The sequence below is a fragment of the Ascaphus truei genome, chromosome 14 (assembly GCF_040206685.1).
Source record: "Ascaphus truei isolate aAscTru1 chromosome 14, aAscTru1.hap1, whole genome shotgun sequence".
In the NCBI taxonomy this organism is placed as follows: Eukaryota; Metazoa; Chordata; class Amphibia; order Anura; family Ascaphidae; genus Ascaphus; species Ascaphus truei.
In genome coordinates, this window is record NC_134496.1 from 27,832,517 (window position 1) to 27,971,875 (window position 139,359).

At 45.2% G+C, this 139,359-nt stretch overlaps 3 protein-coding genes across 4 annotated transcripts; all 3 read left to right on the plus strand.

Moving 5' to 3' along the window:
* Positions 1–3,676: 3,676 nt before the first annotated feature.
* RASA2 (RAS p21 protein activator 2) lies at positions 3,677–96,037 on the plus strand. Of its 2 annotated transcripts, XM_075570220.1 has the most exons (24): positions 3,677–3,897; positions 25,728–25,845; positions 41,946–42,049; positions 43,972–44,066; positions 52,931–53,004; positions 55,354–55,437; positions 57,004–57,076; positions 58,097–58,173; positions 63,690–63,791; positions 64,130–64,286; positions 64,515–64,663; positions 65,565–65,679; positions 66,654–66,728; positions 72,203–72,326; positions 74,052–74,158; positions 74,615–74,701; positions 75,045–75,122; positions 75,659–75,732; positions 81,127–81,233; positions 81,760–81,842; positions 83,299–83,507; positions 90,360–90,463; positions 91,383–91,569; positions 91,973–96,037. In XM_075570220.1, exons 1-24 carry the CDS (start codon positions 3,693–3,695, stop codon positions 92,001–92,003), a joined length of 2,619 nt encoding a protein of 872 aa, XP_075426335.1. In that variant the 5' UTR covers positions 3,677–3,692; the 3' UTR covers positions 92,004–96,037. The 2 variants fall into 2 exon arrangements, with proteins under 2 accessions (XP_075426335.1, XP_075426336.1); XM_075570221.1 differs by lacking the exons at positions 3,677–3,897; positions 25,728–25,845; positions 41,946–42,049; ... (3 more) ...; positions 57,004–57,076; positions 58,097–58,173 and adding an exon at positions 62,590–62,608.
* Positions 96,038–99,030: 2,993 nt separating this feature from the next.
* On the plus strand, positions 99,031–111,572 carry SHBG (sex hormone binding globulin). The gene is made up of 8 exons (XM_075570222.1): positions 99,031–99,190; positions 102,064–102,173; positions 102,605–102,794; positions 103,102–103,269; positions 104,087–104,252; positions 105,009–105,148; positions 109,709–109,937; positions 111,057–111,572. The coding sequence occupies exons 1-8, from the start codon at positions 99,086–99,088 to the stop codon at positions 111,182–111,184; spliced, it is 1,236 nt and encodes a 411-aa protein (XP_075426337.1). The 5' UTR covers positions 99,031–99,085; the 3' UTR covers positions 111,185–111,572.
* A 5,470-nt stretch (positions 111,573–117,042) lies between these two features.
* LOC142465853 (uncharacterized) lies at positions 117,043–138,953 on the plus strand. Its single transcript, XM_075570223.1, has 9 exons — positions 117,043–117,149; positions 120,201–120,429; positions 121,851–122,003; positions 122,569–122,717; positions 123,628–123,768; positions 125,835–125,974; positions 129,917–130,012; positions 131,454–131,589; positions 138,814–138,953. Exons 2-9 carry the CDS (start codon positions 120,256–120,258, stop codon positions 138,944–138,946), a joined length of 1,122 nt encoding a protein of 373 aa, XP_075426338.1. The 5' UTR covers positions 117,043–117,149; positions 120,201–120,255; the 3' UTR covers positions 138,947–138,953.
* Positions 138,954–139,359: the final 406 nt, after the last annotated feature.

The following is a 139,359-nucleotide window of genomic DNA, read 5'->3' on the forward strand; positions in this document are numbered from 1 at the left end:
GGGGAGAGAAAGGAGGGAGAGGGATGTGAGAGAAAGAAGGGAGAGGGGATGTGTGAGAGAAAGGAGGGAGAGGGGGTGTATGAGAGAAAGGAGGGATAGGGATGAGAGAGAAAGGAGGGGAGAGAGAGAAAGGAGGGAGAGGGAATGTGTGAGAGAAAGTAGGGAGAGGGGAAGGGGATGTACGAGAGAAAGAAGGGAGAGGGGATGTACGAGAGAAAGAAGGGAGGGGATGTATGAGAGATAAGAGGGATGGGGGATGAGAGAGAAAGGAGGGAGAGGGGATGTATGAGAGAAATGAGGGAGAGGGGATGTATGAGAGAAATGAGGGAGAGGGGATGAGAGAGAAAAGAGGGAGAGGAGGTGTATGAGAGAAAGGAGGGATAGGGGTGAGAGAGAAAGGAGGGAGAGGGAATGTGAGAGAAAGGGAGAGGGGGTATATGAGAGAAAGGAGAGAGAGGTGATGTGAGAGAAAGGAGGGAGAGGGGGTGTATGAGAGAAAGGAGGGGGGAGAGAGAAAGGAGGGAGAGGGAATGTGTGAGAGAAAGAAGGGAGAGGGGATGTGTGAGAGGAGGGAGAGGGTGAGAGGAGGGATAGGGGATGAGCGAAAGGAGGGAGAGGGTGAGAGAAAGGAGGGGATGAGAGAGAAAGTAGGGAGAGGGGATGTATGAGAGAAAGGAGGGAGAGGGGATGTATGAGAGAAAGGAGGGAGAGGGGATGAGAGAGAAAGGAGGGAGAGGGGATGTATGAGAGAAAGGAGGGAGAGGGGATGTACAGTATGAGAGAAAGGAGGGAGAGGGGATGTATGAGAATAAGGAGGGAGGGGGTGAGAGAGAAAGGAGGGAGAGGGGATGAGAGAGAAAGGAGGGAGAGGGGATGTATGAGAGAAAGGAGGGAGAGGGGATGAGAGAAAGGAGGGAGAGGGGATGTATGAGAGTAAGGAGGGAGAGGGGGTGAGAGAGAAAGGAGGGAGAGGGGGTGAGAGAGAAAGGAGGGAGAGGGGATGAGAGAGAAAGGAGGGAGAGGGGATGTATGAGAGAAAGGAGGGAGAGGGGATGAGAGAGAAAGGAGGGAGAGGGGATGTACTGTATGAGAGAAAGGAGGGAGAGGGGATGAGAGAGAAAGGAGGGAGAGGGGATGTATGAGAGAAAGGAGGGAGGGGATGAGAGAGAAAGGAGGGAGAGGGGATGTATGAGAGTAAGGAGGGAGAGGGGGTGAGAGAGAAAGGAGGGAGAGGGGATGTATGAGAGAAAGGAGGGAGAGGGGATGAGAGAGAAAGGAGGGAGAGGGGATGTATGAGAGAAAGGAGGGAGAGGGGATGAGAGAGAAAGGAGGGAGAGGGGATGTATGAGAGTAAGGAGGGAGAGGGGGTGAGAGAAAGGAGGGAGAGGGGATGTATGAGAGTAAGGAGGGAGAGGGGATGAGAGAGAAAGGAGGGAGAGGGGATGAGAGAGAAAGGAGGGAGAGGGGATGAGAGAGAAAGGAGGGAGGGGATGTATAAGAGTAAGGAGGGAGAGGGGATGAGAGAGAAAGGAGGGAGAGGGGATGAGAGAGAAAGGAGGGAGAGGGGATGAGAGAGAAAGGAGGGAGAGGGGATGAGAGAGAAAGGAGGGAGAGGGGATGAGAGAGAAAGGAGGGAGAGGGGATGAGAAAGAAAGGAGGGAGAGGGGATGTATGAGAGGTGCCACCGCGCTACACATAGTCCCATTAGATGTGGCTGCTCCAACCACAAGATGGCCGACACAACACCCGAATCCTCCAGAGCGACGGGACTAATAGCACGGCGGAGGTAAGGGGGAGTACCCTGCTATACGTGTATTACTGTTGTGAAGAACGGTGTACATGGATGGTGCTATACAAATATATACATACACATATACATACAGGGCCGCTGACCCAGGCGGAGAGCCGGGACAAGTGTCTCAGGCCCTTTGGCTGCGGGGGGCTTGGCCGGCGCTTGAAGTTGGGCCTGGCCAGAGGTCACTCACAGCTTGTGCACCCGGCTGCCGGCCTGTGGTTGCCGTCGGGCCTGGTCTCTCAAAAGCTGCTGGGGGCCTCGTGCTGGGCCTCCCCCTCTTTCCCATGACATACGCCTCTCTCTCCCGCCGGTGCGTGACGGAAACTGGGCCCGAGAGAGACGTGGAAGAGAGGCAACCCAGGCAGGAGGCCCAGTATGGAACAGAGGCCCGCAGCAGCTGGGGAGAGCCGGGGCACCAGAGGCCTGAAACCACCCCAAGGTAAGTGTAAGTATGCATTTAGGAGGGAGGGAGAGGGGAGGTAGTATGTATGTATGTGTTTGGAGGGGAGGTGGTGGTGTTTGTTTATGTATTTGGGGGGCTGTGTTTGTGTATGTATTTGGGGATGGGGGTAGTATTTGTGTATGTGTATGTATTTGGAGGGTAGTGTTTGTGTATGTATTTGGGTATGGGGGTAGTGTTTGTGTATGTATTTGGGTATGGGGGTAGTGTTTGTGTATGTATTTGGGTATAGGGGTAGTGTTTGTGTATGTATTTGGGTATGGGGGTAATGTTTGTTTATGTATTTGAGTATGGGGGTAGTATTTGTGTGTGTATGGCTGGGTCATTCTGTGGGGTTGTATTATTGTTTGTGTATTGTGGGTGGTAATTATTGTGGGGGGGAATGTGTGGGTAATTAATGTGGGGGGTGATTGAGTGGAGGTAAATATTCTGGGGGGGGGTATTGTATGGGTATTGGGGGGGATTGTGTGTGTGTGTGGGGGGGGGGGATTGTGTGTGTGTGGCCGGGGGTGTGAGGGAATAAGTGCAAGGAGGGGGTGATTGAGTGAGCAGGGCTAATTGAGTGATAGCGGAGGGTGTGTGGGGAGAGTATGAGAAGAGACAGGGGGTATAAGAGTTAGTGAGGAAGAAAGAGGTGAGGGGCGGAGAATGAATCAGGAAGAGGGGGGGAAGAGTGAGAGATAGGGGTAGAGAAATACATGGGGGTAATATAGGCGGGGGTGTGAAAGGCACAGGGCTCGCAAAACCGCTAACAGGGGGGAGGGGGCGGGGGGCAAGTCGAGACTCTAATCCTGGGCCCTGGGAAATCGGTCTGCGGCCCTGTATAATGTACAGATACATACACCTCTGACATAAGATACACTCGTCTCATGGCCTCATAGACACGGAACATTATGAATTTTCTACTTATTTTATTTTTACACCTTTTTTACTGATTTCTGCCAGTATTTTTAGGGGGTGAGGGGGGGGGTGGAAATGGCTGATAACAGGCCAACCTACATAGATACCAGCAGGGCACAGCCTCCCCCAGTTGGTCGTCACCATGTTTAGTGCTGCTGCTCACGCACTGTGCCCAGCGAAACCCAATGAACCCTTTTGTTGCCAGAGGGGCAAGCGATGCATAGTCAATTTTCAACCGAACATGGTACATGGCATAGCTAGCTCAGGAACTGCGTTGCAGGGGTTAACACTACACATGCATGGGGGACTGTGCCTTTAAGAGAAGCCTCGCCCACTGTTTCTAGTCTTCCCATCCCAAATGCCCTGGTAACTCCAGCCACTGTAACTATAGTCCCGCCCATGTACCATGCCAATCCCGCCCACAATGTCCTGTTAGAACCGCCCCCGTGCATTACCAGACGCACCACTGTCATGAAAACCACGCCCCCTTACCTTTCCCATCCCTCCACCCCGTACCCTGTTCGCCCCGCCCCGTTCATGACGCAGCCCGGGGCGGATCACAGTGTGAGGTGTCCCTGCGCGCCCGGTGGTTTCTCACTCACACAGAGGGCGGGGGAAAGTAGTCCGCGCGGAGGAGCCGTCCCGGTGATGGCGGGAGAGGAGCGGGGAGAAGGCGGAGGAGAGGCCGGTGCTCCGGCTGCGGCCTCCGTGCGGGTCCTGCAGAGCCTGCGGGGGAAGATATGTGAGTGAGGGGAGCTGTAATTAATTACTAACTATGCTAATTACATAGGATGATTCCAGTGATAATTTGGGGTTGTCCCCAAAATATATATATATATATATATATATATATATATATATATATATATATATATATATATATATATATGTAATATTTACTGTGTAATTACTTGCTGCTTTATCACTGTACACTGATGAGATATATATATATATATATATGTATATAGATATAGATATAGATATAGATATATATATATATATATATATATATATATATATATACAGTATATATATATATATATATATATATTCTATATCAGTGTGTGGGTGTATATATGTGTGTGTATATATATACACACACACACTAAGACAAGTGTACTGTAGTAATTATCAATTTCAGACAATACTATTAAAACAAATAATAGTGTGTGAATGTATATATAATATAGTGTTTAGAGACAAACCTGTCTTGAGAGAGGTCCCTGAAGGTGACGGAAACGTGTGTTGCTTTTTTTGAAGGGCTTGTAGCTCCGGTGAAGCAATTCCAGTGGGTGAAGACAGAGATCAAGAATTACACTATGGGGAACTTCATAATTGGAGTTATGTTTTAATAGTTTCTTCAAATATGTGTACCCATAACAGGTTACTAAGGGGGGCAGCTTCCCAATTAAGTGTGCAATAAGTTAAGGTAAATTGTAATTTTTTTGAAAAAACAATTGTTACAGTATTTATCAATAACGTGGAACTGGTATCTCCAAGGTTCAATTTGTCATAGAGTATATGGCCCGGGCCATAGAGGTGTGGGGAGAGCGGAGGCGCGCTAACGCTGAGGCTCGCCTGCTTCAGTCAGCGCGATTGCACGGACTTGCAGGCGAGCCAGCGTGCGCGACGGGAGGTGGTTGGAGGCGGGGCAGTGATGTCGCTGGGCCAATCGCCCGCGACGCACTGACGTCAATGTCACGGCGCCGACGTCACAGCGCCGTGACGTTGACGCTGCTGAAGGCTGATTGGATGTTTTCAGCCGACAGCGCGCTGAAAAACAGCTTGGCGCTCGGCTGAAAACTCCAAAGCCTGAGCACGCCTGCGGACGCTCGCGTGAGCCCCCTCTCAAGGCATCCTCATTGAGGATGCAGGGGCTCAGCGCTGAGCGTCCGCACGCCTCAGTGCTGCTTGTCCATCTATGGACGCAGCCTATGAAGATATGGTGGCAAAAAAAGTGCATTACAGTACAGTGCAAATGGGTTCGTGTGACGCTTACATTCACACTTTCTTTCTCACTGCATGTTCTTGCCAATTTATTATTACACGTGCGTGAGCGCGTATGTGTATATACATGCACATACACACACCTACTGCTTTATTGTTAGCATATACGTGATTACAGTGTATGTAAGAGTTGTAGATTTAATTACTGCTACATTTTATACTATGCACACAATTAAGTGTTAGATTCTAGTAGCACTGCTTCATATTACTGTGTGTGCGCGCGCTATATACATATACATACGGCAGCTCGCGCATGCGCCTGTCTGCAATACCGGCTCCCTACCTGTACCGAAGCTGTGCGCAAGCGGGGAGACTATAGAGCCTGTTACACATGCGTTATTTACATCAGTTGTGCACGTATATGACGATTGCAGTACAGTACATGCATCAATAAGTGGGGGGAAAAAGGTAGTGCTTCACTTTAAGTACATTTTCGCTTTACATACATGCTCTGGACCCATTGCGTACGTTAATGTGGAGTGTGTATGTGTATGTGTATATGTATGTAATATACACACACACATACATATCTATCTCTATCCATCGAGAGAGATCACTTGTGAGCACATTCACATGTCTTAGGCCTCGGATATAGTAAGCACTTAGGTGCTGCTGCTCGCTCTCGCTTGCTCACGCTCGCGCTACCAGGAGCTTTTTGCTGTCCTGACAGAGGAGACAGCAAGCGCGCTTGGGAGGCGGGTATCACTGTGTGTGTGTGTCACTTGGTAGCTGTCAGTGTGTGTGTCACTTTGAAGTGGTCTGTGTGTTTGTGTGTCACTGGGGAACCTGTGTGTGTGTGTGTGTGTGTGTGTGTGTGTGTGTGTGTGTATATATATTATATAATACTAGCTGAGAGACCCGGCGTTGCCCGGGATGTGAAGCGTGAATGGATGCGGTGGAGGTGAGGAGCGGGGGGGGGGGGGGGGGGGTTAATGGCGTCTTTGCGGCTCCGGATGAGCACCATGCGGTGGAGGAGAGGAGGGGGGCGGGTGGTGGTAATGGGGTATTTTTTGATCCGGATGAGCACCATGCGGTGGAGGAGAGGAGCGGGGGGTGTTGTTAATGGCGTGTTTTTTACTCCGGATGAGCAGGATGCGGTAGAGGTGAGGAGCGGGGGGGGGGGGTTAATGGCGTCTTTCAGGCTCCGGATGAGGACCATGCGCTGGAGGTGAGGAGCGGGGGGTATGGGTGTGGATGAACACCATGCGGTGGGCGTTGTGGAGGTGAGGAGCGGGGTGAGGACCGGGGGGGGGGGGGTGGTGTTTGGGGGGGGTTAATGGTGTCCGTGGTGGAGGTGAGGAGCGGGGGGGGGGGTTAATAATGGTGTCCGTGGTGGAGGTGAGGGGGGGGGGGGTGTTAATGGCAAGTCAGTATGGCTCCGGATGAGCACCATGCGGTGGAGGTGATGAGCGGGGGGGGGGGGGTGTTTAATGGTGGTTAATGCTGAGTCGGTAGCCCTGGAGCAGAGTGTGGGGTGGGGGTGTGCGAGGGTGGTGTTTTGAAGAGGCGGTGTGTGGATGTGGGTGTATTTATAGAGAGAAGAGTATTTATAGAGAGAAGAGTCTGTACCTGATTGTTAGAAGGTGGTGAGGTAGCAGGTGGTCAGGGTTGTCCCAAAAAAGTTTTAAATCTGTCAGTTGTGCAAATGTCTCAGAGCAGTTAGGGTTAGGTGCAGCGATTCCCAAAGCTCAGTGAGGGGTGGTAGAGTGTGTCAGTGGTGTAGCTCAGTGAGGGGTGTGACAGTGTGTCAGTGTTGTTGGCCTTAGACCAATGAGAGGTGTGCGGGGGCGGGCATGGTGCGGGGTGCTGGCCGCAGACCAATGACAGGTGTGCGGGGGCGGGCATGGTGCGGGGGGGCGGGCATGGCCGACCAATGACAGGTGTGCGGGGGCGGGCATGGCCTGAGGCGGAGTGACAGGCCAAAGGTGCAATGGCATTGTCCCTAGGGACACCGGACATCCAGCAGGCAGGCATGCATGCAGGCAGGCAAACATACAGTGCTTTCACTAATATAGTATAAGATATATTTTAAAAATTAAAAAAAAAGACCTGTTGTGAGAATAAATTATTTATTAACATTGTGCAACTTTGATAAATATATTCACACACGCACATTCGCACATTCATTTCTGGGTGTTTGGTGCTATGCTGTACGTACATACAATCCTTCCGGTCCCCACCTGACCCTGCCCGGTGTCTCCGGTTCCCCTCCTCACCCCCCCCGTCTCCGGTTCCCCTCCTCACCCCCCGTCTCCGGTTCCCCTCCTCACCCCCCCGTCTCCGGTTCCCCTCCTCACCCCCCCGTCTCCGGTTCCCCTCCTCACCCCCCCGTCTCCGGTTCCCCTCCTCACCCCCCCGTCTCCGGTTCCCCTCCTCACCCCCCGTCTCCGGTTCCCCTCCTCACCCCCCCGTCTCCCGTTCCCCTCCTCACCCCCCCGTCTCCGGTTCCCCTCCTCACCCCCCCGTCTCCGGTTCCCCTCCTCACCCCCCGTCTCCGGTTCCCCTCCTCACCCCCCCGTCTCCGGTTCCCCTCCTCACCCCCCCGTCTCCGGTTCCCCTCATACCTCCCCCCCTCCCTCTCCCTCCACCCCCTCCCTCCCTTCGCCCCCCCTCTCACTTCCTTCGCCCCCCCTCTCACTTCCTTCGCCCCCCCTCTCACTTCCTTCGCCCCCCCTCTCACTTCCTTCGCCCCCCCTCTCACTTCCTTCGCCCCCCCTCTCACTTCCTTCGCCCCCCCTCTCACTTCCTTCGCCCCCCCTCTCACTTCCTTCGCCCCCCCTCTCACTTCCTTCGCCCCCCCTCTCACTTCCTTCGCCCCCCCTCTCACTTCCTTCGCCCCCCCTCTCACTTCCTTCGCCCCCCCTCTCTCCCTTCCCCCCCCTCTCTCCCTTCTCCCCCCTCTCTCCCTTCTCCCCCCCTCTCTCTCCCTTCTGCCTCCTGCCCCCACCACACCACTCAGTTTGCCCCCCCCCCCACCAGCCTGTTTTTCACACCCACCCTCCTGCACCAGCACCAGCCCCAGCCCGTTTTCACACCCCCCCCCCCTGCACCAGCACCAGTCCGTTTTTCACACCCCCCCCCCCTGCACCAGCCCCAGCCCGTTTTTCACACCCCCCCCTGCACCAGCATCAACCCGGTTTTTCACACACACAGGCCCTGGTCCGATTCAAGGCAGGGGAGGATGACTCCTGTATGGCGTCTTCTCATCTGTCTTCTGCCATGGCTGGACTCAGTCTGGTGAGAAGCCGGTAATGAGCAGTCCCCCCCCCCCCCCCTCACCCTGGTGGCGGTGCATGCATGCTATCTCTGGTGTGTGGGACACACACAACCACACACACAACCACACACACAACACACACACAACACACACTGCCTTCTGTCTGGTCGCATTGCTCTGTAGTAACAATGGCGGCTCTGTAGTGCTCTGTAGGGAACCGGCTGCAGCCCCATTGGATGGGAGCGGTCACGTGACCGCTCCTCCGCTTTCGAGAGCAGGAAATTTCAGTTTGCCGCTCTCGGAAGAGTTTCTCCTCCTCAGCACGCATCAGCGCGCATGCGGAGGGAGAAACTATAGCCGCGCTGAACAGATACAGGGGCTTTGTGCATCTGTTCAGCGCGGCTCAGACAGGTCTGCACCGCTGCCTTTCACCATTATCACCTAGCATGCAGTACTTTCACTGCAGCAAGGGATTCTGGGAAATGACATGCAAATGAGCACACCATGTCACCTTTTGCCTGAAAACCATTTTAACATGGAACCCTTATAAGCTAATGCTCGCAATTTACACAGCTTTTAAGTACAGCATGGGATTATATGCAAAGTCAGAGAAACCACTCACAGACATGTTTCAACCTTAATGGGTCTCATCAGTGTGAGGTTGGTTGTACTGGCTTTGCAATTTTCAAGGCTGTAGTATATGTGATGGTATGTGTATGTGTGTGTATATGTATGTATATTTTATAGTGAGATTTATAGAGATATATTTTACTGTATACACTTGCTATATAAATATATATTTTCTATAGTTACCCCGTGGTACTATAGATACTTATTAATATACTCTTAGGCTGCGGATATAGTAGGCGCGTGGTGTCGCGCGTGCCTGCCCCAGAGGCGATCCGTGGCCTTTGGGATGGGTAGACGCGACAGGGAGGCGTGGCCGTGATGTCACGTGAGTGGTTCACCCTCATTGGCTAAACCGCTCACGTGACCCGCCGTCACGGCCTTTTGTTCGCGCCGTCGCGCGGAGTATGGACGCACCCTTAACTACTGCTTAATATTCCTACTATTTACGTCTGTGACTATTATCTTATCTGTATTCTTTGCCTAATTTCTTGTTTAATATTTCTGATATTTATATTATTCACCAACTGATTACTTTAAAGTTGGTTACTGCTTATTAGAAACATGTTATGCAGTAGTCTTTTGCCGTAGGTTATCAGTGGTATACACGTTTGTTTATTTTTGTCCCATAGTCTATTACTGTAAGTGTTGGTTGCTATTATTTTGTATACTAGTATAACTAGTTATACTAGTATATTGTGTTTTTTTTTAACTTTGGTTTAATATTTACAGCCGTCATTTATTAACAATTTGAACCTATTATCTGGTGATTAGTAGATGTTAATCCATCTATTATTGATGCTGGTTTGTATGTAATGAGTTGCAAAAGTCCCTTATGAGTTGTTTGCTGTCATCAGTCTATTTACACTTCAGGACTTTCCAAATGCAGAAGACCTTAGGAATGGTTTCCAACCTGTATTTTACTATTTACGGTTTATTTCTGTTTGATTACACTCACCGGTGTTGAAGGGGCTAGGGCAAAGGCTGGAGGTGCGAGACAAATTGCTTCAATTAGCCGGAAGGACCATAGCTTATCTGTCGAGAGATGAATCAGAATTGTTATGAAAAAAAAATATATATATATTTTCATCATTCCAACCCATCAGGCCTTCTATATCAAGGCATAGATATAGTCACAATGCATTGCAGAGGTGGTAATCGTGTACAGAAAGTCTCCCAAAAAGAGCCTTTCTGGATACATTGAATACTCTTAAACCTCTAGGCTTGAACATAGGTATAGATCTGGTTTCCTTTTTGAAATATTCTAACATTTTATCAACAATATGTGTTGATCCTTTTTATATGCCTTTTTATGCTTTTTATTCTCTGGGATATTTATTGGATGTTTTCTTATGTTCTTATTATTCTAATACATCTTTTTATATCACATTTTATATATATTATGATCTGTTTACTAATGGTTCTGTTTCCATTTAGATCATCCTTCCCATTATTGCTCCTCACTTGTTTAAACATATCATATTTATTTAACTAATACGTTTATTATTATTATTCTGTTTTAGCAATGTTGTTTGTGTTTTGGCCAATCACTGTTTGCGCCGCCCCTTTTGCGTCGTGATGTCGACGCTTCTAGGGTCTATTTTTACTGGGACTTGTGGACTATCCTATTCATAGACCTCTGATGAAGTTCGGTTTACCCGGATGAAATGCCTAGGGCTACCCAAGTGCCTCGTGGAATACAACCACTGCCGAGTCCTGCCTATTTGTTGCTGAGAACAAGCCGTGAGACCGATGTGCTCGCTTACAGCATTGCCGATACCGTGGGATCAAGGAGACCAAGCTTGCATTTCCATTGGTCGAAAGTGTCCGTGACGTCATCCGCCACTCAAACCCGGAAGCGAACACTGTCGGGGAAAACATCGGTCGGTCTGTTTTCTATTGCTGGACTTTCCAGCACTTCAGGACCCAGAGTGGTCAAACCGCCTGTTTTTCTCTATGAGCATGAGAGCGGAATGAGCTCTGTGCTCTAGTATTTGTTTTAATAAATTGTGTTGCACTATAATTTCTTTTTTCTCTCTTCCATACTACATTGAGAGTTCCTTCCATACTCAACCAGATTCCTTGTTTGATCATCACCACACCACGACCGAGGAGAATTTTTGCGCTTTGTGTGTTTTTGTGACGTCCTGTTATGAAATGTGAATGAGGGCTCCCACACCCCAGAACATTTACAGTATTTTATTATATTCTCAGCAGACTAGTAAATCTCTCCGTAACACACATCTCCCAGACTTCAGAAATAACTGGACTAATTGATGTAGCCTTATCTTGCTTCCATGCTCTTGCTATGACACACTTTGTAGCATTCCAGATTTGGGTGACCAAAGTATCTATAGTCTTTTTTTAGTTTAGGAATTGGATAATGTAATAAGTTTACGCAGTGTGTCCCAAAGGAGTTGCACTTTTAATCAAGCCAAGGTATATACAAGTGAAAAAGTGTCCAGTCCGCGCTCTTGCTCTTTAAGGATGTGGAATGATAGTTCCTCTCTGATCTTTTGCTGCAAGGTATATACAATACTGTCTCCCGCAGGGATCTTATTTTTGTGGAAAGCCCACCATAAGAACTAAAGTTTCACTGAACCCACATTTTCAGCATAAAGGAGAAAGAGAAGGTGTAATATTATAATATATATATATATGTATATATATATATATATGTATATATATATATGTGTATATATATATATATATATATATATATATATATATATATATATATATATATATATATATATATATATATATATATATACACTGTTAAGGCTTGTATACAGTTAAGGCTTGCATACAGCGATTTGGATGCCTCACCTTTTAGTGATTTGAAGGAAATGTCATATTTGTAAGTAATAACACAGGTTCTTAGGAAGGTTCATACTTTCCTGTATGGGTTGGAATGTTATAACGTTTCCGCCAAGATCATATCTTTAGTCCTATAAATGCCTTCCAGGTATGGAAGAGTTCATTCCAGGTGGGGAACGCCAGTTGCACAAAAAGAGGAATCATAGGGAATGTTTCTGTTGCTATTGTATGTTTCCTGCTTAGTTATCCCAGAGATTAAACGTGTGAGTAGTCCAGGGCTTCTTATAAACACCTTCATGTCTATGTTTTGGTAGAAGCCAAATAGCCTGTCTTATAGGAGTGTGAGGAGAATGTGTATTCTTCAGGTCTACCCAGCCTTTAACTTCTTCTTGGATACCAGAAGGGAATGTGACTATTCTGTAGACCAGTATATCATCTACAGAGACATGGAACAGCCAATCTGCCTATTTCTTTTGAGCACATCATTACTGACCACTTTTATCCTGGATTTCTGATCTTCCACATACAATTTTCACACTTTTTCTAAAGTCTCCTCAAATCTTTGAGGGAAGGATATGGGCAGAATGTGTTTGGGATGCATAGTCACCTTTTTAAAGAGACAATCCTACCTATCCATGAGATCAGCATAAGATACAAGAATATTGACAACTCACACCAAAACTGCAGCTATGTGAGCAGAGGGGGGTACACGTGGAGTCTGGGATCATCAGGATATACGGTACACATTGATAGTCTGTGCAGAGATGTCCACAGCATTCCAGAAAGTCAATTCAAAATGTGTCCTTATTGAACACGTGAACATACGTGTGTATACACGTGGTTTGAGTAACGTTTTGGAGTCACTCTATCCTTAGCAGCGTATCTCCTTTTTATGTTAATTTTTTTTAATCATATTTGGATAGATAGCTGCATACAATGGCCGTTATTCATGAAGCTGTGATGCCAGGTATCGCACACCGATCCAGCGGTAACTGCTATTGATTTAAATGGTTTTTACCGCTGGATCGTGGTGTGACATTCGGCATCACGGCTTGATGAATCCTGGCCTGTCATTAGAGTTGGTATAGCTGAATCCCTAGATACCTTTATGGAGAGAGACTTCTGTTTCATTTCACCACAATTATACCATCTGTTGTGTTATATTACCATTTAATCACACTTTTTTAAGGTGTCTTTATTTTGACATTTGAGGGATTGACAAAGCTATCAAACTGATATTAAATTAGGACGCAAAATCTGGGTTTATTACATCGTCTTCGTTCTAAGATATTTGTTCACTATTCAACATTTTTGAGATCTAGATGTCAGGGCAAAAACAGATGTTGCCAATGGCTTGGTTGTTAAAGCAAAAGTAGGGGCGATAAGGGGTACCCCAATCTAGTGCCATTCCTAATTCAGGTTATATTGGTATTTCCCCCAGGCATCGTCATCACAGCTGTAGGGGAATTATATTCTGCCACACTGTAGCCAACAAAAGAGGTCCCAAGCCAGCTTTTTGTAATACTTCAAACATAAATTGCGGTTGAAGGCTTTTTCAGTGTCGAAATCTGGGGCCTCATGTACCGCACCAGCAACCCTTCTTATATTATTATGAGCAGCCTGTCTGCCCAGTACAAGCCCACCCATTCATGATGCATTAGCTTAGAAATATGTTGGTTAACTCATTTAACAAACATGTTGGTGTATAACTGTGCCTCTTAACAAGAAAAGGAAATGATTTATTTGAATTGTTGTTGCTCATAATATGCCCGATTGTATTAACTTTTATCCACAAAGTGGACGACAACGATGTGCTTGATTTGTCTGTGTTCCCAGAGGTAATACGTAATCTAGCTGCCTGGATGTTCTGCCCTCTTGAGTTTAAGTCCACAACAGTTTATAATGGGTTTTACTCTCAGGCTATCAGTCCCTAAATGAGATAAGAACATTTCCAACTGCTGCTATTCATAATGTGATCATAGGCATTTACTTGATGCACAACATGTTACAATAATGTGTCTATGGGTGGGCATAATTTTGCAGGAAGTTAACCTGATGAATAGGAAGTCTGACTACATAAATCATATCTAAAACAAATGAGATTCATTTTATGTAATGATTCAATTTATTTGGGTAGTATTATTTACTTTTTGGTGTATGTTAAAACATTTTATCTTGATCACATACTCATAGACTCTGATGCATTATTGTGTTACAATTTGTTTTTAGATTTTTCTAAAGGAGTGTTATCTATTTCGATTTTGAATGTAATAGTTTTTAACTTTACAATATAACATTCTCATGAGTAAGGGTCATTTAGTTAAACCCTTCTCTAGCCAAAGCGTTATAAGTCTGCAGCCACTTCACAGCATGCCCAGTATGCAGGTCCTAACATTACCTGTGAAAGTTCTCATTTACCTCTGCAGTGGAGGGAGAATGGTCTCAATAGACCTGTCCTGCACAGGTACATGGAGAAACCTGCTACTTAAAAAGTGGGCTGGGGCGAGCTTAAACTCAGGGAGGAGGGGCCTCAACCCACTGATGCCAGTTGAAAATTAAAATTAATGAACACATACAGCAGTTTATTTTTATGTAATAATAAAAAATATACAGTATAGCGCATTTAAATATTTACATTGCTCTATATAGATCAATTTCATATCCCTGAAACTTTGTACATCTCTGCAAAATAAAAAATAGTTGGAAAATGTCACTTTGGCGGCATCTTCCGTCAAGAGTACTTTGGAATCCTTTCAACGAAATATAGTTTTACAAGTCTCCACAAGGTTTATCAGAGGTATCACCAGTCTCAGTAAGAGAGCAGAAAGAATATTGTCATAAATGGCGGGATGTATACAGTATCTGTGATTTTGAAGTAAGGAGTAATTAAGGCACCATGAATATTCTGTTTGTTTGGCAATATGCCTTTTAACATGCAGCTAATCTGCATATGGGCTGACTGTATATATGCTGAAAGAACCGGCGTTGTCGGTGACCCCCCCCCCCCTCAAGTTTTTACGTTGGGATCTATTTTCAGAGTCCTCTTGTGCCTCTTTAAGGGAGGCAAATACGCATATCTGAAGCGATGTAATTATGTGAATCTTTCAGGCCATCCGTCCTGGAGCTAAACTGGAAAATCTCTTGCGTTATATCTGCCGGCGTTATAAAGATCTCTTTGCATGGTTTCCTGTGTATTTTGGAATAACATTAGCGCCCTGCTTAGTTAACAGCGGCCATATGGCGATATCTTGTGCAGAGTCTGAATGTTTCCCTGCCATCGTGTATACAAGGAGTCTGGCTTTTTAAAAATAAATAAATGTGGATACTCTCCAGGTAGAGATTTTTGTTACCCTCAGCCAGGGTAAAAGATTAAGCAGCCATCTTGACTGGTACAGCTCATGCACCTCAGCGATGCATTCACAGGCCTGGGTGCCTCCTGTATCCGTCATCCCAACACAGGAATTTGCTCTGTTGCATTGGGTGCTCTAGGCCAGGGATTCCCAACAGGGTGCGAGATGTCACCAAGGGGTTCGCCAACAAAATCTGTAATGGCGGATCCCATGCCATACAGCGGGTTCCTGAGCCCGTTTGGGGATTGCGCACTTAGTAAGGCTCCAAACTGCACTGGCCTGGCGTGGGTGGCATATGTGTGAATTAAAGCAGGATTTTCCAAATGTGCTCCCCACAATGCTTTGCATCCACAGCAGTGAGGCATGACTTTGAAAGCTCTCGCAGTGATTGACGGCTTCAGTATACCACCCAAGCTGTGTGCACACTGAGCCTGCGCGCCCCCCCCCCCCCCAAATGAGCTCAGGATTCTATACTACCTGTGATTGGTCACACCGTTTTGTTAGCAATAGTCTGAGGAGTCAGCAATAATATTGATTAATTAAAGGTTCATACAACAAATATTTTCTAGCAAGGAGTACAAAAGGTTGGAACCCACTGCTCTAGGCTATAAATGGAGCTCCAATACTGCCCACTTCAGTGTTAAATGAATGCGTTTTTCATGAATTTGAGTTTGATTTATCAGGTGATTGGAATGATGAGACTTTATAAAGTAGACCATGTAACAAAGCAAATGGGGGAAAACATCAGAAGATGGTGGATTTTATGGGGCAGGCTCTCAAAACAGCAAGACTGCAATTCGGCTTTGCCCCCTGCTTGCCGAGGCACTTATCTGTGAAGGTGCCAGAATAATACAGTATCCTGGTCTCATGCTGGGATTCAAATGGCTGTCCAATAGATAGCCACAACAGATTACGGGACATTTAAACGCCATTTTATTTCCCCCTAGAGTCGACTGAAAAGCCAGTACCTTCACCGGTTAGTATTTTGGAAAGACACAGAGGGTTCTTGGAGCTACAAATAGAGCGGATATGCTCCGGGGACCCCATCGTAACCATCCTGAAAAAGAAAAGGTGGGGAGGAACTGAGGTGAGGGGGCTATGAAAGCGTGAGAGAGAGAGGAGTGGGAGGAGGAACAATGTGCAGAATAGAAACATGGAAGGACAATGGAGAAATAGTTGAGAAAATACAGTGTTTTATGTTTGCTATGCAGAATTGGATAGAGAAGTGAGAATGTATCCTTTAGCTGTTGGAGGGCCCCCCTGCTTTTGCTTTTTTTTGGTGTCTGTGTGCCTTGAAGATTTGTTTGTTTGTAAGATGGACTGAAATAGCACATCAGTATTTTATCTTCATTGACAAAAGCAACTCCAGCAAAGCCCACATACGCTTAGTGCGGGGAGCCTTGCGAAACGCATGTGTGTGCTCAAGAAGTCGGTGCAAAGCCGCACATGGCTCTCACCAATGACAGCGCTTTCTGTAAAATGTCATTGAGGTTGGGTTGCTAGCACAGTGTGTCTGTATAATCTTGTGGAGGAAAAGAGATTGCGGTTTCCGTTTGGCATAGAGACTGAATGACACAGATGCATAAAACGCACTATATTTCCTAATCTGCGTCTGTCTCCCCGCTCCCCTATGAGGCATTGGTTTTATGATTTACTAGAGGAGGGGGGGGGGGGGGGGGGGGAAGCTGACATTTTCAACCATTTTGTGCAGAAAGTCTCTCGACGTAATTCTGAATTTTAAGGTTTTTATTTCTGGGTTCATGCTATAGTAAAATGGAAAGAATAACCCGGCGCTTAATTAGAGTGTTAGTGATATCCAAGTGTTGAATAAATGGCTGCTCTAAAACCCAGGAAATGGAATTAACCTCTAAATTCCAAGTTTGAAATGCTGTAGTGTCATGTCATTTTGTGTTGACATAACTGGCTGTTTGAATGCTTGTTCTTGTAGAACAGCCTTTTCCCACATGTTATCATTTTCTGTTGTATGTTGCCATGAATGGTTACAACATCCCTAATAATACAGGCAATTAATGAATTGAAACCTTAGATAGTCCGGATTTTGCATTGCTCATGTTCTTTCCTATTTCCGCTTTATCACCGGATCCTGAGGGTCCCTGGTGCTGTAAATAGCACGGTTCAGCTCTGAGGACCCCCAGTTCCAATACGGTAAATCGGGAGTTACCAACTTCAGTCCTCAAGGGCCACCGACAGGTCAGGTTTTCAGGATATCCCTGCTTCAGCACAGGGGGCTCAATCAGTGGTGAAGCAGGGATATCCTGAACCGCTGGTGGCTCTTGAGGACTGGAGTTGTGCTCCCCTGTTGTAAATAAAACTATTACAATTTTGGTTGCGAATGGTACTTGAAAGCAGCAGCCTTCCAACCTCCTCCACACCCCCCTTTATTTTTACCTGGCTGGGAAGTAAGGAGCCCCCCGGAGCTGTACCGCACTATATCTCCGTTGACCACTGGTTCTGGAGTTACTCACCAGTAAAGGTACAACCGGCATATGGTGGGTTTTAAACCTTCAACGACACGAGGGCCAATAGGAAGCTACAGATGATGTCGCAGATTTCGATTGGTCAACGTGACACAAGATGTGACCTGCCATTTTGTTTTCCCGTGAAGGCGACAAGGACACGTTACTTTTACCGTGGAATATCTCGGGACCCAAGCGGTCTCTGGAACTAAAAAAAAAAAATTTGCAATTCTGGGACACTTTCTCCTCCCCAGAAAAAAATAAAAAGGGTGCGGATGGTCAAGAAACAAATGAACAGGGGACACTGCAGCTTTAATTTTCACAGGTGCGTTGAACCCTTTTAATTCTATTCTGAATGTCATTTTCTATGGGGTGGGTGGGGGGGGGGGGGGTTCCCACGGTCGTTAGTGCGACAATGGAGTCTGAAATGCAAGTGTTTTTTCCTCGCGCCTCTGCAACGATCGGCCGCCCACGCGCTTCTGATCACGCAAACTCCCTCGGTCAGTTGCTGATGAACAAGGTTGTGTCTGTCGAGAGCAAGTTTGTTGTCAGAAGGAAACCGTACAAAGAGGTTCCTATTTCGAAACATCACAATTAACCCCCCAGGCTGCCAGAGAGGCAAGCCTGGCATTTCATTCATTAATAATAGTTTCAATTATGTGCAATATCTTTGAAAATGAAGGCTTGAGAAGCGTCCAAGACCAGGCTCCCATGTAAAGTAACAGTTTTACTTTGTAACCTGTGAAAAATTAAATGTATGTTTTTTTTTTGTTTGTTTTTCTCCGGGAACACGGAATTCCAGCTCCTCCAGTCTAACTACTGCAAACAAAGAACAGAGCAAAAAAGAACAATTTACCAGCGGGAATTCAGGACTGACAAACAGTCTTACCTAAAAGCCATTAGGCATAGGTCTGAAAAACCTAAGCTTTTTTTTTTTTTTTTTTTTTTTTTTTTTTTTCCTACCACGGAAATTATATGTTTCAAAAATATTTAAAAATACTTATACAGTACTGTTCTGACAATTTATATTTGTTAAGTGTCAATCCTATCCAGTTAATGGCGTAGTAACCCTTACTGTGTTTGTCTTGGGAGGGGGAGGCTTAAGTTGTTCAAGTCCTTTCAGCTGAAATATGCAGTTTTATTTTCTCGGGTTCCTGAGATACTGATTACCAATAGTAGCCCCCACCCGAACAGAGGTTTAAATCTCACTCGTCACAGTGGCCAATAGAAAGCTGCAACCATTTAAATACCCAGCCAGCAGCGTTGGTATCTCTTCCAGTAAGTATCTTTAAAACCAGGGGGTCCCCCGAGCTGAAATAATGCTGTTTGGCTCTGGGAATCCTCTGTTTCCTACAAATGTAAATATATAAATAAATAAAACAAATCTTTCAATGGCCGTTAAAAAATACTTGGGAGTGTGGTTTTTCTGGCGGCAAAGGGGTTAAAGAACAAACTTTGCCGCCATCGGTTCTCTGTGGTCCTACGATGAAGAGACCCTTTAAAAGGAATATGAAGTGCGCCTTACATCAGCGGTGCGCAATCTGTGGGGCGCGACCCCCAGGGGGGGCGCGAGACTGCCGACGGGGGGCGCGGGGTTTACAGAGGCCCCGCGCGCTTCCCGAAGGCACTTAAATTAAGTGCCGGGGGAGCTGCAGGGCCTCTGTAAACCATACTTACCCGTGGCTCCGGCGGCTTCCTCCCGGCGTCGCCATGGCAACGCGGCGTCAAAATGACGCTGCGAGGTCATGTGACGTCACGTTGCTATGGCAACGTGACGTCATTACGCCGGTACGAGGGTAAGTTGGGGTTGGGGGGGGCGCGGGAGTGAGGGGACAGCCGGCAGGGGGGCGCAGGGAAAAAAGTTTGCGCCCCCCTGCCTTACAGCACAGCCGTGACTCAGAGATGTAGCAATTGGAAGCAGTCGTGAAATCGGCTTTCCGGTAGGAAGCGGTGAAGTGTCTCTACCCTCCATTTCTCAGCTGGAGGGGTGGCAGACTGGGGGAGGTGGAGTGAGTGTTACAGACTGGAGGTTGGGGTAGGGGGTGTGTGTGTGCGCTGTGTGCGCAAGTATTATCTTTCAAACCAAATGATAATCGTGCATTCTGCTTGGTCAGTCCCTCCAAAGACCATAGCGAGCTGATGGCAGCTGAAGATATGCTTCGGGGTGTATTATTTATCCTACCAATCTCTTGTGGTGACTAAACTCATTTTATATAATAAGTGTATGTGCATAGAGATAGTTATTAGTGCTGACAGTGTACGCAGTGCTGTGCATAGGTTCATCTTTTAGCCAAAACATCTTAATCTCCAGCCACATCAAGGTCATCTTTCAGCCGGTTCCTACACTACCAGTGTTATATACTGTTCCCTTTGTATCTCCTTCCCTGCAGAGAGGAGAAAAGAGGAAACAAGACAATGATCTAGTCAACAGCATGAGATGCGTGACATGTACGTGGCGCCTAAGGGGTTAAAATTTAGGAGCATGTGCTGTGTGGGAGTTTAAGTGCGATGTGTCCTTAAGACACACACGCACTGCTGCTTGTGTTACTGTTTTTCACGAAGAGGAAAGGCAGGGCTGACGGTGCAGAGCGAACAAAATGAACACCGGACTTGATGCAAGGCCATATGGTAGAAAGAGTTTACCAAGCGTAGACTTGCATAAAAAGGGAATAAGATCCATGCAATCAAATCTCAAGTCTCTGATTTGCTTCCTGGCTATGTCCTTGTCAATGGTGCTCAGCCGTCTTAAACTTCATGTCTAAAACTCGGCTCCTCATATTACTCTTCTCCCCCCCCCCCCCCCCCCCCCCTTCCCCAAATCCTAATACAGTATCTCCTTTTCCCTTTCCTTCATGGCATGGCTAAAATTGTGTCTGTAATATTGCGAAGATCTGCACTGTCTTCTGTCAATCTACTGCTACAACTGTAATGCCTGCCCCTATCCTCTCCAGTCTGGATTATTGTAACATACTGCTAACAGGACTCCCTGCCCCACAACTTTCTCTCCAAACATTCTGCTTTTCTCCTCCTTAAATCCCTCTCCTGGCTTCCCATCTTTTCCTTCCTGCTTATCAGCTTTGATCTCTTGAGCCAGGTCCCCGCTGGCTACAGCAGCACCCGCTGTGGCGGACGCTGCAGGGACAAGAGCCCCCCTCAAGGTGGCCGGGCCCGCTGCGAAGGGGGGGGGAGCGCCGCGCGCCCAGTTTTTCAGGGATACCTGAAAATTGAGCTGGCCAAGGGTGACTGAGCGCCGGGCCACGCCCCCCGCCGGTTCAGCCAATGAGGGCGAACCTGCCGGGTGACGTCACGCCCCCTGTCTTTTCCCCCTGCAGCTCTCTGCAGACTGGGGAACTTGGCTGCACGCACCGCCAGCCTCACTGACGCGCGTGCAGCACAGGCAGCGGAGCCACAGCCTTATTTTGTCGTCTTATGTGCTCTGCTCATAACTGTCTCCTCTCCACCTCTATTACTACTCTCTCTGGCCGTAAAGCCTTTTCTCCCACTGCCCATTACCTGTGGGACTCCCTCCACACTATGTATACTCCAAGTACCTTCTGTTCCCCACCTTTCAGTCAAACCTTAAAACTCGCCTCTTAACTTAAGCATTTCACTGGCTACTGTCCAGCACCAACCATTGTGGCCAAGTACTGATATCTACCACACTTCTTCTTTCACCTGCTGTCTCTGTACGTCTCCCAACACACCACTTAGATTGTAAGCTCTACGGGGCAGGGCTTTCTTTTCCTATGGTCTGATTTTTAAAAAAAAAATTTTTTTGCACCATTGTATCATCATTTTCTTACTGTACTATAAAGCACAGAGTACATTGTGAGCGCTATATAAAGATGCATTTAACCACTTCCTTGCTGAGCAGTGTGTTGGCGTTCTGTCTCGTGGCCAAGGGTTTAACAGGATTATAAGAGGTCACTTTAAAACAGTGTGGCAGTTTTAGATCAAAAGAAAAACATAATTATCTTTTTTTTTGTTTAGTACAACACAAAATAAATGCGTTTGTGCTGCGAGACCTTCAGCAGCGCAGGCTCTGGCTGTCGCCCGCGAGGGGACTTGTTGTGGCCCTTGGACTAGGTGCTCCTGCAAGTTGCTTAGGTAGCTGAGTGCAGTTTTTCACACACACTCATATGTTACAGTAATATAAATATATGGTACAGATGTTTATAAATGTTGAAATATAGTTTTCAAGTCTTTAAATGTATCATAAATGACATTACAATAAGCTTGGGGCCCCGCGACTCGCAAATATTCTGTGATCTGACCCATTTCGGGGGATTAGTGGAAGAATCCTGCAGTAGTCGCTGAATAAAACCATAACCTCCCAGAGATTCCTCATGTATCTGGCTGACGGCCGTCCTGATTTCTGCAAATGTAATTAAAAAGCCCAGTATTTCCTTTTGTGGCGGTCGTCTTCTCGCGGAAGTCTTGTGCAGTGATTTACGAAGCGAGGGTCTGTTCTCCTGGTCACTAGGAAAGCTCCCCTTCTCTCTCCAGCGCTCCCTGCCCGTCTCTCGCATCCCAGGTTCCGGCCACTCCGAGTCACTGACCAGAAGAGCTCACAACCTGAAGTCCAGGAAAGCAGACTTGGTTCCCAGGCGGTCTTCTCTCTTACAAGTTATGCCAGTGGTTCTCAACTTCAGTCCATAAGCCCCCAGCCAACCGGTCAGATTTTCAGGCTATCCCAGCTTCAGCACAGGTTACTAGGCCACAGATTGAGCCACCTGTGCTGAAGCTGGGCTATCCTTAAAACCTGACCTGTTGGGTGTTTTGAGGACTGAAGTTGAGAACCCCTGAGTTAAGTTGCTGATTTTGTAGATGTGGGTGGTAAGGGGGGTGTCAAGCTGGAACTGGGGGGTGTTCCACTGAAGCAAAGCAGTTCAGACCCCTTCTGCAGTGAAAGGGTGAAGGGTCGGAGTGAGATGGGGGATTTACAACCCCCCCCCCCGTACCATTGTTTTTTTTTTTTTGTTTGTTTTTTATAAACCCAAAAGGCCGCTATTGTTACACACCACTTTTATATAAAACAATTAACAAATGTATTTGTGTTAGGAAGTGTCTATCTGCTTTGCAAGTATAAATAATGCATTAAAAAAAAATACACACACTGGTTTGCAGAAGTATTTACCCCCTATTAAAAATCTCACAAGTTGTTGAATTATAGATAATATATGCACATTTTTTCAGACAAACTATTATCATTGTAAGCTGCAAAGCTGTAATGGTAAAATTGAACACTATTATATGAGGAGGAGGTTAAATGTCAGCAAAGGAAATGTACAAAATGAAATTTACTGGTTGCCCAAGTATTCAGTCCCTTTAATCAGTACTTGGTAGAAGCACCTTTTGCAGCAATTACTGCTGAGTCTTTTTGGATCGGTCTCTACCAGTTTTGCACTGTAGGATGGTGACCTTTTTGCCCATTCTTCATGGGAAAATTGACCCGGTTCTGAGAAGTTTGTTGGATAGTCGGTGGACGTCAATCTTCAAGCCTCGCCATGAATGTTCGATTTGTTTCAAGTCAGGACTGTGACTGGGCCACTCATTCTCTTATTTAACCATTCCAATGTGGCTTTGTCTTTGTGCTTTGGGTCATTGTCCTGCTGAAATGTGAATTTCCACCCCTGGTTTGTTTTGACAGACTCAAACTGGTTTTCTTCAAGGAGTCGTCTGTACTTTGCACCAGCCGTTCTCCTCTCTATCCTGATAAGCTTCCCAGTCCCTGCTGAAGAGAAGCATCCCCATAACATGATGTTGCCACCACCATGCGTGACAGTTGGGATGGTGTTGACTGGGTGATGTGCTGTGTTTTGATTCGTCTGACCACAAAACTTTTTTCCATGTCTGCACCATCAAAAAACACTAAATGCTTTTTTGTGAACTACTTGCTTGATTTAAATGAGTCTTTAAGTAATGGATTCTTACTTGCCAACCGTCCATACAGTCCAGCTTTGTGAAGGGACGGGTTTATTATTGATGTGTGAACACCGACTTCCATCTTGGAAGAACTTTTCAAATCTCTCGATCCATGTTTTCCTCAGAGCTTTCCTCAGAGCGACATCCCTAACCAGATTCCTGTTTGCCCAGCTGCTCAGTTTGGGGGGAGGTGGGGGGGAGCATCTGATCTGGGTAGTATGATGCATCTTCCACTTTTTAGTGATGAACTTCACTGTGTTGGAAGGGATAATCGGCACCTTTGACATTTTCTTGTACCCTTCTACTCTGTTCCTCTCTCTCACTTTACCCCTGACTTGTTTCTGCGCTCCTTGGTCTTCATGGTTGCTTTGTTGAGTCACTGTGAGTTGAAGCTTGAAAGTCTTTATATACCTGATGGAAATGATCTACAAATTAAACCACTTTGATTACACACAGGCTGAAATTATTTCACTAATTTTTGTGACATTTCAAACACTTTGTGTACCTGACCTGATTTAGGGCTGCAGTAGCAAAGAGGTTGAATACTGATGCAAATGAGATTAGGTTGATGGAGTTTGGGGAGCGCAGATATCACCAAATTATGAAAAATAGAAAACATAGTGCAGATGGTCTGCAATGTGGATGAGGTGTGTTGAAGATAATGTATGAGATTTACAATCACATTTAGAAATAAACAATAAAGCAGTTCCAAATATAGTTTGGTGTGTTAATGCTTGATCGGATGTCAGTCAATCAGCTCAGATCTGGTTACAGGTTCAGTGGCATGAAGTTCTCAGATTCCAATAAAACAGGCAGAATATACCATAGTGCGATTTATTGTATTATGTAAATTAGACACATAGATGAAAAAACACACTTACATAAATCGTAAGGGTACAGGCATGTAGTACTATAGATGGGATCAGTATCTCTGAACACTGCTGCCATGTACCGTCCTCTGGATCCTCGTGTAACTCCGGCTACAGGACTTCCGGTATCTTCACTTCCTGTCTTTGGAACGCAGGGGGACAATGGAACGACAGTACTTTATTTTTTTATAGTACTATTTAAGCACTAAAAGCAACTTGATTTCAAGATTGATATACTGTATACGGTATTGTACTGTATGTCAGATATTTTTATATATATTTATATATATATTTAAATGCCTTTACAACTTTATGTACAGTATGGTGTAGTACTGTACCTGTACTACTGTAAGTGTGTAAACAGTCAAACATGAACACACCACACAATTATATTTAAAGGACATTTTATTTTTCTGGATAACAAAAAGAAAAAATGCATAATACAAAAACACATCGCCTCTTCTTCCAAATTTACAATCTTGTCTTTTTTCTCAATGGATGGTGCTTCTTGGACATCTTGGTCTGTAAAGAAAGAGACAATAAATCGCACCGTACATTATTCAATCCAGATTTTTGGGGAGAAAGGGCATGACATGGGGAAACAGTACATTATGACTACAGTGCCTTGTATCTTCTTGGTTTTTTTTTGGGGGGGAGGGGGCTTGGAGGAGACAAAGCATACATTACATGGGCTACTACACTTTACAATAGGACTAGAGGTTTACAGTCCCTTAGGTTTTGGGGGGAAGGGACATGGCATGCATGGATTTGAGCACTGTCTTACCTGGCATTCCTGGTAGAGTTTCCGGCACCAATTGTGCCCGTTGTCTTTGCCCAGCTCCAGACATGCAAAATAGAAAACAGAAATAGAAAAAAATTATTATACCATGACGCCAGTACAGTCAATTGTTAAACAGTATCTTCTATTTTTTGAGGGGGGTTTGGGGAGACAAAGCATGCATTGCATTTGCTACTGCACTTGACAGTAGGAGTAGAAGTTTTAAAGTACCTTTAGATTTTTGGGGGGAAGGGACATGACATGGGGAACAGTACATTATGACTACAGTGCCTTGCATCTTCTGCTTTTTTTTTTGGGATGGGGGGTAGTGTTCTCTATTGCACATTCCCAGTACTTTGTATAAAGGCCACTGTTTAGTGTGTGTGCGTGTGTGTGTGTGTGTGTGTGTGTGTGTGTGTGTGTGTGTGTGTGTGTGTTTCTAGATAACCATTTATTATTATTTTTTTTTTTTTTAAAGTGATTATTTACCTTCAATTTGTAGGTGAGGCAAAGAATTTGCTCCCCTATCCAGGACCAAACAAAATGAGAGACTGCTTCTGCACAGTTAATCTGGACCAGGAAGAAATATTTCGCACAAAAGTTGTGGAGAAATCTCTAAGGTAAGAACTTTATGCATTGTGTGACGAAATATACATCCATAGATTAAAAAATGTATGTGTGTGGGACACACACACACGGGTTAATAAAGTAAAAAAGTAAAAGTTAAGTAAAAAAAAAAAATATGTGCCGGACATATTGCAAGTGACCATCCTAGGACAAGGATGGTACTCGACTGGATTCCAAGAGTGCTTACAAGACCAAGATGACCAAAAGTAAGATGGGAGGATGAAATAAGATGTGTTGGAGCAGTTGCCATACAAGGTCTGAAGATTATTAAACGCTAAAATGATTACAGTGATAATCCAAGCACTTGTTGATCAGACGTCACTGTGAAATCCTCTATTTGGTGAATAATTAAAAATTTTTTTTTTTAAAAATCGCCATTCCTCACTTGATGCCGGACCATCAAATTTCAAATGATGAGTTGTGCAGTCCCCATAAAGCGATACAATGCCCATGTGTCTGCGTGTCATCCTCTGGCCCCCTGAGTCCCTCCATTGTCACTTCACACAGTGATTAAGCTGCGAAGGGGAATTCTCGGCTGTGACATGCAATGGAGCATGCTGGGCATCACTTTTAGTTTCTGATATATTTTATACATGGTTAAAGAGTTTTCCTGATACATTACACAGCTCGTACAGCAATGCCTAGGTGATTTGTTTTATCACCCATGAGCAGCTTCCCAATGCCGAATCATTAGCCAAGCTCAGACTTTAGTGCAAAAGGATAACAAAGCGGTCTCTGAACAGGTCTGCTGACCGCACTTCCGTGTGCCAGGCTTAGCTGGACCTCTAACACTGTGATAACCGTTGACATGTTTTTGCGTTCAATTTAGTAGCTGTGGTCATAAGTTGCTGAGTTTCTAACCTCCACTGCCAGAGAGGCCTGTTGGCTTTGGTTGTCTATTGGTAAATCTTTTGTGGCGATATGTTCAGAAGCCATACGAGGACAGGAACTATGAAAACTATTTTTAAAGGACAGTCCCTCCTAGTACCAAAGTGTGCTAATGGCAGTGACCTGTTTAAGGGGTTGCACTTAGTAGGGCCCAAAACTGCACCCTTTAATATGGGGGTGGGGAGTGGCGGGGTATAGTATTCAAATATAGCAGGAGCTTCTAAAGTCACTCCGCACAATGCTTGGATCCACAGCAGCAAGGCATTGTTGGGCGTGACTGGATGCTTCCACAGCGAGTACTGTACTATACCATTCTGCATGCACTGAGGTGTTGTTTGGGCCTTATTAAGGGTGTGTTCCCCCCATCGGTTCAGGACACAATACTGCCCTGGATCGGTCACACAGTTTTGTTAGTTATAGTCTAGAGTAGGCAATAAGATTTATTAATTACGGGTTCGGGGGAATAAATATTTCCTAGCAGGGCATACATTGGGGACCAGGTTGCAGGTCAGGAGTACCTAGTCCTTTTTGCTGCCAAAGAGACCTGCAACAAAATGGCAGCGACGGAGTTAATCAAGAGACGTGTGCACTGAGCCTGAAATGGGTTTGAGGGGAAAAGGAATCTCTTGTGAGCAGCAGAAATAGCATCGGTTCCAGAAAGTCAGTCTCCACCTCCACGACAGCTCAGCGGGAGCACTACCCTTCATCAGCACTAACTAGACTCTATTGATCACAGATGTCCCATTTACACTTAAAAAAACCTCTCTCCCTTCTCTCCCTCCCATCCCCCCCTCTCCCCTCTCCCTCCCATCCCTCCTCCTTCCTCTCCCTCCCTCCCCAGCCCTCTCCCTCCCCAACCCTCTCCCTCCCCCATCCTCTCCCTCCCCACCCTCTCCAGGAGCAGTAGTTGCCAAATATTGCCAGCGAGTACTTTAATTCTATTTATAAGTCAACTGCTTTAGAAAGCAGAAGTACAACACTTTTTGTAGAGGTTGGCAGCCTTAACCCTTGCCAGACAGGCGAAAACAATTTAACGGTTGTGTAAAGATTAAAAAAACAAAAAAAAAAACATAAACCAAAAAAAAAACAATTGCACAGATAGCTTGTTTTTTCCAATGCGTGTATATTAACAATATTGCGCAACGGGGAAATTAAAAAGGAGCTGCTCTCAGAGCACAGTGCAGTCTAAGGCCGTGATTCTACACAAAAACGCACGTTGCGTTTATCGGTGGCGCCAAAACAAGGTAGCTTGCATCCAATGCAAGTGATTATACCGCTAGCAATGGCCGCAGCTCGCCGTACAGCTGGGGAAGAGACAGAGACATTTGTTTTTTTTTTCTCCTTACGATGGCCGTGTCACGTGACCAATGAGGACGAACCGCTCACGGCCACGCCTCCACGCCTCCACGCCACCTCTGTTCTCCCTCTCCGGTATAATTGTATTGTATGTCTTTATATAGCGCCATTAATGTACATAGCGCTTCACAGTAGTAATACATGTGGTAATCAAATAAATAACAGAGCATGGGAATAAGTGCTTTAGACATAAAAGTAGCATTAAGGAAGAGGAGTCCCTGCCCCGAGGAGCTTACAGTCTAATTGGTAGGTAGGGAGAACGTACAGAGACAGTAGGAGGGAATTCTGGTAAGTGTGTCTGCAGGGGGCCAAGTATTATGTATAGTGTTCAGAATATCCACAGTGCTATTCATATGCTTCTTTAAGCAAGTGTGTCTTAAGGTGGGTCTTAAAGGTGGATAGAGAGGGTGCTAGTCGGGTACTGAGGGGAAGGGCATTCCAGAGGTGTGGGGCAGTCAGTGAAAAAGGTTTGACGGGAGAGGGCTTTAGATACAAAGGGGGTAGAAAGAAGACATCCTTGAGCAGAACGCAAGAGTCTGGATGGTGCATAACGAGAAATTAGAGCTGAGATGTAAGGAGGGGCAGAAGAGTGTAAAGCTTTAAAAGTGAGGAGAAGAATGGAGTGTGAGATGCGGGATTTGATCGGAAGCCAGGAGAGGGATTTCATGAGGGGAGATGCTGAGACAGATCAAGGAAAGAGTAGAGTGATTCTGGCAGCAGCGTTTAGGATAGATTGTAGGAGAGACAGGTGAGAGGCAGGAAGGCCGGACAGCAGGAGGTTACAGTAATCAAGACACGAGAGAATGAGGGCCTGAGTCAGAGTTTTAGCAGTCGAGCAACAGAGGAAAGGGTGTATCTTTGTTATATTGCGGAGGAAAAAGCGACAGGTTTTAGAAATGTTATGAATGTGAGGGGCAAATGTGAGAGAGGAGTCGAGTGTGACCCCCTAGGCAGTGTGCTTGGGCTACTGGGTGAATGATCGTAGTTCCAGCAGTAATGTGGAAGGAGGTAGTAGGGCAAGGTTTGGGAGGAAGTATGAGGAGCTCTGTTTTAGCCATGTTGAGTTTAAGGCGGCGGAGGGCCATCCAGGATGATATAGCAGAGAGACATTCAGAAACTTTGGTTTGTACAGCAGGTGTAAGGTCGGGTGTTGAAAAGTATATTTGTGTGTCGTCAGCATAGAGGTGATAATTAAACCCAATAGATTTATTAGGTCACCTAGAGAGGGTGTGTGAAAAGAGAAGAGGTCCCAGGACAGAGCCCTGGGGTACCCCCACAGAGAGATCAGTAGAGGAGGAGGAGGTGTTAGCAGGAGAGACACTGAAAGTACGATGGGAGAGGTAGGATGAGATCCAGGATAGAGCTTTGTTCCGAATACCAAGAGTATGGAGAATGTAAAGGAGAAGAGGGTGGTCCACGGTGTCAAATGCTGCAGAGAGGTCGAGTAATATGAGCAGAGTGTAATGACCTCTGTCTTTGGCAGCATGGAGGTCGTCAGTTATTTTAGTGAGGGCTGTTTCCGTGCGGAAGCCAGATTGTAGAGGGTCTAGGAGAGAATAGGTGTTGAGAAAATGGAGCAAGCGAGAGAATACAAGTCGTTCAAGGAGTTTAGAGGCAAAAGCAGGAGGGAGACAGGTCGATAGTTAGAAAGACAGGTAGGGTCAAGGTTGCTGTTTTTGAGTAATGGTATGACTGTTGCATGTTTCAAGGAGGGTGCGTCACTCTGCTTGCGGCTCCACGACGTATAAAACGTATAGAATGGAAGAGAAAAAGGGGAGGGCCACAGTAAGGAAAACAGCACAAAAAATTATACACACTTCTTCATTAAGAGAGGGAGGGGGGAGGGGGGGGGAGTATCTTGAGCAGACGTCACCCGGAGCCACTGCACCGCACATCCCCAGAGTGCGAGCCGTGTCCCGCGGGATATCAGGAGGCATTTCCTCACCTACAACTCACCCAATCACATACAGAGGAGGAGACATCTGCTCAAGATACTAGAGATTTGATGCGAGTGTGTCTCGACCCAAAAAGTGTGATTCCATTATCTCTCCTCCCTCTTCTCCCCCCCTCCCTCCCCCCTCCCCTCTTAATGAAGAAGTGTCTATAATTTTTTGTGCTGTTTTCCTTACTGTGGCCCTCCCCTTTTTCTCTTCCATTCTATACGTTTTATACGTCGTGGAGCCGCAAGCCGAGTGACGCGCCCGAGGACATTTCACCCTTTTTCTACCCAGATTCATACATAGGTTGGTGAATCACCTCTGAAAGACTCAGGCAGCGGAACTGCATTGTGGAAAGGACTGAAGCTACACATCGAATAGTAGGCTAATTTTTTCTGGCGCAAATTTTCCCTTTTTTTCTAATCATTTTATGTTTCAAGGAGGATGGAAAGATTCCAGAGCAGAGGGAGGAGTTCAAAAATGTGTGTGAGCGTAGGGATTATAGTAGGAGCAAGAGGTTTTAGGAGATGGGAGGGAATGGGGTCAAGAGGGCAAGTGGTAGAGGGAGAAGAGGCGATCAACAGCGACACATCCTCCTCTGAGACAATGGAAAAAGAGTCGAGGAAGGCAGGAGGAGAGTTAGGAAGAGGTGTAGGATGGGAGGAAGAAACAGAGGGGATGTTCTGACATATGGATTCCGCCTTTTCCTTAAAATAGTCAGCAAACTCCTGAGCGGAGATGGAGGAAGGAGAGGCAGCTGAGGGTGGTTTGAGTAGAGTATCAAAGACAGAGAACAGTCGGCATGGGTTAGACTTGTGCATGTTGATTATTGAAGAAAAGTAGGCTTGTTTAGCTTGCGAGAGGGCAGAGTTGAGACAGGATAGCATAAATTTGTAGTGAAGGAAGTCTGCGAGAGTATGAGATTTCTCCAGAGGCGTTCAGAGGAACGAGTGGAGGAACGCAGCATGCGCGTGTGGGGAATTTAGCCAAGGTCTAGGGTTAGAAGGGCGAGTGCGGCAGAGAGAAAGCGGGGCATGTAGATCAAGAGGAGGACGACAAAGCAGAGTTGTAGTTCCTGACCAGGTTGTCAGGGTCTGTAGCAGAGCCGAGAGAGGAGAGGGAGGAGCGTAAAGTGGACTCAAAGTCAGGTAAGTGAATAGAGCGCAGGTTTCTGCAGAACCGGGGGGTAGATGGAGGTGGAGAAAGGGAGAAGCGAGAGAGAGAATGAGATGAAGATGAGGTGATGGTCAGAGAGAGGAAATGGAGAAATCGGAGAGAGAGAAGTTTTGAGTGAAAACCAGGTCTAAGTAGTGGCCATCCTTGTGGGTGCTGTCTGCAGTCCACTGTTGAAGGCCAAAAGAAGAGGTTAGAGAGAGAAAGCGGGAAGCCCAAGGGAGAGAGGGGTCATCAATGTGCCAATTGAAGTCCCCAAGGAGAACAGGGGAGTCTGAGGAGAGAAAGAAAGAGAGCCAGGATTCAAAGTGAGAGAGAGGCAGAAGGGGGATGAGTAGAGATAGGTGGGCGATAGATGACCGCCACATGGACATGGAGAGGAGAGAAGATCTTTACAGTGTGAGCCTCAAAGGAGGGAAAAGCAAGAGATGGAGGAATAGGAAGGGTTCGGTAACGGCAGAGAGAGGAGAGCAGGAGCCCCACGCCTCCACCCCTGCCATCAGGGCGCGGAGTGTGGGAGAAGGAAAGGCCACCATTGGAGAGGGCAGCTTCCAGAGCAGAGTCAGACTGAGTGAGCCAGATCTCAGTTATAGCAAATAGGAGCAGAGAGAGAGAAAAAAGTCATGTACAGAGAGGAACTTGTTAGAAAGGGAGCGAGCATTCCAAAGGGCACAGGAGAAAGGGAGAGAGGAGGGAGGGTGGCAGGGGATGGGTATGAGATTGGAGGGGTTGACACCAGAAGGAGTAGAGGTTTCAATTGGCAGGCGAGGACGAGCGCATGTAGGAATATGGCAGGGACCAGGATTGGGAGAGATACCCCCAGAAGCAAGGAGGAGAAGCATGAATAGAAAGAGAATGTGTGAGGATGATTTGTAGGGATGTGCTTTATTGCTGGGGATATAGCTGTGTGATGTCAGAAGGCGCAGGTAAGAAAGGAGTTCATGTGAACAGAGAAGTGGTGAAGGAAGGAGAGATGGAGATATATGAATAGAGTTAGAGACATACGGAGGCTGGTAAAAAGAAGTGCATAATTTGAGAAGTGAAGTCACAGCAAATATAAATGGTAAAGGCAGCATCACAGCAGTAATGATGCAGTCTGGTATTGATGATATCCTCCTTTCCAGCGTAGTTCAAATGCAGGAATCAGGGCCAGATGGGGGTGTCCACTTCCTCACTTCTTTTAAACTTCAGTTGTTCAGTAGTCCTGCCACTTATAATGGGTCACTTGGACATGGGCTGCAGGCAGCATAAGGCTGTTCTATCTGGGTTTATATGGGCCTAAAAAAGTCACCTGACAGTTTGGTTCTGTCTGCTTAATTAGCACATCTGAGGCACATTCAAACAGATGGTTTTCTACACAGGATGTTCCCTGCCTAGGTGTCAACGTTTAATTCAATTAAGAGTTGAAGCAGACAGGATTCAGATATGGGATATTACCTGAGGAGAGGAGATGATTTTGTTAGGGTAAGGGGTCCTTCCTTTTAAACTTCAGTTGCTCAGTAGTCCTGCCACTTATAATGGGCCACTTGGACATGGGCTGCAATCACAATGCTGCTGGGTGACGTCACAGAATAGCGCTGCCGCCTTGCAGCACTTGGTATAATCCAGGCCTAAAGGTTACCACGGGCACACCAGAAAATCATGATTTTTAAAAAAAATTTACAAAAAAAAGGACCAGGACATGCTCCGAGGGCAGGATGCTAACATTATTGGAGTTAAACTCTGGATTCTTGGGGGATTGCTGCTTTAAATGGGGATTGGAATTTAAAGTAGGAAAATACCTAGTCAAATACATATATTTATCTCTGATTTTTATTTGCAGCAGAAGGGTGGGTTTTTTTTTCAGGCAAGTTCATCCATCCCAATAATAAATTATATAAAAAAAAGATTAGATGTGAGGGTGCCCTCTGCTTTTAGGAAATGATTTGAAGCCCTTTGTCTCAAAACGAGCCAGCAAAGTACTGCGCATCGGGACTCCCGCTATGCAGCGAGGTGCGGCGCAACTCGCGTTGTGCAGCGTGTACACGTTGATCAGAGTTGGGCTAACCTGTCTGGATACGTCACCCCGTCTAGCAGATAAAGATTATCTTTCAAAAGATCAAACCAAAAATTAGCTTTTGGTTCATAAATTTTTACTTTCTGGAGTGGCCCACAACTTCCAAGTTATTTTTCGTGCGTGTATTAAAACTCATTCAGTGCCACAGTGTTTTGCATCCCCCTCTGGCGCTGAAGCCATTACATTACTTCTATCCGATTTCCATAAATCCATTCATCCACATACGTTTCTGTTCTGGGTCACCGTGTCGCTCTGTGACGCATCCTGACTTCATATTACATGGATGTTTCACCATCCCTGACAATTGCGCCGGCACCTTTTGATTGCACAGAAGGGTTAATCGGGATTTTGTGCCGTAGATAAAAATAAACCTGGACAATTTTTTAATCCCCTCTCGCCGTAAAATTAAATGGAGTGTCCCCTCCGTGCCAGCTTCTGTATGATATTTTTTCCCCGCCGACCTTAAAATGCAAATGTTAAGATTACGTTTTTCTAAGCGAGACTTGAGGATTAATTTTCAGGTTATTCTAACAGCGTTGGTACAGTAGATTTTGTTTACTTTTTATTTTTTTAATTTTTTTTAATTGTCATCTACTTATAATGAAGCATGGAAAGTTTACAGCTGTGAGAACAAGACCGTGTCATGCACAAGACATACACCGGATCTGCGTAATCTATTGAACAAGCTGCGTGTACAAAGGAAATTGTGGCCATTGATAGATAAATTGATGAAAACCACATTAGCTGTTGTGTACAACTATTCTATATTTTTAACAAACTGATTAACACACACATTCCCAGCAAGCTCAAACCCCAACACCCACCACATCATATCATATATATATATATATTTGTCAAAAAGAGTGCTACAGAGTGTGGCAAATCTATACAAGAGGGGGGTGCCCAATACTACATCCAATTGACAAAACATATATGGTAATAAGTATAAAGTTAAATACTTAAATAATAATATTTTCTTGGTTATTTAGTTAAAACCTTTGGCCAAAGCGTCATAAGCCTGCACACCCCTCCTCACCTTTTTAACTTGGGAGGTTATAGCATTTTGCTGAATGGACAGGACCTGCATTAATTTGGTTATACCTTGACGTTGGTATGCAGGCTTATGACGCTTTGGCCAAAGGGTTTAACTAAATAACCAAGAAAATATTATTCTTGAAATATTTTTAACAATTAGTTAAAATGTTCACGCCTGTCTTAGGGGAAATTGCCATCTTTTGTGGGATTAACCCCTTAGTTGCAGCAGCAATGTAATGATTCACATGGTGTGAGCAGGGAGGTTGTCTGCCTGGGTGGAAGCCGCCATTTTTCTCGCCATCCTGAGTTACTGATCACATGAAAACAGCATTACGAACGCAGGGGGTGGCCAGCCAATAATACCAACTTCAAAAATCTCCCAGCTCCCAAAAACTGAACTTAAAAAGGATCCACGTTTAACAGGGACCAGTCTACACTCCTTTTTGCTACCTTGTCAGGATACTGGCCTTTCTCTTGTAGCGAATGGATTGAATGAATGTAGTGCTTGCTTCTGCATCATTATTTCCCCCTCTAATATGCACTTCATGCTGGTATCAATGTTGCATCATATTTGGTTCTTTTTTCCCCCTGTTGAGGTAGAGCAGCTGGGCTGGCAACTCTCCCTGGCCTCCTCAACTTATTGAACATGTTAGATTGTAAGCTCTTGAGGGCAGCATGTCTCTTGATTTTATGTGGTCATTCATATACCTGTTACACTTGTTCCCAGTGTCTGTAATTTTATATACCTGCATTGTCATGTTGTAAAGCGCTGCATACACTGTTGGTCGCTATATAAATAAAATGATACATATAATCTTGTATCTATCCCATGCAAACGCATTCAGTGATGTCTCAAGTCATCAACTCTGTGCTGATCTTCCCTTAAAATACAGAATTACTGTACATGTTCTTTCCAATCACCGGTAAATTCACAACATATTACAAATTAATCTGTTCCACGTATTATATTTTTTCTAAACAAAAAATGTGCGGGGTTATTACAGGAACGTGCAGGATCTGGGTAACACCGCCAAAGTTTGAAGGCAGTTTGTGTTAAAAATAAAGAAAAAAATCTATGTAGATATTCATGTAAAATATATTTGTGACTCGTGTGTCATGGATGGAGGAGGAGCAGGTAGCCGCAGTTACTTGGGTAGATCTGGAAAAGAGGCAGACATTTAGATTCTTAAGGCCGTGATTATATAGAAAAACGCGGCCAGCGCGCCTGGAAATAATAAAAAAAAAAAAAGCTGCGCTTATACCTGTTGCGGCGTGGAACTGCAGGGCGGATTTCTCCTGGCGCGATCCTCAGATTTTGTTCTTGGCTGGCGTCGCCGCGTTACGTGAGCGGTTCCAGCCAATGAGGGTGTACCTCTCACGGCCACGCCTCCCTGTCTCCACTTTGCCATTTCCCTGGTATAATCAAGATGCCGCTCGGCGGCAGCGCAAGGGTGACGTCACCGGATCACGCTGCCGCTCAGTCGCATCTGGTATAATCGAGTCCTAAGAGACGGAGGCATCATATCAGAATTATAAGGAATGTAACAAAAGTTGCAAATGGGCAATCAAATTAGCAAAGATGGATAATGAAAAAAGAATTGCAATAGAAAGTAAAATCAACCCTAAAAAGTTATTTAAGTACCTTAATAACAAACAAAAATTATAAAGGAAAATATAGGACCATTTCAGTGTGAGATGGGCAGGCAGATTATTGGAGATATGGAAAAAGCAGAAGTATTAAACAAATTCTTTGCCTCTGTATTTACCAGGGAAGAATCAATTGCAATAGTAGTGCCGCAGCAGGAAGCCACACCCTCTATATTAACAAACAATTGGTTAACTGAGGAAGAAGTTCATAGGCGGCTTGATAAAATGAAAGTAAATAAGGCACCTGGCCCCGATGGCATACATCCAAGAGTTTTCAAGGAGCAAAGTTCAGTAATAGCCAAACCATTACATTTAATATTCAAGGACTCCATTTCCACAGGCTCAGTACCACAAGATTGGCGTAATGCAGACGTGGTGCCTATATTTAGAAAGGAAGCTAGATCACAACCGGGGAATTACAGACCTGTAGGCCTGACATCAATAGTGGGGAAGCTACTTGAAGGTTTAGTACGGGATAATATTCAGGAATGCCTATGAGAAAACAAAATTATTAGTAATAGTCAGCATGGATTTATGAAGGTAGATCATGCCAAACTAACACTTTTTTCTTTGAGGAGATAAGTAGGAATTTAGACCAGGGTAATGCAGTTGATGTAGTCTACTTAGATTTTTGCAAAGGCTTTTGATACGGTTCCACACAAGGTTAGTGTACACAATAAAGCAGATGGCACCAGTAAAAATATTTGCACCTGGATTGAAAACTGGTTGAAGGATAGACAACAGAATTGCCGAAAATTGAACTTTTTCAGGTTGGGCTAAAGTTGTTAGTGAAATGCCTCAAGGATCGGTACTGGGACCCTTGCTTTTTAACTTGTTTATTAATTACCTTGAGGTTGGCATTGAGAGAAGTCGCCATCTTTTCTGATGACACTAAATTGTTTAAGGAAGTAGAATCAGAACAGGATGTCATTTCTCACCAGAAGGACTTGGATAGACTGGAAACTTAGGCAGATAAATGTCAGATGAGGCTTAATACAGATAAATGTAAGGTTATGTATTTGGGAAACAAGAATAAACAAGCAACTTACAAATTAAATGGGGATACATTAGGGAGTCCTTGATGGAGAAGGATTTAGGAGTGCTAGTAGACAACAGGCTTGGCAATAGTGCCCAATGTCATGCAGTAGCTGCAAAGGTTCTTATCTTGCATTAAATGAGCAATGGGTGGAAGGGAAGTAAACCTACTTATGCCCCTTTTATAAAGATTTAGTAAGACCACACCTTGAATATGGAGTACAATTTTGGGCACCTTTCCGTCGAAAAGACATAATGGAACTAGAAAAAATGCAGAGAAGAGCCGCCAAGTTAATGAAGGGGATGGGAAATCTGATTTATGAGGAGAGACTAGCTAAATTTAGATTTGTTTACATTAGAAAGGAGGCGCAGTGGGAAAAATATTTCCCAGGAATTGTAGTTGACCTCTTAGTCGAAGGGTTAACTCGTGTTAGGAAAATTATAATTTCTGAGTGGAGAGAGATGCAATATAAGATACTGCATAGGGCCTATTATGCTTTTGATATTTATTATAAGGGGATGGAGAAATCTAAATATAAAGTGCCCCAAGTGCTCCCAGGAAAGAGCAGATTTAAAATGCTGTTTATGGAATTGTCTGATTATGATTTTTGGGATAAAGTTCTGCAGTATATTCAAGAAGTTATTGGGGTAACTACAATAAGGGCCCTTAGCCTTGCGTTTTGGGATTATGGAACGTTGGAAAGAGGTTAATGTAAGGAACAATGTCCCTAGGCTGGGAGCAAGGAAAACAGTGATGGTGAAATGGATAAAGCCTTAACCCCCCACGTTAGATATTTTAAACGATTATTTGAATAAATTGATGGACAAATTAGAAGCTGAGACGAATGTATAATAAATAAAAAAAGGGGGAAAAGTTTATTAGTACTATGTCACAACAAGATAGGGATTTAATCATACAGATATTTGAGCAAACCTCTAGGGGTCTCCACAGACTGATTTGCGATTAGTCACAGATAATTTCACCCTTGAGTAAATATGATAGTATAGGTTGGGGGAGATAGTAAATGGGGAATTTTATGCCAGATTCTGTTGGGTGTGGATTCTGTTGGTGTGTGGATTCTGTTGGTGTGTGGTGATAGCATTTTCAAAGATAAGATCAAAGCTATCGGTTTTTATTATTATTATGTTAATGTGTTGAGTTTTGAAATTAGAAGTATGATGAGCATTACTAAAAAATATATTCGGGGACAATACAAGGAGCCTTCAAAAGTACTATTCATCCCAAGCACAGTACAAACGACACAGGGTCATCCCTTAAGGCTGCACCAATAGTGCCGTCGATGGCGACGGCGACACGACGGGTGAGGTCACCCGTCGCCACCGGCAAAAGTTATATTTTGTCTGGCGTCGTCATCGCGTTTTTCCGGCCATTTGATTGGTTTAAGGGCCGTCACATGAGGTGACAGCCCTGGAAAAATCTGAATTTTCCGGCTACCAGTTTTCGTGATGTCGCTCCATCGCATTGTCGCTGTTTCACACACTATAAGCGCACGCGGCGGCAATGCATTTGTTTTCGGGCGACGTCGCCGGCACTATAAGTGCGATCTTAGGTTGAAGGAAAGGAGATTTCACCAGCACCAAAGGAAAGGGTTCTTTACAGTAAGGGCAGTTAACATGTGGAATTCATTACCCATGAAGACTGTGATGGCAGATACAATAAATTGGACATCTTTTTAGAAAGCAAAGGTATACAGGAATATACCAAATAAGTAAACATGGGAAGATGTTGATCCTGGGAGTAATCTGATCGTTGTCTTCCAGGTAAGGGGAGCGCTGCAGATCTCAGATCTTCCGCGTACGTCACGCTGACGTCGCTTCCTGTAACGGCTCGAGTAAGGGCGGAAGAAGCTACTATGGGTGCTCGGCTTCTGCAGTCTGCCAGGACCCTCCGTGTCTGAACTCAGTGGTTCCCAAAGCGTCAGATTCTACGCGTTTCGCTATGGCTTCTTCTGGAATCATGTTGCTTATCATATGCTTGCTTTATATAGCTAGTACCTCATAGTTAATCAAAAACACGTGTCCCCACATAAATCTTTTATTAACCACTTGACTGCTCAGTACATAGCAGCCAGGTGCAAAGACATGCAGATATTAAGCATAATTACTTTCACTAAAATAATACTAATACATACACAATCTAAGTCTAATTGACCCTTATTAAACATAAAGTAACATTACAATATTATCAAAAAATATAACAATATTTTATTTAAAATCTAGAAAAAGTCTAAAGTCTTGACTTTAAAACATTTGTGGGGGCACATGTGTTTTTGATTAACTATGAGGTACTAGCTATATAAAGCAAGCATATGAGATAAGCAACATGATTCCAGAAGAAGCCATAGCGAAACGCGTAGAATCTGACGCTTTGGGAACCATTGAGTGCAGACACGGAGGGTCCTGGCAGACTGCAAAAGCCGAGCATCCATAGTAGCTTCTTCCGCCCTTACTCGAGCCGTCACAGGAAGTACGCGGAAGCGCACGAGATAGCAGTAGCAGACGGCGTACACCCCATGTGTACCAGTGGTTCTCTCCATTGTACGGTTACACATTTGAAAATGTGAGTGGATAATATGTTTTAATAGATGTAATAGACCTAATTTCTACATACTTTACCATTGTGCGTTCTCTTTCTTTCTTATCCCAATCCCTGGGAGGGAGGCAATAGGCATTACCATACACACAGCTTACCATTCAAGATCCAACATCCACATACAGCCATCGGCCAGAGACTCCTTGCAAAGGGCTCCTATCAGAGAGAGATGAGTCTCTGATATGCCTTCTATTTTCAGAAGAAATATGTGAGTGGGACTGACACATTATTGTTTTGGATACACTTTGACTTTATTGTCTGAACCGTTATATTTTTCTTGCTTCTCCACATATCACATCTGAGATCTGCAGCGCTCCCCTTACCTGGAAGACAACGCTTTGTATTTCGGACCTGGACAGTCCACTCTAAGGCCTTGGCCATGTTTGGCGCTTGCTGGCAGAAGCGTGCTGACGCGCGCTCCCGCTCAGCACTGAGCCCCTACAGTCGCAATTAGAGCGGCTTTAGTAGGGGCTCACCTGCGCTTCCGCGCGCTTGCGGAAGCGCAGGTCTTATGGGAATTTAAAATTCCCCCGCTTGCCGGCGAGACAGGCCGGTCACGTGAGCGGTTCGCCCAATGAGGGCGAACCAGCTCCGTGACGTCATTGGCCCGCCCCCGGCCAGTGACGCGCCCGCCCCCTGACGGTCTGTCCCCCTTCTGCCCCGATCCGTGTGTGTGTGTGTGTGTGTGTGTGTTTGTGTGTGTGTGTGTGTGTATGCATGTATATTGCCATGCTCAGTAGCACTCCTCTGTGACACTCTTATATATATGTTGTGGTTATTTTGGGGGTTCAATAGGAGCTTGTTAGGTGTCCAGTATGTTTTACAATTCTTGTTCAGCTAGTCTTGGCAGTTTGGAGGGTGGCAACCTCCTACCTAATTGAAACTCACCCCCTCCCACATTTAAATGGTTAAGGGCTCACTCCATAGCATCTTCCACTCAGGGGAACTGGCTTGCTTGCAGTACGGTTGTGACAACTCTAATACAGAGTGCTTTTCCTGGTAATGTACAGGTTAATAAAAGCTGCAATCAGACTTAGAACTTTACAACTAATATTGACAGATTTACTATAAATCATTCTTCCTGTTATTACACAGGTTATTAAGAATTTATATTAGCGTTAGGGACCCCTGAAATGTGGTCTGCCGTGCCGTTGGCTCAGGGGCTTACAACAATTTTGGCCAAAAATGTCAAACAAAAAGACCATTTTACTTAATAGTTATTTATACATATATATTTAGGCACTGTACCGTGTATGATCTTCACTGGATGTGCTAAAACTGAGCTCTGTCTGTGTTTTATGTTGTGTGTGTGTGTGCCTTTGTGTGTGCGTGCGTGCATTGTGTGTGCGTGTATGCATGTGTATGCGTGTGTGTGTGTGTATGTGTATGCATGTGCGCGTGCGTACGTGAATATATTTATCAAAGTTGCACAATGTTAATAAATAATTTATTCTCACATGTCTTTTTTTTAATTTTTAAAATATGATATAATACACACACACACACACACACACACACACACGTACGTACGTTCCCCAGTGACACACACACACACACACACACTGACAGCTACCAAGTGACACACACACACAGTGATAACCGCCTCCCAAGCGCGCTTGCTGTCTCCTCTGTCAGGACAGCAAAAAGCTCCTGGTAGAGTGAGCGGCAGCAAGCGAGAGCGAGCAGCAGCACCTAAGCGCTTACTATGTCCCAGGCCTAAGAGTGTAGAGCTGCTGCATTATATTTATTTGTTCACTATAGTCACAGTCTGTTCACATTGTGGTGGTAGATATTGTCACTTTATTTTTTAGATTTATTTCACTTATGTGTAAGGTGAATCGCATCTGTAGACACTTGTCACTTTCACTGCACTAGAAGCGCCCGGTACCATCTTCTTCTGTTAGTAATCTGATCGACAATATTTGGAGTCGGGAAGGAATTTCCCCCCCTATGAGATCATTAGATGATATTTCACTGGGGTTTTTTGTTTGCCGTCCTCTGGATCAATATACTGTAAGTGCAAATATAGGATAACGTATCTGTCTAAATTTAGCACAGGTTGAACTTGATGGACTTGTGTCTCTTTTTAACCTCATCTACTATGTAACTATGTAAAATACACAATAGTGGGTAGTGTGTAATCAGTCATTTGAGTTTTTTGCTGTAAGCATTTAAGATTGTCTCTCTGTCTGTCTGTCTCTGTCTGTCTGTCTGTCTGTCTTTCTGTCTGTCTGTCTGTCTGTCTGTCTTTCTGTCTGTCTGTCTGTCTGTCTCTGTCTGTCTGTCTGTCTGTCTCTGTCTGTCTGTCTGTCTGTCTCTGTCTTAACTGTCGCGTAATTTTTGTTTCCACAGCCCATTTTATGGAGAATACTTTTTCTTTGAGATCCCTCGCACATTCCAGCAGCTGTCCTTTTACATGTATGATAAGAGTGTCTTGCAGCGAGACCTGCGGATAGGTGAGCAACATATCACTGGCTTATTTCCTCTTACTGCCTCTCTATCCTACCTGATTAAACCTGATACCTGCAGAACTGCTACATTTCCGTGCATTTCATTTGCAGTGACTAAGCATCTTTGGTGACTTACAGAAAACGGCTTTTAAAGCTGCAGAATAAATTCTATTGATCAGACTGCCACATACAAAGTCATACCAGCTTTTCTTAGCTCTGTTTGTGTAACTTCTTTTCTGTTGGAGGTAGAGGGACGCCAAAACATAATGTTGTAGGGTAAAAATGAACGAAGAGGTAATGGTTTCCTACTGCTGCAGCTACCCCAATGTTGCAGTGAGCAGGCGAAGGTGTTGAAGCATGTTTAAGAGAAGCATGTTTCGCTGAACACAGCGGTTTTGACCTCTACCAAACCTGAATTTTGGTCAAGTTTAATGGGGATGGGGAAGAGATTTGTGGGTTAAAAGAAAAGCAGCTTTCAAACAGACTTTGTGTGTGTGTGTGTGTGTGTATTGCAAACAACCTCTAGGTCAGCTGGGGCTGTGAGGGGTTAACCGCTGTCCTGCTATAAATGGGACTTGCCACTCTAACACAGGGGTGGGCAACTCCAGTTGTCAAGGGCCAACAGGCCAGGTTTTTAGGATATCCCAGCTTCAGTGCAGTCTAAGATTGAGCCACCTGTGCTGAAGCTGGGATATCATGAAAACCTGACCTGTTGGTGGCCAATACAGGTCACTTTTGCATCACCATATTTCAGTGCAGGTTACTTTGCGGTGACATGACACTGATTCCTGTTAATGCCCCTAACCGTTGTGGTAGCGCTTTTTTTGCTTTAATTTTTGTCAGTGTGATTTTTGTGCCGTCTAAATTATTTCAGAGTGCCTTTTTATTGCTGATCTGTATTAAAAGACCAAAACGGCAGTGATTTGATTTGCCACCCTCCTAGAACTCAGTTAACCTTATTCAAGCAGCAGCCTGCACTGTATGCCATGGATTTTTTTATTTATTTTTCTTTATAAGATCTCTCTTGCATTTTCCAACACTTTTTATTTCTAACGTCTGACGCTCTGTTCACGAAATATAAGCGTTGAAATATGAATTGCCCAGGAGATTAAAATGGAGCTCTCCCCCAGTATCCATTGCTGTCGAAAGGTAAACATAGTAACCTCAGATGCTAGAGATTAAGTGATGTAGAAAACCAGTGCTTCCGAATAAGCCAGCCTTGTAATGTATAAGAATAGCGCTGGGACCACTCCAAATATGCTTCTATAAATTATGATAACCCTAATAGGGGTAGGGGACTAGTACCTAGTGCCATAAAACACCAATAAGCAGTACATAAATTGTCCCATACAGTAAAAAATGAGGGTATCACCCCATCAATGCAACTCACTGTGAACTTCCAAGATCCATAGGAGCAGTCCCAAAGCAGCAATCCACCAGGCAGAACTGAGCAGGAATGGATGAGAAGGGCAGTGCACTGCCAAGGAAGCAGGAGGAGGCTCACGGTACAACTTGATAAAGGGCTTATAGCCTGAAACGCGTAGGTGTTACCTGTTGCTGCTGGGGGGGGGCTATGTTTGACCCTTTTACACATTAAAGTGATTTTTATGCTACCGTGAGCCTCCTCCTGCTTCCTTGGCAGTGCACTGCCCTTCTCATCCATTTCTCCTAGAGATTAAGAAAATGATTATTAACATTAAAAACATGAAAAAAATAGAGCAATACATACTCGGGGTCAAGATACTGACTACAAAGGAGTTATATTCCCATAGGATTCTGGGAAGGGTTGCTGCTTTAAATATTACTGTCTCGTTAAACGTCCCATGTGGGACCATGCTGGATTTATCCCAGGGTTATCTGTGTATTCAGTGTGCCTGTGTTTGTAGATATTATATAAAGGTTTGCCACCTATGTTATTTTTCCCACAGGAAAAGTTGCGATCAAAAAAGAGGATTTGTGCAAATACAGCGGTAACGAGCCCTGGTTCTCCCTTCAGCCCATCGATTCCAATTCAGAAGTACAGGTACATTTATACGTTGCTGGCTTTTTGTGCCTGTAAACTATTCCAACATTTTAAATGAGAATCTGTTCTACAACATCGGTTTATTATTATTAACCCAAGAAAAATGTGCATAAACAGTATTTTATTTACAATTCGTTATATTGTATACAACCAAATATGTAGCTGTTGCATGTTCATTTTTAGATGAACACACACATTCCCAGCTAGCTCAAACTCCCACACCAACCACATCATGAATATATAATTATGTCAAAAAGAGTGCTACTGGGTGTGGCAAATGTATACAACAAAAGACGAGGTTGCCCAATGCATTGGGCACCCCTGTCATTTTTAGATGGTTGGGTAGGGAGGGGAGCTCTGGAAGGATTATGTATATTTGTTCCTGTCACGGGAGACCAGGACTATCTGCACGAGGCATCAATTCGCCAGACAAACACAAGAGTTTATAAAATTAATTTATTGGAAAAAAAAGTTATCCACAACTGACATAAACAGACGCACGCTTCTACAACTGGGAAACACTGGGTTGTCCTAGGCGCAGGGACCTCCCTGGAGAGATTTTCCCTGATCTTCCCCCACAGGATGTCTTCTGGACTCCAGACCTGGCACCAGCACTGGAATCCTCTCAGCCAAAGCACTCTTGACCTGAAACTCTGTCTGTAGCTCCTTGAACCAAGTACAACTCACAGCTTCTTAAGGCCGCGTCCATATTGCGGCCGCGGCGCGAACAGGCCGCACCTCTGCGGCAGGCCATAGTGCGCGATACGGCGTGACCACGGTTTCAGCCAACAACAACATTTTATTTTGTCGCGTGACGGTCGGGTCAAGTGAGCTGTTCAGCCAATGAGGGCAAGCCGCTCGTGACGTCATAGCCGCACCTCCCTGTCATTCACGTATGTCATAGAAATCCCAAAGGCCACGGATCGCTCAAGCTACAGGCGCGCGTGACACCATTTGTTCTGTCAAGTGCATGCCTACTATATCCGAGGGCTAAGGCTGCGCTTATAGTGCCATGCGACGTCACTCCGAAACAAATGCGACGTCTTGCCCCCAAAATTTTGAGGCCAGGTAAATTACAGTTGCCACATGTGACTGTCTCTAAAGCAATCAGATTGCGCGGACCGCCCCTTTTTAGTGACGTTGCTGGCCTTGTCGCTAAAATTTACAACTTTCACCAGTGGCGACGGGTGACGTCATCGGTTGCGTCGCCAGCACTATAAGCGCGGCCTAAGACTATGGCCTGGGACATGGTCAGCGCTTATGCGCTGACCCGTGCTGCTGCTCGGCACTGAGCCCTTGCAGCCGCAATGAGAGCGGCTTCAGCAGGGGCCATCGCACGCGTCAACACGCTTTGGGAAGCGTGTGTCTGACGGCGTTTTGAAATTTCCCCGCTTGCCGGAGCGCAGGGCCAGTCACGTGAGCGGCGAAGCCGCTCCGTGACGCCATTGGCCCAACCCCTGATGGCGCGCTGTGTAAGGCCAGGGAAAGCGTGCTTTCCCTGAGCCTCAGCGCGCCTCAGCACGTTTGAGAGGCAGTATGTCCCAGGCCTAAGGGTCTCCCTCCCCACCTTTTTATACACCCTGGCAGAGCATGGTTGCATGCAAAAAGGAGTTGAGGCCAGGTGTTTTCAATGTCCCAGCCCCTGATTGATCGTTTGAAATGCAACATAACTTTTGGTTACATGAAAACTGTTACAGGGAAAGGTCACAGACAACCTTTGCAACATTTCTCCTGAAAACAAAATTAACCCCTGGTCCCTGAAGTGCTGGAACAAGACTAAGGCCCGGGCCATAGAGGTGTGGGGAGAGCGGAGGCGCGCTAACGCTGAGGCTCGCCTGCTTCAGTCAGCGCGATTGCACGGACTTACAGGCGAGCCAGCGTGCGCGAAGGGAGCCGGGGGGAGGTGGTTGGAGGCGGGGCAGTGACGTCGCTGGGCCAATCGCTCGCGACGCACTGACGTCAATGTCACGGCGCCGACGTCACGGCGCCGTGACGTTGACGCTGCTGTGCTGTGATTGGAGGTTTTCAGCCGACAGCGCACTGAAAAACAGCCAACTCGTCAGCACGCCTGCGGACGCTCGCGTGAGCCCCCTCTCAAGGCATCCTCATTGAGGATGCAGGGGCTCAGCGCGGAGCGTCCGCACGCCTCAGCACGGCCTGTCCGTCTATGGACTCGGCCTAAGGCATAGATATAAATACACATAATACAACTGTATTATTGACGGTTAAGGGTAATGAAGGGCTTGACCTTTATTAAAAGTAGTCACATTTAGCCCTATTGTCACAGTTCCATCATCTTTAGAAAGGGAGGGGAGTAGTTCTTTTTATGCCATAATTTTCCATCTTTAATGCCTTCTTTAGTTTGGTAGGTTGAACAGGGAATCTAAACTGCCAATAAACAGTCAAGTTATCTATAAAATATAAAGCCAAGCTCTACAGCACAGGAGGATTTTTGGGTAGAGCGCATCCACCTGGGGGGCAAGATGCTCTTTTTAATTGGGAAATATAGTAGGGGTTAGTTTGATCCATCTTGGAAACTGTTGATGATACTCCCCCTTCCTGTATGTAATCCTCTTATGAACATTAATTACATTTGCATCAGAGTTATGAATCGTGTGTACTGTACTTGGCCTGTGTGCAGAACTGGAGATCTCAGTGGGTCGCTTCATTTTTGGGGGCTGTGTGTTGTTCTCTGTAAACCTTGATCCCTTTCCCTGCCCGTGTCGCTCTTATACCGGAAAGACACGGTTATACCAGATTTGGGAGTTCCGCCTGCTATGTAGAAGGCAGTGTCGGTTCTTGGCACGTAAGGTGGGACAGGGTGACGCCTGTTACCTGGCTCCTTACAGTAAGAGTCAGCGCTGGTACACCGCTTCCCGACATGTAATCTGAAGGTGTAACACTTCAGCATAGGTCACTGGTAGCGACACTAGACACACGGTATGATCAGTGATTTGGTACAGTTTATCCCGGTTCCTCGAAAAGCTGCTGCGTTGCCTCTCACTGGCCGTACCTACCAACAGGTGCTAAGTGATATACATCTTACATTCTGTTAACTTGAATGGAATGCGAGGTCTCTGGTTCATTAATTCTCAGCAATTAGCTGATTGGACCTTTTGTGTTGTCAGTCACGCTAATGGCCCATTTGCAACACTTATTTATTTTTTCTCCATGCCTTTACTCGCCACCTAGCAGTGAAGTGGTTAAGGGTGGTTCTTTAAGTCGATGAAAGCACATACATGACCAGAGAGCAACTCCTGTCCAGTATATAGCAGGAAACATGCAACAAATCTAAAACTATACTTACAATCGTATTTATTTTAGGCTTATCCATTAATTTTAGCAAAACGGACACTTAGGCCACGCTTATAGTGAGCGCGACGGCGACGTGATGGATGACGTCACCCGTCGCCGCTAGCGAAATTTGTAATTTGCTTTCCGGCGACGTCGCGGGCGACCAGGTCTTTGATTGGTTCAGAGGCTGTCACATGTGGCGACAGCCTCTGAAAAATCTAATTTGACCGACTTCTGAAATTTGCGCCGCTTCGTTGCGCTTACTAAAAGTGCACGCGACGGCGGCAATACGTTTGTTTTGCTGCAACTTCGCCGGCACTAAATGCGCTTATAGCGCCCGCGACAGCGATGCAACATCGCGTCAAAACATGCGTTGCCGCCGTTTCGTGTGCTTACAGTAAGCGCGACGGATAGGTCGCGATCGCTGGAAATCATCTCTATTTGATTTTCCAGCGACCGTGCCGTCGCCGACACTATAAGCGCGGCCTTAGAATGATTTCAGAACCCAGCCGCGTCTCAGAATTCGTGTGTTTTTAGGGTCACCACCAGAGGTACTGTATAAGGCGTTCCATTGCATGCATTGTTTTCAATGTATATACCCTATACAATCAAACAGTCTTCATACACCCTCACCACTCAGATTAGATCGTTAGCTCCTATGGGCAGCAGCTCCCCATTACATAGGCCTCTGTTCTATATAAAATGAAGTTGTCCCTTTCCGTTACTTGGGGATATATAAGCTCCACTCATTTAAGTAGGGCTGTAATCTTACCGGGCAAGGGAAAGCGGCTTCCCAGTATCATAATTCTGAGTCGCGGTTTCATTTATTTGCAACACGCCGCCTTTTATTACATTTCTTTAACAAGTGCTGCTTTAGTCTACGCTTATAGTGCCGGTGACGGTCGCTGGAAAATCTAATAGAGATGACTTCCAGCGATGGCGACCAATCCGTCGCAGCGCGCTTACTATAAGCGCACGCGACGGCGGCAATGCATTTGTTTTGACGCGACTTTGCATCGCTGTCGCCGTCACTATAAGCGTTGCCTTACGTTATCTATAGTGCTGAGCTAAAGGTTCAGATGTAAAGCATGTTTAAATCTCACCTTCCGACTTAGTCCAGGTCACAGCGTGAGACTGATCCGAGCCTGTTCTTGCATTGCTTTCTTTAGCCTGTTCGGTTGAATATAGGGAGACCCAAGAAAAACCGGCCTGGATCATTATCTGACTGCTAATAAGAAATATTGTCATGGATTTAATCGCTTTTTTGAAGTTAGAATTTGATTTAAACATACCTGCGACTTAAAAAGGTGGTGGCACAGATGCCAGATTAACTGCTGCTGTTCTACAATACTTGTTTAATGTTTTAAGTACAAAACTGTTTTTATTAACACATGTTTAAAAAACTCCAAAAAGTTCTGAGTTCACTTGCCCTGTAGTTCAGCCCAGTTTGCCTGAACGCTGCCAGGCTTCGAGCTCACTGTCCCCTCCCTGTACCCAACGCTTTGGCACCTGGAACTTGTTTGTGCGGAAAATCTAGATTGAGTTTTTGGCACGTGTCGCTTCCTCAGTAATACCAGGAATCCCTGCACCCGCTGCCTACCAGCTGCACGTACATTAGACACTGCTGTTGTGGTGAGGCCTGTGAGTGTGCACACTGGTATAATGTGGTAACAATTCGGTGACACTCGGAGAGAAACGCAGACTTTCCCTCTCTAGTGCGTGTGTGTGTGTATACAAATACATATGCACACAATCACGAACATACACGCACACATACGCACGTGCGCCTGTATACACAAACATATCCTTAGATATTACTGAATTAATGTATTATGTTTTGATATGCTCGATTGCTTTTTTGGCGTGTGTGCAATTTTTTTTTTGTGTGTGTACATACACATGTATATATACATGTGATCACTCATCTAGATATGTTAGGAATATCCTTAAGACATTGGAACATACTTAAATGTGATCCCCCATCTAGGATCCATTCTGCCTGTGAAAGCTCCAGTACTATTTAGGAAAACAAAGAACATCAAACGTATCTTGGCTCCCAGTGAGATCAGACAGTGCTGTGCATCTTCCGTTGCCACTTCCCTGAATCAATCTGGTAATCACAGATGTGGCAGGGGTCGCTGCATCACGTGTAAAAAATATAGTCCTTTCTAATCAATTCACTTCTTACATTAAAGTTAGTTCACATAAAGTAAAAGGCAATATTAATTGCCTCAGTACATATATCATTTATGTGGCTTGTATTGCCGCTAGTCTGTTCTGCCCCTTGGTGTAGATGCCCGAATATGGGCCTCTACATCACGAGGCGGAACACTATAGGACAGTATTCGGTCACTAAGGGGGTTGGACAGGACATTTAAATCATTTAAAATATCCTGTCCAACCCCCTTGACCTCTCAGTACATGCCACCAAGATTTATTTTATTTATTTATAAAAATGTTTTACCAGGAAGTAATACATTGAGTTACCTCTCGTTTTCAAGTATGTCCTGGGCATAGTTAATATGACAAATAATACATGGTTACAAATACAGTTACATAAATGAACAGGGTATACATTATATACAATACATTGCATGCACAGTTAGAGAAGATGTATATTATAGGCTTATGTAACAGTTACAGACCAGATTAAAATGTGAGACAGCCTTAGTTTTGAAAGAACTTAAACTGGTGGTGGATGTGAGAGTCTCCGGTGAGGAGCTTGTTCAGTTATGTGGGTAACTTGCCCAGAAAATATTTGAAGGCAAGACAGGAAAGGTGAACTTTGCGCTTAGACTCGAGTGATGACCAATCTAGTTCTTTGAGCATTTCGCAGTGATGTGTGTTATAGTTGCATTGGAGAACAAAACGACAAATTGAATTGTAGAGGGTGTCAAGTTTGCTAAGGTGGGATTGAGTTGCCAAGCCATATACTATGGGGCCTATGCAGAGAGCAGCGCTATTTCGAAATTCGCCAATTTTTGGAGAAAATCGCGCAGAAAATGGCGAGTTCCGAAAAACGCGCCAATTTTTCTTTTCTATTTGTAAAACTCGCCTCGCGGCTGGCGAGAACCTCAATCTCGCCAGTTTTAAAAATATCCTAATGCAGAGAGCCGCGAACGGCATCTAGCGGCTGTTCGCGCCAATAAAATGGCGCGATTGTCTCCTTTTTGCCTCGCCAGAAAAAATTGGCAAGTAGCTGCCGCTCGCGGCCATTGCAATGGGAAAAAAAAGGCGCAAATTTGTTTTTACACGTTTCTGAAGCGCGCATCTCGCCAATTTAAACTCGCCACACGCATCCATGTTAAACATAGCAGAATTCGCACTTTTCTGCATATGGAGAAGAAAACTCTCCAAAAAAGCTACTTTTTACTAAATTCGCCATTTTTAAAATTCGCTGCTCTCTGCATAGGCCCCTATGTCTCCATAGTCAATAATTGGCATTAGCATCTGCTGTGCGATACGTTTTCTGACCAGGAGACTTAGGGAGGATTTGTTCCTGTAAAGTACCCCTAGTTTGGCATAGGTCTTGGTTGTCAGGGTATCAATGTGCATCCCGAATGTTAAGTGGGAGTCAAACCATATGCCCAGGTATTTAAAACTAGTGACAGGAGTTAGGGTGGTGTTAGCGTTGGTTCTAATGTGGAGCTCAGTCGCTGGAAGCTTAAAAAAATTAGTCTTGGTCCCAAATACCATTGTTACAGTCTTGTCAGTGTTTAAAAACAGTTTGTTTTGGGAAATCCAGTTTTCGAGTCTCAAAAAGTCAGACTGAAGTATGTGTTGAAGCTCGGAGAGGCTATGGCTGTGTGCATATAGGATTGTGTCATCTGCATACTGGTGTATTGAAGCTTCCTTACAAGCTGTGGGAAGATCATTAATGAACACTGAGAAGAGTAGGGACCCCAGAATAGAGCCTTGCGGGACACCACAGGTGATATCCAGGGGGTTAGAGTTAGAGCCAGAGATGGACACATGTTGGGATCTTCCTGATACGTAGGACTGAAACCAGTTTAAAGCATGCTTCCCTATTCCAGAGCTCTGGAGTTTAAGCAGGATAGCATAATCAACAGTATCAAAAGCCTTTGCAAAATCTAGGAATACTGCACCAGTGAGTTGTCCCTGTTCCATTCCACACTGGATTTCATTGCAAACGTTTAGCAGGGTAGTTACGGTAGAGTGTTTGGGGCGAAAGCCAGATTGGAATTGGCTAGGGAAATTTGTCTTGGTATAGTAATCACTTAATTGGGAGTGGACACATTTTTCCATGACTTTGGATAGGATTGGGAGAAGGAGATTGGCCTGTAGTTTGAGACAGTGTTTTTGTCCCCACTTTTGAAGATTGGGACAACTCTGGCAGCTTTCCAGGTCTTAGGGATATGGCCTGCAGACAGGATAGAGTTGACTATGGAAGCAATTGGTTTGGCAATTGCTGGGGCACCAAGATGGGTCACTGTACAAGCATATCGATATCCATTAGAGATTATTATGTTAAATATCTTGAGCACGTTTCCTATATGTTATGTTGGTAGCGCTTTTGCCATTTCCCTATAGTGATGTGTATGCCGACACTGAAATGAAGTTACCTGATTGCAGCTAATCCTACAGATACGTATTGGGACACGGGAGTGTGACACACTTACTGACTCATGTCCGTTTAACTAGGACACGCATGGCTTTTATTGTCATCACTTTGTTAGTCAGATGCTGATACCATTTTTTTCACTTCACTTACTCTGTTACATACGTCATTCTGCTAATTTGAGGTGTCGCTACAAAAACGTTTTCATGTCGCTGAGACGCCCGTTTTTGGTGCCGGTTTTCCACTGAGCGTTCAAAAGGTCTCTTGCTGGTTATCTTGAGAGGCCCAGAAACATCAATCAAGATGTAATAAATAGTATTGGCACGAATACAGACCGTGCTGTTACTTTATCTATTTGAAATATATATTTATATACACACATAAATGCATGTTTAAGTACGATGCATAGTGGTGTGTGTGATATTTTAATAAAATTGTGTGTACTCACAAAGGTATATTTTAATGCATACAAACATACAGTATGATTGTGTGTATATGTATTGGTGTGTATACAGATGTAGCAGGCGTTATTGCATCCACTGGTGCGCTAGCCCCTTTGCTTTTTCACGTGTGCCTAATTCAAGCACAATTGTGTCTCCTGGCGCATTGTCCCGCTACAGCACACCTGCAGGAGCAAGGTGTGTGTGTCACATTTTAATCAAATAGTGGGGGTTTATTAAAGCCATTTTCTAGAGCATAAGTATTGTGTAAATCCAGTAGACCTTTGTCCCAATGTTTAGTAATCAGACACACGACTGCTCAGCGTATGCAAATCCAGATACGCAGATATCCTGCTCTCATCCAAACTACTTTCCTGTTGCAATGCTTTGTACAGCCCCTATGAAGGAAAGGGTTAATGACCACTCTCCTCCTGTGGGAATGCACATATGATGGCACCCTACATTACAATGCCCGGGTTTCTTTGTCACTCCGTTTAGTAACTGCGGACTTGACGTTGAACGCGCCATTTTTTTTTTCATCCTCTCTGCAGGGAAAGGTTCACCTGGAGCTCAAACTGAACGAGCTCATCACAGACAACGGATCAGTCCAGCAGCTTATGGTACAGTAAGTACAGCTGGGCCAAACCTACCCGTAAGCTGGATCAGCTATTGTTGTAAATCACGGCCCATTTTCCTGCCATAGCAGACCCCTCTGGCATGTAAGGGGTTCAATGGAAAGTGGGTAGACATATAGTAACTTCTATTACTAACATGTAGTTTGTTACTTCTGGGGCAGGCAGCGCTGTGCATAGATGTTTTTGCAGGTACAATGAGCTCTGCCCCGAGCACCTGACCATCTATTGTGAGATATTGAATGGGAGATGGTGATTTGCCCAAGGGGTGCTGGGATTCCAACCCGGCTTTACCCACTTCAAAGGCTGGAGCGTTAAACAGAACCCTTCCCTGTGCGCTATACCCCGTACAGGTCCTATGCCGCTCGGGGGAGTGAGGCTGCACTGGAGGGTACAGCGTCTCGCCACTTTGCTGCGTACAAGCCAGCACCTTCACTTGCTGTACACAAGTAAAAGGCACAGTACCACTACTATTAAAAAAAAATATGGACACCATTGGATAAAGAGTTTGGCCCATAGATACTAAGCGGTGCTATGCCAACCCACCTCTCCCAGTGCAGATAGATGTCTTGCAAGAACATTCACCTGAATATGCTGGGAGGGGTCTTGTGGCAAAAAGACTGCTTAGTAAATATGGGCCTTTCTGCTGATCTATTAGAAGATATTTATTGTATGAACCTACTGCTATTAACCTTTACAGTGCCACAGGACCTCCTGCACATCTGTGACGTGATCTTTCCAGGGAGGTTCACATGACGCTGCCAATGGCGCCGTCAGCCCTATCGCCCCCTAAATAGTGAGGCCATGACCATGGCATACCTGTTTAGATCAGTGCCGGTCAGCGGGCCCCCACACTGCCCCATCCCCAAATACACAGCACTCTACATTTCCGTCCAGCCAGTCACCTGGCGGCTTGCGTGCAATGAGGGCCACGGCGAGATTTGTCCCGTAAGCGGAAAATTAATCCTGACTGCAATCAGTGGGATTTTTAATAAACACTGTATTGAAATCTTGTAATTTCGTAGTTGAAGCGTGTGCTCCGTGGTGTTACTAGAATTGCGACGCTTAACCCCTTTCTTGACCGAGGGGTCCGTGACATCACGGAGTAGTCTGATAACAGACAGAGCAGTTTGGTGCTGGTAGTGATGGGGTTAAAATGTTTTATGCAACATTTAGATCATGTAATAAACCGGTGGAATTTAATTATATGGACTTTTTTAACTTAATAGGGCCCTTCTTGCCCTGTCAAACCCGGTTTTTATTTTTAACTTTCGATGCTACGTTTAGGAGATAAAAGTGGCTTAAATATTCAGTGCTCAAAATTGAACTCTTCCCAGTACCCAATGCAAACTAAAGGTTACCATGACACAATATGAGACCGTATTAATTGGGTATGAAATACAGCGAAAATACTGTGGTATTGAACACTTGTTTTATAGTTCAGCTTTCTAAACCTAGTCCCACGTTAATGAAAATATTTTTGATCAACTTCTCTGTGCAATCAGCTTCCTGGGAAAGACGAAATCTTCATTTCAATTAACCATTTCACTTATTTGTATCTTTATTTTATTTTTTCTCCAAATGAATGTTTCCCCCTTTTTCCTTGGTCCGCTGAACTTAATCAAACCAGCCACTTATGTTTGAACAATTGGCTTTAAGGACTGACAAACCGTCTGATCACCGCAAGACATGAGACATTGGATTGTAAAAGCTTTTCTTCACCATAATGTTGATGATTAAAAAAGTTTGAATATTATATATTACTAAATACTTGTAGAAATAAATTTTTTCTTTAAGCAGCAGTCCTGCTCCTGGAATGGGGGGCAGGGGGGCCCCGAAGCTGGACCCGGGTAGCGTGGCTACTTCCTTGTATTTAAATCTCTGTGTATTGCGGGCCAACTGGAAGCCTTTACGGATGACGTCGTGGCTTCCTATTGGCCAGCGTGACAGGAGACTTGAAGCGCCATTTTGTATTCCCTGCAGGGTACTGTAGCGACGTTACCTGCAGCATTATCGGGGAAACAAGGGGGTCCCCTGCAGCTGAAAATAACGTGGGTCGGCTCTGGGGACCCCCTGTAATGCTGTTAGGAAGTTCATAACTATGGCCATATTTAAAAGCCAGCAGAAAAATGATTTTAGAAATGGTTGTTTGAGGGGGGGGGGGGGGCGGCGGGTGTATTTAACTATTTTTGGGGGAAATGTTTGTTCTGTAACTAGTCTTGTGACTTCTGCTTTAACCCCCTGGCTGCCAGAGGACGTGGCAATGTAGCGCAGGCCTGACAGAGAAGGGGTTACAATATTAACGCATTACGCTGCTAAATTCCATTTCTGTTTTGTCTCAGTATACTGGAGTGCGAAGGGTTACCCCTGGTGAACGGGCAGAGCTGCGATCCCTACGCCACCGTCTCTCTGGTGGGCCCTTCCAGGTGATTTAAGATGGGAATTCCGTAAGGGCAAGAATTTTCCTGATGTCGATTTTGAGGCGTCCTGTGCCCCGTAGAAAACATCCCAAGCATGGTTCCTTGTTGTAAATGGGAGATTTTGCTGCTCCTAAACCGATGTCTTTGTGACATGACTAGATTATTGATTCTCAAAAGGGTGCGTTAGTAGTCTCCAAGAGATTCGCCCAAAATCTTATGACGGATCCCAGGTAGTATAGTGGCCAAACTGTACCTTAGCATGAGTTAATTACAGCAGGAATTTATAAAGTTGCTCCCCACAATGCTTTGCATCCACAGCAGCAAGGCATTGTGGGGCGTAACTTTGGATGTTCCCGCAATAATTGACAGCTATCTATCATGATGATGTCTGCACACACTGAGGTGCCACTTGGGTCCTTATCAAGCGTGTGTTCCCCTCATGAACTTGGAACACTATACTGCTTGGGATCAGTCACACAGCTGTGTTGGTGATAGTCTGTGTCGACAACAAGATTGATTAATTAGGGCTTCGGGGAACAAATACTTTGTAGGAGGGGGTATGCAGTGTAGAAAAGGCTTGGAACCTCTGATCTAGATCACAGCTATGAGTGTTTGATTTTGATGTATATGCTTGGTGGGCTTTAATTTTCAACTTGAGGTGACCGAATACCCCAGAGTTTCTGTATGTCTCTTTCACGACCCCAAATCTGCTGCATTCACCCCTATTTATGACATCCTGTACGGTAGTTCAATACTCTATTTTCTTATACAGAAGACGGAACTAGGGGGTCTTCCAGAGATGAACCCCTCTATGTCTCCTGGGAAGCTCCCTGATGAGAGAGTCACCTTTTTTTTTTATGGGAAAGTGTTTCTGATATCTCTTGCAAAAATAATATGGGTGCCATCCCAGCCTTACTTCCTGCGGGCCAATGGGAAACAGGAATATCCTCAGAACGTGGCATTGCAGCTTCCTATTGGTTGACCGCGGCAGCCATCTTTTATTTTCATTCCATATTAGGGGCACAGATAGAGGGGTCCGTGGAGCTCAGGATAGCTTGGTTCCGATTCTGTAAAGAAAATAGATTCCAAAGATTGTGCGTTTGCTGATGTAAGCTGCAGACAATGATTCCGGGTATTTTAATACCCTCCATTTTTGTGTGTTCAAGAAGTGTTTGCAAAGTCTCCCCCCTCTCTCCCCCTACTGATGAGGATCTTTTTTGGCTCTCTGATAAGGACACAGTGGCATAACAGGAAAAATCACTTGATTGACAAACACTTCTCCATTCAGAGGCCCTTAAGACATGCCGTTTTTAATCCAAAGAAGCCAACGCAGCCACATCTTCGCTTTTAGCACATTTATGTTACGTTTGTTACAGGCAATCAGATTGGTAAACTGTTAACAGAAGTTTTAGTTCTTTTTTTCCCTTCGGCCGGGATTACACCTTCTTAATGACGCATTAAATCACGCCCTCATCCTTCTGTACAAGGTGAATGCATTAAACACATGTCATTTTCTCCCTGTCTATAAACACCACATTTTTTGCTCTTTTTTTTTTTATTTTTTGTTGGAAGAAACGACCAAAAGAAAACCAAAGTGAAGAAGAAAACCAGCAACCCGCAGTTCAACGAGAAATTCTACTTTGAGGTAATCGGTTTAGTGTGTGTGTTTTTATCACCCTGTTTGCCAGCGAACCTGCAACGCATTGCGGAGCGATGTGACAACATCCAGAATACCACAAATGCCGACATGCGCAGCACTCAGACATGAGCTGTTGAGTCACCGGGAAGGCTGGTGGCCCCTTGTGCCGTGAGGTTGGAGGCCCGCTGTGCCGTGAGGTTGGAGGCCCGCTGTGCCGTGGACCTTACGGGTCATGCAGTCACTGGCGTAGCGGTCACATGATCGCGATCTGCCCCTGATGTCGGGAGCGGGAGAGCTGGTGCTCCGCGTCTTCTGTCCCAAACGCGATCTCCCCTAGAAACCAGCAAAACGTCATAGTGCACCTCAGGGTGCCACTTAAGAGGGCGCTCCAATGTTATGGGGCATGCAAAGTGTTATTGGAAAGCAAATAATGAAAGTCAGGAAGAAACAATAAGTGATACTCCATTGTAGTAGTTGTGGCCAAGGCAACATAAAAAAAGAAAGTCCCCCTAACTAACCTCCATTTTTGTTATAGGATTGGAATCGGAGGGTCTTCCAGAGATTAACTGATATTTTTCAGCTCCGATGACCTCTCGGTTCCTGAGATACTTACTGGGGAAGTTACGGGCATCACTTCCGGGTGTTTGAAGGGGATTTAAATGTCCTTCCAATAGGAACTGATGATTTTGCAGCTTCCTATTGGCTCAAGATGTGAGCTATTTTTTCCCCCTTTAAAACCTTTATCGGCACTGGGAAGTATCTCAGAAACCAGGGGGGGGGGACCGTAGCTGAAGCTAGCGGCATTTGGGTGACCCCTGCATTCCCCACCCTGTAAAACTGAGATATTTATGCAAATTTCATGCTGTAAAAACTGAGGGGGAGAATTAAATCTCCTTTTCTTTGAAAAGAAATTGAATAAGTAACTGTATAAATAAGAGAAAAAGCCGTTGTGCTGCATGTTTGTTTAAAGAAAAAATAGCTGTACAGTACCTTGATGCCGGATCTGTAACAGGTGTTTTCTTGCAGGTTACACGGTCAAGTAGCTACACAAAGAAGTCCCAGTTTCAGGTGGAGGAGGAAGACATCGAGAAGCTGGAAGTCAGGTTTGTAGTTAAAGATTTTTTTTTTTTATTACACTTGGTCTCTTCGTGTCCGCTACAGCAGGGGTGCACAACTCCATCCCCCCCAACAGGTCAGATTTTCAGGATATCCCTGCTTCAGCACAGGTGGCTCAATCAGTCCCTTCTTCAGCACAGGTTGATCAATCGGAGGCTCCGTCTTTGACTGAGCCTCTGATTGAGCTACCTGTGCTGAAGCTGGGATATCCTGAAAACTTGACCTGTTGGGGGTTCTTGAGGGCTGGAGTTGAGCACCTCTAAATTAAGTTCTCTGCAGGAGAACAAGTCTAAATAAACTGGGCTGAAGTCCTGTCCAGCACGGGGAAGCTACTTCAACGCATCTTGGATAAGGGCCTCGGGCTCACGATCCAACAGGGAAAATGTGCAGGGCCATAAGATTTAGTAACATCCAACTAATTGTTTGGGTGATTTTAAAGGACCCAAACCATCCAGCAAAAAATAGATTTTGGTTGTCCTTTTCCATACCATTGAAGCCCCAGCACGTGATGCCGCTGGTCCCTGGATAGATGGAGTGGGAAGGGGAGAGTGACTGCTTCATGGAGGGGTGCCTGGTACATGATGATGGCACCGTAAACATTAAAAGGGTTGATGAAGACGATGTTCATATCGGCCTCTGGTTATACCCCTACAAGTCCCTTAGATTAAAATATCTATTTGTGGAATATTCATTTAAACCTTGCTGTATCATCTGGGATTTTGCCTTCTGATTATTAAGTAGTGTGGAAATGTGCATTTATATTTGATAATAACCGCAGTCTGGTGTGTTTTTAAGATCAGAGCAACTCTATCTAGTATAATAGGTGTGGGGCGGGTTGTAGTCTAATAGACTTTACAATAGCAAAACCAAAAAGACAAAATGTTTGTCTGCTTGCCGGTGTGCGCGTCTGTGCGCGCGCCTTGTCTGTGCAAAAACGGACAATACTGTTATGTGACTAACTAAATGCTTTTATTTGTGCGAGCTTTCCAGATACACTGATCTTTTCTTCCAGCGATATTACAATGGATAAAGCACGAAAGATTTATACTTAAAAACAGTGCATCTTGGAATGTTATCTGTGACTGAAACCTATCCCTCCCCCCTGTGCTGTATGAGATTTATGACTTAAGGTGTTAAATGGTCCATGAATGTTAGGTATGTGTGAAAATACATTTATAAAGCGCCCACAGTGTATGCAGCGCGAGTGTATACCAATGGTGTGGGTTGGAGTAGAAACGTCTGTCCAATAGAAACGCTCCTGCTCCGGTCACGTGGTTCCCCGGCAGAAGTCTCACACGGACACTGACTATTACCTGCTGTGTGGAATGGATCCGTGCTGCTTCCACGCCGGCTGAAGACGGTTCGGATTCTGCCGCCGCCACAGGATATCTTCCTCCACCCTGCAGATAAGTGCCAACCGAGTAACGGGTACCCGGCTGGGTAGAACGTTACATTTTGGCCGGGTACCCGTTACCCGGTTAAAAAAAAATAATAATAAAATAAATAAATAAACTGTACCCGGTACAACACTAGTATATAGACATGACCTTTAGCACTCATGGGAAGAGAGTTCCCTTGTCAGTAGGGACTCATGAAACTGTAGTCTAGGTTTAGGCCACAGCTAAGTGTCCCGAACAGTTGCATAAATATGTATTCATGCAACCGTCTCTCGGTGTTCTAAGATTACCTTTGAGTATGGCCACCTTCAGATCGTACTATCATACAGACAACCTCATAATCTCAAGAAAATGATGGTGAGGAGTAAAGTATTCTACAGTACAACTGAATGTGGGATAAGACCATGCCAGGACGCAAGATGCAAAACCTGCGCAATGCTCCACACAGCGGGCACATTACAAATACCACACAGGAATCTGGAGTACAAAATCAGAGGAAGGTTCACCTGTTCCTCCAGCAATGTCTGGTACCTCATCATGTGCATGAAATGTCCATGGGGCTGCTACTACATAGGTGAGACGGGACAGGGGCTAAACAAGAGAATGAATCTGCATCACACGCGGAACAAGAGGCAGTCCTGTCGGCGAACGTTTCTCTGACTCTGGCCATAAGATGAACGATCTGAAGGTGGCCATACTCAAAGGTAATCTTAGAAAACCAAAAGAGATACGGTTGCATGAATACAAATTTATACAACTGTTCGGGACACTTAATGGTGGCTTAAACTGAGACCGCAGTTTCATGAGTCACTACTGACACGAGAACTCTTCCCATGAGTGCTAAAGGCCATGTCGATACATACGGCGCTATATGAATGCGCACACACAGCTGTCTCTTACACATACAAATACATAATGTAATTCTATCCCTATATTCCAATAGGGACCACATAGTATAGTATAGGAACATCCTCTTACAATTCTACACCTACCCACACCATTGGTATACACTCTCGCTTCACACACACCTTTTGCAAAGCGCTGTATACACTGTGGGAGCTTCATACATTTATATTTACATACACACACACACACACACTCTCTCTTACATCACTAACATTCAGGGACCATTTAACACCTCAAGTCATAAATCGCATACAGCACAGGGGGGAGGGATAGGTTTCAGTCACAGATACATTCCAAGATGCACTGTTTCCAAGTTAAACCTTTCTTGCTTTATCCATTGTAACACCGCCGGAAGAAGAGATCAGTGAATCTCGAAAGCTCGCACAAATAAAAGCATTTTGTTTGCCACAGAGCGGTGTCGTCTATTTGTTTTTGATTGTCTATCTATATCTATCTATCTATATCTATCTATCTCATTCGGCTCAATAAGAAAAAAGTGTCTTATAGAAAAAATCCTGTTAGGAGAGGGCCTGAGATTGTATGTTGATAGTAGATCAGATAATGTCCTGAACTTGTTGCAATAAGCAGTAGAGAATGTCAGTGTAACCAGAACATCGAAAAATATTGTGCAGAGAAAAGAAAGTTCTAGCATACAATGCTGCTTTCAAATCGTTGACACAAAATCACATTGGTTGTGTCTCTTGTTACTTCTCTGCTTCCGTGCCCCACTTGTCAGTTACCTCTAGTTTTTAAGTCCAACAATACATGTTTGGAGTTGGTGTCTGTATTTCAGTTGGAAACAGTGTAATCAGTACCTCGGGCTGTAGACTGCTCCGGATCCCAGATTGTGGTAGGGCGTTCACTATATATCTCTCTCTATCGATGCAACCAAATGACTCCTTTGTAACACAGTCTTGGGTTCTAAATGTAAAAATGAGAGACCGCGACCCAACACCCAGAGACCGCGACTGACCCAACACCCAGAGACCGCGACTGACCCAACACCCAGAGACCGCGACTGACCCAACACCCAGAGACCGCGACTGACCCAACACCCAGAGACCGCGACTGACCCAACACCCAGAGACCGCGACTGACCCAACACCCAGAGACCGCGACTGACCCAACACCCAGAGACCGCGACTGACCCAACACCCAGAGACCGCGACTGACCCAACACCCAGAGACCGCGACTGACCCAACACCCAGAGACCGCGACTGACCCAACACCCAGAGACCGCGACTGACCCAACACCCAGAGACCGCGACTGACCCAACACCCAGAGACCGCGACTGACCCAACACCCAGAGACCGCGACTGACCCAACACCCAGAGACCGCGACTGACCCAACACCCAGAGACCGCGACTGACCCAACACCCAGAGACCGCGACTGACCCAACACCCAGAGACCGCGACTGACCCAACACCCAGAGACCGCGACTGACCCAACACCCAGAGACCGCGACTGACCCAACACCCAGAGACCGCGACTGACCCAACACCCAGAGACCGCGACTGACCCAACACCCAGAGACCGCGACTGACCCAACACCCAGAGACCGCGACTGACCCAACACCCAGAGACCGCGACCGACCCAACACCCAGAGACCGCGACCCACCCAACACCCAGAGACCGCGACCCACCCAACACCCAGAGACCGCGACCCACCCAACACCCAGAGACCGCGACCCACCCAACACCCAGAGACCGCGACCCACCCAACACCCAGAGACCGCGACCCACCCAACACCCAGAGACCGCGACCCACCCAACACCCAGAGACCGCGACCCACCCAACACCCAGAGACCGCGAGCCAAAGAGACCGCGACCCACCCACCCAGAGACCGCGAGCCAAGCTGTACTTGGTGAAATTGTAATGATAAAATACCTGTATTTTGTGCTGGGGAAGGAACAGTAAGAATAATTCTTGCATAGGCAGGTAAACTTGAACGCGTTATCCTAGTTGATTCATACCCATGTTCCGTTCCCCCATGACTTTAATTTGGGGAGATCCCGTACCTTTTGTACCCCTCCGCCATAGATTTTAATTTCCTATATCTTCTTGTTCCCTGTATCGTGTGTGTGCGCAGTTTTTAAAGACGGGCCTTGGAAGGTAAGCAGCAAGACCCCTGCATGTGTGTGCAGATTTCAGGCCTTTTTTGAGTGTGGGCCTCTTTTTGGTGCAACAGTTTGTTCTTAACCCCATAAATGATGAGAAGGTTACCGGCATGCGAGTGTGCGCCCACAGATCATGAGAAATGCCATGACTACCCTTAAACTGCGCCGTCTGTATCCTGTGACATGCACAAGCTGTTTAACAACTCGGTTCTGTTTAAACCTACTGGTCAGAGTCCTAGACCAAATACCTACTCTCCCACACAGGCTGTCCTGTTTTTAAGAGAAATTCCCTAATTAACCTTTTTTACACGGGGTTGGAACGGGAGGGTCTTCCAGAAATGAACTGCACTGTTTTTAGCTTCAGGAACCTCCTGGTTACCAAGTCACTAGTATTACTACCTGTTTTTTAAATGGGCTTTACGTGGCTGTCCAATAGGAAGCCGCAAGCGATGGTGTTGCAGCTTCTTGTTGGCATGAGATTTTGCTGCCATTTTGTTTCCCCTGAAGGTTTAAACCAGGTAGCTTCACAGGTACCGGGAGGTCCCCAGCGCTGAAAATATTGGTGTTTTGGCTCCGGGGGCATCCACAGGTTCCCATCCTGAAAATAAAGACTAGTTGATAATGGCGTGCGTTTGTGTAACTGCTGCTGACAGTGTTTCAGTGATTGTTTTTACAGACACGCTGCAGTTTTTGGAGTATTTTTAGTTACCACAGATGTGTGGGAGCCCTTCACAAATGCTATCTTGTGATATTGGCCATTGTGCTTTTTTCAGGGCTAAATTGGTGGAGTGAATGTTTTCTCTCGTCAATAAGTTTGATTAAGTGGACCTGCCTTCAAATCCTGTGTTTCTGTGTTTGTGTTTTTCTACCTGTTTTGTTAGGGGTTGGTGGAGCAAAGTGTGTGTTTATCTGGGGTCCTACACGTTTGCTGTGATGGTCGCCCTCGAACAGTTTGGGTTTCTATATATATATATAGAATCTGGTGGCGTTTAGTAGCTGGGTTAATTGACCCACATCAGGCAGGGCTGTTTCATGGCCCTGGGCAGTATTTCGAACTGTCGCTGCTTCCCTTCCAGGGTTGATCTGTGGAACAACGGTAACCTCGCTCTGGACATTTTCCTTGGGGAGATAAAGATTTCAGTGAAGGTCCTGAGGAGTGACACGTCCCACAGAGCGTGGTAAGGGAGCCCCCGTGGCACAAATACAGGCTGTGTGATATGAGGCATCGTTGGGTATTAGAATCATATCTGATGTGTATTATACTGTATCTGTGTATTATATCTGATGTGTCTTCTTACTCAGCCATTGCCCTGTTCACTTACATTTTAAGCTCCATTAAATATATTATGAATCCAACATTAGTGTTTGTAATGCCGTAAGACCATGGTTTTCTCCCTTCTGCTGCCTGATTCCCCCTAAACCTGTTGGATTCCTCTCTTGCTCCAGGCGAGCCGTTTCATAGCACCTCGTTGCTAGAGCAGTCCTTAACGTTGCTGCCACAATCGTCTGGTTTCAGGTATTTGCTGCAGCCGAAAGACAACGGAAGTAAATCGTCAAAATACGATGACCTGGGGTCGCTGAGGCTGAGTTTTTGTTACTCGGAAGACTACGTGCTGCCCTCGGATTTCTACGTCCCCCTTAGAAACCTGATGCTGAAGTCGCCGGACGTTCAGGTACCTCTATGTGGGGGGAGGGTGGAGAATGGGGAAGCATGTGAGAGGAGTCGGGCAGGGGTGGAGCATTGGGGGGAGGGAGGCTTGAGATCTAAAAGAGCAATCAGAGGGGAATATACCCATGTAAAATTCACTCTTACTCTGGCAGGATCTGTGACCCTCCATGCGGACACTGCATCAGAAGGAGCAGCCTCATTTATCTCGTGCCATTTTCTTTTTTCCCCCCAGCCTATCTCTGCCTCGGGCGCCTTTATCCTGGGGGAAGTTTGCCGTGATAAGTACGATGCTGTCCTGCCTCTCGTACGACTCCTGCTTCACCACCAGAAGCTGGTCCCCTTTGTGGCCGCCATCGCCCAGCTAGACCTGAACAATACACAGTACGTCCCGAAGCTGTTACTCTGCGCGCGCCAAATAACTGGCGCTTGTAATTCTGTCCGTGCTGGACATCCCCCGTCCTCTTTGGATACATGCTCAGCACTACTTTATCTCGCGGCACATTTCATTTCACACAGGAGAACGAAGACCTCTTAAAAACGTCAGGGCTCTCCAATAATTACATACTGTCCAGCTCCTGTTACTAAACCACAGGTACAGAAATCAGTACACTGAAGGACTCTTCTGTGGTAGCTTCCTGCTCAATGAAATGCTCTTCATTACCTTCTGAAACTACTACTAATAAACAGGAGACATTTAATGTATTACTTTTCCATTATAAATTATGCTACATGGGACTGTGGCTTTACTTCACAGCTAGCAAATGTGTAACGCAGAAAGAAAGATGAGGTCCCATATTTACAAAGCAGGCTTCTGCCAGAAGTAGTCTTGCAGCGCTGGAAGAAGCTTAAGGCCATACAGCCTTCGCCTGCGCGGAGGCGTGCGAAGGCTGTGACGTCTCCTGCGTGAAGCGGGTGCTTTTTTTGTCCATGTGGAGGGCGTGCCTAGGGGCATTACGGAGCTGGTTCGCCCTCATCGAAACGCTCAAGTGACATGCCTGTCGCGCCAAGAAATCAGTTTCAACTGATTTCTTGCGCAACGCGCGCCCCCTCCTGATGCGCCCGCGCAGTCTATGGGCGAGATCAATGCCTTTAGGCAATATGATTGGTCCCCCACGCGGACGCCTCCGCACAGTCTGCAGCAGTATGGACCGTCCCTTATAGTTCATTGACTTCAATGGGTTCTAAGATGTCTTCCAGCGCTGGAAGGGGACCTTGTTGTGGAAGAATGCTTGGGGAAACATGGGCCTGAAATTCCAGTTTCTCTGAACCCTTTCTTTTCTAGAGAAGCGAACACCATCTTTAGGGGAAACTCGCTAGCCACTCGCTGCCTGGATGAGGCCATGAAGATCGTGGGAAATTATTACTTGAAGGTGACACTGAAGCATGTTCTGGATGAGGTGAGCAGCTGTCTTGGATACCATTTCCAGCTGCATCTCTGCGGAAACGCAAATATAGGCGTTAAAGGCGCCGAAGAACACCTTTCCCACTCTCCCCGGTCTACCCATTGTTCTATCCGCCTTAGATCCTACTAGATCAGTTGGTTTCTTTCATATTTAGCATAGTCTGTTTATCCCGCTTACAATTCCCTGACTGTATTAACCCTAGCACCTCTGTTGGTAGTAAAGAACTACTTCCTCACATTCCCCTTAGCCTGACACCCTCCAGTGTCAGAGAATGAGTTCTCTGGAATATGCTTCCCTCTTGTGCTCTGAAACCCTTTATATATGTGAACGTTTTAATCGTGTTACTTCCTCCTTCCTCTTCCTGCTCTCCTCCCAGCTGTATATAAGATCATTTAGTCTAGTTCCTGATAAGTTTTTATGGTGTAGACCAGGGGTGCGCAAACTGTGGGGCTCGACATTTGCTAGGGGGGCCGCGGCGGTTACAGAGGCCCCACGCTCTTACCCAAAACATTTACATTAAATGCCGGGGAGCACACGCGAGGCCTCTGTAACTTCCCTTACCTGGTCTCCGGCGGCGTCCAGCGACCCATCGCCGTGGTCAAATGACGTCTTGTTGCCATGGCAACGTGACATCGTTACACCTGAAGATGCCGGACACCAGGTGAGAGGGTAGGAGGGAGAGCAGGGGGGGGGGGGGTCTCGCAGACTGAAAATGTTTGTACGATGTGTTATTTATTTTTAGGGCCATATTTACTAAGTGAGGCCATTCCATAATTCCACTGTCGCAAGACCTTATATCCCATTCAATTGATAAGGCAGTAAGGTGATTTATGGAATAGCACCGTTTGAATATGGCCCATTGTCTCCATATCGGATTACAGTTCCTAGATGAGACCCTATTGGTCTAATACACTAATGGCCGTACCATTTAGTTCTTGTGTATATAACCCGCAGTGTTTGTCTTTCAGATTTGCGAGTCCCCCAAACCCTGTGAGATAGACCCCGTACGTCTGAAAGAAGGAGATAATGTGGACAATCACAAGGTGGGTGTTTATACCAGGAGACTGTAACTGGGATGTATGTGGGGAGAGAAATTGTGCAACTATCAGGAGATTCCTGGGGTACCTCACTCATAATAAAACGTGTGTGTATGTATGTAGTATAGATCGACCACATTCTTTATTGAACCATGGGACTGTAAGCGAGTTTCTAGAGGCAGATCTAAGGAAATAAGTGCTGTGTACAGTGGGGGTGAGAAGCCGGCTCAGATAATTGGGTAACTTGTCCGTTAAGTATTTGAAGGTGAGACAGGAATGTATCGTATGTTGTGACTGGACTCTGGGGATAGCCAACCTAGTTCAGTCAACATCGCACCATGGTGGGTGTTGAAGTTACATAGTGAGACAAAACAGCATATGGAGTTGTAAAGCATGTCAAGTTTGCCAAGGTGAATTTGGGTGCTGCTGTAGTCTACACTTAATCCACGTCGTCAATTATTGGCATTGACATCTGCTGTGCAATGTGCTTTTTGACCAATGGGCTTATGCACTATTTATTTATATAAAGTACAGTCAGATTGGAATAGATTTAGGATATCGGTTTGTCAATGGCAAAGTAGCCGAGGCAAGATTTCCTGTTTAGAGCAGGTTCTACTCAGTAGCTTTGTCATGGGCAGCTTACTAATTCTCGTCTTCGTCCCAAACTCCATGGTTATTGTTATGTCAGGGTTTAAAAACAGTTAGTTTTTGGTGATCCAGTTTTCAACCTTTGAAAAATCAGATTGCCGTACATTTTCAAAGTCAGAGGGGCTGGATCTGCGTGGATATAGGATAGCATCATCCCCATACATATGCAGAGAAGTTGTCTTTCAAACTGTGGGCAGGTCATTTAGAAAGACAGAAAAAAGTAAGGTCTGCAGAACAGAGCCTTGGGAGGGACCACACAGGTGTAATATCCAAATAGTTGGAGCCTGCGATAGAGGCATGTTAGGATCTTCCTGATTAAATTAAAGTTAAACCAGTTTAAAGCATGTGGTCCAATATCAGGGTATCGTAGCTTGTGTAACATAATAGCATGCTCAACAGTATCAAAACCTTGTGCAAAATCTAGGCATATTGCACCAGTCAACTATCCATGTTCCGTACCACATTGGAACTCTTTGCAAATTTGTCAAAACATTTTTATTGATGTTTCACATTTATGGTACAGAACGCAAAAAGAAAGGGGGATACCCATACACGTAATGGGGGTTAGACATGACCCAAACATTTACAGAACATCACACTGCTAACCCCAATGTGAAGGAAAGAAAGGGATGGAGGGGCACAGTGGCGTAGCTAGACATTCGCGGGCCCCCGGGCAAAATGTTTTTCATGGCCCCATTAATAATAATACTGATTATCATTTTTTCTCCCTCACTCCCATCCTCTCCCTGATCCTCTATCTCAAGGGTGTGCAAACTGGGGCGCACGCAAAATTATCTGTGGGGCCGTGGGGTTTACAGAGGCCCTGTGCGCTTCCCAAAGGCACTTAAATTAAATGCCAAGGAAGCGGCGAAGGCCTCTAAAAACTTCTTACCTTGGTTCAGACGGCTTCTGGTGACGCGTCACCATGGCAACGTGACGTCATGACGCCCAGAATGCCGGAAGCAAGGTAAGAGGAGGGGCGTGCAGAGAGGGGGACAGCCGGCAGGGAGGCGCAGGAGAAAAAGATTGCACTCCCCTGCTCTATCCTTCCTCATCTCCCCACCCCTCCTCGTCATCATCCCCATGCACATAATGCATGAAACACACATATGCATTACAAATACACACTTTTATAAAGACACACACCAACACAGAAACACACTTACCAACACATCAACAGACACACAAAACCGGGAGATGCAGAGAGGAGCAGCAGTGGAGTGCTCTGCATCGCCACCTGCTGCCCGGAAGTGGTTAAGCAGGACGACCTCCCTCCCTCCCTACAGCTGTTCTATGATTTTTGTTTTGCAGACTAGTTTTGGGTGGTCAGTCGGAAGGTTTTCCCAAGGGGTTCCCAGACACTCCTAGATGTTTTTAGTTGTGTATTTCAGGAAGGCAGTCAGTGATAGCGCATCTTGTAGCTGTTAGGATATGGGAGCATAATTTACGGTCATGGGGCAGCCGTTCTTCTACTAATTTGGCCAATAGGAATGTTAAAGGATCAATTTTGATTTTTCCCATCTTAAATTTTTTCCAGCAGGTCTTTTACTTTGGACCAAAGACTGGTAATCATGGGGCACGTCCACCAGACATGCACCATACCATATCCCCTATCTGTCCACAACCTCTCCAGCATAGGGCTGTCTGGATGGCCCAGGCTTAGCTTCTTGGAGATAAAGAACCACCTGTAAACAATTTTGTAGGCATTTTCTTTGGTTCTAGTACATATCCATAACCGTGACACCCCATCCCAGATATCCTCCGATCTTCCCTGGAGACTTCTGATTACAAATTGTGAAGAGGGCAGTTACTGTAGAGTGATTAGGTCTTAGGCCAGCTTGGAATTGACTAAGAAAATGTGACTTCTTATAAAAGTTGCTTAGTTGGGAATGAACGCTTTTTCCCATGACTTTGGATAATAGAGGTACAATAAAGAGGTTTGTAGGGTGAGACAATGTCATTGTCTCCACTTTTGAAGACCGGGATAACACTAGCAGTTCTGCAGGCCTTATGGATTTGACCGGTAGATAAAATTGAGATGCTTATGGAGGCAATTGGTGTAGCAATTACTGGGGCACCAAGACGTAGGAACTTAGATTTCAAATGGTCAGGCGCACATTGCTTGTTTAGGATCTCCTGTACAATGTCCTCTTCAGACACTGGGATAAATGTGAAATTCATGAGTACAGTGAGGTGGGAATACTGATGAGTGCGCTCAGTCAGGCTTCCAGATTAGGGTCACATTTACAGCTTAATACTGTAATAAGGAAGTGGCCCACCCCACAAGGTATTCATTACATGTGTTGGCAATGGCTGAATGACCACACAGAATTACATTTTTTTTTTTTATATTGGAAGGTGCTTGATGGCTACAGGGCTGAAAAATATTATTGATGACCTCCCATGATTTTGCAGACGTCATGTGTTTTGATAAGAATCGTCCGTACTATTGTGATATTGCAAGTTTAGTTTGTATTGTGTACATATTCTGCACAAATGTATAATTTTCGAAATCTTGTGTAGAGCCAGTCAACTTGTATCTATTCCACAAGGCATCGCTAAAGCGGTAAAGCAAAGTATGATTAGTGGCAACCCAGGGAATATAGACCCCACAAACTTCTTTTTTTTAAATGTATTTATTTATTTTAAGAACTTTTTTTTAGGAACTCGTGACGGGAAATCGTAGAGTGAAAAATCAGGTTCTGGTGCGAGATTTTAATAGTTTGATTTTACGTACTATACGCAATACACTATTGCATGATCACTGAACTTGTCAGGCAATATAACAGAGGTTTGGGTTTTGTTGGGACAGGAGGATTAAGATCCAGCTTATAAGTGAAGGGTTAGACAATTTGTACATTTGGTCCAGTAGTTTGAGAAATGACTTGGGTTAAATTTAGTGATTTGAATTGTGCACAGATTTTGTTGTTTTGTAAAGTCAAGCCAATTGAGGTCGAAGTCACCAAGAACCAATAGTTCTCCATTTCTGTTCAAAGAAGAAATATTGCCAAGAAAATTAGACATCACATTTGGGCCTTGGGGTGGTGATAGATCGTCTTTTAGATAGCGGAGAGAAGCCTTGCCAACTACATTTTCAAATGAGGATGGGCTACAGGGGTTACTTGGGAACGCATATACGTGTGGTATATCTCGCTAGCTCTTATCTTTTATCAAGAGCCACTAAAATACCACACAGTGGTGAACCCTTATATACCCTAAACCCCCACCAAGTGAGAAACAACCAAAAAATAATCACTCCTGCCAGTGAAACAAAAATAAAATAATGCAAATGAGCAATGATGTCATAGACATAACCTCATCCCTACAGCCTGTGGGGTTAAAATAAACTGCTAAAACACCACATTGGCATGAAAAATAAGCCAAACCACATGATCATACAAACAATAATTTGTCATACTGTAAGTAAATGGGTCAGTGTAAAAGCCGTGTTCCGAGGTACGCAATGGAGACCGTTTAAGGTGAAACTAAAATTAGGCTTTATTGCGCCTGTCCCTTTAGCACAGCAAAACATATGAAAATAATCCAAACAAAAAACCTACTCCACTTTGGATAATATCTTCAGTCCTCTCTAACTGGGTGGTTAGCTAAGCTATTTACCAGCCCCAAATATATAAACATATATACAGATATATAACAGTCCCATAAGAAAGTCTTATCTGTTTTTTTGTAGCTGTAGGGGAAGCCTCTCTGCTCTCCTGGTTCAGCACCTTTGTGTGCTAAGACAATGTCTGTCCAGGTATAGAGTTCTGGTCCCCTTATCTTGCTATCAGCATACAGTCCAGTCCTTCTGCAGCTCAAGACATCTGTTCCTCTGGTGAGTCCAGTTGGACTAAGGAACAATCTGTCTGTCCTTCCTTGGTTCAGCCCCCAATTGTGAGACTCCGAAATCCCCCCTTCCTGTCTCAGAACAGGCTATTTCTGAGAGAGCTCTCATCAGCCTGGTGGAGTTGGTTAATTGCTGGTGTGCAATTAACCAGCACACTGCTGGATTAGAGGCAAGTTTGTTCACAGATTAGAGGCAAGTCTGTTAGTCAGATACAGGGAACGAATAAACTCGCTCAGCATGAGTCAAAAAAATGGCAGTCCCTGACTGGTAGCAACAGTCCCTGACTGGAGCAGCCATCAAATCCATAATAGTCCAGAAAAGTCACATCTCCGCATTACTTGTTAAAGAAAATGTTCGATGGGCTTACAGTTCAGAAGGGTGCTGCGATCCGTTCAGAATCCAGTGATCACTTAGTTCGGGTGAAACTGGCAGAAATTCAAGAAGTGCAGAGCCGGTTTCAGCAGTCAGACTTTTTTCCACTGGGGGGTGGTTTTTTTTTTTACGTGGGGGTTTAGGGTATAATTAATTGCTCTTGATAAAGGTTCCAGAGGGTACCCGAAAGGTTTGGTCGATTTTCAAATCCTTTGCGTGTGCGTGCGTACTTTATGACCTAAAGTCACTGACTGTAGACAATGATACTGAGGTTGGAGCAGGGGAGTCTGTTTCAATTCCCGGTGTCTGCTCCTTGTGGCCTTGGGCAAGTCACTTTATCTCCCTGTGCCTCAGGCTCCAAAATCATAGATTGTAAGCTCAGTCAATTGAAGAAAAGAGGTGTGTGTGTGTGTGTGTGTGTGTGTGTGTGTGTGTGTGTGTGTGTGTGTGTGTGTGTGTGTGTGTGTGTGTGTGTGTGTGTGTGTGTGTGTGTGTGTGTGTGTGTGTGTGTGTTTTTTAAGCCATTCTTTTATCTTGTTGTCCCCCCTGCTGGTTGCTGCACATATAGCTATAAAATCTCCTTGTTCTCTCTCGCTGTCTCCTCCCGTTGCAGGATAACCTGCGATACTACGTGGACAAGGTGTTTTGCTCCATTGTGAAGTCCAGCATGAGCTGCCCCACCCTGATGTGTGACGTGTTCTTCTCCCTCCGACACATGGCTGTCCGGCACTTTCCCGGTAAGGGTCCCCTTGTGTCCTTTTTCATGCACTTGGCAGGGCCCTAACCTTTCACTGCCGCACCGGCTATAATGTATTGCCAGCCTCGTTGACGGTGAAGTGGTTAGGTGACCACGGCGGGGGGCTGAAATTAAGTGATGAGCGCTGGGTTTCATGTAGTTTCTGTACGGAAGGGGTTAAACGGGAGTTAAACTTTCTGTGATGTACAATAAGCCCCTGAGACTGAACATGTAGATATACTCTGCAATTCTCATCCCCTAAGCACTAAATCCCACACTTTCTCACACTGTGCACCCCCTGCTAGAAAATATTTCTTCCGCAAATAATGAATTAATCTTATAGCCGACTCATCAGACTATCACTAACAAAACTGCCTGACCGATCCCAGGCGGTATTGTGTCCTGAGCTTGTGAGGGGGAAGGACGCATAATAAGACCCAAAACTGCCTCTCCGTTTGTGCACACAGCATGGGTGGTCTATGTTCATTATAAGGGCTATCTGGCTATAAGACCATATTTACTAAGCAATGTTATTCCGTAAGACACCTTCCAGCCTATTCAAAGTGTCTTCTGGAACAATGTATGATGCTGGAAGGCTGCAGTGTATTGAAATGTATTCCTTATCCTTCTGCTTCTCCTAGAAGAGCACATTCCTTTGTTGTGCACCAGGGGTTGTACACAGGAGCAGTGAGGAGGAAAGGAGAAACCGGAGCCCAGAGGGCTTAATACGGAATCTCAACACACTGCAGTGCCTCTGATACGTGTAAATAACATCACAAATTCCTGCCCTTAACCCCTCCTGGGATCCGCCCCATTCACAGACCGTGATCAAACGTCCAGGTTCTCGCATCATTACTGGTGCTGAGAATCGGAAATGACAGCATTGCATGTGACGTAGCTTGGGGACCTCATGTATTAATCATCAGAGCTGCTGGATGGGGGGGATTGTAAGGTGATGCATCTCATCATGTTCAGTGGCTCAGCGTCTCTGCTTTATTCTGTTTAGCTGCTTCTTGCTCCTGAGCTAGTAGGACAGAGGAGGCAGCTGAATGAAGAGGTTTTGCACAGTAATTTTCCGTTCGTATGCCAACTCTCCTCTCCTCCTCTCACCGTCCCGCGTGCTTCCACGTCTCATTCCGCTGCACATCAGCCACACGCTCTCTCTTTTTAGGCTTACTGTTTGTTTTCTGCTCGCTTACTAACCGAGAAAAAACATCATGAAATCCCATTCATGCCTCGTAGTGCGGTCATTTCATGCTGTGTGCGCAAATACAGGTGTCTGTGCTGCTGGCCACGTGTGCGCGCTATATGCATGTGTTTGTGCGCATGTATATATTTAATTTGATATATTTTTTTTAATTATTATTACACACTACCTGTATAGGAGTGGGTGTGTATGTATATATGTGTGTCTCATATACACCCACATATGCATACACACGTATCTATAAATGTGTGTCTGTGTGTCTGTGTGTGTAAAGAGTACATGCATGTAGATATGACATCGTGGCCAGTGGCATGGGAGACACCTGTACATGCCAGGCATTCCTGTGTGTGACACATTGTGTTATTGTGTTGTTGTGTTTTTACCCCTTGTGTGCTGGAAGGCGGCATTGCTCTGCATGTTACAGGTATTGCTTGTTCTGTGGTGCTGGCCCTTCCAGTACTGAAGGGTTAAGTGTCCCCGGTTAAATTCTATCCGTGTGACCCTCGTGTCCCTCCACAGATGACCCCCATGTGCAGTACTCGGCTGTCAGCAGCTTTGTGTTCCTGCGTTTCTTTGCGCTGGCTGTGGTGTCCCCTCACAGCTTCCACCTCCGACCCCACCACCCGGTGAGTGACCGGCACACTGTGTCCCCATGAGAGAACCCTTTCTCTGCTCAGGCCACAGAACGTTCTGAGCTGCACAACCTAGAACAACGTTATTGAACCCGTTTGCCTTGTTTACAGTATTCAGGAATATGCAATATATACTTCCCTTTATAGCTACGGCGTTTGACCACTTTGCAAATGTATTTATGAAAGTCTTGGTTGTTAATAACGCAGCTACAAATCTCTGAGTACAGTATATAACACATGCTGCTCCTGTCGTCTTGTTAATATTGTTTTTTAAAGGAGTTTTTAAAAAAAAAAAATGGCTTGACACTTTTGCTGCCTTCCGGTTACTGCTTGTTATGACTTCTACAAAGGCATGTTTGTTATAAATACAACAAACCAAAACGTGCAGTCTGAGTCTCCCCAAAACGTTCTATTTCTGAAAATGTTTATTTTTCTCTGCTTATTTTGAAGGATGCACAGACGTCTCGGACATTAACGCTCATCTCGAAAACCATCCAGACTCTTGGGAGCGTGGGGAGCTTGTCAAAGAGCAAGTCGGTAAGTTCCAACGTCAATTGGACAATTGGAGGCTGGGGGACGCATGTGTCCTGCTGCACTACATCTACAAAAGCAGAACGGGGCAGTCCCCAAGGTTGCACCCCACAATGCCATGCGTAGCAAGCCACTGTGGGATGCAATTTTGGGGACTGCCTGTTCTGCTTCTGTAGACTTTGTGCAGCAGCCGTGGGTTTCCCTGCACCGGTCCCCGTGCACTCCCTGGCTGCACCGGTGGTGGTACAGTAGATGACCTTTTTCCAGCGCTGGTTATGTTGGGTTTTAGCACTGCCCGTTCACTACAGCTGGACGCTACTTTTGTTTTTCCTCTCTTTTTTTTTTTCAGTCCAGTTTCAAAGAACCGTTTATGTGCGACTTCTTCCGAATGTTCGAAGAGGAAACGTACACAGCGACCGTTAAAAAGGTATCGCTGCTTTTTATTTTAATCTTCCCTCTTTACATACCTTTGTCTCAACAACTTGACAATGAAATATCCATGCACACCCCCTACCAGGGCTCTTCTGCTGGCGGATGCGGGGGATCTTGATGTGGCCCTCAGGCTCTGCTCATGCTAATTTTATCATTGTTTATGGAGCCTAGTGCTGTTTTTCACACTGAAACTCGTAAGTTGAGGTAATGGAAATATGTATAGTGAGAATGTTATAAACGGGTCCTTAAATGTATCTGAAATGACATTACAACAAGCTTGCGGCCTTTCTACTCCTAAATGTTTTCTGATCTGGCCCCTTTGGGAACTAGTTGTAGAGTCCTGCCCTATCCTTAAGCCAGTGACATCTTATGGGAAGTGTCTGAACCTGTTTAAAATCTATATAAAACTCACTTTTTGTTAAGATCTATTTTAAACAAGAGGTACCCTCTGTGAGTCGTCTTCTGATTTGTGCTGTGGTTGGTTGTTTGGTTTTGTTTTTTTCACCTTTTTTTTTTTTTGTTTCATTTTAGTTTTTAGAGGAAATTTCATCTACTGAGAGTAAGGAGCCCAGTGGAATGAGCCATCCTTTGATCCTTAAAGATGGGTAAGATGGAGGAATATACATTCAATTATTCACGGACGTGAGCACGTTGCACAGACAGGACTGAAGTGTAAAATATACACTGATGTAGACAGCAGAACTGTAGATGACAGGTTTGGCAATAGTGCCCAATGTCAGGCAGTAGCTGCAAAGTCAAATAAGATCTCATCTTGCATTAAAAGGGGAATGGATGGAAGGGAAGTAAGCATAATTATACCCCTCTATAAAGCATTAGTAAGACCCACACCTTGAATATGGAGTACAGTTTTGGGTACCACGCTATAATAAAAAACTGACATATTGGAACTAGACAAAGTGCAGAGAAGAGCCACCAAATTAATAAAGGAATTAGCGGACACTACTGCTTTTCAGATGTAGCTGTAAAATACACACCTTTACAGAAAAGAAAGGTATACAGGGATATATGAATTATGTAAACAGGGGAAGGATGTTGATCCAGGGAGTAACAATGTCCAAGAGTAGTGTGTGTGGGTGCACAGCAGGTAAGGAACAGGTCATGTCGCAAATGAAAAATATTTATTGGTGCTGCATATTAAAAAACGGTGGAGGGTACAATACTCCAGGACATTGTTGGACTTCTGGATGAGGCTGCACGCCTGTGGACATTAAGGGGCAACAGTGAGTACTTTATTCTGTATATGGGACTTTCCAAGGAGGAGGAAAAGTAATTATACTTTTGTCCCACACCTTCAGGCATTATTCAGTTCATTCACGCCAAGATCGAGTACTACACTCTTAACGCATATACCCTCTCATTTGTCTACATTCACATGGATTAATGGTGAAACCAAGTATTTGAGCTCCCACATATCCAAACAATCACTGCTGATCCAGGGAGTAATCTGATTGCCAATATTTGGAGTCAGGAAGGAATTTATTTTTCCTCTTATGAGATATCATTTGATATGTCACTTGGGTTTTTGTTTGCCTTCCTCTGGATAAATATACTGTAAGTACGGATATAGGATAAAGTATCTGTCGTCTAAATTTATGATAGGTTGAACTTGATGGATGTATGTCTTTTTTTCAATCTCTTCTACTAAGTAACTATAGAACTATGTATACACATAAGACTGAGACCCCCAATGTTACATCCAACATGACAAATCATATAGTTAAACACTTCTCTGTTCTCTCATAAGTGAGGGTCACTTAGTTAAATTCTTTCTCCAAAGCATTTGTAAGCTTGCAGACCACATGAAGGTGTGACCTCAGCTCTACTATGTAACTATGTGAGAGCGTTGGAAAGGGGACACCAAGTGTTATAGAAAGATATGTAGTTACATTGCCTGAACTGGCAAAGTTGTGATTTCATGATCACTTATTTCAGATGCATAGTTCCACTGAAGACTCGTTTGTTGTGTTTCTTTGGGGGCGGGGGAGTCTGCCGATTTTCCATTACGTGGTAGCATAAACTTTTATTAAAAGGCTATTGTTATCATTTCACCTTGAACAGCATTTTATGACGAAATCCTTGTGTGTTTGGTTTTGAGAAATGTTGATGTACCATTTTCATTTTTTAAAAGACTGATATGAAATCACATGTTTAAGGACTGTAGATATCCTGTCAGTGAAGGTGTTAAGGCACTGCAGACCCTCTTGGTAGTGAAGGGGTTACTTGGGGGGACAGGCGGATAAGACAGCGAGGTTTGGGATGTCGCAGACCTTGGCTGTGTCTGGCTCGGTGCCCCTGAGCCGCTGTGTCCTCACATTCTGTTCCTGCTCTCTGCCTGCCCTTAATAGCAATGTGCACCTGGGTGACCCCTGCATGGCTCGGGGGGAGCAGGGCTTTCAATGCATAGGGGTGTCGGGGTGAGAAGGGCAAAATAATGGCTTCAGGGAATTCTAGGAAAGGGCAATATTGGAGCAACTCCTAAAATAGGCAAAATAAAAAATGATTATATGTACTCTGTGTGTATACACACACCTTGTATATAGTATGTATGTCTCTTGAATACATTGGTGTACATGTGTAAATATACTTTTGCTCTCTGTAGTGTGTATATGTATGTGTGTACATACACACATACATATACACATAGACACATAGACACATACACATAGACACACATACACATAGACACACATATACACACACACACACACACACACACCTCCCCCTCTTTTGGCTTTGTTCTGTAAAAAGTTTATATTCATCCGGAAGGCACTTAAACACTGTCAGGGGACGCTATGTGATGTGTTGCTGCAGTTTCACTCACACTTCCAGCTCCCACTGAGAGACCTGAGACCCAAAAACATTCACAGGACCATCATGATTTCCCACCCTCTGGGTGGCCCATTAGCACTCTGTGTGTGTGGGTTCTGGGTGATTTACTGACTGGGGGGGAGGGGGCGGTTCTTGTATAGCCACCACTCCTAATACAGGTGAACCCCGTTATAGCGCGACCCGTTATAACGCGGTTTTCACGTGGCTCCCGTTTAAATTTTTTTTACATTTTTAAAAAAAAAATTTGCACACACTCTCACTGCACACACTCCCAGCACTCACTGCACACTCTACACTGCACACACTCTCACTGCACACACTCCCAGCACTCACTGCACACTCTACACTGCACACACTCTCACTGCACACACTCCCAGCACTCACTGCACACTCTACACTGCACACACTCTCACTGCACACACTCCCAGCACTCACTGCACACTCTACACTGCGCACACTCTACACTGCGCACACTCTACACTGCGCACACTCTACACTGCGCACACTCTACACTGCGCACACTCTACACTGCGCACACTCTACACTGCGCACACTCTACACTGCGCACACTCTACACTGCGCACACTCTACACTGCGCACACTCTACACTGCGCACACTCTACACTGCGCACACTCTACACTGCGCACACTCTACACTGCGCACACTCTACACTGCGCACACTCTACACTGCGCACACTCTACACTGCGCACACTCTACACTGCGCACACTCTACACTGCGCACACTACACTGCGCACACTCTACACTGCGCACACTACACTGCGCACACTCTACACTGCGCACACTCTACACTGCGCACACTCTACACTGCGCACACTCTACACTGCGCACACTCTACACTGCGCACACTCTACACTGCGCACACTACACTGCGCACACTACACTGCGCACACTACACTGCGCACACTCTACACTGCGCACACTCTACACTGCGCGCACTCTACACTGCGCGCACTCTACACTGCGCGCACTCTACACTGCGCGCACTCTACACTGCGCGCACTCTACACTGCGCGCACTCTACACTGCGCGCACTCTACACTGCGCGCACTCTACACTGCGCGCACTCTACACTGCGCGCCCTCTACACTGCGCACCCTCTACACTGCGCACCCTCTACACTGCGCACCCTCTACACTGCGCACCCTCTACACTGCGCACCCTCTACACTGCGCACCCTCTACACTGCGCACCCTCTACACTGCGCACCCTCTACACTGCGCACCCTCTACACTGCGCACCCTCTACACTGCACACCCTCTACACTGCACACCCTCTACACTGCACACCCTCTACACTGCACACCCTCTACACTGCACACCCTCTACACTGCACACCCTCTACACTGCACACCCTCTACACTGCACACCCTCTACACTGCACACCCTCTACACTGCACACCCTCTACACTGCACACCCTCTACACTGCACACCCTCTACACTGCACACCCTCTACACTGCACACCCTCTACACTGCACACCCTCTACACTGCACACCCTCTACACTGCACACCCTCTACACTGCACACCCTCTACACTGCACACCCTCTACACTGCACACCCTCTACACTGCACACCCTCTACACTGCACACCCTCTACACTGCACACCCTCTACACTGCACACCCTCTACACTGCACACCCTCTACACTGCACACCCTCTACACTGCACACCCTCTACACTGCACACCCTCTACACTGCACACCCTCTACACTGCACACCCTCTACACTGCACACCCTCTACACTGCACACCCTCTACACTGCACACCCTCTACACTGCACACCCTCTACACTGCACACCCTCTACACTGCACACCCTCTACACTGCACACCCTCTACACTGCACACCCTCTACACTGCACACCCTCTACACTGCACACCCTCTACACTGCACACCCTCTACACTGCACACCCTCTACACTGCACACCCTCACTGCACACAGCTCTCACTGCACACAGCTCTCACTGCACACAGCTCTCACTGCACACAGCTCTCACTGCACACAGCTCTCACTGCACACAGCTCTCACTGCACACAGCTCTCACTGCACACAGCACAGCACTCAGCTCTCACTGCACACCCTCACTGCACACAGCACAGCACTCAGCTCTCACTGCACACCCTCACTGCACACAGCACAGCACTCAGCTCTCACTGCACACCCTCACTGCACACAGCACAGCACTCAGCTCTCACTGCACACCCTCACTGCACACAGCACAGCACTCAGCTCTCACTGCACACCCTCACTGCACACAGCACAGCACTCAGCTCTCACTGCACACCCTCACTGCACACAGCACAGCACTCAGCTCTCACTGCACACAGCACAGCACTCAGCTCTCACAGCACTCAGCTCTCACAGCACTCAACTCTCACAGCACTCAGCTCTCACAGCACTCAGCTCTCACAGCACTCAGCTCTCACAGCACTCAGCTCTCACAGCACTCAGCTCTCACAGCGCACTCACAGCACACAGCGCACTCACAGCGCACTCAGCACACAGCGCACTCACAGCACACAGCGCGCACACAGCACACAGCACCCTCTCACAGCTCACAGCACACAGCACCCTCTCACAGCACACAGCACCCTCTCACAGCACACAGCACCCTCTCACAGCACACAGCACCCTCTCACAGCACACAGCACCCTCTCACAGCACACAGCACCCTCTCACAGCACACTACACCACACCTCCCACTCCCTCTCCCTACCTTTGGTGTCGGCTGCTGAGATCGGAGCGGAGCTGGCATCAGGAGAAGGGGGAGGGGGGTGAGTGAGGAGAAGGCTGGGACTCGGAGGGCCGCGTGGGCTATGCCGTGGAGGGCCGGTAGGTGTGGGAGCCTGGGGGGGAGGGGAGGAAATGGATGCCGGTGGTGGGAGGTAAGGAGCAGGTTGCGGCTGGATTCGCCGTTGCTAGGGGACGTGTAGGGCTTCCGGCCACCTCTTCCTTCCCTCCTCACTTCCTCCCAATCAGGCGCGCGGCGGCCATTTTTTTTTTTTTTAAATTAGCGCGACCCCGGTTCTAGCGCGGTCGGATCGGGTGGCCCCCGAGGACCGCGCTATAACGGGGTTTAGCTGTATAAATATATATTATATATTCTGTCCTCTCCCTCCCGACAGGGAGATGTATAAACGGGCCCAGGGCAGAACCAGGATCGGGAAGAAGAATTTCAAGAAGCGATGGTTTTCTTTAACTAGCAGAGAGCTGGCGTACCACAAGCAGAGAGGTAATGTTGTGGGCGCATCATCCCAGGGCTCATGCTTGCCCCTTTCCCTAATACTTGTGTAAACAGAACACCAGTTCCGCTCTGCCGAAATATATGTGTGAATTAGCTTTCAACCCGAAATATACATGCTCCCGTTTTATTCTGAATCATGCTGCAATTTCGTTGGTTTCCCCCCCCCCCCCCCCCTTGCTATTTGGATATTGACGTGGAATTGTAAACTGTTCTGGAAAAAAGAATTTTCTTAAGAAATCACTCTGCGGATTAACATTATCATTTTTTTAGCACTGTGCGCGCGGAACTTTCTGTTCTGTGTGTATATCTGACTTGCAGAAACAGCAGGTGGTCAATTTAAGGCTTCTGGTTACAGCAGAAAGCACTTTAAATGTCCCCGTGGTGGGGAGGACGAAGGCAGCTTGGTAGAGTATTTGAATACAGTATAGGTCAAGCGGGAGGAGTAGCAATCTCCCCTCTGGTAGAGAAGGGGTTAACTTGATGCCATTCCTCCATTGTTGTTACTTCTTTGCAGATAAAGACCCGGTGTTCAGCATTTCCATCAAGAACATCCTGGCCGTTGAGAAGCTAGAAGAGAGTGCCTTCAATAAGAAAAATGTAAGTGTTACATTGCAAAGCGGAAACCGCACAATCCTGGAACATGGCACAGGGCTCTAGGGGTCCGCTGAGCAGCAGCAATCTGTGTTGATCACCGGGTTGGGGCAGCGTTTTTCCAGAGCCGGGCAGCACTTTTTCCCCCTTTCCAGCGCCGGGTTTATTTTTAAAACTCGGTTGCTACGTTCAGGAGATATGTTTGAAATAATAAGTGTCTGGGAGGTTAAAATGGAGCAGTTTAAAAGTTCTATTCCAAAGTATGGGGAAACAAACACAACACAGACAAACAATTTCATCAAAGTGCAGGTCTCCTCTAAGGCAGAGCTACAAAGCAGAGCTCTACTCACAAGTTAATAAAGACGTTCTCCTTTTAATGTGGCAGCCAAGAACAGTGGAATAGCATGGACCTTTCTTCAGTTTAAAAGTTACCACGGTACCCTCAGGCGATAGTTAAAGAAAATCCTGTTTTTTATCACTAGAGAACTTTATTTGAAAAAAAATAATAATAATTTAAAGAGCAAGACCTGCTCAGGACAAGATACGAACATAGTATGAGTTAAACTCGAATAGGATTCTGTGGGAGATTTATACTTTAAATACATCTCGCGTAATGACGCAACCCCAGTTGGCATGAAAGTTGACGCACCCGCCCACGTAACCCCTTAATGCCTCCCGAATCAGGAGCGCTCCTGATCTGTGAGACATTACTGGTACAAGTCTTCTGGATGGTCTTTTCATTATTGCTATTCATGCCCTTTCCTTTGTATATTCTCACTGAGTATAGTGGGTGTGTATTTGGGGGTCCATGTCCTTTTTAAGATTATTTACATATGGTTCAGTCATATTAACTTTGCGCTTTTCATGTTTGTTCCACTACCACGTAACCCCTTGTCTGCTGTTTTGAATGTTGTTTCACAATAAAGTTCTGATCATGGCACTAAAAAGCACAGGGAAGCGTCCAAGCCCAACTTTAAACAAATCAATACTAAATACTTTTAGGTGTCCGTTACTGATAAAAAAGCAATGCATCACCTAGATGAGACCCATTAAACAGGTCACCGGAATTACGTCATTGTGGTCCTAGGAGGGGTTGCCCATTTTAAGGATGTGGTACTACGGTAGCTGCTTTTAACATAGATTCTCAGGGATAGAAATAAATGGCTGCCATGCCCTCCTCGAAAAATCTGATAAGCACATTTATGTAACCCTGCAGCGCATTGCAAAGGAAAAATAAATAAGAGCCACCTCTGGGCCTGCGAAGCGGTTAGATGAGTGTTTCCACCCTCCCACATACATATAAAACCAAACTTGCTGTCCCCAGAGCTGCGAGAAGAAAAGCAAAACGCAGAAGCTCCGGGCACCGTAAAACCCGCTGCTACCTGCGGAATGTCTGCTCTGCCAAATGGGACCCCACTCCCACAGAGCGTGTAACCTGCCCTCCCCTCCCCTGCCATTCCAGATGTTTCAGGTGATTCACAGCGAGAAGCCCCTGTACGTTCATGCCAGTAACTGCGTGGAGGCCAGCGAGTGGATCGAGGCGCTGAGCCGAGTGAGCCGGCGCAACCAGCGGAGACTTGTCACGTACCACCCTTCCGCTTATCTGAACGGGAGCTGGCTCTGCTGCAAGGCCGCGTGCGAGAATGAAGCGGGGTGCTGCCCGTGCACTGCGTGAGTATAGCCACCTGGTACCCTTTCAGTGTTAGCAGTGGGAGTGGGGCCCAGCTGGTTACACCATAAATCTATCACCGCCAGTAGAAAAAAAAATATGAGAGGTAAATCCCTATTTGGTGCTACAAAACCGGAGTGGTTAGAATAAATCCGTAAACATATGTATGATTTATACATGAAAAATGTACCTGAAACCATCAGAAATGGGCAAATGCAATAGATCTATAGTCTATCCACTAAGCCCAGTAATATGGGGGATAATGCGGTAACCACCTCACCTGATGTCCCGTGCGGAGGATGATATATAGCGGGAATAAAGATAACACTGCTGCCCGAGGGACGGGCCCCGCGATAACAGACCCCCCCCGTAGGGCGTGTGGGTCACCCCCTGCTAGTCCGTGGGAGGTGAGTGGAATGCCGTGACCACACTGGCTAAGGATTAGATGATTCAGCTGAGAGTAGATTACGGTTCTCACGATGCAGGTGATACAGTGATGCAGATAAACAGCCTGGTTCCGCTATGCATTTTTTCGGTCCCGGTTGGAAACAGGAGTATAGTGGTAGAAAATGACTGAGCACAGCAAAAACGACAAAGGGCTGGAGGCAGGTAAAATATGATTATATAATAGGCAGAACAGCCACAAAAATGAACGGACAAAATAGGTCCTCTGACGCGTTTCTCGTCGTGGAGGTGTTTTATCAAAGAGTGACCTGTGCGCTGAAAAAAACAAACTTAAATAGCAGTGTCCCGGTGGGAAGGTATTTCGCACCAAATACACCCGATCACATTGATTGTATAGGTCTAGGTGACTGAAGCCCGCAGGTCAGAACTACTGAGACCGCCATGATGGGGGTTAACTAAAGATATAAACGTGACACATTATGACACCGATAAGTCACACTGTCGGCAAGTGGAATAAACAGTGTGGCAGAAAAGTGTATTATGATATGAATCCTATAAACACAACCTTTTTTGTTTGGAGGAACCTTTGAAGTATTTTCGAAAAATCTCGGGGAACCCCTATCTGGCTGACACATATTAGGTTCGACAGGGGTCAGTCATAAAATTTCACACCTCACGAACCACCTCTATTTCCCACAATCTACCCATGTATTTCTCTCCCATCCGTCTCACTAACTCTCCACCCTCCCGCCTCGCATGTATTTATCCCTTGCGTCTCACTCTTACTCCCTCTTTTCCCTCTTTTCCTCACTCCCTCCTGCCCCCCTCTCTTCTCTCACTCGTCCTTACCTTCTGTCAATTACCCCAGTCTCACTCAATCCACCCTACAATATACATACCAAAAAACCCACCCCCAGGGGGAGGGGAGGGGGTCTGTTGTCCGTAGGAGGAACCCCTGAGACTACTTCACGGAACCCTGGTTGGGAATCACTGCTATAAACACTCATCCAACCATAATGAAACATTGTATACAAAATAAATAAAACAAGGTGAAAACAATTGGGAAAAAACTCTTTGAATAGAGTATAAACTGAAGAACACATTAAAAACAACCCCTCAGAGAAAAATAAATAAAACCATTAAAAGTAAAAAATAATGTATGTGAAGTAATATAATAAGTGAAACAATGATATTAACACAACAACTATGTCTGAATGTATAACGAATATAATCAATCAATAAGTACTGTATCTTAATTGTATGGGAAAAAAATTGTTTTTGGATAACCTTAAGAACAGCCCAATTAACTAAGTAATACATAATAACCGCATAATAGTAACTAAAGTTATATACAATATCTAACAATACACAACAGATATAAATATCCTATCATTATATACTGTTTAATAATACTGCACAATCGGTTGGATCAGCATGGGGACGTTGAAAATTCTATAACATTAAAAAGAATGCCTGGGTACTGGATGCAATACATCACCCTTCTTAATAGAGCGGACATGCTCCATGAGCCTCATTTTAAGAGGTCTGATAGTGCATCCACCATAGCCCTTACCACAGCCACATCTAAGGAGATGCACCGTGTGGCTGGAATTGCAATTGATAAAGATGTGCACAGTCCGCTCTATTTTGGGTTTCAGTTGATTGGATTCGCATATTGGCATATGACACAATGGCCACATTTGGAAATGTCCCTGAATGATCCGGGGTTGATGAATCCCTCTGGTGTTCCCCCGAGTAACTTCTATTCCTCCAGGTCTCTAATATATTGTAGATGGATACTGATGGATAGCGGTTTTAACCGTCTGAAAGGTCTGATTCAAAACTAGAGGTATCAGTGTCAGTAAAAATGGTGACAAAGGGGGGTGCGCGATTGTTGTGCAATCCTCTGCCAAATACAAACAAGAAGCACTTAGCCAATTGAATGATCATTGTGCCTATCGTAGGCTCACAAAAGATCCAACCAACATCTTTCTTCAAGAATTGAGGGTCTTACTTGACATGGGTAAAATACTATGTTTTGAACACCAAAGAATTGGACTGTCTCTATTCTCCACATCCTATTGTGCATATCTTTCACTATCTCCCAAGGATCCATAAGTCGCTCACGTGTCCCCCCGGACGTCCTATTGTGGCGAGTACTGGATCTTTGGGAGATGGACTTTCACGATATACCGATGGGTATTTACAACCCTTGGGTCAATCTTTACTGTCTTTTTGTTTGTTTTTAGAGACACTAACGATCTACTTCTTGATATACAAAAAAATCAAATGGGAGACAAGCTATAGATGGGTTACAATGGATGTGACATCTTTATACACAATAATCAAACATGAATAGGGCATTGCTGCCATGCAACATTTTCTTCCGCTTTCTAACCTAGCTCCGGCACTTTGCACGTTTCTTTTTGAGCCGATCACTTTTTTACTTGCACATAATTATTTTAGTTTTGATTCACAATTCTATTTACAAATGAGGCACTGCTATGGGCACTTCATTTGCACCTGCTTTTGCTAACTTGTTTATGGTGTTGTGGGAGTCTATTTTTATCTACAGTGATCACAATCCTTTCAGACAACACATTACATTTTACAGATCTTTTATTCATCTGGGATGGTGGCTTTTCTACACTTCGAACTTTTTTTTCACACTTAATAATGACTGATCTCACATTCAGTTTTGCACATAATGTTCATCATATTTATTATTTAGATTTGATGTATATCGATCTCAATGGAGATGTATAAACCGATATATACAAAAAGTCCAATGCTAGAAATACATTTCTTATGGCAGACCGTAACCATTCAAGACCCCTCAAGAAGGGCATTCCAAAGGGTCAATTTCTCAGGTTAGAGTGTTCTACGGAGGATACCTTTGAGACACAATCCAAAGAGTTAGCTTCCAGATTTTTAGCCAGAGTATATAGTGAATCCCATGTCAACAAGGCCCTCAATGCTGTTAAAACAACGGACCGTGTAGATCTCTTGCCAGTGAGTCGAGTGAGACATAAGCATTCATTTCAAGATCGAGCCAAATCAACACCATAGTTTATAACAGCAGTGCGCAAACTGGGGGGCGCGGGATTTTTCTGGGTGGGCGCGGGTGGTTGCAGTGGCCCCGCGCTCTTCCCCGAGGCATTTACAGTAAATTAAATGCCAGGGGATGGCGCCAGGCCTCTGCAACCTGTACTTACCGGGATTCAGCCGGCTTCTGCTCACGTCGCCATGACGCCGCAGGGTCATGTGACGTGCCGCGTCGTTACGACAACGCACGGAAAATTATGCTGCGGGGGTCACGTGACCATTTGACGCCGGGTCACTCGGGAGGGGTGGTGCGAGTGCAGGGACCAAGACACCGGGTCGCAGCCAAAAAAACTTTGTGCACCCCTGGTTTATAGCACAGCAATGTAGACCGGCAGATCGTATATGGTCCATTATTAACGAGCATTGGGGCATTTTAAAGTTGGATAGAGATTTGAGCACCAGCCTTAATGAAGGACCCAAATTCGTTATTTAGAAAAGTTAAATCATTAGCGACCACCTTGTTCCCTAGCCTGTTCGATTTTGATTCTAATGATTGTAGAATAAGGGGTATTCCGAAGGGCTTCCACAAATTTGGACATTGTGTCATATGCCAATATGTGAATCCAATCATAAACTCAAATGTTTGAAACCCAAAATAGAGCGGACTGTGCAAATCTTTATCAATTGCAATTCCAGCCACACGGTGCATCTCCTTAGATGTGGCTGTGGTAAGGGCTATGTTGGATGCACTATCAGACCTGTTTAAATGAGGCTCATGGAGCATGTCCGCTCTATTAATAAGGGTGATGTATTGCATCCGGTACCCAGGCATTTTTTTTCATATATGATAAAATCAAACCGCGCTCATGCTTCCTAAAGGGATCTTGAAGTAGATCAGCTCTTCCCTCTTGCTGCTGCTGTGTTGTGTGAAGGCACCCCTCCTCCACCAATAACCGTCATAGGGAGGCTCCAAACGTCAGGTGTAAATGCAAAATAAACACAGAAGCGCACCAAGGGTCAAGATTTATGTAATAACAATAAAATAAATAACATGTAAAAACTTACATATAAGAATATACAGGTCCAGTAGATCAGTGCACAGGTGATCAGTTCGAGTTGGTTTCTGGGCGCAGGGGGTAAGTGCTGAGGCTTACAGATCAGTCCCGCGCGCTGGGGCTGGCTTGCTCGGCACCACTCTGTTGTTACTTCCAGGTTGCGGCTTCTCGCAGGACCCTTATATAGTAAGTAGCCCACCACAATCGCCGGTATTTCAAAACACATCCCACTCGAGCGAGTAGGAGAAAATGTCTCTAACTTCTTGTGGGAGGGCTAGAGCTTGTTCAACCACAAGTCTGGGTACCAGTGTGCACTGTGTGAACTCCGCGGAGTGGATGTGTTTTGAAATACCGGCGATTGTGGTGGGCTACTATACACGGGTCCTGCTAGAAGCCGCAACCCGGAAGTAACAACAGAGTGGTGCCGAGCAAGCCAGCCCCAGCGCGCGGGACTGATCTGTAAGCCTCAGCACTTACCCCCTGCGCCCAGAAACCAACTCGAACTGATCACCTGTGCACTGATCTACTGGACCTGTATATTCTTATATGTAAGTTTTTACATGTTATTTATTTTATTGTTATTACATAAATCTTGACCCTTGGTGCGCTTCTGTGTTTATTTTGCATTTTTTTTCATGTCCACATGGTGGCATTGAGAACTTTCCTTTCTCGGTTGTTGAGCATGTTCATGCACCCCCCTTCGGGGGGTGACAGATTGAACATGCTCAACAAACGAGAAATTTATTTTATTTCGATCCAAGACTATTCTATACATTAGACATTCTCATGATATAGAATTTTCTAAGTCCTCATGCTGATCTGATCGGTTGTGTAGTATTATTTAACAGTATATAAATACAGTATATTTCTCTCTTGTGTATTGCTAAATATTTTATATATCATTAATTACAGCACTATTAATGTGGTTATTAATATGTATTATATAGTGAATTGGGCTGCTAAGGTTATCGAAAAACAGTCACGTACAATTAATTGAAATACAGTACTTATTGATTTATATTTGTTACACGTTCACACAGTTGTTGTGTTAATATCATTGTTTCACTTATTATATTACTTCATATATATCCTTTATTTTTGTAACTTTTGTTGGTTTTATTTATGTGTCTCTGAGCGGGGTTTGTTAATGTGTTCTGCATTTCAGTTTATCCTCTTATTCCAGCAGTGTGCAAATTGGGGGGCGCCCCCATCACTTGGGGGGGGGGGTGGCGGTTACAGAGGCCCTGCGCGGAGAGCGCGAGGCCTCTGTAAATTTACTTACCGGCTTCAGTCTCCATGGCAACGCAGCGTCAAATGATGCCCGTCAAATGACGCCGCAGGTCACGTGACCCCGCAGCATCATTTGACGCTTCATTAGAGGTAAGGGGGGCGCGATAGAGTAGGAGAGCAGGCAAGGGGAGGCGCAGCGCAGGAAGTTTGCGAACCCCTGCTCTATTCAACAAGTTTTTTATTTATTTATTTTTTCCAATGTTTTTTTTTTCACTTTGTTTTATTTATTTTGTATACAATGTTTCATTACGGTTATATGCGGGTTTATAGGATTCATATCATAGACACTTTTCTGCCCCACTGTTTATTCCACTTGCTGACAGTGTGACTTATGTTCTATGTCAAGTTTATATCTTTAGTTAACCCCCATTCATGGCGGTCTCAGTGGATTCAGTAGTTTTGACCCGCGAGCTTCAGTCACCTAGACCTATACAATCAATGTGATCAGGTGTATTTGGTGCGAACGACCTTCCCACCGGGACACTGCTATTTAAGGTTGTTTTTTTCAGCGCACAGGTCACTCTTTGATAAAACACCTCCACGGCGAGAAACGCGTCAGAGGACCTATTTTGTCCGTTCATTTGTGTGGCTGTTCTGCCTATTAATCACATTTTACCTTCCTCCTGCCCTTCGTCGTTTTTGCTGTGCTCAGCCTTTTTCTACCACTATATCACTGTCGGTAGCACTCTCCTACTGCCCCATATAACTCTAGTGCCCCTTATAGCTGCTCCCTGTAACTCATAATGCTCCATATAATCTCTCCCTATACCTACTCTAAGAAGGTCAGAAATACTTTGATACTTTCACAGTAATTGATGCACAAACCTACATTACACGATCAACAACAAAACAACCGCTTGTTCGATTATATACAAAGGCTCAGGAAGTTCGGGCTGTCAGTGTAGAAGATTGTGACTGTCCTGAGCTGTACATGAAATACCAGCAGCCAGATGTCAGACTGTTCTGTGCTGGGCACAGTGTGTAACGAGCCAATTAATACCTTCTAATTAAAGTGCCGGCTGGTTTATTTGAGCCGCATGTCACGTCTTCTCCTTGCAGAGATGTTCCAGCTGACGTGGAGTTGGATATAGACGGAGACCGTGAATGTGAGCAAATCTATTCCCTGTTCAGCGCGAGTATGCCAAAGCTGCACAAAATGGAAGGTGTGTTCTCATCCCCAGTGTCTCGCCCTCACCATGTGAACTCCAGGCACTTCTGACAAAGACGCCGAGACGGCACAAAGTCCCTGGTTTGGTCTTCAGTTGTAGACCATTTGTATCATTAATGCAATCATTTTAATCTTGTTAATTTAAGTCCCTTAATTGGAAGTCTGTGCGAAATACATATTAATAATATATATGTTCTGCATGTTGACCATGCACATGAGACCTGTGATGTTTGGAAAGCTCTGCATCCATAATATCTCCAGTGAACATCTCAAATGTTGGCCCATTCGCCCTTTGATTGCCCCATGGCGTAGCCACCACGTCATGTGGTCCGGTAGCCCAGAGGCCCCATGACATGGCAACTACAACATGGGCTTCCTGCTCGCCCGAAACTGGCCGCTTTGGTGGACATCCCTCCACTGCCAGTTGGGGCCTGGACCCCCAACCTACAAGTAGAGCTTGTTGGGGTATCTTGAGAGCATGGGTGAGGTCATGTGTAAGTACATACAGTACGGGGGTAATAGTAATAATGAAATAACTGAACAACTAAAGGTAAGCAGTGGTTGGATGCTACATTTTTTTTAACTTGTCTCCAAGGCTGGGTTAAGGGCTTCAACAAGCTGGAGGGGGAAATGTGAGAAGTATTTCACGGAAAGGGTAGTGGATTAAAGGAATAGCCTTCCAACAGAGGTGGTAGTTTGCTAATACAGTAAGCGAGTTTTAAAATGCTTTTGGGATAGACAGAAGGCTCCATCATAAACTTGGAAGAAAGCGAAGGCCTGAGGTTTTATAGCAGAATGGGCTGACTTTGGTGGCGGGGGTTAGGGGACCAAGTGATTATCTGCTGTCCCATTCTATGTAACTGGTGATTACTTGGTGAGGTTTTGGTGAATTAATTTTAACCGGATATTTCCAGAGGCCTGTGGAAGCATCGCCGTGTACCAAGGACCCCAGAAAGAGCAAAGCGACTACTCCCACTTCACAATCGAAGACTCCGTCGAAACCTTCAAGACCCTCCAGCAAATCAAAGCGATCACTGAGAAGCTGAGCGAGCCGCATGAGAAGCGTACGAAGAGGTCGACCAGCGCAAAATACGGCAGCCAGTGAGTAAACCAGGCAGCGGGTAATGGGAGATTTAGCGCACAGACTTTAAATTCCACTTCTTAAAGATAAAAGGGCTGGGTTGTCCACCATCCAGTTTTTGTAGCATAAATGTTGCTGACATGTTTAGAAACATACAGTCTGTAAAGCATTCCATCCAATGTTTATTAAATCAACATTTACATTTTCATATATTTTTTTAACACCTCTTTGCTGACAGAGGGGCCTGCTACGAGTTGCAGACAATAGGTCCCACTTGCAGAGCTATTACAGCAAACGGGGTTACATTGGGGATTCCTCATCATTTCCTGATGAGGTCTATAGCCGCGGGCTTTTGTGTGCAAATGTCTGCCGTGCGTCTCGTGGGGTCACCTTTCTGCTCTCTCCCCCTCTGCCTTTTTTCAGGGAGAATCCCATCGCTGGGAAAGGATCGTAGCAGGCGCACAGTCAGGGAATGTGAAACTGGAATCGATTTATGTCCCACGGAGAAGGACGGTGCCCAGCACCTTACACGGAGCAGGAAGCTCTGCTGGAAACTCCTGGCCCTCCCGCCGTGCTGGAGCAGACATTTACAGATCCAAGAGACTTGTGAAAATGAATCCTGTATTTCGTATATTTTTTTTTTTTAATAGCAGCCAGGAGAAATGTTTTAACCGGTTCAGGTAATTCGATGACATTCCCACTGCGGGCGGTGCATAAAGGGTCTCGGTACAGACAGCCGTTGCCCCAATTCAGGGCTCGGTTATGTTTAAAGTGACTCCCGGAGTATAAAAAGCCAGTGTGCTGCAATGGAGTATTCAAGGGCAGATGCCATTGCTATCTCGTGTTATTGTGAATGAGTGGGGTGAAGCTATCTGGCGTGGAATAGGGCGTATCACGCAAATGACTAGGGTGTCTTATTCTAGCAATCCTATATGCGAGACGGCCTTTTTTTTTGTTATCACGCAACAGGTAAGTTCAACCAAACCGCTTAACGTTTTACAAATCGGGGTCACTATCAAAAGATCTACTAGTGCGTGTTTCACATTAAAATGTAAGCTCAGTTGGGGAGCCCTGACTTTTACCCCGCAGTAACCCCTTCTCTTCCAGGGCGGCTTGAAACGCATTGCAGAGCAATATAATCGCATGCACAGCAATGCGTGACAGGCCCTGTGGCAGTGGAGGGGTTACTACTTTTTGCAAGCTCATCCAAAATTGGACAAATCAGGGAGATTTGTACATAAATGTCTAGATATGGTACAAATTATTATTTTGCATTTATTTATTTGTCCTGTAAATATTCTTCAGTTGATTTTTAGATTCTCTCATTCCTTTATCTTCTCGCAAATGTTTATTTTTTTTAAAAATATGTATATATCTGGATGCGCTTACTTATAAATTCCCAGGACACGCAGTGCCGGACTCCCATGTGACATGGGGAGCCTCCTAAGATTTGGGATTCAAGAAAATGGAGACACAAAAAAAAAATCAATCCCCTTGTTAATACGCAAGAGGTAGATGAACCGCAAAGCGTAGAACGTGTCCAGAGTTGCGGTCTTAATTACGATTAAAAAAAAGCAATGTATGTAACAGAAATTCCTCGAGTTGTACATACATGGAACATTCTAAAGAGCTGCTCTGATGAGTGATTAAGTGTGCACGTCGTAACTTACTCTCTGAATGCCTTAGCGTTGGTCAATATGACCACCCTTCTGTTACTTGTCTTTCATTAATTATGACCACTCTGAGCACTTTAGTAATCTGGACTATGCCAGATTTGAGAGAGAGAGAGCTATTTTTTTTCCCCCCTTTAAGATCAGTTACATGATCAATGCTGTTGTTTGTTTGTTGGGGGGGGGGGGGGGAGAGGGAGAGAATTACTTTGTTTTAAAAAAACGTTTCTAAGAAATGTTCTTTAGAGACCAAATATTTAGAATGTCTTTTTGGGGGTGTTTAAAAAAAACCTTGCTCTTTCTATGCGCAAAAAGGAAGCCGATAAACCGAAGCTTTGCTTTGTCAGTGTTAATACGCAGGTACGGTCTTGATTGTCGATATTACACATTTAAACTCGCCAATAAGAAATCGAATGCCCTACAAAGCTATCGCAGGAATCCAGTGTAGGTTGTGAACATAACATTTCTCTTTCAGGAGGTGTATTATTTTTGCTACATGCAATACGTTTTCCCGTGGCTACCCGCTAAAGGGTTAATAGTACAATCTATCCTCCTCCTTGGTTTACAGAAAACCAATCCTTCCGATGTATTATACACCCGCGTGCAATTTACTATCGGCCGAGTTGAGAAATGAGTGTGACTGCGCAGTGATCAGAGCGAATGAGATGTTTGCCATTACCAAATCTCTCCTGTTCCGCACGGCAGCGCCGCTTTATGGCGCCATGCGGCGGTCATCAATACCGCTGCAGAGAGAAAGCAAACTGTAAATTACAGATGCAGTCCCTCTTGGCAAAAGCAATACCATTTTGAAAAGAAATAGTCTGGATCTTACTTAAACAGTTGTAATTGCATTTAAAGCAAATATTTGGCTGTTTGGTTGCTTTGAAAATGAAATAGAATTTTCTCTTCATCAGGGATATGGGAGAACCTCTCAATATAGTGTTTACTTGGCTTCTAGCCCATCCTGGCCCAATGAAGATCAGGAGAGGGGGGGGGGGTGGCTTTGCCGGCGCATACGCCTGTTCAGCATACAGTGATATCACACCGAAGGGAGCAGCCAGGGGACCTCAAATATAAGCTCACCGTGTTTACATAACTTTAAATTATTATTTTAAAATACTACTAAGTGTCAAAAAGTAAATCACCGAGATTTGAACCCATCAACACGTCCATTGTTTCATTTGTACTTTTGCCCTAGGAGGGACTGCACCTTTAAACAATCTAGATCAGTGGTTCGCCAGCTTTTTTTTATTATGGGTACCCCTGACCTCAATTGCCCTCCTTCCTACACACCAACACACACACACCCACCCACCCACCAACACACACACCACCAACCAACACACACACACACACACACCCACCAACACACACACACCCACACACCCATACGTGCCATTTTCCTCAAGACACTCAACATTCACCACCCCCTTCTCAATCATACACTACACATGCTCCCCACCTGCACTAATACACAAGAGACCCACTCACCTTCCCTATCGCTGCATATATACCACTCTCAAGCTCCCCCCCCCCCCCACAGCCCTACCCCCCTGGGTGCCCATCCACACACCACATTAACCACCTTTTCCCCTTATACCACAGACGCACCACTCTCCCTTCTTACTTAAACTACACCCCCCCCCCCCCCTACCTCTTACTCCCCACTCCCCCTTCTTACTTCAAGGAGCAATTCATTTTTTCTATTATTGTTTTGACATAAGTTTGAAGCAGGGGGTCTCCGGAGCTGAACCCCATTAATTTTAGCTTCAGGTGCTCCCTGCTTCCCGAGATACAGACCCCCAAAGGGGTGCCAGTATCTCGGCAAAGTTTACAGCTCCCCCATAACGCGGTCCCATAGGAAGCCGAACCTCGTGATGTCACAGCTTCCTTATTGGCCTGCAGCGCTCGGGAGCATTGAAAGTGGCGATTGCGTAATCCCTGCTTGCCGAACAGAGCAGCTACCGGCACCCCAAACAGCAGGCGTTCCCGGAGGGGGAAGCCAGGGTTCCCAGAGCTGAAATTAATGGAATTCAGCTCCTGAACCCCCTGCTTCAATACTACGTTAAAACATTTTATTTTAAATCACCTGCTTGAATTGTCAGTTTAAAACACACACATGTACACGCTCCACTTTCACACACATACACTGATCTAGATTTTGTACCCAAACTGAGCACTATTGGTCATATACTGTACCTCTCGCACATCACTACACGGTGTTTAAAACAATTCATCATTGGCTACGATGCAATACATTTGCCTCTAATGTTTTACTGTTGTATTCACCAATAAGTCTTTCTTTTTCCACCACTGATTTGAGCAGGAACCTGCCAGACTCTCTTTGGCTTTCTCCTTTCCATAAAACCTTTTTCACTCATGGCAGCTGCAGGAGCAATACTTCCAGCATTCAGGGGGTTAATGCGCAAATAATCATTCAAAGCCTCAATTCCAAAGCAAAGTTCATAATGGTGAGAGGAGCGCAGTGTGCTGACATTGAGACGCAGTGTTATGTCTGGGCACCAGGATCATACAGAAGGGCTTTGGCAACTCCCTACGCTGGCAGCATTGCTTTTATTATTACGGTCCCGTTGGAATCGCACATGGCTTTTCCTTTTGTAAAGACGGTCTGTAGTGTATCCTCTCCCTGTTACAATCTGTAGGTTTGTTTGTGTGTAACCTTAAGGAATTACAGAAATGTATTTTATATTTAATTTTTTTATTATTTTACTTACGGAGAGTCTTACATGTGTTTTTTTTGTTTTGTAAACGATGGCTTGAAAACTGCTCCCAAATAAAATGATGGGGATTCAACGTGTGCGCGAGAGTGTGTGATTCCTGGCAATGAAAATGCTGCAACGTACTCTCCGAATGAGTAACGAGAGATTTTTCTCTTACACACTTCCCATGGGGCTGAAATCTTCATAAGCAAGGGGAAGGCTGGGTCACTGCACAATTTAAAAGGGGGCGTAGAGTCTGCTGATTAGTGCTCGAGGCCTCATCTCTAGGACATGAAGAGAATATGAGGTGCAAAGAAGAACTGCAACAATGCATGATCTCAACAGCCTGGGGGGGAGAAGGGGATAACGTGAGAGAAAAAAGTTGAGGGGCTTGAATATTAGAGGAAAAGACACAAATGTGAAAGAACGGAGAGGGGATGTTTGAGTGAGGGGGGGGTAGGTGGGCACGTGGTGAAGACGGGTGAAAAATAATATATTAAAGGGATTTAAAGTTGGCAGGGGTAGTTGCAGGCCCATTTAGCAGTAAAGTGGTTACATGCACTAAAGCTTTACACTCTTCTGCCCCTCCTTACATCTCAGCCCTAATTTCTCGCTATGCACCATCCCGACTCTTGCGTTCCGCTCAAGGATGTCTTCTCTCTACCACCTTTATAACCAAAGCCCTCTCCCGCCTTATCTTTCTCACTGACTGCCCCACACCTCTGGAATGCCCTTCCCCTCAATACCGACTAGCACTCGCTCTATCCACCTTAAAACACACCTGCTTAATGAATCATATGAGTAGCTCCGTGGCTAACACTATACACCTGATACATAAAGCTTGGCCCCTTGCAGATGCACTTACCAGTATGCCCTCTTACTGTCTCTGTATGTTCCTCCTACCAATTAGATTGTAAGCTCTTCAGAGCAGGGACTCCTTTTCCATGATATGTTATTTGTATTATTTGGTATTTATATGATTGTCACGTGTATTACTGCTGTGAAGTGCTATGTGCATTGATGGCGCTATATAAATAAAGACATACATATAGTAAAAGTGAAAGATACAATGGGATTTGAAACTTCACAAGCTCAAGGTTCCTCATCTAACAACCCGTCCTATGTTCTGGGCCAGAGGGGTGGAAGTGTGGTGATACTTTATATCGGTGTATAGTGCAGCATAGTCCCTAGTGGCTATCGCTATTCACTTCTTACCACCTACAATGAACATGCAAAGAATGTTTACAGATTAGAGACCTTATTGGGGATCTAGAATTTCCCATGCTAAGGACAAGGACATACAAGATCCAGACATAAACACTGGGATACTGACCAAACAAAACCTGATTTGAGTTTAAAACAGAGCGGAGCACACTGTATTTGCTGCTGAATGAAGATAAGATTTAAAAATAAATAGCTGAAGACAAACAGAAGTAAAGGTGCAGTCCCACTTACATTGAAGTAGCAATAACACAGGAACATAACATTTGGGGGCAGATAATAACCACTTGGCTCATCTTGTCTGCCCATTTTCCAATTTGCTGTAAAATAAGTACTTCCCATCACCCCCTCACACACACCCACCCCTCCGGCCCATCGCATCCTTATATCCCCCCAGTTCCATTAGGTCCTTAAACCACCCCCATACCTGGGGGGGGGGGGGTGCTTATTTTTGTCCTGGGCCCAGTGATTCCTGTTGGAGCCCTGAATGCGCTTCTACAATAATGTGGCGGTAAACCTATGCTAATGAGCTGTAGCTGGGGCATTGGTTTTTTTGTTGCATACAATTGGCTTTGAGGATTCTCGGTAACCTCCAGGGAACATAACGTCAGATCCTGATTTAGGTAACGTCCCTTTATGAGCCCAGACTTAAGAAAGTTTAGTGCATCTGTGGCTAAGTAATAGAGTATCTTCACGAATTTACCATCTGTGTTCGGAGTAATAGCCTTGCTAATTACTCCAGTGAAACAGCACAACTATTATGGCAGAATGTACAGTATGGATTGCTTCCTTTACCAAGGCAGCAGAGTCTCCAAACATGCAGTGATCAATCTTGGGCTGTTTGCACGGGTCCCACAAATCTCATTTGCATCAACATTTCTCCAGAAGGGGACTAAAGGATTTCACCCTACAGGACGTGATGAAAAACGGGGACCGTAGAGGCAGCTTGTGCAATGAGAATAGAACATGTAACACTGCAGCCTTGAGGTCGAGTGCATATATTAAAGGGAATACTTTTAGTTTTCTAATATAGTTTCTATTTCCATGTGGGATTGACCCCTTAAAGTAACAAAATATGAAATCTATGCCAGTTTAGGTAAGAATATAGAATCATAAAAACTGTTGGAAAGTAGTATTGCTGCATTAAACATGTCATTGCCATTAGTACACTTTGGTCTAACATGCTCTGTAAATCACCAGTGGGACATAAAGCGGCCATATACTGTACTCAGCAGTTCAACTCGGGGTCTCCACTCCTATAAACCACTGTAACCAAGCATTTAGCCCCTCAAGCTGGAAGACGCAGGCACCATCCTATGTAAGAAAAGTGAATAGACAAGCATATATGAGGACCTGAAATCCTACAACCGAGCAGCTAAACCCAAATTAAACAACTTGTTCTTTCTGAGTCAGACACAAGAAACTTGTGTCTGAAAAGTGGAGTAGTTTGTTCGCATGAATGGTTTGTGTCGTCTGCAATGGGGGACAAAAGGATGGAAACATAAGGACTCTCCGTGACAGTCACAACCATCGAAGACACTTCTGCGTCGGTGATGTATTCTGCACTCGCAGACACTGGAAGAGTCAATCGGAATATATCAACGGTTTCCCAAAGCAGAAAGCATCTGGAAGGCTTCATGGTGGATAATACGATCAAGAGAAGACATGTAAAAATTTTAAAATAAGCGCAGTGCTGGTTACAGATCTGCTTTTCAAATCCTTGTAACACGTTAGCAGGGTCACAGTGAGGTAGGAAGACCAAATAGCAGAACGTGTTGTGGTAGATGCCAAGGTCGGGCAGTGATGAAATGTAACCTCCACCCCTCTCCACCCCCTCCCTCCTATTTCTGTATTTAGGATGGGGAACATGTAGTGACTATTCACAACACAAAGAGTTCATCATCGGGAGAAAGATATCTCTAAACATGGGTTTCCTGAGCCGGACCGCATTGCCTTTCATCTTACTGTTTTTATATGAAGACTTTATAGCAAGCAGTCCGTTGGAACAAGACCAGCCCATCCCAAAGCAGGTAACATTATTTCATTTTATTAGATGTAGATATTAAATATATATATATATATATATATATATATATATATATATATGTTATTCCTTGCACACATGGGAACAGAATGCAGAATACAAGCTTATTATCATTTGATGGTTTCAGAATATATGTATGTATGTATGTATATGTATGTCTTTATTTATATAACGCCATTAATGCACACACCGTTTAACAGCAGTAATACACATGATAATCATATAAATAACTAATAATACAAATAACACATAATGGGAAGAAGCACTTTCAGACATAAGTGACACTTAGGAAAAGGGGTCCCTGTCCCGAAGAGCGTACAATCTAATTAGCTGAGATCTTTTTCTGCTTGTACACATATGGGGAGGCCTGTGTACGAAGCGTCGCAAACGGCCTTTCAGGCGCACGGAAATCTGTACCAACTTTAAATGTCTTTAAAAATTAGTTTTTTTTCATTATTTTTTGCTGCACAGAAGTGGTGGGCGCTGAGCGTACAGATGTAATGGGATGTAGTCAAAAGAATACTTCTGTGCACCAAAAAAAGGAAAAACTGTCTCAAAATTGTCTACCAAGTGCAATTTGGCGTAATCCCTGAGGAAAAAAAATATTCATGTTGGCGCAGAATTAAGTTGCTATGTATCAATGCAAAAATGTATTTGATGTAGCGAGGATGTTTAATTAAATAGGTAACAAAATGTATTATTTTTACAGTGTGGCTGTTATAAATAAAGTCCAAGAAGTGTTTTGGACCGGCACTCAAAAGTTAAATCAAGCAAATTTATGCAAAAGTTATTATTTTAATCTAAATCCAATAATAATAATAATACAAAAACAGCATCATCAGAAAAAAGTGAATTGACACAAAATTCCTCACGTTTCAGGGCCCCTGGCCCTTTCCTCGGGCTATTATATTATAAATAATATTGCACTAATCATTTATATTTACTAACACTAGTTATACATAAAATATACATAGAATTCTGTTTTAGTTTTAATTGCATCAATCAGGTCTTCAACATGACGCGATGCATCAAAAATCATTTCAAAACAATACATTTTGTCGTATTTATGAAGCCATAAACCGACCTTCCTACATACGGCACACACTTTTTATGGGGGTTTCTATGACTTTGTAGCACTGATATTTGTATGCATAAACATAGTTCAAATATAACGTTGGTGCATAAGCTTCTATTTCTCCATTCAAATCTGCATTCTATGAGGTCTGTTGATTGCATAAAATGGAAAGAACCTGGAATTGTTGAATTATTTACGTTCAGCGCAGATATGAGAAGGTTTCAGTGACAAAACTATTATGCAGCTATTTTTGGTTCAGGGGAAGGGATCGCAAGCTACAGAACATGAAGGGGAACAAACCGTGATCTCCAAATAACTGCACCAAACATGTTTCTGGGCCAAGAAGTTGTGCTAAATAACCTACACCTGAGATTATTCCAGATTGTATCTTTCTCATCTCTCTCACTTGAACTATCTATCTGTGTCATTATTTGTCTGTGTATCTTTCTCATGTGTGTTTATTTTGATCTAATTGTGTGTCTGTGTGGGTGTGTGCGCACAGAACAAGAGGTCATTCACTGAGGGTGACAGGATATGGGGAAATTGTATTGAATGTCTTTATATTGTGCCAAATGTGTACTCAGCGCTTCACAAAGAATACAGTAAAGTGAATTATAATAATACAATAAGTGCAGCAAAATAAGACAAAAGGAAAGGAAATCCCTGCCCCGAAGAGCTTACAATGTAAGGGGTTTGATGGGGAACTTACAGAGACAGTAGGTAAGGGAATAAGTGCTGTAGATGGCAGTGCTTGGTCACAATGGGTGGTAGGAGTGACTGAGTGTGGGACAGTAACCATGAGTGCAGGCTGTTGGGATGCTTGATTTGTGGGGCAAGTTTTAAGGTTAGTCCGTATTAAAATGAGAGGGTTTACACACTTTACAGTGGAAGAGATGACAGGGAGGCGTGGGTGAGATCAGGTGTGTATGTCTGGCTTCAGGCTTAGGGGAGATCCCCAGCAGCAGGAAGGAGTAGAGGGTGTGAATAGAGGATTTGTGTGGGGGTTTTTTATTGAGGGGTAAAGAAATTGTTGGGAGAGAGGTGTATAAATAATGGTGCAGTGGGGAGTGGGGAAGTTGGAGAGAGCAGAGACATTCACAAAGGAGTGAGGAAACTAGTAAACAGCAAAAGCCGTAGGGAGGGCATAGTGAGATGCAGGAGGAGAGACTTCCCAGGTACTGGGGGATAGAAAGAGTACAAATAATCACAGCTTTTGGAAAGTTAATTTCTCACAGTTTCAAAGTTGTTGTTGTGTAGAGTCCAAATCTTCCTCAAATCTTCACCTCCAAATTCAACTCCAAAATTAACTCTGCCAGACACTATAGATGTGACACTTTAAGATGTTACACATAGCCAAATGTGAGGAAGTACTTCTTTACAGAAAGGGTGGTGGTTTTGTGGAATCGCCTCCCAGCAGAGGTGGTAGGGGCTAATACAATAAGAGAATTCCAACATTCCTGGGACAGACATAAGGCTAAATATGAAAGCGAGCCAAAGATTAAATAAGGTCTGAGGTTTTACAGCAGACGGGAAAAAGGGCAGACACTGAGCCAAGAGGTTCTTACCTGCTATAAAATTCTATGTTTCTAGGTAAAATGGGATATGCCTTTTTTTAAACATAAGCCTTGATCCTGAGAGAGGTCTGATTGATTAGGATAAATCGCAGACAGGTGATTGATTGAGTGAGCTGATCAGAATAAAACACAGGCAGTATTGATTGACGTATTGTTCTTGCAGTGCAGGCCTCTGGCAAGGAAGGTGTTAGCAGGTTGTCTCTCTTTCAGGCCTCCTGTCTGGCTGTAAACCCCGTGAGATCCGCAGACAGCCTGTACCTGGGGAAGGGAGACGCCCAGAACATTCTACGTATGGAATTCCAGCTGTCTGACCTGCGCAGGTACGACCTCCCACGCCCGTTTTTGCGCTAAAAAAAAAAAAGGAAATGGAATTGTACGCTTGCGAGTAACAACAATTGCTACCGTTAAAATACTCTGCACAACGCGGCAGAGACTGAGAGCCAATTCTTTGCTGGCCTCTCTAGCAGAGAAGGGGTTAACAATAGGTTGCGCACGTGTTGTCTTTAAAAGCGCACGCCCTCCGCAGGGTGCTCTGGAGTCGCACCTTAACATCTACATTTGTCTGCTTGCGCTTTCCCAATTTTCTGCCCTGTAATTCCTGGACGGATACCCGGAAAATAGCTGCTAAATTCCGCTTTTGTTGGGAGCAGAGGTTATAGGGTTTTTATAGTGTCCGGTTGGGCGGTGTAATGGCGCCGCTGGGTTCCAGAGCTGATGTAGGCCCCTCTGCCTCCTTTCTTTTCCCCCGCAGTAACCTGTCCTCCTTTGATTTCCGAACCTTCGACCCGGAGGGCATCATTTTCTACGGAGATATAGGGGAAGATAATTGGTTTGTGTTGGGCGTCCGACAGCGGCGGCTGGAAGTCCAGATGAGTAATGGCCACGGGCAGATGGTACTCTCAAAGTGGGGGCCGGACGTGAGCGACGGCACGTGGAGGAAGGTGAGGCGCAGCTGCTGCCCGTCTGGGTGTTCTTAGGGAGCGTTGGGTGTGAACGGCGGACAGACCTTTGCTGGGGCTGCCGTGTTTGACTCCGCGATTCAAAGCCACGTTTAAGCCACATGTCTGTCAGCTCCATGTCATCTATTAAACATGACATGGTCCTTGGTTCTCTGGTCCTAGGAAGGACTAACCATTTAATGCATGGGTTGAATTCAGTACTGATTGCAGCATTTCTAGAAAGTACATAATAATGATGTGTAGATTTGGTGCTTATTTACTCCTGGTGTGATGTGCATCCACGTTGTAGGTGTCCGTGGACAGCAGCGTTAACACTATTGAGGTGACAGTGGACGGGGAGCTTGTTGTGAAGTTAACGCATCATGTGAGCACGCAGCTCGGTGCTCAAACCTACGCCACGCTTAATATCATCTTGGGGGACTTGCCCGCAGGCAGCCGAGTCCATCTCTTCAGGCCGGTAAAAGTCGCACTTGATTTTCCTGCAAACTGTAGTACTTTGATTTAAAGGATGCCATGACCTCTAAAATGAAGCTCAAGGTCACATTCTTTTAAAAGATTAACTGAGGGAGGGGGAGGTGTGGGAGGTGAGAGGGGAGGTGAGGTGAGAGGGGAGGAGATGAGGTGAGAGGGGAGGAGGTGGGAGAGGGTAGAGAGTGGGGGAGGGGAGAGAGGGGTGGAGCTAGGGGGGGGGAGGTGAGAGGGGACGACGTGTGGAAGGTGAGAGCGGGGGAGAAGGGGGAAGGAGGGGGAGAGGGGAAGGTGAGAGGAGGGAGAAGGAAAAGTATTAGTGCATAAGGTGCAAAATAGGAGAAGTTGTGGAATAAGAGGCCAGCATCTGAAGCTGGAGTGTGTGAGGCTTGAGGAAGTGAGGGGGAGAGGGGGAGGTGTGGGAGGTGAGGTGAGAGGGGAGGAGGTGGGGGAGGGGAGAGAGGGGTGGGGAGGGAAGGAGGGGGGGGGAGGTGAGAGGGGACGAAGTGTGGAAGGTGAGAGCGGGGGAGAAGGGGGAAGGAGGGTGAGAGGGGAAGGTGAGAGAGGAGGGAGAAGGAAAAGTATTAGTGCATAAGGTGCAGAATAGGAGAAGTTGTGGAATAAGAGGCCAGCATCTGAAGCTGGAGTGTGTGAGGCTTGAGGAAGTATTTCTTCACTAAAGAGTAGTGGATCCATGGAACAGCCGCCAGGGAGAAGTGGTGGAGGTTAACACACCAAATGAATCCCAAAATGCTCAGGGTAGGGATAAGGGCGTCCTAAATAAAGCTTGTGGTGTCTCTGCTCAGCTGCAGCCCGCCATGGATGGATGCATGCGCAACTGGGCCTGGGTCAAGAAGGACACACGAGCCCTGGAGGTGGCAATGGAGACGGATGTGCACCGGCGCTGCTTCCAACAGGAGGAGCCCGGCTCCTACTTCCCGGGCCACGGTCACGCCATGTTTATACCGTCCCGTGAGTGTCGCCATAGGGAGGGGACGTGAAACTGGAGCTTGCACTCTTTCACTGGCACTGACCCTTTATGATTACATACAAGTCCAACACTAAGGGCCTTATTCTATATACTAAGCCGACAAAACCATATGTATGGTCTATATAGTCCAATATATATATATATATAACGTTCACGCCGTTTTCAGGCTTCGGCCTTTATATTATTTACCCCTAAATATGTACAGATGAGGAAACTGTACTCAGAGACCTCTGTACTAAAATCATATTAACATTTTTTTTTGGTGCGTCAAATTTTCAGTGCTATAAGGGAACACAAACCGCCTTTTTTATTTTTTGCACACAGAATTTTTCTTTGTAAATCCCATTAACACCTGTGCATCCAGCGGCGGCCATTTATATGGGCCCAGAAAAACACATTTATTTTTTTACGCTACTGGTGCAGAATTTGAAGTTCGTTTACAGCCGCACATTTTCGCTGGGTAATTGTGCTACAAAAAAGCTGTTTAAGAGGCGAAGTACACACAGTAGGTCCCTACAAGATTCACAGACGGCAGACTGTGTCTTATATGAACACAGACCTTTGTATTTCTTCTAGATGGGCCGGCAGTGTGTCTCTGATATTGTACAACTTTCTCCCTGAAAATATTTCCCCCCCTCCCATATTTTCATCCCAAACTCACCAAAGCCGAGAATTGTTTTTTTTTTTTTGTATTTTTCCCACACCGGCCCTAACCTGGCTTTCCGTGGGTGTCGCAGTGTTTCACACAGTGGACGACACGTGGAGGCTGTCGGTCAGAGTCTCATTCAGACCCATGGAGGACGGCGGGGTTCTGCTGGCTGTAAACGGGCCGGACAATGTCACAGCATTTATGATTGCCCTGGACCGGCAGAAACAGGTGAAATATGATCCCAGTGTGTGTGCTGGTTGTTGTTGTTGTTGTTGTTGTTGTTGTTGTTGTTTTTTGGTTTGTTTGTTTCTTTCTCTCCCCTCCCTCCTCCCCCCCCCTCTCCTTCCCTCCTCCCCCTCCCCCCCCCCCTCTCCTTCCCTCCTCCCCCCCCCTCTCCCTCCTCTCCCTCCCTGAGAGAGTAGCGGTACTCTGGGTATGTAAATTAGAGAGTAGCGGTACTCTGGGTTTGTAAATGAGAGAGTAGCGGTACTCTGGGTATGTAAATGAGAGAGTAGCGGTACTCTGGGTATGTAAATGAGAGAGTAGCGGTACTCTGGGTATGTAAATGAGAGAGTAGCGGTACTCTTGGTATGTGAATGAGAGAGTAGCGGTACTCTGGGTATGTAAATGAGAGAGTAGCGGTACTCTGGGTAGGTAAATGAGAGAGTAGCGGTACTCTGGGCATGTAAATGAGAGAGTAGCGGTACTCTGGGTATGTAAATGAGAAAGTAGCGGTACTCTGGGTATGTAAATGAGAGAGTAGCGGTACTCTGGGCATGTAAATGAGAGAGTAGCGGTACTCTGGGTAGGTAAATGAGAGAGTAGCGGTACTCTGGGTATGTAAATGAGAGAGTAGCGGTACTCTGGGTATGTAAATGAGAGAGTAGCGGTACTCTGGGTATGTAAATGAGAGAGTAGCGGTACGCTGGGTATGTGAATGAGAGAGTAGCGGTACTCTGGGCATGTAAATGAGAGAGTAGCGGTCCTCTGGGCATGTAAATGAGAGAGTAGCGGTACTCTGGGTATGTAAATGAGAGAGTAGCGGTACTCTGGGTATGTAAATGAGAGAGTAGCGGTACTCTGGGTATGTAAATGAGAGAGTAGCGGTACTCTTGGTATGTGAATGAGAGAGTAGCGGTACTCTGGGTATGTAAATGAGAGAGTAGCGGTACTCTGGGTAGGTAAATGAGAGAGTAGCGGTACTCTGGGCATGTAAATGAGAGAGTAGCGGTACTCTGGGTATGTAAATGAGAAAGTAGCGGTACTCTGGGTATGTAAATGAGAGAGTAGCGGTACTCTGGGCATGTAAATGAGAGAGTAGCGGTACTCTGGGTAGGTAAATGAGAGAGTAGCGGTACTCTGGGTATGTAAATGAGAGAGTAGCGGTACTCTGGGTATGTAAATGAGAGAGTAGCGGTACTCTGGGTATGTAAATGAGAGAGTAGCGGTACGCTGGGTATGTGAATGAGAGAGTAGCGGTACTCTGGGCATGTAAATGAGAGAGTAGCGGTCCTCTGGGCATGTAAATGAGAGAGTAGCGGTACTCTGGGTATGTAAATGAGAGAGTAGCGGTACTCTGGGTATGTAAATGAGAGAGTAGCGGTACTCTGGGTATGTAAATGAGAGAGTAGCGGTACTCTTGGTATGTGAATGAGAGAGTAGCGGTACTCTGGGTATGTAAATGAGAGAGTAGCGGTACTCTGGGTAGGTAAATGAGAGAGTAGCGGTACTCTGGGCATGTAAATGAGAGAGTAGCGGTACTCTGGGTATGTAAATGAGAAAGTAGCGGTACTCTGGGTATGTAAATGAGAGAGTAGCGGTACTCTGGGCATGTAAATGAGAGAGTAGCGGTACTCTGGGTAGGTAAATGAGAGAGTAGCGGTACTCTGGGTATGTAAATGAGAGAGTAGCGGTACTCTGGGTATGTAAATGAGAGAGTAGCGGTACTCTGGGTATGTAAATGAGAGAGTAGCGGTACGCTGGGTATGTGAATGAGAGAGTAGCGGTACTCTGGGCATGTAAATGAGAGAGTAGCGGTCCTCTGGGCATGTAAATGAGAGAGTAGCGGTACTCTGGGTATGTAAATGAGAGAGTAGCGGTACTCTGGGTATGTAAATGAGAGAGTAGCGGTACTCTGGGTATGTAAATGAGAGAGTAGTGGTACTCTGGGTATGTAAATGAGAGAGTAGCGGTACTCTGGGTATGTAAATGAGAGAGTAGCGGTACTCTGGGTATGTAAATGAGAAAGTAGCGGTACTCTGGGTATGTAAATGAGAGAGTAGCGGTACGCTGGGTATGTAAATGAGAGAGTAGCGGTACGCTGGGTATGTAAATGAGAGAGTAGCGGTACTCTGGGTATGTAAATGAGAAAGTACGCTGGGTATGTAAATGAGAGAGTAGCGGTACTCTGGGTATGTAAATGAGAGAGTAGCGGTACTCTGGGTATGTGAATGAGAGAGTAGCGGTACTCTGGGTATGTGAATGAGAGAGTAGCGGTACTCTGGGTATGTAAATGAGAGAGTAGCGGTACTCTGGGTATGTAAATGAGAGAGTAGCGGTACTCTGGGTATGTAAATGAGAGAGTAGCGGTACTCTGGGTATGTAAATGAGAGTAGCGGTACGCTGGGTATGTAAATGAGAGAGTAGCGGTACTCTGGGTATGTAAATGAGAGAGTAGCGGTACTCTGGGTATGTGAATGAGAGAGTAGCGGTACTCTGGGTATGTAAATGAGAGAGTAGCGGTACTCTGGGTATGTAAATGAGAGAGTAGTGGTACTCTGGGTATGTAAATGAGAGAGTAGCGGTACTCTGGGTATGTAAATGAGAGAGTAGTGGTACTCTGGGTATGTAAATGAGAGAGTAGCGGTACTCTGGGTATGTAAATGAGAGAGTAGCGGTACTCTGGGTATGTAAATGAGAAAGTAGCGGTACTCTGGGTATGTAAATGAGAGAGTAGCGGTACGCTGGGTATGTAAATGAGAGAGTAGCGGTACTCTGGGTATGTAAATGAGAAAGTACGCTGGGTATGTAAATGAGAGAGTAGCGGTACTCTGGGTATGTAAATGAGAGAGTAGCGGTACTCTGGGTATGTGAATGAGAGAGTAGCGGTACTCTGGGTATGTGAATGAGAGAGTAGCGGTACTCTGGGTATGTAAATGAGAGAGTAGCGGTACTCTGGGTATGTAAATGAGAGAGTAGCGGTACTCTGGGTATGTAAATGAGAGAGTAGCGGTACTCTGGGTATGTAAATGAGAGTAGCGGTACGCTGGGTATGTAAATGAGAGAGTAGCGGTACTCTGGGTATGTAAATGAGAGAGTAGCGGTACTCTGGGTATGTGAATGAGAGAGTAGCGGTACTCTGGGTATGTAAATGAGAGAGTAGCGGTACTCTGGGTATGTAAATGAGAGAGTAGCGGTACTCTGGGTATGTAAATGAGAGAGTAGCGGTACTCTGGGTATGTAAATGAGAGAGTAGCGGTACTCTGGGTATGTAAATGAGAGAGTAGCGGTACTCTGGGCATGTAAATGAGAGAGTAGCGGTACTCTGGGCATGTAAATGAGAGAGTAGCGGTACTCTGGGCATGTAAATGAGAGAGTAGCGGTACTCTGGGTATGTAAATGAGAGAGTAGCGGTACTCTGGGTATGTAAATGAGAGAGTAGCGGTACTCTGGGTATGTAAATGAGAGAGTAGCGGTACTCTGGGTATGTAAATGAGAGAGTAGCGGTACTCTGGGTATGTAAATGAGAGAGTAGCGTTACTCTGGGTATGTAAATGAGAGAGTAGCGGTACTCTGGGTATGTAAATGAGAGAGTAGCGGTACTCTGGGTATGGAAAGAAGAAAGTAGCGGTACTCTGGGTATGTAAATGAGAGAGTAGCGGTACGCTGGGTATGTAAATGAGAGAGTAGCGGTACTCTGGGTATGTAAATGAGAGAGTAGCGGTACTCTGGATATGTAAATGAGAGAGTAGCGGTACTCTGGGTATGTAAATGAGAGAGTAGCGGTACTCTGGGTATGTAAATGAGAGAGTAGCGGTACTCTGGGCATGTAAATGAGAGAGTAGCGGTACTCTGGGTATGTAAATGAGAGAGTAGCGGTACTCTGGGTATGTAAATGAGAGAGTAGCGGTGCTCTGGGTATGTAAATGAGAGAGTAGCGGTACTCTGGGCATGTAAATGAGAGAGTAGCGGTACTCTGGGTATGTAAATGAGAGAGTAGCGGTACTCTGGATATGTAAATGAGAGAGTAGCGGTACTCTGGGTATGTAAATGAGAGAGTAGCGGTACTCTGGGTATGTAAATGAGAGAGTAGCGGTACTCTGGGCATGTAAATGAGAGAGTAGCGGTACTCTGGGTATGTAAATGAGAGAGTAGCGGTGCTCTGGGTATGTAAATGAGAGAGTAGCGGTACTCTGGGTATGTAAATGAGAGAGTAGCGGTACTCTGGGTATGTAAATGAGAGAGTAGCGGTACTCTGGGTATGTAAATGAGAGAGTAGCGGTACTCTGGGTATGTAAATGAGAGAGTAGCGGTACGCTGGGTATGTAAATGAGAAAGTAGCGGTACGCTGGGTATGTAAATGAGAGAGTAGCGGTACGCTGGGTATGTAAATGAGAGAGTAGCGGTACGCTGGGTATGTAAATGAGAGAGTAGCGGTACTCTGGGCATTTAAATAAAAAGCAGTTGTATTATGTTTCTAGATAATATTGATACTCTGTACCCTTCAGTACCAGTACACTTGGGTGTATCTCTGTGTGTAATGTGTCCTGTGTGTGTGACGGTTCCCAGGCGCTGGTGGTAACCCTCCTCGGTAAAGGGATAGGTTCAGTGCCGTTCGCGGCGGCTGATTTTTGCCTTGGGCGCTGGCAGTCTGTGGACGTCCTGGTGCTAAACAATAAGATTGAGATGAGCGCGGCGGGGACGCAGTCAGCCTGGGACATTAACCCCGGTGACGTCAAGAACTTGGAAGACGTGTGGCTGGAGCCCACGGCTCACATTTCTGTGGGAGGCCTTCCAGGTACGTGTGTGTGTCGTGTGTGTCGTGTGTCGTGTGTCGTGTGTCGTGTGTCGTGTGTCGTGTGTCGTGTGTGTGTCGTGTGTTCATGGTAAATCTAAACACTCCTGACTGCAGTACTCCGCAAACAAGGAGTAATGTATGGGAGGGAGGGGGGGGTGGATTTATGATTTGTGGGGTTTATGATTTCTAGTTTGTGGGGTGTATGATTTAACTGGTATATAGTTTGTGTGGTGTATGACTTGTCGGGTGTATGACTTGTGGGGTGTATGATTGAAGGGGTATATAGTTTGTGTGGTGTATGATAGAAGGGGTATATAGTTTGTGGGATGTATGATTTAAGGGGTATATAGTTTGTGGGGTGTATGATTGAAGGGGTATATAGTTTGTGTGGTGTATGACTTGTGGGGTGTATGATTGAAGGGGTATATAGTTTGTGTGGTGTATGATTGAAGGGGTATATAGTTTGTGGGGTGTATGATTGAAGGGGTATATAGTTTGTATGGTGTATGACTTGTGGGGTGTATGATTGAAGGGGTATATAGTTTGTGGGGTGTATTATTTTCCCTGGTGCAAACATAAGGAGATAATTAGGAAGATGTTGTTTCTATTGATACATCTGGTGCAGTTCTTTTGCAGCAGGGAAATGTAACAAGTGACTTCCACACAGAGGATAACGTTGTGATGCACTTGAGGTGTTACAAGCTTTTGGCCCCTTTTGTAACTGCAATGGTTGAATAAAGGCAGCTCTTTGTATGGGGTGATACACAGGTGTACAGACGCACCTCTCTCGGTAAATGTTGTCAGGAGCATATATAATATAATGTGTATGTATGTGTATATGTAGAATATATATGTATATGTATATGTATATATATACCATAATACTGAGTTAAGTTATGGTGAGTAAAAAAAGTGACAAAAACCCTCCACAGGAAAGCAAATATGCAAATACAACTGTATGCTCATAAGACATGCAGATGAGCATACAGTTGTATTTGTATATATATATATATACCAAACATTCAGAAACCTTTACGGTAAACCATGAACATTTCCAGCGCCACCGTGAGAACGCAGAAGAGCTGACGTTTTGTTTTCTGCTGTGATTTGGTTTTCTAGATCATCCCTCTGGCTCGTATTTCTCCGGGTGCCTGAGAATAACTCTCCAAGGAATATCCGTAGACCTGGACGCGGCCATGTACAAACATCATCATGTCCGTAGCCACAGCTGTCCCCAGGGGATATAACCTGATAAGGCTGCTAAAAACAACGCTCTTATTAATTATTTTTAATATGCATGTCAAGATGTAACCCGAATACGTAATAGCTGTATGATATAACATTTTACCAACGTTCTGCGCTCAGTAACGCGCTTAAATTGTGCGAAGGGTTTTAATATGTTGCCGAACGTTCCGTGGTTATCACAATGCCGTTTTCTGCGGTAAGAATGGTATGTTAGGAAGGCTTTCTGCTAGATACAGAACATCATTTTTTAAATAAACGGTTTTGCTTTAAATATAGTGTAAAAACTGAAATATATTGTGCCCTAAGACATTAGGGTGTCTCCGAGGCTCAGAGACTGTGTGACACTGTATATGTACTTCTGGTAAAATAAATAAATAGAACTTACAAAGCGCACATGCTACATTCTTCTCTTACTGAAAGATCTGCACGCATCAGAACCTTAGTGGTTCAGGAAGCTCACACTCTTTCTAACCACTACTTGGCCATTAAGGGTATTGCTTCTACCTTACTTGGGTTCTGCCGCGTAATTGGTGAGTTGTCTTCCTTGTTCTAAGGGTTCTTTTTACGGATAGGATCAGTGGCTTCTGAGATTTGCCATAATGAATGCTTAAAAACTCCGGACTTTGTGGGGTCCTATCTCCCACTGTATATCCTTTTGCTTCAGCGTAAGATCAGATTGTCAGGACAAATACTGGACACCACCCTGGCCCTGGTGTGTTGAGTAGGGGGGAGGGGATCCTAAATGACCGGGAAAGTCTGAGGGCCCTCATTTTGTACCATGGGGGGAAGTTATTCAGGAGCCCTAATCATTGGGTGGGGCTCCGGGTCCTGACTGGCAGTTGGTAGCTGCTGCTACTTGTGAGTTTGGTGCGCTGAGCCTCCCTCCGCTGCCTGCCGGGATTGAGAGCACTCTAGCATTTAATGTCTTCATTTTTAACAGTGTTTCGGGATTTGTAAATGTAACTGTTTTTCAAATTTAATGGAGCATTCTTTTTACATGAACTGGGAGGGGGGGGGGGGGTCTCCCAATATGCTGGACAAAATGTGGTGATGGGTCAAGGCTCGGCCTGATGACCAATGAGGCTGTGCCCTTTTATTGGTGGTCCTGCTTCCATGTTTGTAGGGTGGGGAGGGGTCTGGTGTCAAGTGGCACATCAAAACTACAAATATCTGGGGGAACCCGGACGTTGAGGGACCATAGATGTTCAGATAAGATTAAAAGTGGTCTTAGGTCGAGGGGCATTCATTCAGTGTCCTAATAACCCTTCCAATCATCATATTTTATCATTAGCAACGACTGAGCTACCGCTTATTCTAGTGATCATAAAATACTAGGACCACAAACCGTATTAAATAAAGAACAAAAAAGTCCCCCAAATAATCAGCCACCGGGGCCAGTTTTGCATACTATTATGGTGCATGGCAGTCTGCTTTGGCAGCTAACGAGCTAAGCAGAATTGGCATCATAAGTAATTAGAACATTTTGCAAAAAGATTTGATGCCAGAGAGGTTAATACAATAAAGTTATAAGACAAATCAAATAAACAAATAATCCCGGATCACACTAACTCGATTGTTTCCAACAGGGAGAGCGTGAGGCTTCTCCATGGGGTTGACCAAACAAAATCTATAATGGCGGATCTCAGGCAGTATAGTGGGTTCCTGAGCCCGTGTGGGGATTGCACAATCGGTAAGGCCCCAGATTGCACGTTTGGGTGAGGGGGGGGCTGGGGGAGGGTTTTGCTGTCAATTACAGCAGGAGACTGCAAAGTCTCCCCCCATAATGCTTTGCACCCATAGCAGCAAGGCATTGTGGGACGTGACCTGGGAAGTTCCCCACTGAGTGACCGCTAAAGGAACCATGCTGTCTGCATACTGAGGTGCAGGTTGGAGCCTTATTACGCGTGTGTTCCCCACGAGCTCAGGACACTATACTGCCTGGGATCGGTCACACAGTTTTGTTAGCGATAGTGTGACGAGTCAGAAATAATATTTATTAATTAGGGGTTCGCAGAACAAATATTTTCTATCGCGGTGCAAAATATAGAAAAGGTTGGGAGACACTGCACTTAAACAGGAGCAAAACGATGCTCGTTTAGGATACGGGAAGCAAACACAGAATATGGGGTTGATACAAATGTATGTCACCCTATGGGTGTACAGCATGAGGGGGGACACGCCGGTGGCTCATATAGTGTAACCTGTATGTCATGGCACTATGCTGGTTAACTAAGTGTAAATCCCTTCCGTTGACAACGCCGTAACCTCTGGAGGAGGGTTACCGAGGACACCGAGATGGAAAGACCCTACAGCACTGAAGGAGTTAGTTAAATGGAGCCAATTTTTTTTTAATGAACGACAATTCTATGTATTTTTAAATAATTTTAACCTGACCATGGCAGACAAAAGCTTTTTTTTTTACACAATATCGAATGTCTTATCTTTAAGCCCGTTAGTCATGTCATCAGTGTTATGTATGTACACAGTTTATTTACATATTGCGCCAACCATGTGAAATATATATATATATATATATATAATACTTTACCACCAGTAGTGATGATAAAAAAAAAAGACAGCACTCAGCAGTAAGGTCCAAAAACCTGTATTTAGCAGTAAGTCACACAAATCCAACGTTTCGATCCACAAAATGAAATCTTTCTCAGGGAGGGGTGTGCGTATAATTTATTATTATTATTTTTTATTTTGGGCTCTGTATCCTGTGACCATATAAACACAAATGCAATACTATATTAGTGCAAATGTGAGACAAGTGATTTAATTGAAAACATACTGTATAAACTTACAATTTAGATACTATAAATCATGTGTAGCAAACATTTAGTGTCAAGACCATAAATAGTCCCATTAAGTGAAAATATACAGTATCAAGTACCAACAGGATTTTCACAGGGAAAAGGAATAATCACAGGAGTCAAAGCAGATCCTAAAAGAGACCAACCAGATCCAGAAAAAATGGTTTGTACAAAGAACAAAGAAGTTTATGCTCCATAGATAATGCACATATTTTAATGCAGCAGAAATTATATACCGCTTATTAATTAATAAAAATACACTAGTTAGCAACAAAGTCACTTAAATCCCAGAGACCAATCACTGGATTAGGACAGGGGTGAGCAAACTTTTTATGCCGAGCCCCCCTTTTTATCCATGAAATTTCTCGGGCCCCCCTGCCTGATGTAATCAAAATCCCATGAAAAAAAACCCTTTATTAAACGGTATACAATGTAAATACAAATATGTCTAAGGCCGCGCATATAGTGCCCGCGACGTCACCCGTCGCCGCTAGCGAAAGTTGTATTTCGCTTTGCGGCGGCGGCGTGGGCGACCAGGCCATTGATTGGTTCAGGGGCTGTCATATGAGGCGACAGCCCCTTAAAAATCAAATATTGCCAGCTTCAAAAAATCGCGTCGCCACGTCACGCTTACTATAAGCGCACGCGGCGGCGCCAATGCATTTGTTTTCGGGCGACGTTGCGTCGCCGGCACTATAAGCGCAGCCTAAATACTTACATACTTCAACAGCTCGCTCTTGCAAAATTAGGCTGCGTCCACGCTGCCACTGAGAGCGGTGACATCACCAACTCTCCAAGCATGAGCACAGGGTGTCCTGCATAATTTTGCAAGCACGAGCGGGGAAGTGTTTACACTTTTTTTTATTATTTCTGTACATTCATAGTATGATTGATATATTGGCAGCTTACCCTCACACTTGAAGAGGATCGCAGCGAAGCAGGTTGCCAGCGGAGGAGAGCAGGACCACAGCGCTATTGTAGGCAGACACCGGAGGGAGGGGCGTTTGACATCACAGCGCTGGGACGTGCTCCTCCGCGTACCTCCGAATCACGTGGCCCCACCTGCACTATTCTATTTGGCCGCCCGCGCGCGCACATCTTTTTCGCCTGCACAACCAGGTTTTGCTGCACGCGCCCCGCCTAAATAATCTTGCGCCTGGGGCGTCCCCCCCTCAGTTTGTGCAACGCTGCATTCAATCACAACACCCACAACCAACACACTCAATCACAACACACACACACACACAACACACACCCAAATCACAACCAACACAGCACACACTCAATCACTACACACACACAGTCACAACCAACACTCACATAATCACCACCAACACACACAACACTCAACCACAACACACACACACACAGACAACCAACAGGCACAGCACACACACACACACACACACACACACACAACAGTCCATATATATACACACAAACACACACATACATACATATACACACACACATACACACAACACCCACTCAAATCACAACCAACACAGCACACACTCAATTCTACATATACACACACATTTCTACATATACACACACATTTCTACATATACACACACACACACATACACATATACATACAAAACACACACACACATATACACACATACATATACACACACATTTCTACATATACACACATTTCTACACACACACACACACACACACACACACACACACACACACACACACACACACACACACACACACACACACACACACACACACACACACACACACACACACACACACACACACACACCTGGTGGGTAGGGGGAGAGAGTAACTAAACCTGCTCAGGTCCCCCCATGTGCTGCTGAAAACGGGCGGGTAAAAGACAGGAGGAGGAGAAGGGCTTGTCTGTGTGCAGGGAAGGCCCCGCAGCAAGGCCCCGCCCCCTCTGCAAGACACAGCAGAGAACTGGAAGCAGCCTCTGCACGGAGCTTCTGGCCGCCCGCCCCCAGGTTTCTCCACACGCAGCCTGCGCCCCCCCTACATAATCTTGCGCCCCCCCCAGTTTGCGCACCACTGGATTAGGAGATGGCTTGTATCAATTTGAGTAGGCATACATTTGATTTTGAGTCCAAGGAACAAACAGAGTCCACTGTGGCCTCTCTCCCAAGAGAGTTAGGGGTTGCTGTCTGTAAGCCGCTGGCGCAGGACTCCAATGGATCAGCTGAATAAACCGCGCGTGTTTACTCGCACAATCTACGCAATGTCTCTTTCCAAATGTAACCACTTTGTGTCCCAAATAAAAATGTTAATACCAGTTGTTGGCTTGTGGCGAAGTGTTTAATATCGCAAGGTGTAAAGAGGTTGCAGTTTGTGCAATGCCTTTATTCTAGTTTAACCACTTTATGTCCCAAATAGCAATTTGAGTAGAGCAGGGTCCCCGGACTGGCCCAGCACTGGAGACCTCACCTCAAGGTAAGGTGCGTGTGGTAAGGGGGGAGTGTGAGAAGGGGGGAAGAGAGGCTTAGGCCGCGGGCATGGTGCAGGGAAGAGCGCTGAGCAGCGCTGACGCTCATGCTCTCCTGCTCAAGCAGGAGCTTTTTCGTGTCCCTGCATGAGCTTCAGCGAGCGCGCTTGTGTGCCGGCCTGGAGGCGGAGCGGGAGGCGGGGCTAGCGCGTCACGGCGCCGACGTCACGGATTGCCATTGGCTTCTGGCAGTCACGTGACCGGCCCTGCGCTTCCCTCAGCGGGAAAACTAAAATTGGGTTGTCGGCTGAAACTCCACACGCCTCCACACGCGTGCGAAAACGCCGTCTAAAGCCGCGCCGATAGGGATAATGTCTCCCCTCAGCGCGGCTCAGCACGGTCTTTTTGACCATGTCCGAGGCCTTAGTCGTTCGCCAGAATTTCACAATATAATTCTAGGGTTTCTTAATACCAGAGAGCCATGTGACGCTGTCCTTTTAAAAGGGGCGTAGTTTCCTCCTGCAAGGTACCGTAGCTAATGACAAGGGAGGGGTGTGTATGCTATTGGCTTGGCCAAGCTGGGAACACGTAAGGCTGCAGGGAGGGATTTAAATGCTATTGTACAGGTCTGTTTACAGCTCCCATAGAAACAGTAAGACGGCTACATGACAGCCCTGATCGCACTGATCCACCTGCCTCCCACACCTCACCCAGGTACTGGCAATCTCTGCACAACATCACTTTGCTTTACACTTTAAGCGATCTCTTCCTGCCCTTTCGTTCAGAAGATATAAGCGTTTGAAATATTAAGTGTCCGGTAGCCTAAAATTGAGCTTTCCCCAGAGCCCAGTGCACTGAAAGGTTACCAAGGTAACCTCGGAAATTAGACATTAAGAAAATCATGATTTTTAACTATTATTTTTTTTTTAAGAGCAAGAAAGGCTCAGTGGGTCAAGATTCTAACATTATAGGATTCTGGGGAGGATGGCTTCTTTAAAAGGGGATGTCAAAGGAACGGAGTGATTTTCCATATTGCAAGAAAAATCATCAAATACATTTTCTGACGCTTCACATACGGTCGGTATCATTATTTTGATAGCACCATATAAATCAAACGTTACACCTTGAAAGAGAGGAGCGGGACAAGATCAAATGAGTGATGTGTATTATTTGTGTGTGTGTGTGTGTGTGTGTGTGTGTATATATGTATGTATAAAAATCACAAACGAATAGACGATACCGTTCTGTGGCTAACAAAATGCTTTTATTTGTGCGAGCTTTCCAGATACACTGATCTCTTCTTCCGGCGGTGTTACTATGGATAAAGCAAGAAAGGTTTTTACTTAAAAACAGCGCATCCTGGAATGTATCTGACTCAAGCCTATTAAATCCCATACTGCACAGGGGGTAGGGATAGGCTTCAGTCACAGATACATTCCAGGATGCGCTGTTTTTAAGTAAAAACCTTTCTTGCTTTATCCATAGTAACATCGCCGGAAGAAGAGATCAGTGTATCTGGAAAGCTCGCACAAATAAAAGATTTCGTTAGCCACAGAACGGTATCGTCTATTCGTTTTTTGATTATTAAACTCGGGTAACACGGTTGTATGTATGTATGTGTATATATATATGTATATGTATATATGTGTGTGTGTGTGTGTGTGTGTGTGTGTGTGTGTGTGTGTGTGTGTGTATATTAATACAGATGGGTTAAGTGCATCAGGACATCAATGTAACATTAGCAGAAAAGTCCCTGTCTTAAAGAACGTATGATCTAATCGGTGCATGAGTAGGACACCCTTTTGGGGTGTCACAACATATGTAACTAAAGAACCTCTCTTGTGAAAAAAAAAAATCAGAGTTAATCATATTTGATTTCAAATGTGGGATGTTAAATACAATCTAGAAATATGACTTATTTCAGTGTAATTGATTGCAGAATTCAGATATAAACAGAGACTGGGGTTTAAATAGATATGCATGAGAAACCTTTGCAGATGAGAGAGGTACCCCGACTTCGGGGCAGATCCACAGAGCTCTGTTAAATCGTGGCAAATAACGTGACGTTACTTAAATAGGTAATGGCTGTGATTTTCCCTGAGTTTAACGGGTATCCACTAAGCTAATTATATACAAAAAGGAAGGCCGTTGGTTATCACATTAGAATAGGCTTACCCCATGTTAAGTTAGCACTGCCTTACATTAACCTCACATGACTCGCGTTACACCTCTTTTACCTAAGGGTGACATTAACTCCCTCCCGACACTGAAATTTGGGGTGTGGGTGAGAGACCTATTGTAGTAGAGTCCCAAGAAATATATACAGTATATCCCCTCCAAATAACACATGGAGAAACACCTGTGCTCCAAAATGATACCTGGGAGTTATGCTAATGAAATATGCAATGTATATTTAAATAACTCGCACCCCACACCGCCTAAAAGATTTCCATAAGACCTATACTGACAAGCCTAAGGACCCTTGTGATGAAGGGCTACCAGTGTCAGTCCCAACAGGACTAGTACCCACAACCTGTGTAATTCAGGGCAGCAGTTCTAGTAGTAGTACTAGTTCTAGGTGTAAGGTGTGTCATTTAACGTTTAAATATAGTTTGCATATCTCCCAGGTATCTTAAGCTGTGCACCTCCATACGGTATATTATTTGGAACGAGGTTTGAGGGGATATATAGAAGGGATATATATATATGTGTGTGTATATATATATATATATTATAGCAAAAAAAAATAGGTCGTTCTCATTTCAGTGTCTGGAGAGATATCACTTTTAGGTATGACCTAAATAATGTCAGGTTTTAACCCTGCGTTAACCTGAACAGCCTTTAGTGGATGTTCGCCTATCATGCGCACTAATGACCGGAAAACAAATACCCATACGTTATTTAAAGAGTAGCACTGAGTTAACGTTGCGTTATTTGCTTTAGTGGATAGGCGTTATAATCAACCTAACATTACACAGCTAGGGCCCAAATTGACAAAACTCCGTTAAGTGACTTACCGTCGCATTATCTAACTTAGCGTCACGCTAAGACCAGCGCTGAATCTTTAAAGGACAAGAACGTAATGTTAAGCCATGTTTTCTGCCCGTAAAGAGCAGAGCGTTAATTATAACAGCCGTGGGAATATGTAAAAGAGGGGTGTTCATAACATGGTATATCCACTAAAGTCAATTAGGGGTAACGCGGAGACGTAACGTTACGTTAGTTAGGGCATATCTAAGCCTGGTGTTAATAGGGCACGGAAATAGGGCTTTTACAGAGTCTGGATGGGTGTACTGTAACACCATCATTTATATATGTATGTATATCTTTATTTATATAGCGCCCGCAATGTACATAAGAGAGAGTGCGGGAAATTATAATACAATGAGTGCAACAAACAAAATCAAACAATAAGGCAATCTCTGCCCCGGAGAGCTTACAATCTAAGTGGTATCTTAGGAGACTTACAGAGACAGCAGGTGAGGGAATGAGATAACTGCCACCTACCACACTTAAGTTAAACACCAATTTCAGGGCCTGGATCGGAGGAACACTAAGACACACTTAACATCACGTTGTTGGAAGATAACACAACCTTACGCTAAATAATGTGACGTTAACCCTTTGCTGATGAGATGTAGTTGAACGTTGTTTTTGCATATAATTAGCTTTGAGGGTACACGTTAACCTCGGGGAACAACCAACGATCCGGATTTAGATAACGTCACATTGTGAGCCCAGATTTACTGGTGCTTTGGACCCAAGTTCCCATTGCAGGATTGAGCCTGGTGGATCGGTGAGAGGGGGTCAGAAAGACACTATGCCCGAAAAGAAGAAGAAGAAAGAAAAAGGAGTCCCCGCCTCCGACGCTTCTGTCCTGAAGAAGTTCCTGAAGACATATGAACATCACTGTGCTCAGAGCCAGAGCCTGGCCAGTCCCACCATCAGACGGGGCCTCCAAAGGTGCATCGAAAATGGGAAGAGCTACGTGAAGGTAACGTGGGGTAATTATTGACCCAAAATCTGGACAAGTGACCCGCAGTAGACTGATAATCGTGATTAAGTAACTGTTTTACATTGGAAGCTTTAAAAGCTATATAAAAGAGGGGGCAAACATGAGCAGGACACAAAGGTACTGAGGGACCTACTCGTGGGAGTTTACAATCTAGAGGGAATGAGGGACAATGTTGAAACAAAAGGCAAAATGGCTGCCCGTTGTGTGGGGCCGAGTATGACAGGATGGAGAATGGAAACTAATATATATATAAGCTGTGTTTAAAGCAGCATGCATTGGCTAAGGGTTGCTCATGTAATGTGAGCATGAGATAAAAAGTGGCACTGTGTGCTCATTTGCATGTCATTTCCCAGAATCCCTTGCTGCAGTGGAAGTGCTGTTTGCTGGGTGATAATGGTGAAAGACGGTTGCAGACCTGTCTAAGACATGCAAATGAATATACAGGAATATATTGCTTTATGCTTTACTGTGGAGGGTTTCAGTCACTTTTTTTACCCACCATAACCTTAATAGTGGTGGTATATATATATATATATATATATATATATATATATATATATATATATATATATATATATATGGATTTTTGCCCGAAAAAGACCAGAATGGCCCCTTCTGTGTATAAATAATAAACCTTTAAAATGAATGCTGAACTTTGAGGGTTAAAACTTTGTAAATGAAAAAAAATCTGTCACTTTTCCTGGAAAGTCCTGGTGAATACCTTTTCATCGATGTGTAACATGGGCAGGGAGCTAAAAGGTTATAAGAGAGAGAGCATGATGGAAGGACGGGCAGTTACATAGTTACATAGTAGATAAGGTTGAAAAAAGACGTACGTCCATCAAGTTCAACCTATGCTAAATTTAGACAACAGATACTTTATCCTATATCTATACTTACTTATTGATCCAGTTGTGAATAACATAAATATAGATACAAATCAACTCCTGGCCTGCTGAAGCCTGCTGTGTGGGTAGAACACTGTTGCTATATTAAATTATAATACAGTTTAGTAACTACTTCAATAGCTAATCTAAGAAGTGTATCAGTTATCTAATTATACTGTTATATTAGATTACAAATGCACTTCCCGCCTGATGAAGCGCCCTGTGTGGGTAGAAATGTTGTTGCTATAATATATCATATTACAGTGTAATAAATGGCTTTAATAGCTAATATAAGCAGTTCTATTAATCAGAGGGTTGCTGTCCAAAATATTTGTCTAGATGCCGATCAAACTTGCAAACCGGGATCTGTTACAGTGACAGAAACATGTAGGACCAAAGTGAACTAATGGTGACACAGTTCGTTTTGGGTCTGACCCTTTAAGAGGAATAATACGAGGTCCCGCCCTGTAAAGGGTGTGCGTTATAGACGGGACATGTTGTTTGCAATTGCAGATCGTTCTGTCGAACCCTGAGGAGCGTCCTGATGATTCTCACCACGTCCTGTTGAAGCCGCTGCTGATGACGATAAGGGACGAGCGTTACATGTCGGGGACCGACCTCTGCGTCTGGGGCACCCCCCTCAGCAACCAGGACGTCGCCAGCCTCGTAAGTCTGCAGGTGACAACGCGTTTCGCGCACTCGCCCACTTTTTGCAGCGGCGGCGGCGGCGGCGCACTATTACTGGTGGCACTAGTAAAAGCCACGCCAAGTACTACCACTTTTTTATGGTTTATTTCTTTTACAGGGCTCTGTCCCGTTTCCGCTCTTGCAGTAAATGTGGGATTGCAGTCGCATAAACTCCCATTTTATTCTATTTTTCGGGTACATTTGTATTACGTTTTAGAAGAAAAGAACAATGACACCTTATTTAACAATTAAAAAAAACATAATGAGACACTGGAAAATAGAGAACAAAATAAATGAACAATTGTTCTGAACCATTTCTCAATTTGGAACGATTTGTCAGGGTACAAAAAAAAAATAGAAGGGACCTTTGCAGCATCAATAATGAGACTTTTGTCACTTTTTCAGTGAAGGTTAAATGGCTTACATTTTTAACCCATTCCTGAAGGGTGGGGCTTGCAGTCCGAGGGGTTGGGAGGGGCTGGAGATCCACAGTGGCAGTGCAGGAGTTAACTGGAAGTATTACATTTCCCGGCTTTAATTCCAGGCGATATTACTGGAGCTGAGTGGGAGAACCTCGTACCCTTTCTGCAGATTGGATGTCCCGGGCTGTGGGATTGACCCGTGGTCCCTGCGGAGGCTGGGGAGGGCGCTCAGCCACAGTCACTTAACTGCGCTTACCCTGGATTATAACGAGTAAGCGGCGATTTACATCTAGTTATTCTAAACAGTGCTAAACTTTAGGAAGGGCCTTAAGGGGTCAGTCCCTCCCAGGACCAATGTGTACTAATGGCAGTGCCATGTTTAAGGGGTCAGTCCCTCCCAGGACCAATGTGTTCTAATGGCAGTGACATGTTTAAGGGGTCAGTCCCTCCCAGGACCAATGTGTTCTAATGGCAGTGACATGTTTAAGGGGTCAGTCCCTCCCAGGACCAATGTGTACTAATGGCAGTGCCATGTTTAAGGGGTCAGTCCCTCCCAGGACCAATGTGTTCTAATGGCAGTGACATGTTTAAGGGGTCAGTCCCTCCCAGGACCAATGTGTTCTAATGGCAGTGACATGTTTAAGGGGTCAGTCCCTCCCAGGACCAATGTGTTCTAATGGCAGTGACATGTTTAAGGGGTCAGTCCCTCCCAGGACCAATGTGTACTAATGGCAGTGCCATGTTTAAGGGGTCAGTCCCTCCCAGGACCAATGTGTTCTAATGGCAGTGCCATGTTTAAGGGGTCACATCTAGGTGACTAATGCCTTTTTTTTTTAACCAAAATCTGACACCTAAAAGTTTTTTGGAATCGTTTAAAGTTCATTTGTAAACACGGTGTGCTGAGACTTGGGAGGGTTTTGATGTCCTCTGGCTGCTCTCTGTCTGATATCACTATGTGATCAACAAGAGTTTGCACGGGCAAAGCATCTCTGGAACTCAAGGGGTTAATTAAATATTATTTTTTGAGACCGCAAAATATACATTTTCTAAGCCAAAAAACATATCCATGTTGAATCCCCCAGAAAAATAAGTTCTCTCCAAATTGTGACAGCGAAAAAACGTTTTCTTAAGTGGATTGCAGCGTTTCAGCGTTTTATGAAGAGGTTTTCCTTGTTCTGTAGGTTCCAAGATGAGGGGGTCCGAAGTCTTGTTCAGGCGTTGGAGGGGAACAAGAGGCTGGTGTCCCTGAGTCTGTGTTACTGTGATCTGGGCCCTGCCAGCGGGGCCTTGCTGGGCAACGTCGTGGCACAGACCGCCATCAGGTACCCAGAATGCTTCATTCTGCAGCGCTCACTGACACTCTCATTCTCCCACGAGAGGCGTCTCATCCGCTGAACTTCCAAACTGGAAGCGATGAGACAGTGGTGGGGAAAAAACGCTACCAGATTTATCAAAGAAAAGTAAAATCGCAGTTTTTTTTTATAAGTACAGGATTTGTTGCCTTTGCTAAATGTTGTTTTTATTATTATTATGATGATATTTGCAGCCTGGAGACTTTGAAGCATCCCCATGTTAGGGCCGGAGTAATTAACCCTTTTTGGGTGCCCCAAGCCATAGTCACGGGGTCTGGCGCTGCAGGGGTGGCTGTGTCTATGTCATGCCCAAGGAAAGCTTGTTGTTTGCGTTAGAACGCGTCCTGCGTTCCCGTGGATCCGTTTCCGGGTTTTGAGCCGTCGTGACCGCGCTGAGTTGGAGGTGCTGAGGCACTCAAAGAGCTAAACGATGACAAACCTCAACCCTGAGTCTAGAAGGTAGCCCTATTGCAGCGCAAATCCGGCATTTAACCGGCGCTGCGTTTGTAGGTAAAAAGGTTTCCGCAGTCCCACGCACAGGAAAACTGGAGTAAATGATCTGCCTTTAAATAAAGAAATGCTTTGAGAAACAAAGCATTTATCCGCTACTTGCCACTACCCCACTCTGTTAAAAATCATTTCATTGTTGGTATATGGGGTTCATTGTTTATCCTTAAAAATAAAAAATGGGAACCCTGAGACCCCACAAATGTATGCCTGCAGTGAGCCTGTGAAACCGTGTAACCCCTCCCTGCCCGGCTCAAAGGGAGTTTACAAGCTACAGGTGGTTGTGGCTTCTCAGGGTGCATACCTTAGTCCAAGCTGATGGTCCTTCCAGATAATAAGGTGTTAAAGGATAGGCGCCAGGAGTTTTGTAGTTTTGAATAAAAATAATCTTTATTAACGGTTTTAACATTTTTCTTCCTCTCAGAGGCTGGCGAGGAGGCACATTACTTATTACAGTCTATTATTATTATTATTCCATTATAACTTGAACTCTAACATCTTATCTATCACTATTAAAATATTACTGCACTTGCCTTTATCTATCACTCATTACTATATATATTTTGTTTTATCTATTAACCGCTTATCTATCTGCCATTTGTATCCCCACATACTTCTGCCCCATTAACAGAATCCCAGTCCTCACCTATGCAAGTTACCAGGGATACCTTTTCCATATCTACATATATACTGCTGTTACCCTGATCTAGTTAGCAGGGATACCTTTTCCATATCTACATAGATACTGCTGCTACCCTGACCTAGTTACCAGTTATACCTTCTATGTGTCACTATATTATTATCTCAGGTTTTCCCTCTTCAGGGGACACTGAGTTCTCTTGATTGTAATACTTGGTATAAACAGTGTACTGCATAACTAGGGCACCTACCTCATCCTGGGATACAACTGGCCTTAAACAAACATTTAAAACAATCAACTGTCCCTATCTAACTATACGTATTTACTTATATCTATTTAACTAGTTACAGTGAGCCCTCTCCTCAGTCCTTCCAGAGGTCTGAGGTAACTCTCTCCCCTCGGTAATCTTTCAGTTGGGGCGTGGCTATCACTCTGTGACTGGGCCTGCTTAGTTCTCACTCTGCCTAGTAACCCTTTGTTACTTGATTGGAACCGGGGGATTCTCTAGAACTGAACCTCACTATTTTCAGCTACGGGGACCCCCTGGTTGCTGAGATACTTACTGGGGAAGTTACTGGTATCACTTCCTGGTTTTAAAAGGGGATTTAAATGGCCGTCCAATAGGAAGTCACAACCAGTGATGTTGCAGGCTCTTATTGGCCAGAAATGTGGCAGCCATTTTGTTTTCCCTGAGGGAGATTTAAACTTGGTAACTTCACCAGTAAATATCTTGGGAGGGGAGAGCAGAGCTGAAAATGTTGGCATTTGGCTTAATAGGACCCCACGGTTCCCACCATTTAAAAAAATGGGGGCTAAGAAAAATAACAAGTGGGAGGAACGGCTCTTTCAGCAGCGTTTATCGGCACCAGGATTAATCCTTTCTTCACAGTGAATTATACCTCAACGGAAACCATTTGCAGTGCGCCGGAGCTGTGGACCTCATTACCACTATAGCGGAGTATGCACAGAGCCTGGCGCCGGAGGAGCGGCCTGAGGTGGGCATCGGCCTGGCTCATCGGATCCTCGAAGGTAAAACACCCACTCTCAGACACGCAGCCACTCTCAGACACGCAGCCACTCTCAGACACGCAACCACTCTCAGACACGCAGCCACTCTCAGACACGCAGCCACTCTCAGACACGCAGCCACTCTCAGACACGCAGCCACTCTCAGACACGCAGCCACTCTCAGACACGCAGCCACTCTCAGACACGCAGCCACTCTCAGACACGCAGCCACTCTCAGACACGCAGCCACTCTCAGACACGCAGCCACTCTCAGACACGCAGCCACTCTCAGACACGCAGCCACTCTCAGACACGCAGCCACTCTCGGACACACAGCCACTCTCAGACACGCAGCCACTCTCAGACACAGCGATACAAATTAAACACGAATGTAAAAACCACAAAAACTATTTATTGATGGAAATTATTAGTGAGACGGATGAGCCTGTTTTTCACTACACATCTTTTCAAATCTCGGAACCAAACTGGATACAGCCACCCTCATTTCCTGTTCCACGTTGATTTTCGCACGGTATTTGCTTTTTATCACAGCGACCGCCGAAAACCCAGCTTCGCACAAATATGATGTTGCAAATGGTATTAAGATTCGCTGAGCTTTACCACTTAACAGCGGATATTCATCTTTTACTGATAGCCAAAATTCAGTAATATCCACGCTGCCAAATTTGGTCTTCAGTGTATTGTCGCAAGATAGCTCAATAAGATTTTCTTCTTCTAAAGAAGTAAATTCAGGTGGAGCTTGGGCTTTGAATGGGTCTTGAATCCATGCGAATTTGTCAATATCATCTTCCTCCTGAAAGTATTTTTCAAACCACTTGATAACCTGCGATAGGTGATCTTCAAAAACAGATTTAGAGAAATCAACTTCATTGGCGATCACAAACTGCTGCAACAAGGGGAAACAATCTTTGCCACCGTCTTCATTCATATTTCTTCTCCACATTAGTCATTTTTTTCTGAAAGCAGAAATCTTCCCAGCCAATGTCAAAGTCTGCATGTTGCCTCCCTGTAGGGAGAGATTCAACGCATTTAACTTGTCAAAGATATCACACGAGTATGCTAGTTGCACCAAAAAAATCAGTTTCCACGAAGTGTTTGGCATACTCGTGTTTTTCTTCTTCAAGAAAAATGTAAATTTCTTGCCGTAATTGAAACGTACGGGATAAGAAATTGCCACGTGAGAGCCATCGTGAGTGGCAGTAGTACAACAAAGATGTGTATTCGGCTCCAATACCCTCACACAATTTTTTGAAAAACCTTGATTTCAATGGCCGAGTTTTTATAAAATTTTGCACATTCACCACACGTTCTAAAACCGTATTCGGCGGAGGACTCAAATACGTTGATGCGAGTGCTTCTCTGTGAATGATGCAATGGGTCCACATTGAATACGGAGCTTTCTTTCGAATAAGCGCCTGTAATCCTCCGTAACGACCAGACATCGAACGACCACCGTCAGTACAGACACCAACGCACTTTGTCCAGTCCAAATTATTTTCAACAGTAAATGTATCCAGGATCTCGAACAAGTCTTGAGCTTTTGTACCTGCAGTAATACTTTTACAAAAGAGAAGGTCTTCCACAATGTCATTGCCATCTAAGAACCTTACATAGCAAATCAAATGTGCATCCTTATTATTGTCCGTGGCCTCATCCAGCTGCAAGCCAAATTCCTTCCCTTTTATTTTTTCACTTAACTGATCATTGAGATCCTGCGCCATGTGCTCAATTCTGCGACTGACAGTATTGTTAGACAAAGGCACATTTGAAAGCAATTTCCCCGCAGATTCGCCGATCATAATGTTCACCAGATCTATAGCAGCCGGTAGAATTAGTTGTTCTGCGATAGTATGGGGCTTTTTACACTTCGCAACTCCATATGCAACCTTGTATGATGCTAGCAAAGCATTGTTTGGTATTGATAAATGGTGAGAAAATGTACCTTGCTGTTGTTTTAATTCTTTCACCTTTCTGGCAAAGATGTCGCGAGGTTTACCAACCATGTTTGAATGCTTGGTTTCTAAATGGCGTTTTAGCTTACTCGGAAGCATGCACTCTGGCGCCAAAGTCTTCAAACACAGTACACACTGCGTTTTTTCTTCACCGTTGACATTTGTTAATGTAAAGCCAAAATCCAAATAACTGTCGTCATATTTACGATATTTCCACTTCTTTAAACACCCGCCACTAGTTTGTGGTGCATCGTCTTCATTTTCGGTCCTAGCCCGCTTATTACACTTCAGTAAAAACTTCTCCATTTTTAATCAGTTTTCTTCCTCCAGATGTAGTATCGGCAGCCTTACAATATTAGAGACTGCCGTTTTTTTAGATAATAGTACTGCCTTACTTCATGCTAGTACTTTTTTCTGCAGGAATTTACCCATACAGACTGTAGCCATTATACCGTGTGATTTTGTGTAGTGTTTCTCACAGTTTTCTTCCCCATTTACTCAAATGTGGAGGTTCTTTTGGTATGTAATTAGGGGGTGGCCCTGGACTTCTTTACCACACCCCTCTGTACAACTATTATTTTATCATTGAATAAATTGATTATAATAGACAACATCACTTCTACCAGGTCTATCTGAGGGCGTTCACGAGGGAATCTTTTGTGTGTTTGTCTTACTATCCCCTTGTCCCTTTTTGCACCAGAGATGACCTCTGATTATTTTCACATACAGGCATACCTCGCATTAACGTACGCAATGGGACCGGAGCATGTATGTAAAGCGAAAATGTACTTAAAGTGAAGCACTACCTTTTCCCCACTTATTGATGCATGTACTGTTCTGCAATCGTCATATACGTGCATAACTGATGTAAATAACGCATTTGTAACAGGCTCTATAATCTCCCCATTTGCGCACAGCTTTGGTACAGGTAGGGAGCCGGTATTGCTGTTCAGGACGTGCTGACAGGCGCATGCGTGAGCTGCCGTTTACCTATTGGGCGATATGTACTTACTCGCGAGTGTACTTAATGTGAGTGTCCTTAAAGCGAGGTATGCCTGTACTCTATTGTACTGCAGCTGATGCGGGAGCTTTCCCCCCTCTTCCCCTTGTTCTTTTTTAAGGTTCTTTGAAGCCAATCGCTGACACACAACGGAGGGGGGGGGGGGGTGTGTAGGGGTAGCAGCTTGCTTATAAAACACACAATTTAAAAATCAGGTAAAAACACCCTGTATTTTTTTAGCATTTGGAAGACATTTTTAGGGGCCAGCAAGGCAGTGAGACGGTTAAAACAAAGTGGGGTGGGGAAGAGCTAACATTAGCCCTTGAACTGGCTTCCTTCGTTATATTTTGTATCTGTCCAGGTGCCCACGTGTGGGATCCTGTAGGTTACTGTCACCAATCAGTCAGGAAGCTCGGGAGGAGCCATTTTCCGCCCCTTATTCCCCAGTGATAAAAGTTACAATCTGCATTATTTTATAACAATATTTGACACACGATACAGATAATTTAGTGGGACTCCACAGGTAATAACATAAGTGTTAACATATGTTATAACCAGTGGTCGAGAAATCACCAAAAAATCTACTCGACGAACAAAAAAATCTACTCGCCACCTAGTACCACACGTGTGATGCTTGGGCCAATAGGAGCTCGCCACGATGTTTAATCCACTCGCCCGGGGCGTGCAAATGTATAGGTTTGTCGAACACTGGTTATAACATATCCCAGTGTACGCTCCTATGTACAGCGCTACGTTCACTGTTGGTGCTATGTAAAGAAAAATATATTCTTAATAATAAATGCCACTACATATTTCTTTGCCTGTAACGCATGATGTGCCGGTAGGGGTGGACATGTACAAACCTTTCATTTTCTTGTTATATAGTTTATCTCTGTGCAATGGGAATACGGTGAGGTGTTTTTTTTGGGGTTAAAGAGGAGAATTCACACCCCGGTGGAAATTGATTTCTTCCCTTATTTCAAAGTGCAGGTGTTCACACGGCAGTATCGGAGGGGCCGGCGGATGGGGGAAAAGACGCAGTTTTACCCGCGCCGAACTTCAGCAAGAGAAAGAACAGGCGAAAAGGTACAGGTGACTCCCGGCACTGTTCATTCACTCTTGGTCTGCGGCCAGGGTAGGAGGGCGCTCGAAGGCCGTGACGTCAGGCGCTGGGCGATTCCTAATTGGCCGTTCAGGGGGGGGGGGGGAGGCACGGCTATGATGTCGCAGAGCTGGTTCGCCCTCATTGGGCGAACCGCTCACGTGACACGCCAGCGAGCGGGTAAATCAAATTGACTTGTCTCGCCAAGCAGCTGAGCGCCGTGCACGCACGTATGCAACTTGGACACAACAATTTACTTTAATTGTTGTGATCGCGCGCTTGCTCGCGAATGAGCGAGCAAGCACTCAGCCTGGACGAGGCCTTAGATTGTCAGTTCTGCAACCCAGAGGTTTCTTACTGAAAATGTTTACTTTTATGTTACATGCAGGTATTTTGTAAAATACTACCCAATAACACAAACACACACACACACACACACACACACACACACACACACATAAATGAATGAAGATCTGCACGTGTGTGCATATATATTTTTTATTTATATAGCGCCAATAATGTACATGAAGCTTTGCAACATTACAATACCAGGTAAATAAATGACAAACAATGGGGATAAGTGCAACAGGTAAATTACAACATAAGGCAAAGGGAGATCCTGTCCCAAAGAGCTTACACTCTAAGTGGCATGTTGCGATGCTTTCAGACACACTAGGAGTGGATGTTCTTTATTAAAAGTGCAGCCAGGGAGGTCAAGGGCATCTGGAGGACGTAGTGGACGATTTAATGAGCTTCTTTTAAGAGATTAATTTTCAGCTGGGCTTTGAATGCGGAAAGCGAAGGTGCTTCGTGCAAATTGAGTGGGAGAGCGTTCCCTATGTAGGGAGAGATTAGTGAGAGAGGTTTAAGACGAGTGAGGGCTGTAGAGGTAAAAAGTGCAAAGACGACTCCTTGGGTAGAGAGTAAGGCCTCGTCCCCCCTGCTCGCGGCTGCGCGCGTTACGGTGCAAACAAGTTACGGCCCGCTATGGGGCTCGCCCTAGTCACTGCCTGCGCACGCCTGCAGAAAGCGCGATGCGCGACCACCTTTGCCAAAGTACAAGAAATGTGTCTGTTGGAGCGGCGGCCGAGCACTGGCTACGTCATGGCGGCGATTAAGCCAATGAGGGCGAACCAGCTGCGTCCCAGACCACAGATCGCGGCTGAAACTGGTGCACGTGCCGCGAGGCGCTCCGACGCGCACATGCTCGCAGTGACTGGGGCCGTGGCCTTAGGGTGTGGTGTGTACCATGTGTTGGTGATATTGTGTATTTTCTGCCTGTCGCCTTTTAAGATGGCAGCTGGCTTCACTGAAGGCATTAATGACCCGTCAGGGCTGAGCATATTAGATACATTTCAGCTGCAATGGGGGAGCATGCTGACCAGAAAAGGTCATTCTCACAACCAGAATATTAATGTCTCATAGGATCAAAGCGGAAGCAGAAGGCAGCCCCTGAGCCGGGACCCTGGGTACGGAAATTACACCTGGCTGACAACGGGATAGACGGAAGGGGAGAGGAAGGCGAGATCGGGGTTCTGGGACTCACCCAATTGTTGAGCTGGTGAGTACTGAGGGGGGTAAAATCCTCAGGTGAGTGGGGGTCAAAACTCTGGGGCCGGGTGGGAGATCCAGATGGGCAGTCGGCAGGTGCGGGTCTGTGGGAGGGGCGGAAGGCAGATCTGCAGGGCAGAGGTGGCAGGGAGATCTGGTGGAGATAGTGAGATGCGTGGGAGGCAGTTGACTGGGAAGGGTATCAGGATGAGTGTCCCAGACATCCAGTTGAGCAGGATTGGGACATACCATTGGTAAACCAAAGGGAAGTGTGGGGTGAGAAGCAGGGGAAGAGGGGGGGGGGGGAGTGGTGTGCGGGCGCTCATTTTTGTGTTAACATTTTTATCCTTTCACATTGCATTGTGTATTATTAAGCCTATGATAGTAATAATCCCTCAGGACAGGGCATTAGTGGGTTCAACTCTTCTACCCTGGTCATTAATGGACACTTAATCAAATAATCAAATAAAATACCAATATGAAATAAAAAATCAAATAATCCAGCTAAATCCTCCCAAGTGTAGTTAGCAACAGAGAAGCAGCGCACAGCCGAAAGGGAGTCTGGGTCTAGGTTGATAGAAAAAATATCCTTTATTAAGAAGACGCGCTGTAAGGAGATTTAAAAAAAAACTCCTACGCGTTTGTACTACTTTATCAAGGAGTAACATTGGGGATTGGGGGGGTGTGGGGGTTGTTCATCCACCGTTGCCTTCAGGGAATATTTGTATTATCGCCAAATATTGGCAAAGACTGCTCGCTAAAAAGCAATATTTATTCATGAGGGTCATATGACCTTATCACCCACTTCTACATTGAATACTGTTTATAGTCACTTATATTTATTAAATATTGGTCTGGTACTTGAGCACCCATAACCACTCGGTGTTGAACAAATCCTCCCAAGTGATGGACGTCATGGTTTCCCGGTGTGTGCCGGATGTCATGTAAGGCTCAGCCGGTGGCAGGGACCGTGAGGTGACAGCAGGACAGGGTCTGACTTTGTAGCAGGTGCTAGGGACACATCCTTTGAAGTGGGTAAACCTGGTTCGAACCCCAGGATCTGCGGCCCTTTTGACCTTGAATTGGTAACTTTGGGCCTCATGCAGTAAGCCCCGATAAGGCTTTTTCGGCATTTTATAGCCGTTTTTTGCCCTCCTGATTCAGTAAGCCCCGATAAGTGGGAATTATCGGCAACTTTTCTTCCGAAAATTTTTTTTTCGCCACCCGGCTGCCGATAAGCCACTTATCGGGACTTTTTTTTCCCGCCTGAATTCAGTAAGCCCCGATCAGCTTTTTGGTGCTGATCGGCAGGCCAGATTGGAGATTTTATGGCCAATCCAGCCCGCCAACTAAAGTTGGCAACTTGCTGAAGGAGAAGCATCGGCAAGGGCGACACTTAGGAAAAATCAGCCCTTTTTCCTGCCTGTGATTGATGCTGGGGGTCTCCGGAGCTGATATCCGCACCGGAGCCCCCCGGCATGCATCCGAGGCAGGAAAAAGGCATTTAAAAGCCACTTCATTACCTTAGCGGCTAACCGCTAAGGCAATGAAGGGGTTAACCCACCGTGCCAGCGTTATTGTGGGTAGCGGGGATGGGTGAGGGGGTATTTGGCCCTGGGTGTGAGTTTAGGACTTGCGGGGGGGATGCGGGGGCACTTAACCCCTTCACGACCGTAGCGGTTAATACCGCTACGGTCCTGAAGGGGTTAAGGCCTCCCGCTACCCACCCGCAAGCCCTAAACAACCACCGTTGGGGCTAATGCCCCCTTCACACACCCCCACTACCCACAATAATAAAAAAAACACACCCCAGCCCCACAATAACGAATTAAATAAATAATTAAATAATTATATATATATATATATATATATATATATATATATATATATATACCCAACAACACCTATACCCCCCTAACATACAGTATAGTAATGGGCAGAATGACTATTATCCACAAATGGATAATAGTGCAGTTGTCCATTTACAATACATACACAACAATAAAGACTTTAAATACATATAGCACTCACCCATGTCCCACTGCCACGATGAAGGCCATCCTCATCTTCATCCTGCCCATGCCCCATCCGCTTCTGCAAAACAAACACAAGAATTACAACATCCAAATTAATGTCCCCTAACCCCTTAATCACCATAGCGGTTATTAACCGCTACAGTTATTAAGGGGTTAAGCCACCATCACCCACATACCCTCCCCCACAAAGCCCCCCAACCACCCTCACCCAATACCCACAGGGGAGTCCTACCAAATACCCTTGGGCCTAATACCCCCTCCCCCAGCACATACAGTACAATAATGTGCCAAATAACTATTATCCACATAGGGATAATACATTATTTGGCCATTATTAAACACATTCAATAACGTTAAAATGTAAAGAAACTTGTACTAACCTCATCAATAAGAAGTCTCCGTCGCCAGCATCATCCTTGGGGTCCGTTGCCAACATTAGAAATAGCCACAACATTTCAATATCATTAACATAACACTGAACCCCTTAATCACCTTATCGGGTACTAACCTGAAAGGTAATTAAGGGGTGAAGCCATCCTGCAATGCCTACAACAGTTATGCATAACATCCTCAGTGAAATAAAAACCAATTGCCTAACCAAATTCCATTTAATCATTCAATCTGTAGGCTCACATGCCTCATAAAACATTGCATTTACAGTGTATACATGTAGCATAACATGTAAACTGCATGTACACGCTGCAAATCAATGTTAACAATACAATAATGCCACTCAAATCGCCATACATCACAAGAAGTATATTATTTAATACAATAAACTCACCATCAATGAATTACCACACATCAATTACATCACTAAACAATTAAAATACCATCCATACCAATTACACAATGAACTAAAGCTATCCTAACAGAGAACAACTTCAAAACATAGTCAAAAGTACACCAACAATTACAATATAATAAAGCAAGGCTTTCCATATCCTACTGTACGGCCTGGAAGCCCAAAACTTACATCTGTCTAAAAATAAAATACATTTAGCACACATCAATGCATAGCCACAATGATTAACAATACAGAATTAGAAGCTTTAACAACACTATCATTTCTTACCCTGTATATATATCTGTACACATACATACAGACATACATACAGTGGGAAGAAATGATATGCATTGTAAAAAATGAAAACATGAAAAAGCAACACAAAAAACAGTTACATTAAGTACATTTCTTTATTTAACTTACCATTACTTGCCCCCACCGACTCCCGTTGATCAGCTTACTCACGAACCAATCCACGACACCATCAACGACACCATCCAGGAACAAATCCACGACACAATCCAGGAACAAATCCACGAACCAAACCAGGAACCAATCCAAGAACAAGTGCAGGAACCAATCCAGGAAGCAAGCCACGAAGAAATCCAAGAAACAATCCACGACACGATCCAGGAACAGGAACCCATAAAAGAAAAAAAACATAACAAATTAAACATTAAAATAATAAAACATGACAATCAAGGGTTGTACTAGTTTTATTCTTAGTGAATCTGTATTACAATACCTTGTTCCGGGGTCTTCTTGACGTCCGGTGCCACGCCCTGGTCTTCAATCTTCAGGAGGAGGTCCGTCCTCCTCGGCATCTGCCTTCAAAATGAGACGACATAGGCTTTTATAGGCCTATGACGTCACATTTGTCGTCATATGGTTCCCACGGCCCTGATTGGGCCGTGAAAACCATGTGTTTTGGCCGATGTAAAAAAATTGATGACGTCACTTAAAGGCAATGCCAGCACAGCCAATCAGAATGGCTTTGCTGCTATTGCCTTTAAGAAAACGTCATGAAATGACACATGGCCGGACTCACATGGTAAGCCAGCCAATCAGAGCGTGGGAACTCCATCCCTACTCTGATTGGTTCAAGTACCATGTGAGTCCGGCCATGTGTCATTTCATGACGTTTTCTTAAAGGCAATAGCAGCAAAGCCATTCTGATTGGCTGTGCTGGCATTGCCTTTAAGTGACGTCATCAATTTTTTTACATCGGCCAAAACACATGGTTTTCACGGCCCAATCAGGGCCGTGGGAACCATATGACGACAAATGTGACGTCATAGGCCTATAAAAGCCTATGTCGTCTCATTTTGAAGGCAGATGCCGAGGAGGACGGACCTCCTCCTGAAGATTGAAGACCAGGGCGTGGCACCGGACGTCAAGAAGACCCCGGAACAAGGTATTGTAATACAGATTCACTAAGAATAAAACTAGTACAACCCTTGATTGTCATGTTTTATTATTTTAATGTTTAATTTGTTATGTTTTTTTTCTTTTATGGGTTCCTGTTCCTGGATCGTGTCGTGGATTGTTTCTTGGATTTCTTCGTGGCTTGCTTCCTGGATTGATTCCTGCACTTGTTCTTGGATTGGTTCCTGGTTTGGTTCGTGGATTTGTTCCTGGATTGTGTCGTGGATTTGTTCCTGGATGGTGTCGTGGATGGTGTCGTGGATTGGTTCGTGAGTAAGCTGATCAACGGGAGTCGGTGGGGGCAAGTAATGGTAAGTTAAATAAAGAAATGTACTTAATGTAACTGTTTTTTGTGTTGCTTTTTCATGTTTTCATTTTTTACAATGCATATCATTTCTTCCCACTGTATGTATGTCTGTATGTATGTGTACAGATATATATACAGGGTAAGAAATGATAGTGTTGTTAAAGCTTCTAATTCTGTATTGTTAATCATTGTGGCTATGCATTGATGTGTGCTAAATGTATTTTATTTTTAGACAGATGTAAGTTTTGGGCTTCCAGGCCGTACAGTAGGATATGGAAAGCCTTGCTTTATTATATTGTAATTGTTGGTGTACTTTTGACTATGTTTTGAAGTTGTTCTCTGTTAGGATAGCTTTAGTTCATTGTGTAATTGGTATGGATGGTATTTTAATTGTTTAGTGATGTAATTGATGTGTGGTAATTCATTGATGGTGAGTTTATTGTATTAAATAATATACTTCTTGTGATGTATGGCGATTTGAGTGGCATTATTGTATTGTTAACATTGATTTGCAGCGTGTACATGCAGTTTACATGTTATGCTACATGTATACACTGTAAATGCAATGTTTTATGAGGCATGTGAGCCTACAGATTGAATGATTAAATGGAATTTGGTTAGGCAATTGGTTTTTATTTCACTGAGGATGTTATGCATAACTGTTGTAGGCATTGCAGGATGGCTTCACCCCTTAATTACCTTTCAGGTTAGTACCCGATAAGGTGATTAAGGGGTTCAGTGTTATGTTAATGATATTGAAATGTTGTGGCTATTTCTAATGTTGGCAACGGACCCCAAGGATGATGCTGGCGACGGAGACTTCTTATTGATGAGGTTAGTACAAGTTTCTTTACATTTTAACGTTATTGAATGTGTTTAATAATGGCCAAATAATGTATTATCCCTATGTGGATAATAGTTATTTGGCACATTATTGTACTGTATGTGCTGGGGGAGGGGGTATTAGGCCCAAGGGTATTTGGTAGGACTCCCCTGTGGGTATTGGGTGAGGGTGGTTGGGGGGCTTTGTGGGGGAGGGTATGTGGGTGATGGTGGCTTAACCCCTTAATAACTGTAGCGGTTAATAACCGCTATGGTGATTAAGGGGTTAGGGGACATTAATTTGGATGTTGTAATTCTTGTGTTTGTTTTGCAGAAGCGGATGGGGCATGGGCAGGATGAAGATGAGGATGGCCTTCATCGTGGCAGTGGGACATGGGTGAGTGCTATATGTATTTAAAGTCTTTATTGTTGTGTATGTATTGTAAATGGACAACTGCACTATTATCCATTTGTGGATAATAGTCATTCTGCCCATTACTATACTGTATGTTGTGTATTGATGCTATGTTTATTGGGGGCATTTGTCCCCAATAAACATGCTACTATGCGTTAACCCCTTCATTGCCTTAGCGGCTATCCGCTATGGTAATGAAGCAGCATTAATGTATTTTAATAATATTGTGCGGAAGCAGGAGGCCCCCTGAGCTGAAGCGCATTTATTTGTGGCTCAGAGACCCCCTGCCTCCCGAGTTACAGGCCCCGGTTTGGGCCATCGGTTACAGTGTGGACGCCATGTTTATTGCGGGGACGCTATAAACATGGCGGCGACACTGCCACCCGATGACACATACCGGGGCCTGTAACTCGGGAAGCAGGGGGTCCCTGCTCCACAAAGCAATGCGGTTCAGCTCAGGGGACCCCCTGCTCACTGTACAGTATAATTAAAAAGACATTCATGCTGCTTCATTACCGTTGCACATAGCCGCCAAGGTAAGGAACGAGTCTTTATTGATGTGTGTGTGTTTTATTTATACTGTACATGTGCAGAGGGTCTCCGGAGCAGAACAGCGTTGGTTTGAGGTCCGGGGACCCCCTGCCCCCCGAGATACAGGCCCCTTTATGGGGTGCCGGTATCCCTCTGGTTTGTTTACAGGTCGCGGTCACGTGATCGGGACCTTTAAACGCCGAGGGATACCGGCACCTCATAAAGGGGCCTGTATCTCGGGGGGCAGGGGGTTCCCGGACCTCAAACCAACGCGGTTCAGCTCCGAAGACCCCCTGCACATGTACACTATGAATAAAAGTTGTTTTTAAATACTTTTTTTGGTGCCGAAGTTTGCGCTGAGAGAGCGGCTTGTCTCTCTCAGCTGCAAACATCTATCGGCACCAAAGGCTTATCGGGAGCCTTATCGGGAGCCCTTCTGTATCGCCACAGCTCATCGGCAGATTTGCTTTCGCAGTGCTTCAGCAATGATCGGAAGGATTCGGCCCTTACTGAATACTGCGAGGGCAAATCGCCCAAAAAAAACATTTTCGCAATTCGTGCCGAAAATTTTGTATCGGGGCTTACTGCATGAGGCCCTTTATCTCTCTGTGCGTCAGGCACCAACATTAGATTGTCAGCTCTGCAGGGCAGGCACTCATTGCACCCCAACCGTAGCTCCCTCTATGCCCCATGACACTGCACAGGGAGACAATGATGCAGCCACCTCTGGGGTGGAATTCTGCACGATGGCTTCCAATGGGGAGAGCACAAGGTAAAAATAATATTGTTACCCAAACACAGGCAAGAAAAAAATAAAAGTATTTTTCCCACCCCAGACCGGGGTCACGTGTAAAGGTGTCTTAGGTCAGAATGGAACTCGCCTTTAATCCGTTGCGTTCTTGCTCATCCAGTCTCATCCGCTACTCCGAACAACTGTCGGAACTCGACTTGGATGACAACTGCTTGGGAGAGCGTCCTGCTGACGATATCCTGGGTGCTCTGACCGACCGGAACAAAGGTAGGGGAGGGCAGACGATAAAATGAACCACAGGGGCACAGCACGTCACTGCTCTCTGGCAGAGAAGGAGTTAATAGACTTTCCCCTCTCTCCCCCCCCCTCTCCTTCCCTCCCCCCTCTCTCCATCCCTCCCCCCTCTCTCCATCCCTCCTTAACCCTTCTGCCTCCCCCTTCTCCTCCCATCCTTTTCCCCCTTCCGTTTCTCCCCCCTCCACCCCCTTTCCCTCCCCCACCCCCTTTCCCACCCCCTCTCTCCTTTTCCCCACCCCCTCTCTCCTTTCCCCATCCCCCTTTCCCCCTCCCCCTTTCCCCCTCCCCCTCTCTCATTTCCTCCTCCCCCTTTCCCCCTCCCCCCTCTCTCCTTTCCTCCTCCTCCTTTCCCCCTCCCCCCTCTCTCCTTTCCCCTCACCTCTCTCCTTTCCCGCTCTCTCCTTTCACC

Bases quoted from the DNA above. Each gene is read 5' to 3' on its own strand.
- RASA2 (XM_075570220.1), top strand. From the start codon at position 3,693: ATGACGCAGCCCGGGGCGGATCACAGTGTGAGGTGTCCCTGCGCGCCC. The intron at 55,438-57,003 runs GTGATTTAAGAT...TTTTGTTGGAAG, and splicing joins TCTCTGGTGGGCCCTTCCAG to AAACGACCAAAAGAAAACCA. The intron at 90,464-91,382 runs GTGTGTTCTCAT...GGATATTTCCAG, and splicing joins AAAGCTGCACAAAATGGAAG to AGGCCTGTGGAAGCATCGCC.
- SHBG (XM_075570222.1), top strand. From the start codon at position 99,086: ATGGGTTTCCTGAGCCGGACCGCATTGCCTTTCATCTTACTGTTTTTA. The intron at 103,270-104,086 runs GTAAAAGTCGCA...GTCTCTGCTCAG, and splicing joins GAGTCCATCTCTTCAGGCCG to CTGCAGCCCGCCATGGATGG. The intron at 104,253-105,008 runs GTGAGTGTCGCC...TGGGTGTCGCAG, and splicing joins CGCCATGTTTATACCGTCCC to TGTTTCACACAGTGGACGAC.
- LOC142465853 (XM_075570223.1), top strand. From the start codon at position 120,256: ATGCCCGAAAAGAAGAAGAAGAAAGAAAAAGGAGTCCCCGCCTCCGAC. The intron at 122,004-122,568 runs GTAAGTCTGCAG...CTTTAATTCCAG, and splicing joins ACCAGGACGTCGCCAGCCTC to GCGATATTACTGGAGCTGAG. The intron at 122,718-123,627 runs GTAAGCGGCGAT...CTTGTTCTGTAG, and splicing joins CTTACCCTGGATTATAACGA to GTTCCAAGATGAGGGGGTCC.